Below are 144,179 nucleotides of genomic sequence, written 5' to 3' on the forward strand. Positions count from 1 at the left end.
AAAAAGCAATTTTTCAAACATGTTGTAAAAACATGTCATATGATGAAATAATGTAAAGGAGGGCATGAAAAACACTCCAGAAAGGTTTTCTTTGAAAAAAAGTCATCATGAATTTTGGCGCTCTTGTCACATTTTGGACAACATACGAAACTATGAGGTTTTAATAATATTTTGAATAACAAAGAATATTTTTTAGATCTTTTCCTTCCCAAAGCTGGAATCAAACCTGCGTCTCCAATGTAGTTTTGTTTATGAGTCACCCTCTTAACCAGTTGAGCTACATGGACAGCTTGTTTTACGCTCTTGGACGACATCCTAAACTATGACGTTTTTTTCCACATTTTGGACAACATACTAAACTACGCCTTTTTTTTCACATTTTGGACGACATACTAAACTATGACATTTTTTTCCACATTTTGGACGACATAGTAAACTATGACAGTTTTTTCCACACTTTGAAAGGTTGAATCCTTTAACCTTGATGGCCAGGCCGTGTTCTCCGGCCGCCAGTTTTTGTTGTTTTTTTAGCAACATGTCATAAGAATTCGAACAGTTATAAAAGTTACTATACTTTTACTTGTGCAATGAAATATTATTCTATGGCATTTTTTAATGACATATTATACTCTGATGTTTTCTTGAATAACATACTATTTTGACAATATACTGCACTATGACATTTTTTGAACCACATATCATACATGACAATTGTAGGCAACATCCTATCATTTTGCGCTTCTTGAACCACATAATAATCTATGGGGCTTTTTTGCCAACATGCTATACGATGAACTACAGGCAATACTATGTTATTCTTGAGTAAAACATACTATACTTTGACATTTTCTGAACTACATCCTATACTATGGCGTTATACACAGAGTGCTTTGGTTACATGTTGATTTATAATCTAGATTTTTTTCTGTTTTTTGACGGGATTACCACAGACCTGACTGTGAACACCGTCGACACCCACCTCAGGGAGACGCTGCCTAAGATCTCAAGGCTGCTTGGTCGTGGTCTTTCTGGTCCTGCTCCAGAACGCCTTCATCAACTACGTCTTCTTTTGAAGAGGCCCTCAGATGCTGCAATCTCTGACCTTCAGGAGGAACTGCTACTTTCACTCTGTAATGAGACGGCGGTTATTTTAAAGACCCAGCTCCTGGCAGCTTTGAGTGAAAGTTTAACATCCATCAAAACGGAGCTACAGACAGTTAAATCTGAGCTGTGGGTCAGTATTTCAAACATCAAGTCCGACCCGGCTGTCCTAAAGCACGCTGTGGATGAAACGAAAACTTCACTCTCCACGTCACCAACAACATCGTCACACTCCACAGCAGAGCACCTGTCTGCTGAACTTTTAAAAGTGGACTATAAATGTGAAGAATGTGAGCAGCAGCAGCCTGTGAGCAGCGGAACAGATGTGATCAGAAAGAAGTCATTTTCTTTTTGCTTTTCTTTCTGGTTGACTTGATGCTGTCAGATGCAGATGTTGGAGCTGATTCTGATCTTTCAGGATAAAAAGCTGCTTTTCCTTCACAGACTTTTCAGGAAATTATTCTCTCAGGTTTTCTCTGCTATTTATATTTTTATTATCTGTGATTATTTCATTATTGTAAAATAAAGTTTGAGGCATAAAGACTCATTTAGTTATTTGATTCCTGAAATCTTTGACGTAGCAGAACTAAACTTCCATTTTCTTTCTTGTACTTCTGATACTAGAACTAAACGTGTCTTCAACACGGATCATCTGCTTTTAATGAATCAGCAGCAACATCACAACGACAAATGAGACAATTTTCAACAAATTCATGAAACTGATGTCATTTAAAACTATCAGTCTGTTTTAGTGTCAAATTAAAGCTGATTACTGACAACTAGAACATTAACGTTACTGTTTTAATCACATTTAAGTTTCCTGAACGTTACATTAACGTCAACCAGCCACAGTTTTAAGAACTTAATGAACCACATTACAGGAACACAACACACTTCAGCTGCTGACAGGAAACAACACAAACATCGTTAGCTTGATGCTACATTTAGCTGCTAATCAGGACTGGTCAGCTAGCTCGGTTAGCATCGCTAATTCACATTAAAGCTAATATTCACTGGATGCTAACTCTCTTCTCTGGTCAACACACACGAATAAACTCCACCAACTCCTGGAGTTCACTGCTCACATTATATCTGACTCTGAAGTTGAACATGAAGTTCATTAAAACCGGCACCGATCAGTAAATCATCATTTATTACCGACCAGCTGTTGGAGTCCTTCAGTGTCTCTTGGTCCAATCAGCTGAAGAACTGAATTACTGAACTGAAAACTGATTAAAACAAGACAACGGACAGTAAAACTGTCTGTGGAAAATGTGCTGCTGCTCCACTGATAAATAGCAACAAACTAAAACAAACTTGGTGGAAGTGTTGCTTTTAGAGATTTTTTAATAAATAGCAAATATGAGGCTTTTATTTTTCTGGAAGTAAAAGGAAACATTGCTTATCCATAGTTTCGCTAGTTTAACTTTAGCTGCACTTTCACCATGTTCTAACTGATAGATCTTTTTTTTATATTAAAATAGCTGCACTTCCTTTGTATATTTGGTCGTTTCTTATGTTGCTGCTGTTTCATTGCAATTATATTTTAATAATATCCCTTTACATACAGATAATTGAAAAGAAAAAAAATGGCTCTGAAATACTCAATGAACTGATACGTCATCTAGTGTTAAACTGAATAAGAATTCTTAATAATATAAAATGTAACTGACTGAGCTGTATTAATTAAATCCAGATATTTCAAATTGAAAGAAACACAACATTGACTGAAAGATTTAAGTTAATTAAACTTTAAATTCATTTACCTAAGAAAACCATCCTTTAATGTCTTACCTTAAAATGACCTACATTTTTAAAAAATATAGCTGCAAAGCAAAAGTTTCACACTAAAGATGAATCACTGATGAACATTTAATTGCATTAAGAGGAAATATAATATTTCTATCAAATATGTTTATGTCTACAAAAATATACGAGACATCAATAAAAATGTCTGCATAGTCAAATATATGAAGTCCATCTGCATTTATACATCATAATGATGTTTAAATAACGGGAACTGCAGCCCACGTTCAGTCAAGTTAGCGGAATTACGGATAAATAACGTTTCCAGGTATCTCTTTCAAAATAAAAGCTGTGATTTGTTTTACGGGAAAATTACGCGATTTCAAAAATGTGATTTTGAAAATGTAAATCAAACTGTAATAAGCGTTAGCTAGCTGCTCCACTTGCTCTGAATATTTTTGTTCTCGTCTTTGTCAAGCCCAAAAGAAAAATGAATCCATATTCTGGGTACATTACCGACAACAGCATCCCTGGAGTGACCGGAAAGGTTAGCCGACCTAGCGGAAGTGCTAATGAGGTCTGCTCTGGCACGGTTTATTACCGTCACACATGTAGCTTTGAAAATAAATCTTCTACAAGACACAGAGCTGTAGCTCCGTTTCAGTGTGAGCTCTAATGTTTCTCTGTGTCTGACTTCCTCTAATAAAATCCTCCTGTTCACTGGGAGCTGCAGCTACCAGAAATATGAAGATCTATGTATGGGTCAGACTGAGAGCCAGAGAGCAGCGATTGGTCAGACTGAGAGCCGGAGAGCAGCGATTGGTCAGACTGAGAGCCGGAGAGCAGTGGATTGGTCAGACTGACTAAAGAGTCGAGGACTCTCTGTCCCGCCCACATTTACGGATTCTGCTGTTTACCTGCTGCTGCTAACAACGTTAGCCTCCAAAAGTGAAGATAAACTCTACAGGTAAGTCATTTTTGTAACTAGTTGTACTCTTCTCCACATCTGGACAACATCACATATAAAGCAGTGAAGTTACTGTAAGTTAACATCAGACTATAACCTCTGATATAAACATGTTCTAACATCGTGTTTTAAAATTGTTCTGTAAATCTGAGGTTTCCTCATTTAGTGCTAATGCTGATGCTAAATCAGGTTCGTCAGTGTCATAAACGAGTTAACTTTTAGCTGTAGCTAAGTTTCCTGCAGATCACAGCTGATCAATCATAACGGATCGATAATTGCTGTTTTAATTATCAGCAGATATAAATAAATCTACGTTAATGTTCCTCCACAGAACTGTTACTGATGAATGTTAATCTTTCAGTTCAGTTCTGAGTTAATATCTGTTCTTTGCTTCAGAGTTTTTTTCTCTACAGCAGTGTATGGTGAGATAACTGTGATAATTGCTAATGCTAATGATACATTAGAATAAAACAGAATAAACTTTATTGTCCATCTAAGGCAGTAAAATGGTCTTTAGCCTCAACCAGGAAAAGAAACATTTCCATATGATTAAAAACAGAACAAAAACAGAACATTCTATTGTGTTCTATTCATATCCTGATATGTCCACTCTGATATTTAATGTTCCAGCAGTTGGAATGAAAGAACCTTGTGGATCGTTTCCTCACTGTTAGTGTCTTTTCCTTCCAGCCTTGGTCTGGATCATTGGGGGCATCTAGTCTGATGGACTGAGAGCTCCAGAGAACATGAACATCCAGCTGTGGTTGTCTGAAGAGTCTTTTCTCCTTCATCACTGTGAGGAAGAGCAGCACTGATGTCCTCCTCATCCTACCAATAATAACAATACTGCTGCAGATTCAGCTCCTCTCTTCATTATACAACTTGTCCTGTGACTGTTCAGTTTTTACAATTCACTGTCAGCAACACATTATTTATTTCATCTCTTTATTGCATGTGTTTACACATCTTTACAGTTCACAATAGTTAAACAATGTAGTTTTAAAATGTGCAATAAAGGAAATAATGAAGCTCTTGACCTGAATGCGTTGATGTTTTAATGCTGCATATCTGCTATAACATGGACTTTTTAGATTGTATTTCTGCTACAACAGCAGAGATGAACTTAAAGGTGATAAATGGAACCTGTGAATACTAAGAACAGAGAAAAATAAACTGCTGAAATAGTTGCTCTGTCCTTCTGTAAGTGAAAGTTAAACAGGAAGTGGTTCACTGAGGATGTCATCCATTCAGTCTCCTTCTTCACATCTAGATGAGGTTTTCCTTCTGTTGGCTTCGCTCAGAAGATCCTCACAGTGAACATGAGACACCTGAGATGAAGACAGACATCACAGTATCAGCATCAACAGCAGAGGTTCATTTTAAAGCATTCCTGGATATATTTCCTATTTCATATAGTTTTCCAAGCACTGAAAGACAGAAAGGCCTGCAGTCACTTTAGCTTTAGGAGAGGATTTTATTATCTAGCTTATCTGTGCTGTAATTTAAATGCAATAACTGTAGTGTTCATCATTACTTTGATCATATTCTGGGAGGTTATTTTTCTAATCTGCACTAAGATGTACTACAACATGTGAATCAGTCATTAAACAACGTTAACGACTAGAGAGTAGATTTACTGTTTTCTCCAGTTTAACTTCAGAAAACCAGCAGATATTCAGGACTACTGACAACACAGAACCTTAACCTCACTTTTAATCACATTTAGGTTTTCTAAACGTTACATTAATGTGAACCAGCGTCTCCATGAACAGTTTTATCAACTAAATGTACCACATTACATTAACACAACACACTTCAGCTGTTTACATGAAACTCAACACAAACATCGTTAGCTTAATGCTACGTTAGCTTAATGCTACGTTAGCTTTAATCAGGCTACAACTGAGCAGCTACCTCGGTTAGCATCACTAATTCACATTAAAACTAATATTTACCAGATGCTAACTCTCTTCTCTGGTCAACACACACAGAAATAAACTCCACCAACATCTGGAGTGCATGGCACACATTATATCTGACACTAAAGCTGCATATAAAGTGCAGTAAAAGCGGCACCGATACGAAAATAAACATTAACTTACTGAACTATTAGTGTCCTTTCAGTGTCTGCTGCTAGAATCACCTGAAGGCAGAAAACTGGTTAAAACAAGCCAACGGGCAGGAAAACTGTCTGTGGAAAAGGTTCTGCTGCTCCACCGATAAATAAACCAACAGTTATTATATCAGAATTAATCCAAACAAGGAGAGTAGAGTCTGCTGCTTCCATCCATAGGACCTGTCAATCATTCCAGACCAGACTGTCAATCAAGTAGTCCCGCCCCCTGGCTTCGCAAAACTTTAACACTCTATAAAAAAAATCAATATTGATTTATTTTAAGATCATCCACCTGAACTCTCATTTTGACCATGAAAACTAACCAAAAACAAAATTATATCCAGTCTATGCACTGTACTCTGTTTGGCTCCACACTTGCTGATGACCACTTCCGGTTTCAGAAAATGAAAAAACTGACCTTTTTCGTTTCTGTCTCTTACTGATTTTACTTCTTTTGTTATTTTAAATATAAAATGAAAATCAAAGCATTTTTAAAATTTCGTATATCCCTTTTTGATCATGAAAAGGAAAAATGCCTTGTATTTCAATTTTAATTTTTGTATTTCAAAACGAAAATCAAATAACCAGTCGTTTCTTGTTTTTCAATACCCGTTTCAGAACAGAAAATCCAATTACCAACATATACAAGGACCCATTTCCTCCACTGCTGTGCCCTTGAGCAAAGTTTTAAACCTCCTAAGCTTCTTGAGTTTGCTGCTGAGTGGACGACAGATCCGGCTGGATTCTGCAGCTTTATTCTGTGAGTAAAGTAATGAAACTTCCTTGATTGGATCCAGTTTGCGCACAAGATTTTTCCTAATTATAGCAGAAAAAATAGGTCATATTTCCTGCATATATGTCTCAGTTCACCCTCCAGGCCAGAGTCTAGTGCTCTAAACAGGAATAAAAACACAAATAAATCTGCACAAACTCCATCATTTGTTTATGAAAATCATCTACGGAGCTGTGAGCCGTGTTAAAAACAAAGGCAGAATGCAGCCGTGTGATTGGCCGGCGAGCTGAGAGGAGGTGCAGGTAATTCAGACTGACAGAATCAGAGTCGCTGGACAGAATCCATTCAGGAGCTCCACTGAAGAATCACCTGTTTATCCGACGTCTCTGTAGGTGAGCTACCGAAAAATCAGATAAAAAACATTTCATCATGGAAATACAGCTAAACAGTCACTAGAAAGCAGGTTTTGGTTTGTTTTTATGTTTTTATTCAGTTGCATTTGCTGCTCAGATGCTTTAATTACTGACTGAATTAATTTAGTTTGACATATTTGTATGAAAACTAAAGAGATAAATATGAATTAGCTGAGATGTTATGAAAGCTGCTCATAAAATTAGAGTTAAAATAAATATTCAAATGAAATAGATTATTTGCATGCAATCAGCTTAGAATATCACACGTTTTAACTGTGCTAATTGGATCCTTTCATACTGTTTTCATTTATATTGCATGAGTGGATTATTGTTATGGATGCATTTACATTTCAAGCAGCATTTTCATGTCACAAACATAAAAATGCTGCTCAAAATGTCGCATAAACGTAAAAATGCTACTTAAAATGTCACATAAATGTAAAAATGCTGCTTAAAATATTGCATAACCATAAAAATGCTGATTAAAATGTTACCTAAAGATAAGAATGCTGCTTAAAATATTGTAGAAATATAAAAATGCTGCCTAAAATGTTGCATAAACATAAAAATGCTGCTTAAAATACTGCATAAACATAAAAATGCTGCTTAAAATGTTGTAAATATTGAAGTTAAGGTGCTAATAATTGCACTAAATGAGGTTCTTCTTCAGTAAACTCCTATATAGCTGCTGTGTTGTTCACTAATTATGTCAGTAGATTGATTCAGCAGCGTCCCTGAAACCTTCTGAGTAGGTAAATAGGTCACCTGTCATGGCCCACATCCAATTAATCCTGCTGACTGACCCGTTGTGACTTCATTAACCTCCGTTCTTAACCTGCTGTCCTATTAGGATGTGTTTCAAAAGTTTAATTAAAGGAAACAGGACAGAAAAGTTTCACCACTGATTCATTATTGTTAGAATAATAAGAGAGCAGAGGGCTGACTTAAAGTTCTGCAGGTTTGTTTCCTCTGTAGCGGTAAAGAGGAGATCAGAGGATTAGTCTTACTGTACCTCAGAGCAGATAATAGGATCCATGGAGATCTGGAGCAACTTTCCGAGGAAGAAATGGATTGAAAAAACTCAGCTCAACATTTAGAAACTCTTCTGGAAAAACTAGAATGAAATGCATCTTTTTCTACAAGTGTCTTGGGATTTAGGGTTTGTAGGGATAGGGTTAGTAGGCTGGGGTTAGTAGGGTTTGTAGGGGTAGGGTTAGTAGGTTGGGGTTAGTATGTTGCCAGATCAGAGAACAAAGAAAGAACATTCTCATACCAAACATTCACAAAATGTTTTCATGATGTTTTTAAGGCCTCTGATGACAGAATGTATATATATATATATATATATATATATATATATATATATATATATATATATATATATATATATATATATATATATATATACTATTATAAAAGGTTCCTGTAATGTGACATGATAACAGGTGGAACATTTTTTTTTCTGCAACATTCTGAGGATGCTGCTGCTGACAAAGTTCTTCAAGAAAATGTTCTCAGTAATAAAGAAAGATGTTCTCAGTGCACGCTCATAGAGGAGTCTTCCATAAAACTATTTAAAAAAAAAAATAAAGACAACAAAACCGCTCAATGCAACAAAATTCAGAAAAATTGCATCTTTCAAGAACTTCTTGGCCTGGTCACTTCTCTACAGTAGGGTTAAGAGTGTCTGACCAAAGCTAGATTATTAATTTATGATAAAAGCAACCTGTGCTTGATCATACAGAAAGTTGTTAAAAAGAATACCTGATGTCTACGGGTGGAAATAAGACTACCTGAAGGCTAATGACAGACACCAAAGATCACTTCAGCACACATGTGGAAACAAAGAGCCCAGAGGTAACAACAAACAACCAGGGCTGGATGTCTCGCATGCTGGAAGAAAATAAAAGTGCTGTGCTTCGTCAGGCTAGACCGACCCTGAATCCAACGTTTCTCAGTGACCACACCTCTCTTTTCCTGCCTGTATGAATATTCTGGGAACTTTCTGCTAAAAAAAGGACCAGAACTTTGCAGAACTTTCTCAGAACTCCACTCCGTCCCTGTGTCTAGAACCATGTCAGGACCGAGGCCCGTGGTGCTGAGTGGACCCTCCGGTGCCGGGAAGAGCACCCTGATGAAGAGGCTGATGAAGGATCACGAAGGCGTCTTTGGCTTCAGCGTGTCCCGTAGGTTTCTGTTCCTGCTGCTGATTGGCTCCTGACCAGGACGTAGGACGCCTTCTGACCTGGCAGCGGGTGGTTTTAGTAAATCTAGTAAAGCTGAGACCAAGATGTTCCTGCAGCATCTTCTGAGTAATTCTGTTATTCCTACATGGTTTCTAATGACGTTTTTAACCTTTTTCTTCGCAGATACGACCAGAAACCCTCGACCAGGAGAGGAAGATGGCAAAGGTAGAAACTCCAACCTGGCTGCTTGATGTTTCGATCAGCCAACAGCAGCCTTGGATTTGGATTTTCAGCCACAGAACTGTCATAAAAGTGCATTTTACACACTTCTTTGCTGTCTACACAGCCCTGGTCTGCAGAATCCCCTCCCTGCTCAGACACTTCTTACTCCCAAGTGAACTGCAGCTGGTTTTGTGGCCCTGTCTAGCTCCCTTCATATCTAAAATGGGATAAACCTCTTATTTGTCCCTTTTTTTTTATTATTATTATTTCTTTCTTTCTCCATAGGGCTGAACAAGCTCCCCATGCTTCTGGGGGCTACGTTACTGCCCGTAGCAGATGTGCTTTCCTCTGAAGACTTAGAAATGTCGAGCTCATTTTCGTGTCCAAACGAATCCGAGCCCACAGACGAAGGTGACCTCAGTGTGGTTCCTGACAGTCTTTCAGAGGGATGGGGGTTACTTTCATCATCCTCAGCGCTGACTTCTGTATAGGAGCTAAATCATGTGAACAAAAAAAAGAAAAGCCAAAAGCACAAAGAATTCAGGAATCAGGATCTGACAGTTTACACTTTGGAGTAAAAAGCTTTTGAAAATAGCCCCCTGTGAAGCCTCGCTAGCGATCCCTGTTCTAGTCCTGACTCTTTCCCTTTTTTCATTTCTTCTCACGGCTGTTTTGCATCCAACCATTAGCAACACAGGAGGAAGATTTAACAAGGATCCTTTAAAAACGCCGCCGCCACGTCCCTTTAATTAAACACTGAAGAGAAGTCCTACTGATCCAAAATACATCCATCGTTTGGGTAAAACGAGGAGAAATTGCGCTCACTTTGGGCCGTAATGAGCTTCTGAGTTTGCGCAGAAACATTTCATCTGCTGCAGTTTTAAAAGCCATTAGTCCGGCTTATTATCTATATTTGTTTACAGCCCGGTCACTACTTTCTGTAAATTGTTACTCCGGCGCTGGTCGACTCCTTCATGCTGTCATGCTAATGATTGTGTGCTACCATTAGAGCTAGCAGCGTGTTTGCTTCTGCTGCTTTTAGATCCCTGCCAGGTTTTTGATGTTTGGCAGATTTAGGCGTGTGGACAATATAATGTGCTCTGCTACTGTTCTGCTAATGACATCCATGAAAAAGCAACATACCGCAGTGAAAAACACATCTAATCTGTGCATGTGCTTCCAAAACACAAAGCTGCATTTTTCTTTGTCTGGGTTTTTCAACACAGAGTTCAGGGAACATCATTTAAAATGGGACCTAATAGGCAGAAATAGTGTGATGTCCACTGTTTACCATCATCTGTCACTAAACTGGAAGGAGCTATCATTTGTATTGCTTTTATAATTTTCAGTCGAGGCTGGATTGATTAGAAATGCTGTTTCCTGCAGATTACCACTTTACGACGAGGGAGGTCATGCAGGAAGGCATCGACAACGGAGAGTTCATTGAGACCGCAGAGTTTTCTGGCAACTTCTACGGAACCAGGTGAGCAAAATACCTTTTTTTGAATGAGTTGCATACTTCTCGTTTGACATTTTTATTGCACATTCTGCTCTTAAAGCAACCTTAACCGTCCCAAGGGAACATTTTCACATCTTAATTTACACTTTCAATGCTACTCTAGAAGCTTTCTAGCCATGATCAGAAGAGCATATGTGTTTCTCGTAGTGGTTGAACTTAATTCAATAGAAACTGCTGCCTTGTGCCCTTGAGCTGCACAGCAAGGATCAGGAGGATAAATATAATAGTCTGGTGACAGATGGAGCTTTAACCTCCATTAGGTCAAAAAGAGCAGCTCAGCGTCTCGTGTGTCACGTTTAATCTCTGCCTCCGATTCTGAAGATACCAGCGATCCTCCTACCTCAGTCAGGACATGAGAGAGATTAAACATCACACGTTTCTTTACTGTTCCTTCAGTAAAGCCGCCATAGAAGACGTTCGGGCCAAGAACCTGATCTGCATCCTGGATGTGGACATTCAAGGGGTGAGAAGGATTAAAGAGACCGACCTGAACCCCATCTACATCTCCATCCAGCCCCCATCCATGGAGATCCTGGTATATTTTCACTAGAATGAAATACTAGACAACAGCCAAATTCCTCGCAGAAATGTCTTTTTTTTTTCCAAAATGAAAAAAAAACTAGAACAAGCAACACCAGCGGGCTGCTGTAGATATGGACAGTTTGCACTCAACTCACAAAAATGTTTATAACCAACTTTGACAGTGTAAAAGAAATCAGCAAAAAATTTAAATCTGGCAACAATGAAGCCAGAAAAAATAGATTGAAAAACTGTAAAAAAAAAAAAAAAAAAAAAGGGTAAAATAACAGAAAATATTAGTAAATAATGACATTTTTACTTGATTTAAATGCAGCAAAACAGTGATTTTTTTTTCGTCACATGTAAAAAAACAATTATTTATAAAATCTGGAATCTAAAAAAAAAATTATGCACAATTTTACCTGGTTTTTATTTTTGACATTTTTTTAAAGTCATCTTTGAAAACCTTTAATATACAGTAATTTTGTCTAAAAATAATAGTTTAATTTAAACAGTGTAACTGTATGACCAAAGATTGTAAAAGAAGAAGTTTCCATTTATAAAAATACAGGTTTTTTTATATCCACATTACTGACACTTCTGGTCTGTTGTTTTAGGGTTAATTTTTCTGGTGGTTTTATTAAATATTAACCCTAATTTATCAAAACATGAAAAAATCTGTACACTAAATCGTTGAAAACATCAGTTACCAGTCTGTAAAAATCTAAATGTTCTTATCCTGTTCATGATTGTTTTAGTAATGTATACAGTTTTAGATGCACACGTTGGTACTTATAATAATTCAGTCGTGTTTACACATCTTCAGAGAGGAAAATGTTGTAATTTTGCTAAAATAATTTACAATTATAACACTGTAAAAATACAATAAAATTATGAAACCACAATATTTGTGTGTAATCTCAGAAGAAAATGTGTAGCAACATTTCTGCTGCTGCACTTTTCAGATTTATTCTTTTTGTATGTGCGGTTTCAGGTCTGTAAGAGTGAGTAATGTGTTAAATTCTGTGCTTTGAAGGTGATATTAAATAGCAGAAGTAATAATTTGATCCTGCAGCAGCTACCATCTTGTTCTTTCATTCTCAGGAAAAGCGTCTGAGGGACCGGCAGACGGAAACAGAGGAGAGTTTACAGAAGCGTCTGGAGGTGGCTCGGATCGACATGGAGCTCAGTAAGTTTCTCTGCAGATCTGCTGAAATAAAGACAACATTATCTGCAGCTGATTGAGTCCTGACCTGCAGGTAAGGAGCCCGGAGTGTTCGACGTCGTCATCATCAACGATGACTTAGAGAGGGCGTACGAGGAGCTGAAAGAAATCCTCAATGAAGTGAGTCAAACCACAAAACTTCCTGCTTCTTATTTACTTCATACCACAAACAAGACAGTTGTTGTAAATATCTGTGACTTCTTTTCTTCTCTCTAAAGGAAATTCAGAAAGTTCAGGCCAAATCATAGAAAGAAAAGCCAGACTTTGTGCTGCTGGACAGAAGAACTGAAGTTTGTGATTCTGAGAAACACCAGAAATAAACCGACCTTCTGGAGAAAAGTTTGTTTTTCCTTCAACCTTCAGAGGTTTGCTCAGCACAGTTCTGGTGACAGATAGGAATGAAGGGTTGAAGTGTTTTTGTTCCTGAACAAGGGTTTGTGTTAGATTTAGTGAAATCAGTGGTGATCTTTAAATCTGCCAAATCCAGCTGCTTCTGGTCTTTAGAGGCTCAGATTTGGAGCTGGACGCAGGATGAGCACAAAATAATCAGTAACTGTTGTGTTTGGTGTTTAGTTCAACTCTATTTAAGCAGAAATAAATGTACTCATAGTTAGGTGTGTTAGCAGAAACTACACTGATTATATTTAGGATTAAATCTGTTTAAAAATGGGCTGCATATGATTCAGAGATGAAGGATTTCTGTGTAAAATCACATCATATATTCAGTTTAAAACATTTATGTCACATTTATGCACGTTTGTATACAAATGAGACAGAATAAGAGAAGAAATTAACACTTCTTTGACATTTAATAAATATTTCTTTCACTCTTCACAAGGCTGCTGGACTGTTATTAATATGAGGCATTGAATGAAACCTACTAATTTAACCCCATTTATACATTTCAATAAAATGCTGCAAATAAAATCCTGTTTAAAGCCGTCAGTAGGAGGCAGAACAACACAGAAAACATTCTTACTTTAAGGCCAAACATGTCAATCTGAAGCTGAAGCAGAGGAGAAAAGTCAGAACTTTAGAACTTGTCGCTTCTCAGACAAAGTTTAATCCCTGATATTTCCGTAAAACACACAATCTAACGTCTAAGTACGCTTTAAACTCATTAAGACACATCACAGTTTTAAAAATCAGGGTTCACCAAAGTTCACTTATGAATCCCACCCGACAGAAAACACACACACAGCTGAACGAAACATGCTGAATCATTCTGTAGAAAATCAACCAAATCTGAAAAAAGCTCCTCAGAATCAGCTGATTTAAATCCAGTAACTTTAGTATATGTGTGCAAAGTTTTACCTTCATACTGTGAATATTTTCAGAATTACAAACCCTCAGCATACATCAGAAGTAGGTAGAAATTTAGCATTTTTCAAATCCCTTTGGTCGTTTTTTTCCATAATTTCTGAGCCTCATAAATTCTTCAGTCCAGCAGATAAACGCGACATCTGAGTTCTGTTAAAACTGCAATTAAATCAGTTTTATGTCCATCCAGGTGTCACAATATAAACACTAAATTTAGTTTATGTTCATTTTCCTATAGCCAACTGTGAGCATCAGTATTATGGGATGTATCATAGGTTGAACAGTAAAACTGCATCAGTTTAATGTCATAGAGTCCCAGAAACAATCACTGGCTCCCTGGATGTGTTTCTGTTTTCTGATAATTCAGCAGATTTAAACTTTAAAAGGTCATTCTGGGTAAACTTTACGGCTCATATCAGCATGTGTGACAGGTGGTTGGTCAGAACTAGTTCTAGACAATGAAAGGAGCATTTTTACTACATTTGATACCAGAATCATCTAATAAACATGATTTATTCTGTGGAAAAACAACAACATGAATTTAAAAGCATGACATTTGGACTCACCTCCTATGTACCTGAAAACATTCATAGTATGAAGGTAAAACTGCATTTCTTTGTTAAATCTAATAAAGTTACATAAATAATATCTGATTCTGAGGGATCAGGTTGGAGGCACTGATTTTTTTTTTATGGATTCACAAAGCTGTAAAGCTGCATGTTATCTAGAAAAGATGTATTTTTACTGGAAGAAGGGACCCTGAAGTTTGATGCGCACCTGATCTCGTTTCTCCTCTTTCTGTTTGAGGAAAGCTTTGAGCTTGTCGGTGGAGAAACACACTTTGGAGCGTGGAGCTTTGTGTGGAGCTCGATGTGTTCGTAGCCAGAGGTTCTGGAGACACTCGGCTGCAGTCGGCCTCCCCCTGCACACATTTAACATGAGAATAATATCTGATCATTTCAATCAGACAGCCCCACAACAATAACCTGTAGTGCAACTAAAGCAGGAAACTCACCAGGATTTGTTATTCAGGCTGCTCTTCATGAAGGTTAAAGCTCCTTCTGACAGACCCGGATAGCAGCGTCCAAACTGGATCTTCCCTTTCTTGATATTTTTGTCCTGCTCCCAGCCGTCTTCTGCATGAAACGGGCTGTCGGCGCTCAGCCTAGTAGAAAAATAAAGAAAAAACACATGCATTCTGACTAAAAATATGTCACTCTGTGCAATGTGTAGCAAAAAACTGGTCCTACAGTCAGCAATCCACCACAGTGGTATGCAATTCCACCATGATGGTAAAATTAAATAAAATTAAATAAAATGAAAAGAAATTAAATGAAATTAAAAATACATTAAAATAGTAAAATCATCATCAATCTTAGATTAAATGGTAAATCTATTTACCATTTTATTTTATTTATTTTATCACCATAAAAATGGTGATAAAATAAAAATGATATACATTATAGAACTATACAATATTTTATTTTATTTATTCTTTATAGAATATATGTAGAATGAAATAGATTAACATACATAAAATAAAATAAATTAAAATCATCATCTATCAAAGACAAAAAAGTGATAAAATAATAATATATATTATAAAACTATACAATATTTTATTCTACATTAAATCAATTAAATTAAAAACAGACTGAAATAATAAAAACATCATCCACCACAGTAAAAATGATAATAGATGTTATAGAACTATACAATCTTTTATTCTATACAGAATATAAAGAATGAAACATTAAAATTAATTCAATAAAATTTAAAACAAGCAAATACATTTATTAAATCAAAAATAGATTGAAATAATAAAATTATCATCTATCATAGACCAAAAAATTTTAACAAAATAAAAATAGTAACATATAGAACTTCATATATAGAATAAAATAGATGAAAATACATAAACACATAGTGCTGTTTAAAAAAAACAATGGTAGCAGGGAAATAGATTCATCCTTCAGCATCTAAGATATATGACAAGAAATATGATGATTACATTGAAATAACATATATTTCAGAAAAAAATATTTTTATAGAATATATAGGGCTAGAATATATAGAATAAAATAGATGAAAATACATAAAATAAAATCACAGTGCTGTTTAAAAGGACAATGGTAACATTCGAAATCAAAGAAGAACAGAATTAAAAAAATCATCTTAAAATAGCATAATTAAAAATGTACTTGTTAAAATCATCAGTATTGATTTTTTTGTATTGCTCTGGAGCAGCAACAATATAAAATACTTTCTAAAATCAGAACAAACTTCGGTACTTACATGATGAAGGACAGAACTCCGATCGCCCAGATGTCGGTCTCCGGTCCGACTCCTTGACCTTCCAGGATTTCCGGAGCTTTAGGAAGCACAATATAAACTGACAAACAGACACAGGACAGCGATGGTAAAGACTTGTGCTTTTAGAGGCCGTTTTTGCTCACATGCTGAAGTTCTTTTGTTAAAGGAAAATGGCTCGAATCTCATATAAAAAGATAATAAAATGGACTTGGGTGTGTTAGGTTATGGCAGCTAGGATCAGCTGAGGTGGATGAAGTTAGGCTGAGTTATTTCCATCCATCAATCCGTCCTCCTCTACAGAATGCGTACCTTTGCCAGGGCAGCCTGTTGGAAGGCCGACAGAGGTCAGAGGTTTAGTACATTAGACAGATCTACAATGACACAAGCCTTAGTATCTTAGTTTTACTTTCTAATTTAATGATAAATGTGTCACCTCTACTGTCTGACATTCCCTGGATGTGCTCGATGTTCAGAGGCTGTCCGGGTGTGAAGGACTGAGCCGAGCCCAAGTCTACGATCTTGATGTGGTTGTTGTCGTCCACCAGCATGTTGTCGGACTTCAGGTCCAGGTGGATGACTCGGCGGCTGTGCAGGTAGTCGACTGCTCCCAGAATCTGAACCAGCAGTTCGGCGACGTGAGTCTCAGCATACAGATCTCTGAGGAGACGCAAAGACGGGCATGTTTGTGAAGCAAAAACAGCATTAAATGACAGAAAAAAATCTACTTGATTAGCGAAATGTCCACAGTGAGGAAAATCTCTCCACAAGAATCCTTTGGTTACATCAAAATACACAAGAAAAGACAAGAAATTACCCTCTTAAAACACTAATGCAGCAAAAGACTGGTTTAGAAATGGCATAATTTGAAGAATTACTCCTACCTCTATTACTGCTGCACTTTCTACCTCACATATGCAGACCACTTATGTGCAATAACTGTTTCAACCTCATGTAAATAGTCTTCTTAACAAAAAAAAAAATCTTCTGTGTATATTACGTTCTCTGTGTTTTTGCACTGTGTTTCTATTTATTCTGTACTGCCTTTATTCTATTTTTTCTCCTTGCAGCTGCTGTAACGGTGAACTTTCCCCACTGTGGGATCAATAAAGTTTATCTTATCTTATTTGAAGCAAGACTATTTAAATTTGTTCCTTGAATTCTTGGACTGAGGGACCCCACGAGAAAGGCTGTAGTTGAAAAATAGTCTACTGTCTTCACTTTTTGGGTTTTTTTTGGCAGATAGATTTGTATATCGTCTGCAAAACAATGAAAAGGAATCTTGTCTTTCTTAAATATGGACCTCAATAGAAGCACATATCTGGAGAAGAACACTGGACCCAAAATGGAGCCTTGAGGAATGCCATAAGTGAGGCTGTAGTCGAACAACATTCACCTAGATGAACTGAAAAGTTTTTGCTGAACACTTTTTTTTGTTTCTTCTGCCCAAACACTTGTGCACAACTGTTGACTTGTTAACCACAATCATTAAGAAATCCCTCTCCTGATATCAAAACTGGTGACAAGTAACAAGATAATACTTGATTTTTATTATTATTATTATTATTGGCAGATTGGCAGATAGATTTGTATATCATCTGCAAAACAATGAAAAGTACCCTATTTTTCTTAAATATGGACACTAATGGCAATATATATAATGAGAAGAGTACTGGGCCCAAAATGGAGCCCTGAGGAACACCACAAGAGATGCTGTAGTCAAACAATGTTCACTTGGATGAACTGAGAAGTTCTATATTTTGTCACTTCTGTCTGAACTCCTGTGCACAATTGGAAATTTTGACTTTCTGTTGACCTGCGAACCACAATCATTTAAAAAAATCCCTCTCTTGATACCCAAACTCACAGGTTACAAGATAATACCACTTATTATTAATATTATTATTTCAAAATATCAGTTTTATGAAGCCATAACAGAAGCATTAAGATTGAGAAAGTCAAAATCCATCTATGTTTTAATGTCTTCCAAGCAGTCTGGTCAGGCTGCAATGAGTCTCTATTTTCTATTTTTAGTGGCAGATAGACTGGTATATCATCTGCAAAACAATGAAAAATAATCCTATTTTTCTTAAATATAGCCTTTAATGGCAGCATATATATTGAGAAGAGGACTGGACCCAAAGTGGGGCCCTGAAGAACCCCCACAAGACATGCTATAATAGAAAAAATATTTACCTAGATGAAACAAAAAAAATTCCCTTCAAAGTGAAATATTTTATTCTGGAGTAATACAGTTCTGTCACTTCTGACTGAAAACTTGAGCACGATTGGAAATTTTGACCTTCTGTTGACCTGCAAACCTCAATCATTAAAAAATCCCTCTTCTGACACCAAAACTGGTCACAGGCAACAAGATAATACCATTTTCTTAATTTAAAATTTTACAAAAGGTTATTTATATGAAGCCAAAGGGCCAAAGGTTCAGCTAGAAGATCTGGTCTACAGAACATAACAAGCTTAGAAAGTGTAGGAGCAGATTTAAAATTGCTCTGTAATTATATTGGTCTCAGTGGGTTTCACTCGTAATTAATTGATTGTCGATTTTACCTATATCAGGTAGGAACCTTTGTGGCTAGGTAGGGTTTCCAGCCGGAAGGGACAAATCAGTCTTTGACCGCTAAACGCCTAACGCTAAACGCTGTACACTGAATGCTGAACGGCAACTTGTGAATGGGAATTTGTGCACTTTGGAGTTTGCTGGGAAACCAATAAAGACACTGTGTGCAAGGCAAGTTAAAACAATTTGGACTTTCATTCATTAGTACGGTCATTAAGCACGTCAATTACGTTTTTATGGTTCCCGGCTGGATGCTCTCAGTGGCCTAAAGCATTGGCTTAGCCCCTTTAACAGAAAGCTTAAATCCATCCAAGTTTAAACATCTTTTAAGCAGTCCAGCAAGGGCTGCAATGAGTCTTTACTTTTTTTTTTCAGTGGCACAAAGACCTGTATATCTTCTGCAAAACAATGAAAAGGAATCTTATTTTTCTTAAATATATACTCTAATGGCAGCATATATAATGAGAAGAGTACTGGACCCAAAATGGAGCCCTGAGGGATGCCATGAAAGATGTTATAGTAAAACAACATTCACCTACGTAACCTGAGGAGTTCCTGTAAAAAAGGAGATTTTTATTTGGGAAATATTTAGTTCAGTCCATTCTCTAGAGATTCCCCATGACAAAATAAGGAGTTCAAATAAAGCCAAACTGCCACACAGGTAAACCAAAACATCCCGTGTACCAAACATAGTAGTAATAGTAGTAGTAGTACTTGTTCCTTTACCTTGCAGCCAGACTGTAGAGCAGCTCCTTGCCTGGACAGAGCTCCTCCACTAAGACCAGATAACAGGGGCTGATGATGGCAGTGTGCAGCTGGACCAGGTGAGGATGATGAAGCCTCTTCAGCAGCTGATATTCTCTCAGCACCAGCTGCCTCTGCTCTACCTGGTAAGGAGTGATCTTAGCAGCAAACACCTGGCTGGTCTCAACATCCCGACACACAGTTACTATGCTGAAACGACCCCTGAAAGATAGAAAAAACAGGAGATGAGTGGGAGAGCATTTGCAGCACAAGACCAGACAGTTCTAAAGAATACCAAGACTGGTTGTGGTCCATCCTGACCCTCAAGAATAAGGTAAGGTAAATAAATGGATGATAAACTTCATGCTGCAGAGATGGTTTTGTGTTTTAAAGGACTTTATCACACTGAAGTAGCAGCTAGAAAACCAAACTTATTTATAAAGCACATTTAAAAGCAACAGAGGTTGAACTAAAGTGCTACAGAATTAAAACAATAAAACACAATGACTTAGAGACAAACGTGAATACAAGACAGTAAAATAATGAGAATTTAAGATACGACACAACAGATGAAGTCAAGGTGTTGAACTCACTGTTGAACTTAAATTTACTTAATTTTTACTGTAGTTTTATTTTAGTGACAGATTGATTTGTATATCACTTGCAAAACAATGAAAAGGAATCTAATGTTTCTTAAATATTGACCCCAATGACAGCATATAATGAGAACAGGACTGGGCCCAAAATGGAGCCTTGAGGAACGCCACAAATTAAGAGGGGCTTCAGTCCAACAACATTCACGTGGATGGACCAAGAAGAGAAGCCGTTTGTCATATAGGAAACATGTAAATTATTTTAAATAAAGAATTTTAAAAATCAATAAAAAAAATCTGTATCAATGCAAATTATTAGGTTTAATTGAAAGCATGTGGAAAACTAACAAAAAGCTGAAACATAAAAAAAGGAAAATATGACCATGCATGATGTTAATACTAATTAAAGGATAAATATTAGATTGTTCTGAAGAACAAACTTTCAGCTGCAGCTTCTCATAGAAAATCCCACCTGTTGATTTCAGACAGGAAGCTGAAGTTCTTGTGAGTTGCTGATCCAGTTCCCTTTGACCCCAGAGACTGAGTCTGAATGAGAGGAATGTGAATCTCTGTGCAAAAAAACAATAAATACAGGCAGAAATGCGGTTATTCACCACGTAGCAGCTGTTTGTATATCATCTAACTTAACTCTTCTGTTGTCCTCATTTACGGGCACTAAAAAATATTGTTTCATTGTCTGAAAAAAATCCAAAAATTATGAAAAAAAATTCCCCAAATTTCTGAAAATTTGCAAAACCTTCAGGAAAAAAAATCCAATAATTCCTTCAAAGTTTCCCTTAAAAGTCATATTTTAAAAAATCCCCCAAATTTGGCAAGAAAATTCTTGTAAATATTTTCAAAAAATGAGTAAAAATCTTCCAAAAAAAAAATCCTAAAAGTATCTAAAGTGATTCCAGATATATCAGTAAAACTTCTAATATTTTCTTTAAGAACATTCACATAAAAATCAACCAAAATCCAGCGAAATTCACTGGATTTTGGTTGATTTTTAAGAAACATTTTTAACATTTCCTTTTTTTCCACCAAAAAATTTTCAAAGATTTCCCACAAATGTTGAAAATGTGGACATCAGAAGCTTCACTGTGAAAACATATTTCTTTTCCACATTTTCAAACTTTAAACTGGGTCAATTTGACCCACAGGACGACACGAGGGTTAATCTATATGTGAAAAACATCAAACCAAAGTGGTAAATCCTGCTACACCTACAAAGTCTGGACTGTTAGAAGGTGAAACATAAATCATCTAGCTAGTTCTGTGTTCTACTAACCTTCGGGATGCATCGCCATGACAACCGGAGCTGAGGCGTCGCTGAAAGGTCCAGCTCCTCTCTTGGTGATGCAGCCGACTCTGAACATATAAGAAGCTCCTGTGGGTAAATCCTTCACCACATAGCAGCTCTCTGTCACCTCCTCTGACAGGACCATCCACTCCCCACCTGAGGAGACAGAAAACACACTTTTATTGTTGATTTTTATGCTTTTTCAGAACAATCAAGCAACACATGAAACAATTCAAATGTTCTGCACATACAGCATCGTCCCTCCCTATAACTTCTCCAAACACTTACCTCAAGGTCTCCTACGCATTACTGAACCACAAGAAAGGTGTGATATACAGCACTCCTCTGTTCATGACCTGAAGCTTTTCTTGTTCGTTTTCTTGCACAGATGCATAAAACCTCCAAAGTGCAGGATTTTATCTAAGTCAGGTCAGCAGCAGACGATAGCAGCAACAGATTGGTATGAAAAAATTCTCGTTGTGAGATTGTGAGAATAAAATGATTGTTGAGGTAAGTAAAAAAAAGCAGCATAGAAACTTAAACATTTATTAAGTAATAATTGGAACTGAGAAAACTAAATTTACTTCAATTTTAGTTTCAGCTCTCAGATATTCTGCGTCAAGATAAGAATAATAACATTCACTGAGTGTTTCTGACTCAATTTTTTATTTTTAAATCAGCTTGACTGACTAGTTTTCAAAGCCTGATAATCACATTATTGAATGTTAACTCCTGTTCCAGTTCCTTGAATTAATCAGATCAAAAACAGTTAAAACATATCAAGTTCATCACTCCAAAAACTTTGCTGTGCACAGATCTGATGAGACGTAAACTACCAGTCAAACGTTTGGACACGTTTTCTCATTCAAATGACAGAGAAAGCGTGTCCAGACTTTTTCCAAACTAGTGCATTCTGTTATTGCTAAGAGTGAAAATAAACAAATCCAATATTAGCTACCATTGGTACACAAATGCTTGTTAAACTACTTTTTAATTTAAGGAATTTCATTATCATTACAAAAGACTGTATGTAAATAGATTACAGATTAGATTTCTGTAAAAGGAATGAAATAAAGTTTCTACATTTTCATTGATCAGATGCTTTTATCCAAAGCGACGTACATCTGAGAGTAGATCAAACACAAGTGAGGATGTAAAGTTGCATTTACTACCCACCGTCTGTACAGTACTGCACACAGTAAGTAACCGGGTCGCTGAACTGAACCGGCCTCCACACCAGCAGAACTCCACCTCCGTCCAACTGCAGAACCTCAGCCTTGCAGGGACGAACCGGCAGCTCTGAATGCCAAGAAAAGATCACCGTTAAAATGTGATGTGAAACTAGAAATACGTAAGTTAAAGAATGAAGAATTTTTTTGTACCTTTAGACTTTTTGAACGAAGGTATTCTGAAAGATGGCAGAAGTTTGGAGGTTCTCTTTTTGGGGCTCTCAGGACAACTGCTGAGGTCTTCTTCAGATGAGACCAGAGCTGATCCTTTCACTATTGGTCCTGGGATGAAAAAAGGGAACAAAAAATGGAAAAAACGTGAGAATGGATGAATAACAATAGCTAATTTGTAACAATATAATATAGAGCATGAAAAATATCTAACAGAAGTGAGTTCAGCTCGGTGAAATATTCCTTAAATGTGAAATCATTCAGAGGTGTAATACTTCTTAGTTAACCCTCGTGTCGTCCTGCGGGTCAAACTGACCCGTTTTAAAGTTTGAAAATGTGAAAAAATATATATATATTTTCTCAGTGAAACTTCTGATGTCCACATTTTCAACTTTTTGGGGAAATCTTTGAACATTTTTTGGTGGAAAAATTTTTTAAAAAATGTTCTTAAAGAAAATATTTAAGTTTTACTGATATATCTGGAATCACTTTAGATATTTTTAGGATTTTTTTTGGAAGATTTTTACTCCATCATCCATCCATTATCTATACACCGCTTAATCCTCACTAGGGTCGCGGGGGGGGGGGCTGGAGTCTATCCCAGCTGACTCAGGTGAAGGCAGGGGACACCCTAGACAGGTCACCAGTCTGTCGCAGAGCTACATACAGAGACAAACAATCACTCTCACATTCACACCTACGGGCAATTTAGAATGATCAATTAACCTCAGCATATTTTTGGACTGTGGGAGGAAGCCGGAGTACCCGGAGAAAACCCATGCATGCACAGGGAGAACATGCAAACTCCATGCAGAAAGATCCCGGGAAAGCCGGGACGCGAACCAGGGATCTTCTAGCTGCAAGGCGAAAGTGCTAACCACTACGCCACTGTGCACCCCAGATTTTTACTCATTTTTTGAAAATATTTGCAAGGATTTTCTTGCCAAATTTGGGGGATTTAAAAAAAAAAAAAAAAAAAAAACTTTTAAGGGAAACTTTTCAGGAATTGTTGGAATTTTCTTCCTGAAGGTTTTGCAAATTTTCAGAAATTTGGGGAATTTTTTTTCAGAATTTTTGGATTTTTTTCAGACACAGAAATAGTATTTTTGTGCCCGTAAATGAGGACAACAGGAGGGTTAAACAGAAATTAAAAACACCCTAAATTAATGCTAGAAATTCAGTGAAAACATTCAGCGGTCAGATAGGGTCTGCTGCAGCTTTTATTTGTTTTTAAATCCCTAAATGGTCTTGCCCCTCCATACCTTCCTGAGTTTCCATCAGGCCAGCTGACCAGATGCTCCTCAGGGTTCCAGAACGAGGCTGAAGCTCAGAAGGTTCCAGCGTTTTCTGTTGCAGCTCCAAAACTGTGGAATGACCTGCCGCTGCTCATCAGACAGGCCTCCTCACTGTCTGATGTCAAAATCTTTCTTAAAATCCACCTCTTTTCTTTGGCTTTTCACGTCATGTCGGTTTGTTGTTTCCGTGTGCACGTATGTTATATCTGGATGGGCAGTCCAGTCTGTTTAGTCTATTTATTGCTTATGTTTTATTGTGTATTTTGTTTTTATTTCTATTATTTTCATCTTCCGATCATGTTTTTACTCTTCTGTACAGCACCTTGGTTGTTTTAAAGTGTTTTATAAATAAATCTGACGACTTAATATGGATGCTGCTTAATGTTGCCTCTTGTTTACAGTAATTTAAAAATAAAGTAGTTCACAATGACTCACCTCCTTTACTTACATCCTCCTTACTGGAGGACCTGGAAAACAGCTTGGTCAGGCTGGAGGCTGAAGCTCTCATCTTCTTCCTCAGGGACATGGTGGGTGTGTCTGGCTTCATGATTTCTCCTAGTGTGGGTCCTAACTCTGAGTTCTCCAGCTGGGAGTAGGAATGACCGGTCCACGACTGTCTGCGGAACATCTTCAGCAGTCCTAGTTTGGGCGACTTCCCTGTAGGCGGCCGTAATTCCAGAGCTGGAGCCGATGCATGTCTCTGGAGGCCACAGCCCTCGTTCTTCTCCTTGGCTCTGGGAGGCCTCCCTGGAGCCTGCATACAAGAGAGGCTGGGACTCGGACTCGGCATTAGCGGCATCCCCAGCTGAGCTCTGCTGTTTGAGGATAAGTTGGGATTGGAGCGAGTTCGATTGCGAGGTGGCGCCTGAGGAAACGAGCTCCTGGGTTTGACTTCTTGGAATGAGCAGGGGGAAGGTGAAATGAGAGGTTCGCTCTGATCATCACATCCGTCACTCTCTCCTGATTGGTATTTTCCTCTGAGATGACTCAGCTCCTCATACGAGCCAAGTCTGCTTGAAGACTCGGAGCCGCCATGTTCCAAAATAAACGACTCAGCCAGAGATCCTTGGGAGCTGGTAAATGTTCCTCCCTCCTGCTCCTGATCCAGCCTGGAATTCATTCGGTTTCCAGCAGTGAAGCTTGAAGGAACAGAAGATCCACTGAATGTGTGAGTTCCTTGTACAGGAGCAACGGATCCTCTTCTTCTTGTGGGTCGCTGAGGGCTCGGGATGGCCAGCAACTTTCTTCCTGTCACTTCATCATCTGTAAAGTCTTCTTTCAGACTCTGAGAACCTTCCTCTTCTCCTGGTTTTGCTCGGCTGGGTGAGCTGGGAGATCGCCGTGATTCATCCAGAGATCTACTCCTCCTGTGAGGCGGTGCATTGGCGTGGACGAGGCCGACTCCGCTGTCAAACGAGCAGGACTTCTGCATGGTGGGCTGGATGGATGCCCGTCTCTGGCCGCGGTTGGTTTCCATTTCATCCTCCACGTATTCAATCAGAGGCTCATTGAGGCATCCTGAGAAGCTCCTCCTGAGCGGCTTGCGGCCTCTTTCCTGCTTTTTGGCCTGGAACTTGTCCCGTAGCGTCATGTGTCTGGCAGACATCGGTGAAAGCTGATGTGACGCGTTATAGAAAGTGCTTCGGATGAGGCTCCCTCGAGGGATTCGACCTCCATCGCTCCCTGAACCTTCATCTCCATCAGACAGGCAGAGAGATGGACTGCTGTCTTTGCTGAAACGACGTTCCGTCTGAGGCGTCTGTTGGAAGGAAACTTCTGATGAAGCGACGGACTGCCTGCTCACACTTCGCTCTAACACACTCCTCCTCCCCACCATCTCCACGTCCTCTTCCTCCCCTAACATAGTTTCATCATCCTCCTCTGCATCCAGGTGGAGTTTATCAAAAGGCTTGGGGATCTGGGCTCTCTCCATTAAGGGATCAAAGTCGTCCTCTGTTTCCTCCTCCTCCTCAGTCTGGCTGCAGCGTTGGAAAAAGTCCCAGGAATCGGCCTCATCGTACTCGGAGGAGGATCCACTGCTCGGGGAGCTGCTGCTGTGTTCTTGGGGTTCTCGAGGCACCGTCGCTGCAGTGTCTCTGAGAGGAGCATCGAGAAACTCAGGAATGGGCCTCAAGGTGAGCACCGAACCGATGCAAGTCAAAGAACGCTGCAGAGGTAGATGGAAAAAGTACCAGTGAGGTCAGATCTTTGCAATATATTCTCCTAAGGCAATGACATGATCTCCAGTGAATTTAATTCTTGTAATCACATCAAACTCTAACATTTTCAACATTAAAAGAAACTAGGGATGCCCGGATTTAGGCACAAATCAAACCCAATCCTTTGTTGACATCCGCTGCCACACAGGTGTCATAAATTTGAATAATTTTCTTGGTAACTGCAGCGATACCAATCAATAATCAACTAAGACAAGTTAAGAAAGAACTTCATCAATTAAGGAAATTCTTGCTCATAGAACAAAATTGCAAAACATGAGCATGAATGCAGATATTAGCATGATTAAAATTAAGTTATTAAGCTAAAATAAGACTAGAATAGAAAAGTAAGTATTCCTGGCAATGGTTCTGACGCAGTAAAGTAATATTACACATGATAATGAAATATTCCACAGAAAACTGAAATATTGCACCTGAAAATGGAATATGTGGCACAATACATTGATATATTTTACTTGAAAATGCTATTCTAGTTGATCCTGACTTGATTTAAAATGTGTGCGCTAGCTGGAGGTCATTAAGGGTCACAGAATACTTTGTCATGGTGCCCCTTTAACTACCTAAACCTCCACAATGCGTCTCCTTGCCAACACAAATCCGCCTTTGGTTGCTACAGTATTAAACAATAAGAGACTGCAGCTAATCTAAAATACTTGAAGTGTATATTGTCTAGGAAAATGGTATCTGACAGGGACTATAAATACTAAATGACTCGAATTTGTTTAGAGCCAAAAAAAAACTTGATTGAGACATCCAGGAGGAAACTCACCTGCCATTTCCTTTTGGAGATGAAGACTCTCAGACTCTTTGTGTTGATTTCATCTGTATGTTCTCCTGCATGTTCATCCTGAACACAGTGATTTGGTAGTTTAGCTGTGGGTCAGAAGTTCATGGTTGTGTAATACAGCAAAATTTAATAAAACATGTTTTCATCTCACCTGGAACCATTCATGGCTCAAACACTCAAAGGCAGACGGTCGCTTCCTAGAAACAGGAGAATTGGGAAATCTCAGATTTGAGAAATGTCTCACCTGAAACCCGTTGTGTACTTGTACAGCTTTGTATCACTGCAGCTCTGTAAGAACAGCCAGTGGAACATGAAAATAAGAAAATAATGCTAAAAGACGTGCTTGATCGATTGTCATGTGAAAAAGGGACCACAGGTCGTTTGCACAAAATTTCACAAATATCTTAGAAGACAGGGCTGCACAGTGGTTCAGTGGTTAGTTCTGTCGCCTTGTAACTAGAAGATCCCTGGTTTGTGTCCCGGCCTTCCTGGGATCTTCCTGCATGGAGTCTCCATGTTCTCCTGTACATGTGTGGGTTTTCTCCAGGTTCTCCAGCTTCCTCCCACAGTCCACAAACATGCTGAGGTTCATTAGTGATTCTAAACTGTCTGTAGGTGTGAATGTGAGTGTGATTGTTTGTCTGTATGTGTAGTCCTGTGATAGACTGTTACCTGTCCAGGTGAACCTGTGATAGACTGTTACCTGTCCAGGTAAACCTGTGATAGACTGCTACCTGTCCAGGTGAACCTGTGATAGACTGTTACCTGTCCAGGTAAACCTGTGATAGACTGCTACCTGTTCAGGTGAAACTGTGATACACTGTTACCTGTTCAGGTGAACCTGTGATAGACTGCTACCTGTCCAGGTGAACCTGTGATAGACTGTTACCTGTTCAGGTGAACCTGTGATAGACTGCTACCTGTCCAGGTGAACCTGTGATAGACTGTTACCTGTTCAGGTGAACCTGTGATAGACTGCTACCTGTCCAGGTGAACCTGTGATAGACTGTTACCTGTTCAGGTGAACCTGTGATAGACTGCTACCTGTCCAGGTAAACCTGTGATAGACTGTTACCTGTTCAGGTGAACCTGTGATACACTGTTACTTGTTCAGGTGAACCTGTGATAGACTGCTACCTGTCCAGGTGAACCTGTGATAGACTGTTACCTGTTCAGGTGAACCTGTGATAGACTGCTACCTGTTCAGGTGAACCTGTGATAGACTGTTACCTGGACAGGTGGATCTTAGAGGACTTTGAGTATCTGTGTTAGGGTATAAACGTGCTTCCATACTCTGGATCTGGCTGAAGCAGTGTCTGGAGGAAGTTCTTGGCTTCAGGACTCCTGTTCATGATATCAGATGCATCCCAGTTCAGAGTCCCTTCGCCGACCCTGGCCAGCGTGGCTCGATCGGTCTCACCCACGAAAGGGCATCGGGACACCAGACTGTTGGAGATAAAGATAAAAGATGAACACATACAGCTTTTTAGTAACTAATATATTTAAGGTTTTATTAAGGAAAGAGCAGTGATACATACCACAGGTAGGCTATGACGCCCACGGCCCTGACAGAGAGGAGAAGATATATTAGTTTTATTTTTCTCTACACAAAACATTTTATTTAAATCTAAGTGTCAGGTCAACATTATCTGGATATTCTGGAAGTACTGTCAGCTCAAACTCACCAAACATCCGTAGCCACAGTGACTGGTTCCTGGTGAACAATCTCAGGTGCAACAAACTCAGGTGTCCCAAACATACTGTACTGGTGTCTGGACGTGTCTATTTCCTGGCAGAAGCCGAAGTCGCAGATCTTGATCTCGTCTCTTGGCGGATAAACCATCAGGATATTATCAGGCTGAAGGAAGCACAAATAACAGCAGAGTTAGGAACTACATAAACATTAATATTCAGTAATGTGATGCTCACTGAAGTGGAAAACTCACTTTAATGTCCAGATGCAAGATGTTCATGCTGTGAATGTGACCAACTCCTTCAAGGATTTGCTGGATGTATGACTGGACCTGAAATTAAAATGCAGGATATTTGTAAGGGGTCATGCACATCGTATTTGCAAGACTCAAGGATAAATCTGAGTTTCTTTTTACCTCTTTTTCTGAGACTGATCCTCTCAGTAATAAATGGTCCAGGAGTCCATGAGAACAGCAGCTAGAAACGGAGTTAAAGAACTCACAGATCAACAGTGTCTAGTCAAACCCACTGCGATGATAAACTGGTTAGTATTATATCGTATAAAACAGAAGGATACATCTCTGTGATCAGCACCAACGTTCGTCTGGTGCAGAAGAAGTCCAGCAGACAGGCCACTCTGGGATGAGCCAGACGAGACAACAAGTCCCTCTCCTGGAAGGCTCTGGTCCGAGTGCTGCTCCGAAGAGGAAGAAACTTGGCAGCAAAGACTTCACCTGTTCTTCTGTGGATGGCACGCTTCACGACCCCGAATGTTCCCCTAAAACACAGAAAGATGACTTTATGAAATCTCAGAAGACATAACCAGCAGCGTGGATAACATCAGGATGAAGTTCAGGTTCACCTTCCGATTTCCTCGTGGACGTCATAGACTGAGAATAACTTCCTTCTCTTCCCCAGCTCCACCTCTCTCTCCTGAATCTCCAGTAGACCTACAGAGAAACCACAAGCTTGAACTGAAGCAGGTAAAGCAGAAAACAATGAAAATAATGATGCAGAGAAGCACTGATGTCCGCTCACCTTCCTCCACCGTCAGCTGAGCCTGACAGGAGGTGTGGCCGGAGTCATTGTGGGCAAAGCAGGTGTAGACGCCGCCGTCTTCACCCTCTGGACACACGATGGTCACCGAACAGCGAGCGCCTTGCTGCACTATCTTCACATTCTCATTGGCTGCAAGCTCCTCTCCGTCCTCCAATCATAAAGAAACTTTATGTGAACTTTTCATAGAGAAGGTTAGCAGCCCCAGTCAATCTGAAGACTGGTTTTTGAATTGTGATTTCTTAAAACTAAATGTTGACCTAATGCAAGCACCTTTTACTCAAAAAATCCTTCTTAAGGTTGAATTCTCAGACTCACAAAGACCGAAAACTATATTTATTTTAAAAAGGGATAAACTACAGAGAAATGACCAATCCTTACAATCAATACTCCTGTGATGCAACAATAAGGATCATGTTGTTGGACTGTTCAAGTACCTTTATTACAATCCAACCAGAGCTGCTTGGTTAAAAAAATAAAATAGTCTCCACGTCGTAGATTATCTCACCTGCAGACGACAGTATGTTTGTACAGAACTAATACTGTACTGGATGTTTGTCAGCAGTACATATTGCAAATACTTGATCACCTCATTCTGAGTTTTCACTTCTTTTATGAATAGTTTTTGTGCTAAAAATATTTTATATTTTTTGACTGTAAATACCAGGGATATTGTGTCTCTTTTTTTTTAAAATATCAACAATTTGCACTTTTACTGTAAATATCAGCAATTTTGGTAACTGATTTCTTGGAGCAGTACAATTTTCATGTTTATTGAATGTTCTTTTGTATATTAGTTTCCTTATCTTTCTGAAATGCAACATGTGTGAGCTACTGGATACCTGGAAATTCACCTATCCAGCTATCTATTCATCTATAGTCCATCCATCCATCCATCCATCCATCCATCCATCCATCCATCCATCCAAATATCTTGTGGGAATCATTTTTTTAATTTCATTAATACCATGATCTGCAGGGTACCTTGAACCACTGTATCTTAGGAGCAGGTCTTCCAGTGATGATGGCTGTAAATGTAGATGTTTGTCCAGGTTCTACACACAGGTCCTCAGCAGGTACCTGGATGAAGGGAGGAGCTGAACCACAAATGAGATCATTTAGTTCTTCATAGAGCATTTGGTAATATTCTTAATGTTGTGTTTAGGCAGCATGAATACCGTCAGTGATTTCCTGCATTGGCTCTGAGATGAAGATCTCCTCTTCTTCCTCCAGGTAACGCGGCAGCTGCACAGGTTGCTGTGTTGGTGTGCAGGCATGAACATCTGCTTCGGTAGTAGTCTCAGCACTGGAGACCAGACAAGATACAGTAAAAGATCATTATTCAGTAACACGAAAGATTCAGGAAAACAAGGTTTTCAAGATTCAGGACCTTTATTTATCACAAACACAATTATACATAGTACAATGTGCAGTGAAATGTATTGTGCACCTGTTCCAGACCAAAACAATAAGAATAAGATATACAAGAGATGGATGGATGGATGGATGGATATAAGCAAAATAAATATAAAAGTGTCAGATAGTCCAACATGGATGCTGAGATTATTCCTTTAAAAAGAAACTACACTAATTCAAACAGCAAAGACTACCAGGCTGTGGTCAAAGCAAGCACCAGTGAGCCACAACATTAAAACTAGCAACAGATGAACTGCAAAATACTGATCAACCTATTACAATGCAATGTTGTGATGGAAAACTTTGGGTCCTGGAATGTAAATGTTAGTTAGACAATAACCACCTATTAGTCCATGGACCAGACCAGATATTGGTGCCATCTCAGGTGACCAAACCTAAGTGGTACTAAAATTACTATATTTAAAGCTTGTTGTGGACCAAAAGCAGCACTCCATGATGGTAGCAGTACAATACAACCCTCCATACAACGAAAATTGTTTATAGGAACACAACAAAGAGCCCAACAGCTTCCAAAGTCCTCAGATCCAACCCAATCAAGCAACAATGAGCACCAGAACAAGACCGATCCACATCCAAAGTCCTGATCTGGACACCAGCAGAGGTCCCTGTTTGTGGTTCTAAAGTTGTGGCTGATCGCTGTATAGGGACACATTCTCAATGGTGCCGTTTTTACTATACTTGACTTACAGTGCAGAACTGTGGGGTAACACATGTAATACTGCACCATCTCCAGTAAAAATATTACAGAAAAAGTTATTAGGATAGTACATAATGTGGGATATGATGAGCACACCAATATATCACTTTCCTAAACAAGTACTTTTGAATGTATTAATTTAGTTCATTTTAGGACTGTGCAAATAATGTTCAAAGCAAGCAATAAGTGTCTCCCCGATAACATACAACAATGGTTCAGAAGTGAAATTGGAAGCCATGAGTTAGGAGGAAATTTAACTTTTAAAAACCCTTTTTGCTCATATCACTAGGCAGAATCGATGTTTATCAGGTTGTGGGATAAACTAATGGAACAGTCTGTATCTCAAAATGAGCACAACTATTAAACAATTAAAGAAAATCTACCAAAAAAAAGGTAGAAAAATATAACGCGGAACAGTAAAGATGTTCTTGGGGCTTCTGAAGAGGCATAGAAGGTTTGAAGCAAACCGGAAACAGTAAGATATAAGATGTAAGGACATGTAGCAGGTAGGAGTTACTGACTTAAGCCAACTCACTGTCAGACATTATTTTAGGTTCTGGGTTTTGTTTGTTTGTTGTGTTTTTTCATTTCATGTATTTTATTTCCTCTTGTTTCTGTATTTATGATGCTGTGGCTTGTCCGAAATAAGTCAGATGAATAGAAATAGAAGTTCTACATAACTTACTGTTCAGGGTATCCAGGTGGAAAAAGCATCTTGGCGATAGAAGTGGGGCTGAAATCAGTCTGAAGCCATTTTTTCATGAAGGCAGTGGACCACCCTTCTGAGTCATCATCTGTAAAAACCAAAACACCAATCAGAACACCAACACTTTAAGGTAAGAAACTAAAAACATGCATTTTAAAATATATTGAAAGGAACTTGATAGGTGGAAAAGTTTAGAGGGTACATTACCTCACAGTCGGGGTATACTAATAACTTACTGCATTTCTTACCTCAGCTTCAGGGTTTTACCCCACTAACCCACCTCATCAGTGCCCACTCCTACAGGGGACACTATCCCAGCACATGACCATCTTGTGATCGTAGTGAAGAGTTAGCTGGGCATGCATTGGAGGAGGAGAAAGGGGAAGTTGAGTGGTTATTGGTTATCATGCCAATGATGACTTACATGGAACGGTCCATGTGAGGAACCTCCTGCTTTTGGACGAGTAGAGGGGAGATGGAAAGATATGCAGGTTATGGACAATGGAAGGGCAAACATAGTGGCAAAAATCCAGATCAAATATATATCTGTGACTGAAACAACTTTAGAATCTGTATAGAGTAAATCATATATCAAACTTCTAGCAGTTTTCATTCATTTTCAACATCTACTCGATTCCACTGCTTTAACTGCTAACTTGTAGCTGGAAAATACTACATGACTACAATTTTAGTGACTTCCTATCACTCTATTTAATCATTTGTCATTATTACTGCTGTTAAATTACAGAACTTCACTGCTTGTGCTGATTTTTGCATGAAAACATGAGTCAAATGGAGGAAAATGATCTGTTTCAATCCATGCCTTCTGTGGAAAGTGGAAACATGAAACATGATGAAAAACACACAAAAAACAATCAATACAACAAATGTAATCAAAGTGTTTTTATGAGAGAGGATGCTGGGAAGTGTAGTATGGTATCTATGTTGAATGGCAGCCGCTAGATCCCACTCTTTATGGCCAAGGACACTTCAGGTAAATATGTTAAATACACTACAAAAGGTCAACAGCTGGATGAACGTGATTGAATCATGGGAGAGTATTTCTACGTGAGCAAATAGTTTTCTTTCTGCATTAAGCAATGAAATGATGATTTATGTTCACTCAGAGGGTTAATTTTGATTGTATTTATGAACCGTTAGGCTTCAGGTGTTCGTCACATGACTGTCATGTGACCTAAATAACTGAATTACATGCAGAGTTTAAAGTGCATCTACAAGTTCCTCAAACAAATGGAATGAGCATGAAAAACTCAGAATCCAAAAGTCCACATGAGTTATGTGTAGATGAAAGATGATTATGTGTAAATATGACTTAGTGTGGTTCAGATTGTCTGAGAAAACCTGCATTCAGATGAGATACTTTATGAATATATGAGGTCCAATTTTATGGTCACATGCTGATTTTTACATGAAATAATGGTGATAATTCAACTCAGATGACAATATTAACGACGAGATCATGGAAAAATAACGTGTGCTTTTAAGTTACGAAGTTCACCATAAAATACGTTAATTGATGGTGACAACATGCATTTTCTGCACTGTGCAAATGGAAAATGCCATAATCCCTGGGATTCTAGTGATAAGGTAGGTGGAGTTACTCATGACATGAGTGCGTGTGAAATGAAGAAAAGGAAAACGTAAGCAGAGTAAAACCTCAAAATGGTAGAAACCTGGTAGAATGGATGAATGGTAGTGGTTGGAAGGTGAAACTGATCCAAATTGTATGTAGTTGTTGAGATGTCACATGATATGATGCAGAAAAAAATGGGATCTGAGGTAACAATGGCATGTGCTTTAACCCTCCTCAAACACAGCAGAGACACAGAAAGTGCAAATGAAAACCCAGTCGTGGGTTTCCATCCTGTGTGGAGGATATTTACCTCAGAGGCTCTGATCGTCCTACCTTTGGGAGGTAAATCTTGTGGCTGGTCAGTCTCGATGTCAGTCGGCGGTACGTAGGCGGGACAAAGGCCTGCCTTGCACTTGATGCGGCCAAATTCATTCCAGAGCTGAAAGACAAACATTCAACATATTTTATATCAAATTAAGATCTCTGATATGATACAGTTTATATTAATACTCGTGGATATGGAGTTCATACCTCACACTCATACTGTCCGATATCTGCCTCTGTTGCCCCGATAACCGTCAGTGACAAGATTCCACTACGAGAATCATTCAGGATGGAGTATTTCTGCTGGTCAGTCAACTCTCTGCCATCCTTCAACCACCTGCCAATCCCAAAGATTCATTAATTAACACTGACCAGACAATCATATAACAACCACTGTGTCTACATGCGCTCTGTGTTGTCATGTTGTCTAGTTTTCTCAATCTGAATACCTGATTCTTGGTAAAGGTGTGGTGAGTGTGGAGCAGAAGAACTGGATGTCTTCTCCTTCTATCAGACAAGCGCTCTCCAGTCGACTCACAAACCTGGGTGGAGCTGAAGAGAAGAGGAAACACAACAAAATGTCAGGAGTGTCCCTCTTACAGTAGAAGAAGAGGCTCAAGGAACCTTTTGGGGTTTAAAACCATTGCCAGTGTGGAAGATCCTTTTAAGTTTAAAATGGTTAATCAAGGAATGCTTAGGAAACGTTCTTCAAAAAACTGTGAGGAGAAGGAGGTGGTGCTTAGAAGTTAGTGGGTGGTTGGTTTAGGGCTTGGTTGTTGGGGTTGGTGGCTCATGCAGAGCTTGGTGTATGAGTTAGTGGTTGGTTGGCGGTTGGTGTAAGGTTTGATGGTTGGTGGTGTAGCTGGTGGTTGGGGTTGGTGGTTGGTTGGTCTAGGGGTTGGTGGTTAGTTGGTGGTTGAGGTTGGTGGTTAGTTGGTGATTGAGGTTGGTGGTTGGTTGGTGTAGGGGTTGGTGGTTGGTTGGTGTAGGGGTTGGTGGTTAGTTGGTGTAGGGGTTGGTGGTTAGTTGGTGTAGGGGTTGGTGGTTGGTTGGTGTAGGTGTAAGGGTTGGTGGTTAGTTGATGTAGGGGTTTGTGGTGTAGTTGGTGTAGGGGTTGGTGGTTGGTTGGTGGTTGGGGTTGGTGTAGGTGGTTGGTGGTGATGGTGGATGTTTGGCGGTTGGTGTTGGTAGTTGGTTTGTGGTTGGTGTTGGTGGTGATGATGGATGCTTGGTGCTTGATGTAGGGGTTTGTGGTGTAGTTGGTGTAGGGGTTGGTGGTTGGTTGATAGGGGCTGGTGGTGTAGTTGGTGTAGGGGTTGGTGGTTGGTTGGTGTAGGGGTTGGTGGTGTTTTTGAAGAATTTTTTTGCCCCCCAGAAAAGTAAAAGTGTAATTCACCCTGAACCAGCAGCTTAGCCAGGGTTCCAGCGCTGCCCATGGAGCTGCTGGCGTAGCAGGCGTACTGTCCAGAGTCGTCAGCAGTCAGACTATCCAGGATCAGACAGCAGCAGCCGGACCGGCTTGCTGAGATGATGTGACGTGGATCATCCTCCAGGGGGAGACCGTCTGACAGCAGAGCTTTAATGTGAGTTCCCAAACTACACAAAGCATGCAGGCAGCTGTGGTGTTTTTAATATTTAACACTGAGGAGAAGAAATCAGTGTCTGATTACAGGAAAACTACTGCGTTACTCTGATACCTGTGATATAAAACAAAAGGAACACATGTATATATATTTATATACAAACATTAAAGTACTTTAGCACAAATTACTTTATGGGATGGGATTTTTGAAATTAAATAAAGGAAATACAACCCCTTTAGTGGTGGATAGATAGATAGATAGATAGATAGATAGATAGATAGATAGATAGATAGATAGACAGATAGATAGATACTTTATCAATCCCGAGGGAAATTTAAGCTATTTGTACTTTTTGTCATCAACTTAAAAAAAATCAAATAAAACTGTAATAATGAAATCTGTAAAAGAAACCTGAGTATTGACTGTTCTGCAGTAATTGTTAAAACTTTGTCTTTTCTGAGCTGATAAAATAAAAAGTGACGTTAAAAAGTAAGAAAAGCCTCAATCTTTAATGTTTGTCTGCAGTTGTATTTGCATCTTTTTACTTGTAAAATCAACTAAACATGTAATTCCACTCAGCTGTTTCTGTTTTCATGAACTCTCTGAGACCTTTGAGCCAGCTGATGACTGGTTTTGGAGATCCAGAGACTTTACAGGTCAGTTTTACGGTTTGTCCGATCTTCGTCGTGCAGTCAGACAGCAGTAAGTCAAACACTGGAGGACCTGTTGATAGAATAAAACACAAGTACAGAATTTGTCAAATACAAGGGGAAATATCAGACATGTCAGCTAAATATTACAGATTTTATTCGCAATAAGTTAATGATGATAAATGCTTTAAATCCACAACACGTGAAGACGGAGAACTATGGAGGTTGATGTTGTTTTAAAGCTTTGATGCTGGTCTAAATGAAAACAGACCAGCAGAGTGATCATCTCAGTCAGGAGAACCTCAAAGAACCTCCAATAAAAAGGGATTCCTGGAGGATTTTGTTTTGTAAAGGTTTTTTTTTTCCAATTACATTTTCTTTTATTTCTTCTAATTTTAAAATGTAGTTTTATCATAGTATTGAACTAAAAAAAAACATTATTCCTTATAAAATATACCAAAACAGATTGTATTATATTGTACATGCTGAAATATTAGAAGGAAAAGAAGAAAAAGGAGAACAAGAAGAATGAGGAGTAGAAGAAAAAAGAAGAAGAAAAAGAAAAAGAAGAAGAAGAAACAGGATACAATTTTTCCTTTAGTCTTACCAGAGCCCTAACAACATTTTTTTGAAGACTTTCTCCAGTTTTGAACTCAAAGGTTCCTCCAGCCTGTCAGCAGTGAGGAACCCCAAAAGGCCCTTTCACTTCCAAGAGCATTTCATTTACATTTTAGTTTACTATCAAACATCATCTGGTACTGATTTCTCTTTGAGCTGGTGGAGAGAACCTGTCAGCAGAAGGTGAGCTGACTTACTGTTGGAGAGCAGACTGGATCTCTGCTGCAGCTCCTTCAGGTCTTTGAGCCAGGATTGTTTCACTAAGGTGGAGGTTCCCTGCAGAGTGTATCTCCTCATGGAGCCTCTGTGTTCATGCCACAGGCCAAAAGACTTCTCCTCCCCTCCCACAGTCTCCTTTATCTCCACATCGTTCAGCTGGAGGGATCCACAGGGATGAGAATGAAGAGGACAAGGGAGTAGAGGTTGAGAAATGGAAAAAGTGACAGAACAGTGAGAGAACAACTGTGGAATTTGTGCAGCTTTCACCTCCAACAGGGGAATTAATCTGACCTTCATTTTGTTCTTGAAGCCGAAGGTGTCTTGGTTTATGCTGCTGTCTTTCTTCAGTTTACACAGAACAATACACTCCTTGAAGAGAAACACTTGTCTCTGATGACCTCTAGAGGTGGTTTTCATTTCTGGAGATTCCTCCCAAACCGTGAAAACTCCCTGAAGGCAGAAGAAGAAAAGTGAGGATTGTACAGCATGAGGACCTTTGTGGATATCTAATAACAGCTTAACTCAGTTTAATTCAATCAACTCACTGTTAAACTGAGCAGATCTGAAAAAATCCACACTTTTGCATCCTGTATTTAATGACTGAAACTACACGTTTACACTCAGCTGCACCTTGTATGTCATTCTTTTTTTTTTGACATTTTTTATTTTCAATTTGAGAGCTTCCAAGTCATAGAGCAAGGGGTATGTTAATACATTGATACATTTTTTGCCACTCACATTTAGTTTTTTTTTTCCTTTATAATACAGAGTCATCTAACAATAAAAATACAGAATACCGAAGAAGAAGAAAGTGTCATTTCTGAAAACTCATGAACAGGGAAAGATTCATGTCAATCTGGGGGGGGTGAATGTTTACCAGGAAGTTTGTAGACAGAATTTTAAACATTACCGGACCGGAAAGTACACTTGGACAGAGACACGAAGTTAAACATCTGTGTTTTCTTTTTGTAAAGAGTGTAGGTATTCAGCCCATTTGGACCACAGTTTAATAAATGTTTCTTTCTGAAGGCGAAGGGAGAAAGTAATTCTTTCCATCAGATAAATGTCATTCACAATACTTGTCCACTCCTGTAATGTGGGTGGGTCAGGAAGCAACCAGTGTCTTGTAATTGTCTTTTTGCCAGCGGTTATCAAAATTCCAAATAAATGTTTATCAGTTGCTCTAATCTGTAAATCCAGTTTTCCTAAAAACATTGTGGAAAACTGCATTGGTAGGTTGGTGTTGATTATGACCTTTAAAGCTTTGTGGAGCTCTATCCAAAACAGTTGAACCACTGGGCACTCCCAGAAGATATGCCAGTAACTGGCCTCTTGGTGTCCACACTCTCCAACATGTTGCTACCCCACCACTGAAGTGTGCTTTTTGTTTTGGAGTAATGAAGAAACGGACCAAGCATTTCCACCCAAACTCACGCCATGCACAGGAGCTGGTGTATTTCCACTGAGAACAGCATATGCTCAACCAATCTTCATTCGGTATTACTGTATTACTCTCTCGCTCCCATTTTTCTTTAACATAATCTGTACTGTGGGGCTTTTTAGACATCAGGCTTTTATAGGTTCGAGAAATGACACCTTTATTTGATTTACCTTGATAAGCATCAATGAGAATAGCCAGTATCGGGTCTCCAAAATCTGTTTCCTTTTTGATGTGCTCAAAATGATTACGTACCTGAAGAAATCTATAAAAGTCAATTCTTTCAAGATTATATTCCTCCCTCAATTTTTCAAAGGTTTTAAATTGTCCTTTTTCTGTAAGACAGAGATATGTTGTTATTCCTTTCAAAATCCATGATTTAAATCCCTTATCTAATACATTGGGTTTAAACTCAGGGTCATGGGCACACCACTGGATTATTTGTAATTTGTTGCTTAATTTATATTCTTCTTTTACCGTGCTCCAAATTTTTAGCTGTGTTTTGATCCATGGGTTTTGTATTTCGTCAACAAGTTTTACTAATTGTTTGTGTGCAAGTACTGCTTGTATTGGGGGGTCAGTCATAATTGAAAGTTCAATGTCTTTCCACCGAGCTTGAAAAGATGGATTACACAAGTTAATTAGTGGACGAAACTGGGCTGCATAAAAATAATCTTTAAAGTTTGGTAGTGCCATTCCCCCCTGCTCTTTTGGGAGCTGTAGTGTTTTAAGCCTGATCCTGGGCTTCTTACCTTGCCAAATAAATCTGGAAAGAATTTTGTTCAGTTCATAAAATTCTTTTTTTGAAATTTCTACAGGTAGGGCCTGGAATAAGAAGAGATAGCGTGGAAGGATATTTGTATGTCATTCTTGCACATACATGTTCAGCAATGTGTAACATCAATTAATGTTTTTATAGTTCATAATACACATTCTCCAACTGTACTTTTAAAACATTGTCTGGTTGTGTGAATGCACTGATGGACTGCTGCTTCCTGTTTTTGTTCACTGTGCAATGATCATTTTAAAAAATATTTCATTATTAGTTTTCAGGACAAACTTCTCAATGATCTCAAAATAAGTACAACTATAAAAACAATTTAAGAAAACATGCAAAAAAGATTGTTTTAAAGAATCTAATAATGTGGAACAGTAAATGTGTTCTTAGGGTTTCTACAGAGGTACAGAAGTAAAAGGTTTAACAGTAAGATATGAGATGTGCAGACATGTAGCTGGTAGAAGTTCAGAAGTTCATCCTACTCATTTTCAGACATTATTTAAGGTTTTGGATTTGGTTTGTTATACTTTTCATTTTGTGTGTTTTATTTGCTCTTACTGTGGCATGTCTGAAATTAATCAATAAGTTAAAGTTCACGTTAAAGGCTTAATGTCATGTGACTATTTTGGAGGGATATATTATTAATACAGAAACATTCAGGTGGTCTTTGCTCACCTGTCTGACAGGTTCACCCAGAGCAGTGAGAGGAGCTGGATAGTTGTCAATGAGGGACACCTGGTGCAGGTTGTCAGACCTCCAGGGCAGACAGGACACCATGGAGAAGGCATCTTCTAACAAATAGCAGCTCTGTCCACTCTTAGCTTTGTTCTTGATGAACTCCTGCAGATAAAAGTCTTATTTACACCACCGTTCAATAGTCTGTGATCACCCAGGCAATTCCATGTTTCCATGAAAACTCCCACTTTTCTCCATGTGCTAACATAACTGCACAAGGGGTTTCTAATCATCAATTAGCCTTTCAACACCATTAGCTAACACAATGTAGCATTAGAACACAGGAGTGATGGTTGCTGGAAATGTTCCTCTGTACCTCTATGGAGATATTCCATTAAAAATCAGCCGTTTCCAGCTACAATAGTCATTTACCACATTAACAATGTCTACACTGGATTTATCATACATTTAATGTGATCTGTATTGGAAAAAAACTGCTCTTCCTTCAACAATAAGGACATTTCTAAGTGACCTCAGACTTTAGAACAGTAGTGTTCATTTCAGGTGACACATTTTCAAGAAGAAGATACAATGAAATAAATGAATTATTCAGATATTCCTGAAGAAATGGGTAAAAATCTTATTAACATCTTAAAAATGACCTCTATTGTGCAGACATTTGTGAAAAAAAAGAAATTGCACCTTCAGTAAAGCCTGGTAGGTCTGAATCCTCTCCACCGGCTGCTGGAGGAAAGTTAGGACGTCTCTGACAGCAGCATCAGTTCTACCAGGTTCTGGTAACTCCTGAAATGTCATCAGTAAAGAATAAAATTAGATCTGTGTAATACTGTTGTGTTGACGTGTAAATCCCAGAAACAGATTTTGATCTTACTTTGAAGTACTGCTGCACAGCCTGGTCGGACATGCAGGCCTCTGCTTGAGCTTGTCCCACCATGTAGTGGAGATACTTCTCAAAGTCTTCAGAGTGTCTGATCAGATGCATGGCGACGTCATCATCTGTGGCACATTCCCTTAGACCGGGAAGGACGGACCTGAGAAGACAGAAAGTGGTGTCTTTATTACCATAGTTTAATTGTTTTGTGTTATTTATGTACAAAACATTCACATAAGCATAATTTTAATGACACATAAGTCATTTCTTAAACTGGTGGTTTACCGCTCATGCAGAAGCACGATGTCCTTGATGTTCCTGAAGATGATCTCCTTCTGGTTTAGGACGTTAACGGGGACGTGGCGGCTGGACTCCAGATGATTCAGCTGCTGAGAGATGAACGTCTTCATCTCCTTCACAAACTCCTGCTCTCCATCAGTCAGGCCTTGGATCAGCTGACTGAAGATGTGATGAAGAATAAATGTTTAAACTGTTCACATCTGGTGTTTGTTATTGGAACAAGATAATTCTCAAGGAAGAAGTGCAGGAAACATCCCAACAGTCAAATGCAATAAGTAATATGTAACGTACATAAGCCGTAAAATCATCATCCAAACACATGATTTCAGTAATAATGAATGTTTTTATCTCCATTTATTGAAGCTTTTAGTGTATCTCTACATAAAGACAGACCTCAGAGCTCTCCTGTATTCTTCTCCTGTAGATCCGATTCCATCAAGATCCTCTTCAGGTGCTCTCAACTGTGGGAAGGTATCCTATTAAAAATGAAAGTCTTACATTTATTTTTCATTCTTTGATGTCTCTGTTGACTCCAGAACACAATTAATGTTCACTAGCAAAAGATTTCAAGTTATTTTTTGCTACTTTATTGAATGTTATGGTTTTATGTTATTCTCTATCTTTGATCTGCCAATGGGACTTGAGATGGAAATTAGCCGTATGGCTACAATCTCTCATATTTACTTGGAAATGTACATTAATACGAACTGTCCCATTTTAAAAATAAATACATAAATTATTGAATGAAACAAAATGTTAATATGTGAGTTTTCCTGATTTCTAGGTAATATAACTTAAAACGTCGAATAAAAAGTTCTTATAACTTGATTCATTTTGACTTAAAATGATGAGTTGAATGAAAAAACAACTAAGAGTTCACTCAATTCATTAAATTAAGTTTATAATAAACAAAACTTCCCAAGATGCATTGTTAGAGAGTGAAACCTCCAAAAAACGCTTGTTATTTTGGAGTTTGAGAAAACAGACATGATGGAACTTTGTCCTTGTTGAATTAAGTTCTGGTTGTTTCTTTTAATAAGGATTAAAAGAATTCTAACCATGACAAAGGTGAAATTTGGTGTCTACAACTGAAAACTCTTCGCACTGATCCTGATAAAAACACAGATATCTTCAACAGCTGAGATTTTAACTTGGCAAAGTGAAACTTTGACAGTGTAAATAGAAAGCAAGTCTGTTGTTAATGTGACGAGTGAATTCAGATTAATGTCTTGAGTTAAATGAACTTGTTTTCTCAAGCTTAGTTCATTTAACTCAGCTGGTTTTACATTTTTGCAACTCATGAACTGACGTTAATCATTCAAGTGCAGTTAATTCACATTTTTAAGGCATCAGGAGAACTTTAAATGATTCACACAGTTCATTAACTTATAATATCTGGATAGCGTTTCAGTGTATAACAGAAGTATTGAAGCTGGATTTCTTCTACCTTTCTCTTCTTCTCCAGGTAGGCAGGACAGAGCCATCCCTGCCGAGCCGGGTTGGTTTTGGTGGGTTTGGTCCTCACCAGCCATCTGTCAGGATGAACCGAGTCCAGAACTTCTACAAACTGTCCCTCCTTCACAACAAAACTCTCATTATTTCCACTGTTTGGACTGCAGTCGGCTCGAGCCACGAACATTTCAAACGTCTGAAGGAGGAAAAGGGCAAAAATGGCACAGAATATATAGTTTAGACAATAGAAAGTGTAACATTAACCTTCAGTTAGTGATTTAATCTGTTTAAAAGTGTTCCACTGATGTTTGTAGAGCACAGAATGAGACTAGAACACAGCAGGTCATTTAATGACATCAGTGGGTCCCACCTGTCCTTCTCACAATTAGATGCTTTTGTCTTCATACTGTGAATATTTTCAAAATTACAGGTCCTTGAACTACATAGAGCTGGTCCAAATTCTACACTTTTTAGTTTAGTTTTCCCATAATTTCTGAGCCTCATAACTTCATAATTAAAGCAGATGGAAAAATGAAATTTTAAAGACTGAAAAACACATTTGAGTTCTAATAAAACCTCTAACCAAATCAGTTTTACATCCACTCCAAGTGTCACAATCTTTGTTCATGTCTCTGCAACCAACTTTGAGCATCAGTATTATGGGATGTATCATAGGTTGACCAGTAAAACCACAGCAGTTTAATGTCATAGAGTCCCAGAAACAGTCATTGGTTCCCTGGATGTGTTTCTGTTTTCTGATAATTCACCAGATTTAAACTTTAAAAGGTCATTCTGGGTAAACTTTACGGCTCATATCAGCATGTGTGACAGGTGGTTGGTCAGAACTAGTTCTAGACAATGAAAGGAGCATTTATACTACATTTGATACCAGAATCATCTAATAAACATGATTTATTCTATAGCAAAACTGTTTCTGCTATGAGCTCCAAAATGCTGAAAAGAGTAATTCAAATTAAAAAACGAGCTAATGCAACCCATCTTTAACCCTACGAAACCCCAAATATATAAAAAAAAATGAGCAGTCTGAAGAAAAGTTTGCAGGTTGTGCGAGTTCATGACCTATAAACACATTTGCATCCAATAGCATTGCAGGGTTAAACAGTATTAAACAACAGGACCCACTGACTAGGTAAATGTGGTCGTTTAGCTAAAACTGATAGTGTTTTGTTTTAACAGTGGGTCTTAGGTTATGGACTTCAAGAGGCTGTAACTCTTAAAATACTCATAGGATTTGGTCAAAATTCTGCATGACTTCATTAAATATAGTCCAGTTCTTTTATGTAAAAAATCAGGTGATTCTGAGGAGAGAAGAGAGAGAATGTAGATGAAAGTTACCTCTCGTCTATCCTCCTCCCCTTCAGACTCTGATCCAGAAATGGTGCTGGTTAGAGGTGTGTGGGCGCGATGGTGCTTTGGAGATAGAGTCCTCATTTTAATATCATGAGCTCCTATATGTAAGAATGAAAAACACCTTTAGTACAGAGTAAATAACCTAATTAAATACTCAAAAATAAAAATGAGGTAACACAGAAGTGAACATAGCTGACCTTTAACTTTCAACAGTTTCTTCGGAGGCTGTGGAGCAGCAGCTTCTTCTTGATCTTCCTTTGGAGCTGCTTGTTCTGCTGGTTTTGGTGCTTCCCTGTGAAGATATTCAAGAACATTTTTGGTATCTTTACAATCATAAAAGACCAAAGCAAACATTTTCTGTCCTCTACTACCTTGGTAGGACTTGGCTGGTCTCTACAGGTTCCATTATATCTGGAGCCGTGTCATAATCAGAGGGACTCGACACTGTTGGAAGTAGAGTTTAAAATGGAAACGTATTAGTTTTGCAGTTGAATTAGTTTTGTCTTACAGCTCTGAATGTGTTCCTCACTGGAGCTGGCAATGAGCGATGAGCATCTTTTCTCCTGCAGGTTCATCTGAGAGTCCGGCTCCGTCAGGTTGAAGGCCTCCCACAGAGAGACGCTCACACTTTCTACATAGTTCGCATCCATCGAGGTTTCTTGGCTCTGATTATGACTTCTGGCTTCAGGTTTGGTCGGAGCGAGCTGTAGAGGAGTTATAGCTGCGAGTGGCAGATGTACAGGCCTCTGTGGAGTCGGCTGCACTACCGTCACGTTTCCATTGTAGGACGCCACGCCAAACTTATTCACCGCCTCGCAGGCGTAAACTCCGCTGTCAGAGCTGATCAGGTTTTTGATCACCAGCGAGCACTCTCCATCCTCCGTCATCTGAGTCTGACAGCGCTGGTCATTAGCTATCAGCTGTCCATTCTTCAGCCAGAGCACAGTGCTGGGTTTTCCCTCTACAGAGCACCTCAGAGTGAGAGTACCGTGAAGATTTGCGCTCTGGTTCTTGAACACCTCCTTAAAGACGGGTCGCATGTCTTTACGGGTTTTGTAGCCCTTGAAGGCAGCCTGGATCTTGACCACGGCCTCTTGCAGTTGTGGTTCGTCCTCGATGTTGATGTCGATCTCTGCTGGGAAGTCTTTGGATGGCTTCTCCAGTCGAAGTTTTACTGCAGGAACAGAAGAATCTACAGGTTGGACGTTGATGTGGTTGGTTGGTATCTCGGTCAAAGCTTCTGAGAAAGTTTCATCTTCAGATATGTAGAGTAGAGGAATGTCTTCGGCCATGTTCATCGTTTGTTCTTCCTCCCGTCTAATCGGCTCGACTGCCAGTTTCACCTCCTTGTCCACATCAGGTTCTTTCCTCATGGGTTTAACTGGTTGTTTTATTGGCAGTTTGGCTTCTTTCTCTGTAAATCTGGCAGGCGGCTCTATCTTCTCAACAGTTGCTGTATCTGTTGCTATTGATTGCTTCCTCTCTGATCTCAGTTTCTCTTCGGCCTCTTTTCTCATTGGCTTTACCACCTGTTTTACTGGCTGTTCTTCAGTTGTTTTTACTGGACGTCTTGTCAGCTGAGGCTCATCTTGATCTGTTTCTGTGTCTCTTGATGACTGTTTTTCAAATCCTTCTTTTGCTTTGCCTTTTGTCCTCGTAGGTGGCTTTGGAGGGACAAATTCAGCTTCTTTTTCCATTGTTTTTGCTGGCTGTTCATCCAGCTGATTCACAGAAGGTGTTAGTCTCAGACGCTTTTTCTCTCTTTCTGTTTCTGAAGACTCTTTTTTAGTCACTCGATTTTCTTCAAAATCATTCGGAGCAGTTTTTACCACCTCTGGAATGATCTCCTCGCTTTCTTTTAAAGTAGATTTGACGGGTTGCTTTACTTCTGGTCCCTTTGCTTTAGATCTTGTTGGTGGCTTCAAAGGTTCCTCTTCTGCCTTCCGTGCTTCACTTTCATTTTCAGTAGATTTCACATCTTGTTCCTTTGTCGTTTCTGTTCTAATGATCTTTTCTGGAGCTTTCATGGGGCGTTTTTCATCCTGGCTGTTCATTCTTTGCAGTGTTCCTGGATGTTTCACCTTCTTGTCAACTTCATCTGATTTCTCTGATGCCTTTACGTCTTTCACAATTTCATGCTCATTTTGCTTTTGTTTCAGTTCAACCACAGCGTCAGCCTGACTTACTTTATAGCCAACTTTAACTAATTCCTCTTCATTTCTTCCTGGCTGTCTTGTCTCCAGGAAAACTCCATTTTCTGTTTCCAAACTCCTTGATGGTTCTTCGATCTTCCTGTCAACTCTATGATCCTTCTCTGTCAGTCTCACTGGTTTATCAGCTTTCCTGTTTATCTCAATGTCTTTCTCTTTATTTTTCTCAACTTGTGTCACATTCTGAGCAACACCAGAGTCTTTCTCCACAGATCTTGCAGGCTGGATGATCTTCTGGACTTCATTATTCTCCTTCTGCAAAGACGACTTCAAGTCAAACCCTGACTCTCCATCTTTCTCTAAACTTACAATAGATGCTTTCCTGTGAAGCCTCTTTCTGGGCTCAGGAGGAACAGGTTTGGTCTCTGGGAGTCCAGGAGTCTCCTTGTCTGCAGAAGGTTTGGAGACAGCAGCTTTCACCCTCGGCTGGATGGCTAGAGGTTCTTCCTTTGGTGGAGTTGGTTCTGGTTCTGCACAGAAGAATGAAAGGAATCAACATAAGTAAAGTCACCTTCTTTCTGTAATCCTGCTGATCAGGAATCAAAATGTACACACCCTTTACTTCCACAGTTGCGGTGGTTTCTGCGGTTCCTGCAAGACACGAGTAACTGCTGCCGTCCTCAGGTTTGAGATCCTTGATGCGGAGCTGAAGATGGCAGCCATCCTGTTTCATCTCGTACTTCCTGCCGGCTCTTATTGGTAGTTTGTTCTTCTTCCACTGGACTGAAACTCCAGGTTTAGACAGTTCACAGGACATTGAGGCTGTACCTCCGACCTCAGCCTCCACACTCTGTAACTGTTGGCTGAAGAACGGACTGAGCTCTGTGGGTCAGACCAAAATGTAGTTAGATACAGCATCAGATAAGGCACCAAGAAGGATTTATAAATACTAGAGATGTCCTGATGCAATCTCTAATCGTCCAATCATTTTTGATTAGTATTGGCACAAGCCCAATCCTTTGTTTCCATCCGCAGTCCTAAAGGTAGAACACAATCCTTCTTCTCGTTGGTTAGTCTGACTCCCTAGACGCTGAATGCCTCATTTTAGTCGACTTTCCAACTTGCCTCCAGTATCTGCATTTTCAAATTCCAGTTCTCTGTGGGAATCAGAAACAGCATCCCAGCAGGAACATGCACACTTCAAATTTTAAGTTTTTCAGAGGATCTGGATCTTGCATTGAGACCACCCTGCTAGTTTTTATTTTTTTCTGGTGGATTATCCATTTTATTGACAGCGATCACCTCCCTGCATGCAAATGTTCACCACAGAAATTCCACTGTCACTATTTTCAGACAACTGTTTTCTCTTCTAGCAGAATGATGCTGAGGTACAGTCAGACCATCCTGTACTACACAATGAGGTGGAGAAGTGAGTCTATCAAACCAGCTTTACGTTACATTACTGCCACCTACTGGACTAAAGTGTACAAGGAGAAAACTATTTGAGGCAGTGAAGAATTCAGAGTTCCAGACCGTTTACACAATCACACTGAAGTATTTAAAAAAAATGACAAGTGTACCTCTGCTTCTGTGTCTTACTTACTGCCTACTTCCTATAAACTTTAAACACTTGCTTTTAAAAATCTTTCTATCTTCTTTCAAAAAATGTCTACTTGCCAGTGTTACGTACCAAAACACGACGTCGCCTTCCTCACATGTCAAACCTACCTGGCAATAAAACTGATTCTGTCATGGAGATATAATATTGCAAACATTTTGAATGTTCGCATGCACAAACCTTTCACTGTTACAGTCGCAGTCGTCTCCAAAAGTCCTGCCTGACATGTGTAGCTGCCGCTGTCTTCAAGTTGGAGATGTTTGATGTTGAGCCGGAGGAAACATCCGTCCTGCTTCACCTCAAACTTTGAACTCACTCTAACTGGTAGCCGGTTCTTCTTCCAATGTACCGACGCTACAGGTTTGGACAGTTCACAGCACAGAGAGGCTGAAGCTCCTTCTTCGACCTCCACAGTCTGTAGTTCTTCCTTGAAGAACGGTGGCAGTTCTAAAAAAAAAAAAAAAAAAGGGTAATAAGTGAAAAAAAACATATAAATGCTAATATATATATATATAATCCATAAGCATACATCTTCAGAGTAACGTGAAAACATTGACGACCTAATCAAAAGTATTAAAAACTTTCAGCCAGCTTACACTGTAGAAGGTTAGGTAAAAAAAAAAAGTCTTAGAAAATCTGGCAGTAAAGGTGGCAGAAAAATACATTCAAAAAAGTACAAGTAACAGCAAATATCCAGAATATAATGAATTTCTGGCTCACTTAAATATAATGAAACAGTGTCCTTTTACACTTACACATTCTTAAAGAACAAATCAGTATTTGCAAAAACAACGATTTTAAATAAAAAATTTACTGTCAAAACGTAAATTAATATTTTTTTCAGTGAAAACTTGTAAAGCAAGCTAAAAATGTAAAAAAATTTACAATTTTAAATTTCATGATATTAATATTTTTTCTTTTGAATAACAATAAATAAAGTAAAATAATTATATTTTTGGGTGATTTAAATACAATAAAAATACTGTCATTTTATGGCTAGATTTTAAAGAATGAATTACCATATGTAAAAATACAGCTCTTAATTCACAATTTTGGTCAGTTTTTTAGGGTTATTGTGTAAATTTATACGCTTCTTTCAGTGATTCCACTAGTCATTATCTGCAAATTTAACAAAAAGGAAAAATCTCTAAACTAACAGTAAATTTTTCAAAAAAATACAGTAATAAAACTTTTTTTTTGCTATGCAGAAATGCCAAATCAGTACAAACCTTTCACGTTCACAGTTCCACTGGTTTCTGCAGCTCCAGCCTGACATGTGTAGCTTCCACTGTCTTCAGGTTTGAGATCCTTTATGTGAAGCTGAAGGAAACATCCGTCCTGCTTCATCTCGTACTTCCTGTTGGCTCTCAGAGGAAGTCTGTTCTTCTTCCACTGAACTGAAACTCCAGGTTTGGACAGTTCACAGCACAGAGAGGCTGAACCTCCCTCCTCAGCCTCCACATTTACCAAGTCCTTCTTGAAGAATGGAGTGAGCTCTGGGAAAATGGGCAAGAAACAGCAGAACATCCATATTATATAGAGAAAGTTTACGTTGAAAATTCATCAGAACATAGGCAGAGGATTTACAATTTCGAGCAGGATAAGATAATGGTCACCAGATAGATTGGTAAAATACAGAAAAGTATTGTCTGCATAGAATCTCAGTCATCTAAGTTGTGATACGATTTACCTTCCAGAACCAACACAGAAGTCCAGCTGCTTTTTACTGAAGCTTTATGGGAACGAAAAGTATTGGAAAATTAACTGCATGCAGTTCAAATACAACAATTCAAACACCTTTTACTGTCACAGATGTACTGGTTTCTGCAGCTCCAGCCTGACAGGTGTAGTTTCCACTGTCCTCAGGTGTGACATTTTTAATGTTGAGCTCCAGGAAACATCCATCCTGCTTCATCTCGTACTTCCTGCTGGCTCTCAGAGAAAGTCTGTTCTTCTTCCACTGAACTGAAACTCCGGGTTTAGAAACTTCACAGCACAGAGAGGCTGAACCTCCCTCCTCCACGTCCACACCTTTCAAGTCTTCTTTGAAGAACGGCGGCAACTCTGGAGAAATGAGTCAGGATTGGAAAAACATAAATCATACATCTTTACAACAGGAAGAAAAGCCTTAAAATATAACCAGAAGGAGACAAAACTGTCATGGACCTGTGTTTTGGTTTCTGGTTTTGTGATAAAGTTGCCTTTTCCTGTGTGTTTTACTTTTCTGGGTCTCTGTTTGTGTCTCTATGTTTAGCATCCATTTTCAGTTACTTCCTGTTTTATTTTGAAATGGTCTTTTCTTGTGTTTGTATTTCTGTTCTGTGTTCCTCTCACTTGATTTCCCTGATTAGTTTTTTATCTCCCCAATCAGCTCCTCTAAATCCACATCACAGGTCTTTAATACTGATCATTTTGTTAGAATTTTCTCCCAGATTTTGAATAATTATTTACAGCGTCTTCTAAAGAATACATGAAAAAAGAGTCTTCTGCAACCTGAAAAAGAAAACACAATATAGGAAAGCAGTGCAGCTCCAGATCAGATTATTACACCACTATGAGCAGTTTTCTGCCTCTTTCTTTAGCCTTTTGTGGTGAAATACTGTGTTTTCCTCTTCCATTGTAATGGACTGTTTTGCTATTCCTCTTCGTTAAAGATGGCTGTCTTCTTGTCATCTTGACATTTTCTTCTTGTAGGTGTTGATAATTGATAATTTATCTCTGATTATCTGCTGACTTTAAATATACAGCTTATGCACAAAATAATGGTGACTTCAAACTGTTTTTGGCCATCTAGTGTGCATTTTGACATTTTCATTGTCAGTGCATCACACCTTTAGACATCATTTATTGCATGTATTGAATTATTAAGAAACTTTTCATGTCTTTTAGAGAAAATGCTGTAATTATTTAACCACTATGATGAAATTCTAATAAAATTATTATGCTGAAGGCCTGTTGTGAAGATTTGGTGACAGATATTCTCATATTATCATTTCCAAAGCTGACCAGTAAGGAACACAATACATCACAGGACATTCAGATAATCCAAGAAACGAGCTTCACTGTGTGTGTGTGTGTGTGTGTGTGTGTGTGTGTGTGTGTGTGTGTGTGTGTGTGTGTGTGTGTGTGTGTTGTTCAGTGAATAGATGCTGCCAATAGAACAAACCTGTCACTGTTATAGTTACAGTAGTTTCTGCAGCTCCAGCCTGACATGTGTAGCTTCCTTTGTCCTCCAGTTGGAGATCTTTAACGTTGAGCTCCAGGAAACATCCGTCCTGCTTCATCTCGTACTTCCTGTTGGCTCTCAGAGGAAGTCTGTTCTTCTTCCACTGAACTGAAACTCCAGGTTTGGACAGTTGACAGCACAGAGAGGCTGAACCTCCCTCCTCAGCTTCCACATTTTGTAATTCTTCGATGAAATATGGCAGCAGCTCTGGTAAACGAGAAATGTTAGAGAGGAATGTCTCAGTGGAACATCTGAGAGATCTTATCAAGATAAGAGTATGGAACATTAGGAAACACTGACTTCCAGCATGCTTAAATAGGCATAAGGAACAATTTGAAATCAGTTTCCATGATTTAGAGTTTGCAGATTGTGAAACTGGCCATGCAGATTTCCAAATTGACAAACCTTTCACTGATACAGCTGCAGTAGTTTCTGCAGCTCCTGCCTGACAGCTGTAGCTTCCACTGTCTTCTGGCTGGAGGTCCTTGATGTTGAGGATCAGGGCGCAGTCGTCCTGCTTCATCTCGTACCTCCAGTTGGCTCTAAGCAGTAGTTTGTTCTTCTTCCACTGAACTGAAACTCCAGGTTTAGAAACCTCACAGCACAGAGAGGCTGAACCTCCCTCCTCAGCTTCCACATCTACCAGGTTCTTCCTGAAGAAAGGAGGTAGCTCTGAGGAAGATAGAAGGGTGAGAATAAATGCTTCTGTATAAATGAAGTAATGTTTCACACACAGTCAGTAATGAGAAGATCTGTGCAGATTATTTGGTAGAATTTATGATGTTGATGCTGAAAATGCACCAAATGAACGTTTCCACTCCAGTCATTGGTGGCTACAGAGGTTGATTTCATATTGTCACAGAAGGTAAAAAAAGTGTTTTTAACACTAAACAGATGTTTGGTGACAGACCACATCTGTACACGACACAAAAAAACCAAAAACTCTTGGTGGCAAGTTAGCTTCTCTCCTGTTCTCTGTGCTCATGTGCACAGTATTTCACTACAGCCGAACACCAAAAAAGCTGTTCTCGGTTACAGATTTATCTGTTGTCAGGAAGGAAGGAAGGAAGGAGGGAAGGAAGGAAGGAAGAATTTGAAAGCTTCTATCAAAGTCAACGAATAATCACACAATACACAAAAATATGTTGCTTTAGCTGCTCTGTGCTGTAAAATATCCACCGTGTCCATATTGTACTTTGTTTAATGCACAGTGTGAACTTTTTCAGTTTGTTTAGGGGTTTGATAGAAATGTGGATTTTGTCTGGAATTGAACTTGAATAGTAAATCCTGTTTATTAACTATTTTTATCATGTTATCCATTCTGTACTGTGCTGTAATAATGACATACAATCTGTCAAGGGAAGCGACCTGAAACGAGATTTTGCTTTTGTTGGAGGAAAATTGTTTAGATTAATTGAGTAAATAGATTCATCAATAGGAAAATGATTGTTAGTGGCAGAAATGGTGTTTTTGCAGCTTTCTGATGGGACATGTAGTAAATGGTAAGGAAACACTGATAAAATAAATAAAAACTATGCTTTTCTCTCACTCGGATCTTACTTATCCTTTGAAATGTGTCATGTAAACCTCCAAATGTCCAAACCTTTCACTTTAACGGTTGCAGTAGTTTCTGCTCTTTCTGCCTGACAGGTGTAGCAGCCGCTGTCTTCAGGGTTCAGATCTCTGACGAGCAGCTGGTGGATGCAGCCGTCCTGCTTCATCTCGTACTTCCTGTTGGCTCTCAGAGGAAGTCTGTTCTTCTTCCAATGAACTGAAACTCCAGGTTTGGACAGTTCACAGCACAGAGAAGCTAAACCTCCCTCCTCCACGTCCACACCTCGCAGTTCTTTCCTGAAGAATGGAGGCAGCTCTGGGAAAAGAGGGAATGACAAAATCATACATCTGTCTACATGATGTCCCCACAAAGACACGCCGTAATAAATTACTGTAGAAATAGAGACAAATTCTAACAGTTTTTCCAAAATACAGTCAAATATTATAAGATCTAAAGCTTTTTTGGAGCCAACAACATGATAACAAGCAAAACTGACTGAACTGAACGAAATGTTTTTCTACAATAATTCACAAAACGCTGTTTAGACTAGTGGCTTGATTTCAGCAGCTAAGAACTTCACTGAAATAGGACATTTGTTTACATAAAAATAAACTATTTTCTTTGGTTTCTAAAACATATTTAATAGACTAATATTTGTCAAACATTGCTACCTATAAATAAATATTCCTAATTCATAAAAACGTTATGCTATGTAGCTATATCTCATCTTTTATCCTTTTTTTTTTTTTTTAGGTGTTTTAGTGTTATATGCATTTTTTAAATGTTAAACAGAGTTGGTTAATGTAAATTCTGGATCACAAAGATTAAAGACACATTATTATTTATGAGATATGTCTGCAATTTAGAGCTTATACAATTTAGAAGAAGAAAATGTTGTAATTTACAGGTAGGATTAAAGCTGACCACAGCAGCAACTCTATTAAAACACAGAATATTATGGGAAAGTCTAGTTGCAGTATTAAACAGTAAATCTTATATTCTACGGTAGAGAGCTGGAATCAACACACTAATTATCTGTTTAATAAATTCCAATTGGAACACTAAAAATACATTAAAATACTGCATCATTTGCACATAAAAGCAGATTGAGACAATCATAGGAAATTTCCTCTGCTTGATGCTGGGATGTGGATTCAGTTGCAAGCATTTTGGAGCGAACCGCAATGTTGGAAAAAGTATGTTTCAGAACATTCAGTCAGCCTCATTACAGTAAAATGTGTCATCCACTCACCTGTCACCGTCACGGTCGCCGTGGTTTCTGTGTTTCCTGCCTGACAGGAGTATCTGTCACTGTCCTCCAGCCTGAGGTCTCTGATGCGGAGCTGCAGGAAGCATCCGTCCTGCCTCATCTCGTACTTCCGGCTGTTCCTCAGCGGCTGCCGGTTCTTCTTCCACTGGATGGGAACTCCCAGTTTGGACAGTTCGCAGTAGAGCGACGCCGAAGCTCCTTCCTCAGCTTCTACACTCTGCAGCTCCTCCTGGAAAAACGGAGGCAGCTCTGGAGAAAAACGCAAGGGGTCATTGCAGTAAGAAAACCTGAAATATGTGATCGATCTTCAATGAAATCAGGAATTAAGAGAAAATACAGCTGTGGAAAGAATTATATAAAATGTGAGCACTGCTTTCTGGCTCATTCTTTGTGGTTTAGTTTGGAGGTTGTAATAAACGCTGTTTTGCTGATGAAAAATTGATTTGCAATTAATTTCACTGTTTCTCTGTATTAAAGATGGTTTTATTCTTGTAATCTTATATTTCCCTTCTTTTAGGTGTTGCTGAGTGACAATTAAGTTTGGATTATCTGCTGACTTTACATATGTACAAAATAAAACGTTTTCCTGCCATCTGGTATGAATTTTGAAATTTATAATATTATTGTTTCATATTTATTGCATCATTTATTGCATGTATTGAATTATTAGGTGCAATAATGCAGTTTCATGTGTAATATTTCATCATCATTTGCAGCATTTTGATTACATGTAGCTCATTGTCAATGTAATGTGCAACACATTCATGTCATTTTCAGGTGCAATATCTCTTTCTAATGTGTAACGTTACTTTTTGACCTCAGTATAATTGCCAGCATGTCTTTTTACTCTTCTTTTCCATCTTTATTTTAGCTCACATATTTTATTTCAGTATTCTATCGTACTTATATCTATGTTTCATATGTTCTATGTTCTTGTTTTTTATGAGCAATATCTGGCACAAGAATTTGAAACTTTTGTGGGAAAATCAATTGTTTTAATTAATCAACTAATAGTCGATACAAGCCATACAAATAGGTAGCAGAAAATATGTTTTTGCAGATTCCTTATAAGTGATATAAGTGATACAAGAAAACTCTCACAAAACTCTCACAGTACTTTTCCATGATTCAGATCTTGCCGATGCTGTTAAATTTCTCATGTAAATCTCCAAATGTTCACCCCTTTAATGCCTGTTGTGGTGCCTCAGGTTTGAAAAGTTGACTGATGCTGTTTTGTTCTTCTAAAACCAAACACAATGAGCAACCACAGCGATGCAGTAGCTACTTAACAATAATAATAATAATGGATTAGATTTATATAGCGCTTTTTATTAGGCATACTCAAAGCGCATACAATGGATCCATTATTCATTCACTCACACATTCTCACTCAGCGATGGTAAACTACATTTGTAGCCACAGCTGCCCTGGGGCAGACTGACGGAAGCGTGGCTGACAATCTGCGCCTACGGCCCCTCCGACCACCACCAACATTCACACGCATTCATACTCCAGTGTGAGTAGCAGCACTGGAGGCCAGGTGGGTAAAGTGTCTTGCCCAAGGACACAACAGCACATGACTAGGACAGAGTGGGAATCGAAACGCCGACCTTTCGATCATTGGACGACCCGCTCTACCACCTGAGCCACAGCCGCCCACAATCTAATTTATCACCTATTTCACTCTAAATGACACCATAAACTGGTTGTCTAAGAACAGATTTCTGTATCTGACTGTGAAACTGAATCGTTCTTCTGAAAACAGCATGATGGTCTTCTTTATTTACCTGTTACAGTGAGCTTGGTGCTGCTCTGCTCGTCTCCGGTATCACAGCAGTACGTTCCGGTGTCCAGACAGTCCACGTTATGGATGAGCAGCAGGTTGACTTTTCCTTCTTTACGCAGCTCGTATTTATCTCCGTCCTGGAGGGGGATGTGGTTGCGTCTCCAGGTAACGGTGGTGATGAGGTCAGAGGTGGTGCAGCTCAGAGCGGCTGTTTCTCCCTCCATCACCACGCCGTCTTTGGGCTTCTCCTCAAACACAACTAGAGTTTGGGAGGAAATCTCACTTTAGAATGTCTACATGAAACTTTAACTGATTCTATTCCTGATCTTTCTGCTCACCTCTGGGTTTAGGAACGACCTGCAGCTGGGCAGATGTTCTCTCCTCCCCGATCACGAACGCCACGGTGCCGGTCTCCTCGGGCGTCGTCATGGTGAGGACTAGGCGGTGCTGCCGGCCGCGAACCATCATCTGGTTCATCTCGTTCTTCTGCAGAGGGCTGCAGCCGAGCCACCAGACGCCGTCGCTCACGTCGGCATGGCTCAGCTCGCAGACGAACACGGCGTCCTCTCCGGCCATCACTGTCACGTCCTGCAGCTCGGCTACGATCCGGACGCGCTCTGCGGAGGAAGAAGGAGCTAGATACAGCTGGATGTTAAGAGGAGGGAACTGGTGATGAGAGCAGCATGTTAATGAGCATGGCCAGGCTGGCGTTTCTTCTAATGGGGATGAATGAGGCCAGAATCTGCGTGAATAATGAATGAAACGGGGCTGCAGGTCCACTCACCCCTCACTATCAGCTTGGCCATGGTCTTCTTGCCTCTGGTGATGCAGCTGAACTCTCCGGCGTCCTGCAGCTGAAGCTTCTTGATCTCCAGAGTGTGCGTTGGGCCTTTCTTCTTCACCATGTAGCGTCCTCCTTCCTCCACCACCATGTTGTCCTTCTTCCAGGTGACGGGGACGTTAGCGCTGGAGACCTCGCAGGACAGCAGCGCAGACTTCCCCTCCATCAGCGCCTGGGTCTGGAGCTCCTTCTCAAAGAAGACTGAAGCAGCGGCTGGTTCAAGACAGAAGATGTGAGGATATTAACCTTTATGCAGACGACACACTATTCTATCCAGCTACCTCTTCTATTAGATGAACTTTCAACAGTTGCAGGCCTCATTGCTGGATCTAGTTAGATTTGAATGCTGAGGAAACCAAATTTCTCATCTTCTCCAGAACTTGCTCCCAGATCTCAGATATTTTTCAGATTTCTACTTTAGGTGGGGATTAATTGAACTTGTGTATCTGGGTGGATGATACTTTATTTAGTTGTTAGAATAAAGTAAATCAGGGTAAGAGCAACGTCTGTGATCTCAAAAAAAGGTTTAAAAAAATGTTTGTGAAAAAATGTAGAGGATAAAAAAAATTAAAACAGACTGCACTGTTATTAGAAAATTAAATGTAAAATCTGTAAAATGCAGCACAAGTCACAATTCATTTCGATTAATACAAACTTGTTATTTAAGTACAAGTCTAATTTTATTTTCCAAATTTCACATAGCTCTGTCTTTAACTGTAATATAAATGTATATAAATATACATAAAACATAGACAAAGGTTATTTTTTTTAAATTGTTACTAAAACAATTTGCTTATTGCCAATTTATTTTCAATTAATGGACCCTTGATGTTGCATAAAGGCAGTTTATAGAGCAAACTTATGAGGAAAAGTGCGATTAGGTTATGGATATGTGTCTACAAATGTTATTTAAATTCAGCACAAGGTTTCTACAGAATCAGAACCAACAGATTAACAGGCTGAAGAGGTTTTAATTCAACCTTTAGAAGTATTACAGAACATAAAGATGTACAGGCAGCAAGTTCTAAAACTACACAAATATGTATAATTTGAAATAGATTCTGCAGCCAATAAAAGATGCAATTATTGACAGTAAATGATAAATTAAAGTGCTAACTGTTGCTTGATGTATAAAAACTAGATTCTAGTGTTTCTGATACCTCTGACGTTGACCTCAGCGGTGGTCTTCTGCTCTCCAAACATGCAGCTGTACTCGCCCACGTCCTCCGGCTGGATGTTTCTGATGCTCATCTCGGCGATCTTCCCCTTCAGACTCATCTGGAACCTTCCTCCGCCGTACATCTTGTCCTCACCCTTCCACCACTGGACCGGAACGCCGGCCCTCGACAGCTCACAGCGCAGCGACACGCTGCCTCCTTCAGGGGCCTCCTGGTTCTTCAGGCCCATCTTGAAGGTGAGGGGAATCGCTGCAGATGTGGGGTAAAAAAATACATAAATTCATGCAGGAAGGAACATGAAATTAAATAAATAACATGCTGAAAACTAATAGAAGACACAAGTAATAAAACAAAGTAGAAAGAAAACATGGAATAAGTAAGATCAACAATATTTCAACATTTTTCTGGTGTCACTGAACGATAATATTCTGCTGCTGCTGCATCTTTTAAAATTTAAATCGTAAATCCATCCATCCATCATCTATACACTGCTTGATCCTCATCAGGGTCATGGGGGGCTGGAGTCTATCCCAGCTGACTGACGGTGAAGGCACGGGACACCTGGACAGGTAACAGTCTGTCACAGGGCCGCATATAGAGACAAACAATCACACTCACATTCACCTACAGGCAATTTAGAATCACCAATCAACCTCAGCGTGTTTTTGGACTGTGGGAGGAAGCTGGAGAACCTGGAGAAAACCCACACATGGACAGGAGAACATGGAGACTCCATGCAGGAAGATCCCAGGAAGGCCGGGACATGAACCGAGGATCTTCTAGCTGCAAGGCAAAGTGCTAACCACTGAGCCACTGTGCAGCACTAACTAAATCATAAATGATAGTAAACATACAGTAATAGTTTTGAAACTTTTAAACTTGCATGCCCACAGATGTAATGTCTAAACATGAAACTGCACATGGGCGTCATACGTGTGACGGTGATGGTGGCCGTGGTCCTGGAGTTTCCGTACAGACAGCTGTAGACGCCGCTGTCCTCCAGCTGACTGTTCCTAATAATCAGCTCCATGACGCCGCCCCTGGCTTTAATCTGGTATTTAAAGTCGTTCTTCAGCAGCTCATCTCCTTTCCTCCAGTCCACGGAGATGCCAGCTTTAGAGAGTTCACAGCTCAATGTCACACTGTTCTCCTCCTCCACCTGCTGGTTCCTCAGCTTCGTCTTGAAGGTGACCGGAGGAGCTGCAATGAAAATTTAATTTTACTCATTAAATTCACCTGATTTCAGTCCTATTCCAACAACTGGAGTTCTTAGAATAAGGTCAATGTCAAAAAGGAGGAAGTTTAACCCTCGTGTCGTCCTGTCAGTCAAAATTAACCCGTTTTAAAGTTTGAAAATGTGGAGTAAAAAATATTCTCACAGTGAAACTTCTGATGTCCACATTTTCAACATTTTTGGGAAATCTTTGAACCTTTGTTTGGTGGAAAAAAGAAATACTTCTTTCGCTGGATTTTGGTAGATTTTTATGTGAATGTTCTTAAGAGAATATTAGAAGTTTTACTGATATATATGTAATCACTTTAGATATTTTTAGGATTTTTTTACTCATTTTTTACTCATGTTTCCTTTCAGACAAGGAAACAATATTTTTTGGTGCCAGTAAATGAGGACAACAGGAGGTTTAAAATGTAAAATAAATAAATGACTTTTTAAAGTGTAAAAGTTTTTAATTTGAATTTCTAAAAACTATTTACGGTTATTTTACATATTTTCCTTAGCAAAGTTGAAAACTGTATTAATTCACACCTTGACTGTAAAGAAACAGGCAAAAAGTTTAAATAATGTCCACATAAAAATAAATATTTTTCTTTTCAGTTTACTGCAAAGTAATACTATTTTTTATCTTTTTAAATCTGCAGAAAAACATAATTATTTTACAGATATTTGCACTGAACAATGGCAAATGCTTTATTCATTTTTTATGACACATTCTATTTGTTTTATTAAATTGCAAACAATATCTAGTAAACACAGAATAAAAGCATTAGTTTAACTGTTGGCTAAAAAAAAACTAAAAAAAACCTAAAATAATAAATTAGCCAAAACTGTAAATAACGTCCACATCAGGAATTATAATTTTTTCTATAAATTGGGATTTGTTCTTTTATAGCATTTAACCAGAAAATTAGTATTTTTTAAATTGTAAATTGCCAAAAAAAAATTTTTAAAAAATCATTTGTTTTGCAGATATTTGCTGCTATTTGAAAGGAAAATGATTTATATCAAGAAGTGACAAAAGACAAATCATTTCTTAAACTTATTTTGCTGATTTTTCCTGTTTTGTTAAATTATAGACCAATTATTTAGTAAAATCACAGAAAAGAAGGTTACCTGACTTCGTTCTTTTATAACTTTTGACAGGAAAGTTACACAATGGTTTTTACTGCATTTAAATCTGCAACAATATCATTATTTTATAAATATGTTCTGTAGCATTATGCAGTTTTTAACTGTTTTTTTTACAGATTCTCTTTGTTTTGTTAAATCATAAATAATATTGAATGAATTCAACATAAAAAAAAACACTATACACATTAGACATTATGCAATATAAGCATTTATTTGTTGGAAATAAATAGATAAATAAATAAATGTCAAAACTGTGAATAATGTCAACATCAAAAAATCAGTGTTTCCATGAATTCTTTTTCACCACTTAACTGGAAAATTCCACTAGTTTTACTGTGTTGAAACTGCAAAAATATACTTGTTTTACAGATATTTTAAACTGTTATTTTGTTGTTTTTTCCTGTTTTGTTAAATGATAGTAAACCACAGAAAAAAAGGTTAATCTATATGTCAACTGTAAAAAAAGACAAACAAAAACAGCCCAAAACTGTAAATATTATAAAAATGTAAATCTCTATTTTTAAGTAATTCGTTCTTTTATAACATTTTACAGTAAAGTTACACTACTTTTTGTTTAACTTTAGCTAAATCTGCAGAAAACATTCCTAATTTCAGAAATTTTCTGTTATTTGAAAGAAAATGTCTGATTTTATTTGTTTTGTTGGTAATTTGTTAAATTACCGTTTGACTTTTTCAAATCAGAGAGAAAAAATGCGTTTGTTGTTTTCTTTTCTTTTATTCTTTTTTTTAAAGATACAGTATTCCTGTTTTCTGACATCCTTACTGCCAGATTTGAGCGAATATTTAAACATGTTTTTTTCCTGATCTCTTGTTTTCATTATGGGATGTACATTTTACCTCGGACTGTGAGCTCAGCGGTGGATTGGCTGTCTTTGGTCTTGCAGGTGTATTTTCCAGCGTCGCTCTCCTCCACATTGTTGATGATCAGTTTGGTGAGACGTCCGTCCTGCTTCATCTCGTATTTGTATCCAGGTTTCAGGATGACTCTTCCCTTCCTCCAGTCCACTGGAGCTCCAGGTTTGGAGATTTCACAGCAGAAAACTCCGCTGTCGCCTTCCTTCACCTCCAGATTCTCCACCTCTTGCTCGAATGTTACAGGAAGAGCTGAGGACAGAAAGAACGACAACAAATCTGAAGGTGGAAATACCTTCACAGTGTTCAGTTTTATCCATGTTTACCTGGTAGGAATACCGTCTGTCGCACTGTGCTGTGAAACTTAAATCAGCTGTTTAGGTTTAGATTCAACTCCAGGTTCTTCTAGTTGGGTCATTTCGGACAGAAATTTAGGAAATATATTTCTTGCACTGTCACATGTTTGCCTTAAAGTTTACTTACTTGTTGCTTGGGACCCAAAACTAAGTTGTTATTTTTTTAATCCATTTTAAAGGTTCAGTATCTCCAGAAATAAAAATTCCAGCCATGAAATGAGGTGAGAACACAGATGGAATAGTTTCCAGTAGATCCATGTGATTAAATGGATCCATCTGAGGATAAATTCTTAATTTTTGGCCCTTAAAAATGGCTAGAAGGTGCAAAATCTTTAAATTAAGGTGGCATTGTGGCCCCAGAAAGTTCTTATAAAGTTCCTGTAAGTGTATAGACATGTATATTTTCATATTTCCTACTAAAAATACAGACTTTGGTCGACATTTCACCAACTTCTGAGACTCTAACATCAGTAGAATCTGATGTGTGGAAAGTATAGTAAGACAAGGTCACAGTTTTTTGCTAATTTTACAGAATGGTGATGTGCATGGATCTCCTGTTTCACTAGTACTGTTGTTATAACATTTATCATGATATGTTTCAATAAAAATCCTATTCTCTACTCAATGTTCATTTCAAATATGTATAAGAACATGAGACAAAAAAGACACATTTGCTTTTAAATTTCATAATATAGACAACCTGGAACCAACTTTGCATGTAAAATACCAACATCTATCCACTTATGAACACCAGTTTCTGTTTCCTTCCAATGACTCCTCATCAACATTCTACCAGAAAAGCTCACAACTGGAACCTTGTCTGGTCAAACCTTCCACCCATCAGATTCTACTGATGTTAGAGCCTCAACAGTTGGAGAAATGCGGACTAAAGACTGGATTTTAGTAGAAATATGGATCCATCCATTTATATACACTTACAGGAACTTTATGGAGACACAACACCACATTTGTTTGAAGACTTTGCATTTTTTGCTATTTTTAAGGACTAGTAATTATAAATTTGGCCTCTGCTGGATCCTTTTAATCATTTTAATCTGTTGGAAACTATTCTGTCTGTTTCCTAACCAAAGTTCACGTCTGTAGGAGTCACATTTCTGGAGACACTGAGCCCTTAAAATGGCTTCCTAGGTAAGGTGGGGGTTTTTTAGGTGAAAATACAATAAAATCCAGGTGTAAAAACACATAGCCAAATTATTTCAGAGATCTTCCTTCTGGATCCTAAATGAGTAAACTGAATAAAACGTGATGGTTGCAGTAATTCGTACCTCTGACTCTGATGTCGGCTGAAGTCACAGTAGATCCAACAGAACAGCTGTATTCTCCAGCATCTGCCAAAGTTAAGTTTCTAACCAGAAGCTCGGCCACTCTGCCTTCCTGCTTCAGCTGGTATTTATCTCCTTCCTTCAGCAGCTGAGCGTCTCTCCTCCACTCCACCGGGACTCCAGACTTGGAGAATTCACAGCGTAGCGTCACATAACCTTCCTCCATGGCCTCCTGGTTCTTCAGCTTCTGCTTGAAGGTCACTGGGATCGCTGAGGAGGGAAGGAAAACTCTGAATAAGACATCTAAACTGTAAAATCATTCTTTTTTTTCCAACATGCAACACGTCTGACCGGTGATGATGATGGTTGCAGTAGTTTTTACGTCTTCACAGATGCAGCTGTATGTGCCGCTGTCTTCAGGGAGGCTTTTCCTGATCAGGAGTTCCACCCTGGAGTCGTTCTGCTTCATCTGGTATTTCTCTCCGCTGCTCAACATGTTGTCGCCTTTCCTCCAGAGCACCGGGAAGCCTGGTCTGGAGAGCTGACAGCACAGCGACACTCCATTACCCTCCTGGACCTGGATGTTCTTCAGCTCCTGCAGGAATTTAACGGGGCGCTCTGGAGAGGAGCACAAAAAAAAAATGTTTAAGACAAGATAAATATTCAATGAGATGAGATAAATACTAAAATAACAAGAGACAAGACAAATATTAAATGAGATGAGACAAGGTAAATATTAAAATGAAACGAGATAAATATTAAAATAACATGAGACAAGATAAATATTAAATGAGATGAGATGAGACAAGGTAAACATTAAAATGAGACAAGATAGGATGAGATAAGATATGGTAGAGGAGATGAGATATGATAGGATGCAGGGCTCCAGACTAACTTTTTTTCCTAGGAGTAGAGTGGCCCTTAACTTAAAATTTTAGGAGCGCAAGAAGAAAATTTAGGGACGCACACCAAAATCGACTTGCAAAGTAAATATTCACATTTCCTCTCATTTTTATTGTATTACTGATGAATACAGAAACTATAATGTTTTCAATTCACATTTTATTGTGCAGCAGTTGACACAACATAACAAGAAAACCACTCAGAGAGCGCAGTACTCCTCCAAGGCTGCTCAGTTGACATATCATTTCTGACGGATGAAATCTTTAATAAAAAATGACCTTGTGCTGAGCGCAGGCATGTATTATGCATGTGCATGTTATGTATGCATACAGAATTGCATGTAAATTGCTCTTATAAAAGTCTGTTGATGAATTCATCACTTTTGGCAAGCCTTTGTTTTGCTAATGTTAAAATAACCGTTCCCTCCAGGCTTTTATTTTGAAGGCGTATTTTCAATGGTACGGGCTTTTATTTTGTCACCATTCCAGCAGCACAGGAAGTGTTTATCTAAGCAGCGGCTTCTTGACATGAGGAAGACGCTGCCGAAAAGTCCTAAAATTCACGGAAAGATGAAATAAAACGGTTCCAGCTGTTGCTGTCTAGCAAAGGATGTTTCTAAACTTAGAAGCAGCTGGAATGGAGACAAGCTCTTACTGTGAAGGAATGAGTGAAGGACAGGAAGGTGGATTTGTGTTCAAAATAAGGCTGATGGCTGAATGTAAATAAAGGCTTTGTGAAAAATCAGGAGCTTCACCGTCATTCTCCCCTCGCTCTCACACACATCGGTCCACCTTCTTATTCTTTGGAGTTCATGTCGGTTGGCAAACCAGCTCATTTCATTATTGTCAACTACTGACAGGCTGAAGTGTGGAGCAGAAGTTTGTCAGCAACAAAAAATATTCAATTATAATTTTTAAAGAAAAATTGGCAAATTTACTGGTCGCACATGAGCGAGTAGATGGAAAATTTACTTGCACTCTCTCAAATTTTAGTCGCAGTCTGGACCCTGTATACTGAAAACATTTTTTGGTGACAATATCTGTTTTAAAGTGAAATTAACAGACTAAGATCCTTTCTTTTCCATAATAATTTCCCAGCATGTTGAATAATCAGCTATGAGCCATGCATATATAGTGATATGTTGTTCTAGACATTGTTCTATGCAGTCCAATCTGCTGCACAGAAACTCACCTAAACTAATATTAAATGCATTTTTTATTCTGCATAGATTTCCACATTACTTACAAAGTCAACATTTTTTGCATCTCTGTTTTGTATTTTTTTATTTATTTATTTATTGTGTATTAAAGACATTTCTAAGCACTAAAATAAGAATTCTAATAAAAACAGTCTCACCGTTCACCGTTATCCTGGCTGTTGTCTTCTCTTCTCCACAGATGCAGGAATAATCTCCGCTGTCATCCACGCTGAGGTCTGTGATCTTCATCTCCACCTGCAGCTCCTTCTTCCTCATCTGGTATTTGTCTCCGTTCTTCAGCAGCTCTCCTCCTCCTCGTCTCCACTCCACCAAGGCGGCAGGTTTGTTGAGTTCACAGCGAAGAACCACACTGTTGCCTTCAGTCGCCTCCTGCTGGACCAGCGGCAGCTTGAAGCTCGGAGGTAATTCTGAGAGTCACAAGGGAGGAAACAACAATAAAACTGGAATCAGCTACAAATCATGAACATGTACGGTTAAGAATTAAAGGTCAGACTAAAATAACAAAACACAGGAAAGTTGGTTAGTGGAACATGATAACGGACAGAACGGATGAAGAAGTCAAACATCTAAACAACAAAAATATTCAACAGAGGAAAACAGTAATAATGATCAGAGGAATGAGAATGAAAAACATCAGTGAATGTCAGAAATATTCAGCTGCAGCAGGGATTTAAGCCAAGTGGCATGCTCATAATCATTTTTATCTATTAACCCTCTGAACTCCAAGCAGTTTTTTGTGTTCTTGTGACATTTTTCCTCACTGTGGAATCATTTTTCGCTGCAATATAAAAACAGCACCACCCTGGCTAGAAAGAGAGAAAACTGAGAAAAGTGCTCTTGAAAGTCAAGCAAACAAAAAAAGTTAATGTAAAATGACATTTGCCATATTTTTGTGTATTTTTTTACAGCATTATAATTGCAACTTACCTTAAAAATGGTAATTTCAATTTGACAAAATGTCATAAATCATAGAGAAAGAAACCATTAAAGTTACATTTGTTCAGTTCTTACAGATCAGAAAAACAGAAAACCAATACTGGAAAACAGAATGGTGACTGCATACTACAGATATTGTACTATTTATATTTTTATTTTGTTTACAGAATTGTGTGAACACAGCCTGCAGTTCATCTGAAAATTCTCTGAATTTTTATCAAATCTGTCACAGCTGAGTACCACGACTTCTCAGTTTTGCCAAAAACAGAATTTTTTAGTTTTTTACAGAATCTGGTTGAAGCAATTATTTATTTTTTGCATTTTTAAAAAATTTAGACATTTAGAATACAGTTTAAAAAATATTTTAGTTTCTGATTCTTTTGTTCAGACATTAGGTGAATGGATGGATGTTATTTACCTGCTTGACAGTTTCGGCAAACACTCTCGCCTTCCTCAGAAGCGTCTCACTGACAGCCTGTGATGTGTCAGCGGCAGGTTTTGACAGCCGGCATTTGCAGCCCAGTAGAGTCGCCAGATGCGCCGGACAAACCACGCCCACACCGTAATGGCATGTCGTGGTGAGCCCAACGGACACGACCATCCCATCAAGCATGCCGCATCCCCTGCCGTCCTATTTCCTCTGGAGTATGGTGTTCCAGGTGTAGGAGAGCATGAAGCCTCCCTCGTCCCTGTTCATGGCTCTCTTCGCCCACCTCCTGATCTCCATCGCCTCCTTCATTCAGCGTTTCAAATGCCGGCTGTCAAAATCTGCCAGCTGACTCATCACGCTGTCAGTGAGACGCTTCTGAGAAAGGCTAGAGTGTTCGCCGAAACTGTCAAGCAGGTAAATAACATCTGTCCATTCACCTAATGTCTGAACAAAAGAATCAGAAACTAAAGTATCAACAAGAAGACATGATGAACGTTTTTGAGCTAGTTTAATAAATAATAATAAAATTTTAATTTTCCTAACAGAACTGTACTTTGCAAGTAATATCTTCTTAAACTGACAGAAAGCTAAAAATCTGGTGATTTTTTTCTGTTTTTACAGTTTCCAGCTCTGATAAATGGAGTAATTTTGGTGATCTTTAAAAAATATAACATGGTTTTAAAAGCCACTGGTTCAGAGGGTTAAACTCATGAATGGACCTTATATTCTAATGGCTCATAATGAATTATATGATAATTATTTTACAATGGATTATAGGATAATCCATTATTATATGACCTGCATGAAATAAACTAAATGCTGCAGTCTGATGGAGGGAAAATGTCTCTAAACACCAAGATCGTATGTTTTCAGCCAACAATGAAGAAGTAATGTACAGTACATACAACACTGTGACATTAAAAATTAGTGGGAAAATGGGTGAAATAAAAAATAAAACCATATTCACTCCATTAAAGTTTCGAGAAATGACATAATGGAGCTGAGAGTTTAGCTAACACTAACTGGGTCTGTCTGTTTTTGAGGCTGACCTCTTTGGCGTCTGCGTTCACATGATTCTGTTGACATAATGCACAAACATTTAAAAAAGGGATTAAATGTGCTTTCTGAAGTCATAAATCAAACAGACAGGGTTAGGGTTAGGGGAGTGTTTCTGTCTCACCGTGGACTGTGAGCTCAGCGGTGGATTGGATGTCTTTGGTCTTGCAGGTGTATTTTCCAGCGTCGCTCTCCTCCACATTGTTGATGATCAGTTTGGTGAGACGTCCGTCCTGCTTCATCTCGTATTTCTGTCCAGGTTTCAGGACGACTCTTCCCTTCCTCCAGTCCACTGGAGCTCCAGGTTTGGAGATTTCACAGCAGAAAACTCCACTGTCGCCTTCTTTGACCAGCAGATGCTGCAGCTCCCGTTTAAATGTAACAGGAAGTTCTGTTGTAGGATGAAGAAACACTGAATTTGATGTTTGCATTGTTCTGCTGTTTACACTTAGGCAAATGGGACTGGTGAAGTTGCAATAATGAAAAAAGAAAGCACTTAATTTTCATCTAAATTCCTCTGTTTCTCTTTTGAAGGCTGTAACCAACTAACATTTTGGTATTATAGTTAGAGGACATCTGACATGGAAGTTATTTGGTCTGAACATCTGGATGCTACATCTAATGGAACATCTGGAGACAACATGCATTCAAAAGTTACACCCTGGAAAATAAAGAAAATGAAGTCAAATCTACTCATTTTTTTTAGTTTCCTCAATGCAAATATGTGTGATTTGCTCATTTCTAGTCAATTAAACTTAATATTTTTTGTACTTTCAGACCACTTTAGAACTTAACAGTGAGTTCTCATCAGTTGAGGCATTTTTATTTAAAATGATGAACAGTTGAGAGTTCAATCCACTCATTAAATTAAACTGCTAAGAAACTAAACCAGGCAGATGGAAGCTTGCTGTGTGTCTCTGTTTAATTTAAGTTCTGGTTAAATGTGTTCAGAATAATCCAAACATTTCTAATCGTGACAAAGTTCAGTAAATGTATCATTTCACTGGAACCGTCTTTGTTCCGACTCTGGTCTAAAATGGCTTCAACTGTAAGTTAGACACAAAAAAACTGCATAAATTAGAAAATGCAAAAAGAAAGCATGTTTGTCAGCAACTGTTGTCTGTGCGACTTGTTGGTTCAACATAATATCTTTAGCTTATTGAACTTGTTTTCTCAAGTTCAGTTAATGTAACTCCAGTTTTACACTTCAACAAGATGACATTCAGTGAAGGAATCAACCAAAGTGCAGTTAACTCATATATTATATATGTATATATATATATATATATATATATATATATATATATATATATATATATATATATATATATATATATATATATATATATATATATATATATATTTAACTCATATATTCAGGAGGAACTCATGGTTCTAAGCTGAATGAGGTAAAAATCATTTATAGTGCAGGTACAGGAATTATGTTTTGGAGATATAAAGATGAGTCTCTGGTGCTCAAAAAACACAGTTTCAAACCAGAATATAGAAACCTTTTAAAGTCAGAACTGATAAAATTCCTGTTAAGGTCAGAAGGTTCATCAAACTTACGTCTGACTTTGACTTCAGCGGTGGTTTTCTCATCTCCCGTCATGCAGCTGTACTTTCCTGCATCTTCTGGCTGGACGTTTAAAATGGTCATCCAAGCCGTCTTTCCTTCCAGCTTTATCTGGTACTTTCCTCTAGAAACCTCCTCAGAAAGAAGCTGACCGTCTCTCTGCCACTGAACTGGGACTCCTGTCTTGGACAGATCACACTGTAGCGTCACGCTGCTTCCCTCCTCGGCCTCCCGACTCTTCAGACTGGTTTTAAAGGTGGCTGGAAGCGCTGCAGTTCAAAACACAGGCAGGAATATCAAAGAAGTGATTTACAGCTAGACAAATACACACTTCTAAAAACAGCCAGGGAATGATAGGTGCAGAAATGCAGCACAGATACCAGGAGAAGAGGACAATGATTGCAGCTCTGCTGGAGTTTACCAGAATCTATGCCAAAAGTTTAAATGAAAACAAGTAACTAACTTTCTGGACTGATTTTAAAGGAGGACCTGGATCCCTGCATTACTCAATCATCAATCCATATGGCATGCGTGCACCTTTCAACCCTCATGGTTCATTAAAAATACCCCTTATTGACAAATCTAGAGATTGAGGTGCATATGATTCTTATCTATGAACATTCAGCAGCACAAAGAAGAAATCAACCCCACATTCAGAAACTTTGTCACTAGAAGACAGAGGAAGCTCTCCAAAACAAATATAAGATCAAGAAAAAAATCATTAAGAGCAACAACTCCTTATGGGAAATAATGAGTGAACCTCCAGGGATCAGCTTCAGAAGAGCTTGAATCTGATCAACCACTTCCTTTCTGCTCCTAAACCTGGCGTTTGATAGCAATTACTGAGAAAATATGGTGAAAACTGACATTTGTAGAGATATCTTTAGTAATAAAACTTTGTCTATCAGCAGTTTATTAAGTGTATTTGTGGCTATTTTTGGAGGCCTCAATAAAAGGAGACTCGGGGACAATGCAGCTGAATATTCTGTTTATAATGGAAACTGAAACAATTCCTCAAGTTATTCCAGTACTTCCATTACTAAAATTCTCTGAATCAAGGCTTTGTTTAACCTGTTACATACTAGACTCCAGGTCACTGGACCCAGACTTCATCCTATATGGACCAATAATCAATAAATTATGAGGGGTTTTAGTTCTGACAGGACGCTTCTATTTTGACCGGAGCAGCTTTCCTAGTGTTTACAGCATTTATCAGGTCAGACTGAACTATGAAGGCAGTTCAACAGTCAGACTAAAACTAGAACCTCAGTCAGAGTTAGCAGGTATGAAGATGGTTTTTAACTTTCTTCATTAACTCAGACTTTCTGTCTCAAACTCGTCACACAAACAGGAGGTTTAACGGTCATTTGACTCGTTTAAAATGAACCGATGCTGTTTTAATCTAGAACAATGAGGAACATAAAAATGTATGACAGTGATTATTTCTGTCAGACAATAAAACTATCAAACTTCATATATTCAAACATTGCACAGTGCGCTCACTTTGTAACCCACATGCCAAGTGCAGAATCCGATTAACTGATTAATCTCCAGGAAAATCAACAGAACACTTGATTACTAAAACAATGGATAGTTGCAGCTCTAATGGAAACTTTAACCAACACTGGGCCAAACTCTGAATGGAAGCACAACAAATAATATGATGTAATGTAGTATGATAGATGAGCCTACAGTAATCTCAGTGGCAAAAATGCTCATTTTTAGAACAGCTAAGGTGATGGTACAAACATTTAGGAAATCTCAGGAGAAAATTGTCCCAATTCCTCTGAATGGTAATTACAGTATTGCAAATCAATAGCATCACGCAGGTACTTTCCTGAGCAAAAATACAAAGAGAGAAGTATGAATATTGCACTGATTTTATCTATATAGCCCAGGGAAGTGACTCAACCCTGAGAATGTTAAGTGCTGAAGCTGTGATGCCAAGTCTGGGCTTATAAAACAAAGAGAACATGTGGAATCCAAGCCTCTAAAGCGATGAGTTCCGCTGATCTCTGAGGATTCTGACCTGTAACCTCTCCTAAAACCATTAACTGAGTTGCAGATTAGTTTTTTGTTTGTTTTTTAATCTTCTTGAATTTCCTAACAGATTCTTCCATTTAAAGGCTGTTTAGATTGTGTTCCACCTGGTTTTTATTGGAGATGTTGAGGACTTGTGAGAGGACTTTAGTTCAGTATTTCCTGTGTAATTCCCCTAAAGGCCAGAGAGAGAAAATGATGCAGGAATGTCACTTTATTTGTGTCTTGACACCCAAAGAAGGTGTTTCAATGTGTCCAGCCCACTGAAACAACACTTGTACCTGGATTTTCATGCTACTGTTATGGTTCTAGTGGTTCCATCCTCGTTTATACAAACCGACTACTTTAACGGTGGCCTTGGTCCTCTGCTCTCGGCATACACAGGTGTAGACACCGCTGTCTTCAGGTGAAGCATCTCTGATGGTTAACTCCAGCACCGAGTCCCTCTGTTTGATCTGGAACTTCTCTCCATTCTCCAGCTGATCTCCTCCCAGCCTCCACTCCACAGGAACTCCAGGTTTAGAGATCTCACAGCTCAGCGTGATGCTGTTTCCTTCTGCAACCTGGAGGTTCTTCAGCTTTTGCTTGAAGGTGATGGGAAGAGCTAAAAGGCAAAGACAGGTGATGAGAGCAAACTGAATGATCTACAACAAATCCGTAAAGTGTTAAATAATAAGCCAAGAGATCTTCAACACTGCAGTATCTTTTAGAAAACATCTGTTGATGTCTGGTCTAAAGCGTCCCCATCTCACCCCAACCAGTCGAGGTGGATGTCGCCTTCCCTGAGCCTGCTTCTATCAGAAGTTATTTTTTTCCCCTGTTAAAGAGTTTGGGGTGTTTTTTGGTTCCTTCCTACTGTCCTCAGTCAATTTTAGATTGTTAAGTTTTCTGTTCTCTATTTAAAGTCATAAGGTCTTTGTCTGACTACGCTAAGTGCTATGAGATAACAAATACTACCAGTCAAAGGTTTAGGATCACCCACATAATTTCATGTTTTCCATCAAAACTCCCACTTTTATCCATGTGCTAACATAACTGCACAAGGGTTTTCTAATCATCAATGAGCCTTTCAACACCATTAGCTAACACAATGTAGCATTAGAACACAGGAGTGATGGTTGCTGGAAATGTTCCTCTGTACCTCTATGGAGATATTCCATTAAAAATCAGCTGTTTCCAGCTACAATAGTCATTTACTACATTAACAATGTCTACACTGGATTTATCATTCATTTAATGTCATCATCATTGAAAAAAACTGCTTTTCTTTTCGTTTCTAAGTGACTGCAAACTTTTGAACGGTGGTGTATGCTGTGAATTGGTGCAATATAAAAAAAAATAAATTAAATAGAGGTGTTTTTATTGTTTTTGGGTACCTCAGTTCACAAAGACAGCTTTTGGTCAATCTGTTTTCTCACTTACATCTGTGAGTGACTGAAATTTCATCTCAGCTAACATCAAAGATTCAGGAAGCTTTGCAAAGATTAGAACCAGCCTCAAGGTTTGGCTGAAGCTCTGAAAAACTGTTTTATTCCTCAGTTAAAGCAGTAAAGAAGTGGAATTCACTCTCCACAAACATTAGAGACTCAGGAAGCTTTGTAGAGATTAAAACCAGTTAGTTAGCACAAACTCTCACCACCAATAACTGATTTTATTTATTATGTCATACTGATGGACTGTCGGATTTATTTCATGTAGTGTACCGTAGTCATTGTTCTGTGGTTGTTTAATTTTTGTTCTTGTCCAGGAACAACACATGTAAATGACCTGCTAGCTATCCTCTGGTGTGATTACTATTCATTGTCTTAATGTCAGATATTGTGCTGACATTGCTTTAAAATGATCTAAAGAAGTAAAATGAGAGTTAATGCTGTTAGTGGGTAACTTTACCATTCACAGTGAGGGTAGCCGTGGTCTCCAGGCTTCCACAGATGCAGGTGTAGATGTTGCTGTCCTCCAGCGTCACGTCAAAGATCCTCAGTTCGATCAGCGTGTCTCTCTGTCGGATGTGATACTTCTCTCCATTCCTGATCACTTCATCTCCTCGTTTCCTCCACTCCACAGAGTGACCGGGTTTGGAAAGTTCACAGCGAAGCATGGCGGTGTTTCCCTCCTCGATGCTCACGTTCCTCAGCTTCTGCTTGAAGGTGACTGGAAGAGCTGAGGAGCCACAATGACCAGATCAGACCAATGAACACTAAAACTGCTGACTGATGTTTAAACGATCTCCTACCGGTGATTCTGACGTTAGCAGACGTCATCTGATCAGCACACACACAGCTGTAAACACCGCTGTCTTCAGGTACAGGTTTCCAGATCAGCAGCTCCAAGGAAGTTTCTCTTTTCCTGATCTGGAACTTCACGCCATTGCTCAGCAGCTCCCGGTCCGTTCTCCATTCTACTGGAATTCCAGGTTTGGAGATCTCACAGCGTAATATCACACTGCTGCCCTCCTCCGCCTGCATGTTCTTCAGCTGCTGGACGAATGTGATGGGAATAGCTGGAAAACACAGAAACGCAGGTAGAGTTGGAAGACAATATTCCTGATCAGCAGAATACAATGAACGGCATTTAACAGCCAATGGAATAAAACCTCAGTGTGATATATTTACTGTGCTTCACTTGAATACCTGCAAGAAAAATTCTAATTAGAATGTCATTATTTGAATTCATTAGACATAAATATGTCTCTTCCAGTATAGACCAATGACTTTACAGAAAATTCATGGTTTTTCCAAATAACCAAAAGCTTCTATGAATAAATCTGCAGTCATTTTTATATTTATCACAATGAATGTAAAGCATTTTTCAGACTCTCCTCAGACTGAATCTGTGGTAAAACGTCTGAGGGTAGTAAGAACAGCTTTACCGTGAACCGTGAGACTCGCTGCCGTCTGGTGGTCTCTGCACTGGCAGGAATAATCTCCTGAATCCTCGGGCTTCAGGGCTTTGATGGTCAGAGAGTTGATGGTCCTCCTCTGTTTGATCACGTACTTGTCTCCAGCTCTGATGCTCTCCAGACCTTTCCTCCAGTGGACCTGGACTCCAGGTAGAGAGTATTCACAGGTCAGAGTCACAGATTCCCCTTCTTTGGCCTCCACAGTCTCCAGAAGCTGAGTGAACTCTGCTGGGATGGCTGAAGAAGGACAGAAAACAGGGAGGATTACTGAGAACTTTCCCATACAAGCTGCCAAAAATCTGTTTTTGTAACAACAGATAATAAATTCCTGAGTCATTAATTGAAAAATCCTTCAGAGCCTCCAGCAGACCTCCTGAGAATCAGCTGTTTCATCTACAATAATTTTAATATTTCTCATGAAGACATGCAAAAGTTTCACCTTCATACTGTGAATGTGTTCACAGTTAAAGGCCCTCACAGTTGGGTGGGTTGAAAATTTGCACTTTTTATTTTACTATTTCCATTATTTTTGAACCATATAACTTTATAAGTGCAGGAACAGACGGGTGAAATTTTAAGAGCTGAAAACACATTTATTAATTATTAATTTGAGTTCTGTTAAAACTGCAACCAAATCAGTTCTCCATCCTTCCAGGTGTCAGTCTAGAGACTCAATTTATTTTTTGTTAGCCAACTTTTAAGTGTCAGTATTATGGGATGTATCATAGGTTGAAGAGTAAAACTGCATCAGTTTAATGTCATAGAGTCCCAGAAACAATCATTGGTTCCCTGGATGTGTTTCTGTTTTCTGATAATTCACCAGATTTAAACTTTAAAAGGTCATTCTGGGTAAACTTTACGGCTCATATCAGCATGTGTGACAGGTGGTTGGTCAGAACTAGTTCTAGACAATGAAAGGAGCATTTTTACTACATTTGATACCAGAATCATCTAATAGACAAACAAGGGTCAAAATAAGTTTCTAATATTGGCATTTTAACACTAATGAATGCAGCTTCTGGACATAAAATGTAAAAACAACTTTGGTGTTCACAGGTTTTGTGTAATATTTAGGACAAATCTCATTGATCAAACCAGTTTGCTGCATTCAGTGTTTGTTTGAGACTCTTTCAGATTTAGTTCTTATTCTGAGAGTTTGTTCTGTTTCCATCCTTAGATTGTGAACAACAGTGATGATGTGTAATCTTGGTATCCAACACAGGAAAAGAATAATTGCAATCTCAAATTTGACAGTTTGTAAGTGTTAAAATATGTAAAAATATTGGAAAATGATTGTGACACAGAAGGAATTCTGACTAGAAGATAACAGAGTCAACAAGACAAGGGTTAGATGCCAACATTAAACATCATCACAGAATCAGGGCGACAGAACAAAAGAAAAAGCATGAAATATCAACCCACCCTTCTGTACTTTAAGGGCCTGCAGCTCAGAAAATATTCCTAGTATGAAGGTTAAAACTATGCATGGCTCCATTAAAGATATTGAAGCTATTGTACATAAAATATCACCTGATTCTGAGGAGGTCTTTGAGGGAACTTTGCGCATCAGATTTGGTTGGCTTTATTGATATTAACCCTCCTCTTCCTACCTCTAACGGTGACTACAGCTCTGGTTTTTATTCTGGTTTTATTGGGATCCTCTTCCTACCTCTAACGGTGACTACAGCCCTGGTTTTTATTCTGGTTTTATTGGGATCCTCTTCCTACCTCTAACGGTGACTACAGCCCTGGTTTTTATTCTGGTTTTATTGGGATCCTCTTCCTACCTCTAACGGTGACTACAGCCCTGGTTGTGACGGATCCAGCGCTGCACTCGTACACTCCAGCATCACCGCTGCAGACCTCCCGGATGGTCAGCCAAGCTTCACATCCAGACCGACTGGCGAAGTATCTGGAGGAGTTCCACATCAGGCAGCCGTCTTTGTACCACAGGATGTGGCAGGGCTTGGAGGCCACGCAGGACAAAACCAGACCGCCTCCTTCAATGGCCTCACAGTCCTCCAGCGACTTAATGATGGTGGGACGCCTCTCTGGGGACACATGGAGCTAAATTAATGAAATGTGATGGGAAAACAGACATTAAAGCTCATAGAAAGGTCAAAGCTTCACCTCTAACCAACAGAGAAGCGTAGGATCTCTTGTCTCCGGCTGCAAATGAAATGGTGCCGGTGTCTTTCCGGGCGAGCTGCCTGAAGGTCAGGGTGTGGAATCCTCCGGGAATCATCTGGATCTCGTTGAGCTCGTTGGTGTAAAGCAGCGTCTCGTCCAGATACCACTTGACGCCGGTGAAGTCGCTGGGACAGATCCGACACCTGAACGTTACGGTGTCGCCTTCGAGACACTCTACGTCCTCGAGTTCATCCAGGATCAACACCCTCTGACCTGGGAGGTGGAAAAGTCAGAATATCTCATAAAATCACATCAAGTCAAAGCATTAACTGAACACACTCAATAACTTTTTGCATTATGAATCTATTTAATTATCAGACTGTAAAAGATTTGAACTCATACACTGTAAAAAAATGAACTAGTGCGTTTAAATTAAAATCATTTGTCGCCTGGAAACTTTCAAATCTTCAGTTAGTTAAGTTCAGAAGCTTCAGCTGTTTGCACATATATCAGAATTTTTTAACATTTAGAATAAATATTTCAGATGACAAAAGCGAAACAGACAAAACTGAAGAAAATTAACTTTAAACTTTCAAAATAATCAAGTTCTTTAGAAAACATTTCAACATAAAATGACCAGTAAAACCAACAAACTTCTATTCATATCTGAAGTTGTAAAAACAGGAAAATCAAATCTGAAATAAGGATCTTATTAAATTAATTTCTATAATTAAGTTTAGTTTAGCAAACATAATAATAAAAATTGGCTTAACTAAGCATCTTATAAGATCTTTTTTTAAGGAATACTTTTTTGAATTAATTGAATCATATTTTTATTTCTCGATTCTCTGATATGTTATTAACAGGAATGATCCGATCCCTGCAGGGTTCATGACAGTTTCATATTATTATTATTTAAGGTTTTTCTTAAACACTGAATGACCTGAAACTGATCAGACCACTGGAAGGTGTTTGACAGTGAACACACAGCAAAACTCTGTTTACTTTTAGTGTTAGTTCATTGATTTTTCATTTAAAGCCGACATGCCTGACTGAGTTCTCAATTAAATCTAATTAAAAACACAGAAAGCGGTCATATTATGAGCTTCATAGATTTCTCAGAAAAGCTAAAAGTGAAAAAAAAATTAAACTTATTTTTCTTCAATAATTTGCGGTTTTAAGTTCATTTAATAATTTCAGCTGTGTAATTCAGTGTTTCCTCCAGGATAGTTTTCATCATCATCATCATCATCATCATCATCATCATCATCATCATCATCATCATCATCATCATCATCAGCAGCAGCAGCAGCAGCAGCAGCAGCAGCAGCAGCAGCAGCAGCAGCAGCAGCAGCAGCAGCAGCAGCAGCAGCAGCAGCAGCAGCAGCAGCAGCAGCAGCAGCAGCAGCAGCAGCAGCAGCAGCAGCAGCAGCAGCAGCAGCAGCAGCAGCAGCAGCAGCAGCAGCAGCAGCAGCAGGCTCTGTGGGAGCCGTAGTGACGTAAACAGATGACACCTGACTGCAGGTTTTCCTTTTACAACCTATTTATTGAATGGCCAGTTGAAAATGGCTTTTTAAAGGCTGAATGTTAAAATTAACATTAAAATATCTGAACAAGCTCATCTGAAAACACAGTCAGCAGTTATTCATACATGGAGTGTAGCTATTAGCTTAATGCTACCAATAGTTTACTCACGTTAGCAACACAGAGTTGGCACTGGGTCTAATTAACTGAAGCTACTGATATGTACGCTACGTAGCGTTAGCTGGACGTCAATATTCAGAGAATGTCTGTTTAACTTGTAGAATCTATCATGAGTTATCTTCAGCTAATAACTTTTCTCCGGTAAGTCGCTGCTCTAGTTTCCAAGACGTCCCTCCTCTGACTCTCTGACCTGCTGCCTGGATGCTGGACGTGACGTCACTTTAAGGCCGCGCTCTCGCGACATTAACGTCATATTAACCCAGTGTTTCTCAAATAGTGGGGCGCGCCCCCCCTAGGGGGGCGCAGAGGCATGTCAAGTGGGGCGCGGGCGACTGGGAGGAAAAGGTCCTTCAACACGGAACTAATGAGCTGAACTATTGTTTTAACGTCGGCATGTTTTTCGCGGCGTACAACAATACTGAAATTGTGCTGACCCCATAGACTGTATATGCCATAGATATAAATAATAATAATAATGATCTTCTGTATATATCTATGGTGTATGCACTGGCCGTTCAGACTCCGAAGTACAGACTCCTGAGAACGGGAGAACACATCATTAATGTGCAGTCGGAACACCAGCGTACTTGATCACGTCACGTACTCGGCTCATCTCCTCGGATTGTTTTTACCAGCAATGTCAAACATACGGCCTGTGGGCCCACCAGACGGTCCATTTCGGCCCGCGGGCCGACTTTACAAATGATAAAAATTACAACATTAACTGTAAATTGTAAATCTGTAAAACTGTAAATTTAAAATAATTTCTAGAACTTGACAAGTTGTTCTGATCATGAAGTGAAATACTAGACTGTTCAGTTCCAGAAACCTGTGACTGAATGTTTTGTGTTTTAGTAGATAAACTGTTATCTGGCAGTTACAATGCATGTGTAAATGATGAACTGAGGCATAATAGGCTACTGTTGAAATTGAACTTGTTTTCCTTAAGAAATTTCAGGTTCATAATATTTTGTAAAAAGATACTTCATTAAATGTGAACATTTTCAGAATGTACTTTTTTTGAACTAAAACAAAGGGGAAAGTTGGAGTTGTGGTTATTCATAGGTTATTATGCTGTGATTTGCTGGTGGGGCCCACTGGAGATCAGATTGGGGTTTATGTGGTCCCTGGACTAAAATGAGTTTGACACCCCTGATCTTTACTGTGAAAAACAACAAAATGGAATCAGATAAAATAACACAGCCCTGCATATTCATGTTTTCTCACACACACACACACACACACACACACATATATATATATATATATATATATATACATATATATATATATATATATATATATATATATATATATATATATATATATATATATATATATATATATATATATATATATGCACAAAGTTATTGGGGGGGCACCAAAGTTTTTTGTCCTCCGAAGGGGGGCCCGACAGAAAAAATTTGAGAACCACTGTATTAACCCGACGTATCAGAGAGTAGATACTGAGAGAGATAGTTATCTGTAGTTTACCTTAGTATTCATGAGAACCCGACACAGTGCAGGATTCTGCTGTGGAGGTGGAGACATGCGGTGGTGGAGGATTAGAGACAATAAAAAAAAAAAAGAAAGAAATTTTAAGGAGAGGCAGCTGGGATTTAGGAATGACGGCCCACCGCTGCTGAATGAATGTAGAGGAAACACTGTAATTTATTCAAACAATTTAAGTTTTTAATATGTTCTAATATATTCTAATATATGTTTTAATAATACTCCTATAGTTGATTCATCAATATCAAAGAACATTCTAAATATTTTTACTGAGTTCAGTTATTATTGGAAATTAATCTATTAGTGATTAATGCTTAGCATCCCTAGTATTAACTGCAAAAATCCTACAGGACAATAGCTAAAATATATAATAAGTCCCTCTTTGCAATGCATTTTTGCAGGATCTACTCATGCATAATTCAGTAAACTAAGAAATCTATATTACCAGAATAGAACTGGTTAGTTGTACAGAGTAAATGTTGATATTTCAAGGTGGCATAAACCTAAAATCCTTGTTTACTGTGAAATTTATAACTAAAATCCCTTTGAAATGTCCTGTATTCCCATATATTGCATGTCAGCTTTGTTTTCTATCTTTACTTTCAGTTTGTGCCCACAGCTGCAGGTTGGATTAAAACAAAACCCCACAAATCCCAGCGACGGCCTCACCCTGCACCGTCAGCTGTGCCCGGCTCTGCATGGTGCCGACGTCGCAGGTGTAAACGTCCGTGTCGGACGTCTCCAGACAGGTGATGGTCAGTGACAGCACCACGCCCTTCTGCCTGATGACGTACTTCCTGCCGGCCCTCAGCTCCACCATGCCCTTCAGCCAGGTGACCCGCTGGGCCGGCCGCCGGGTCTCACACTCCAGGGTCACCTTTCCCTTCTCCTCGCCTCGGCTTTCTCTCAGCTCCTTTGCAAATGTGTGCTGGAGCTCTGAAAAAAAAGAGAAGTTCAGAAAACGTGGAACTACTTTTGCTGATCCACTCATCAAAATGTGAAGATGTAAATTAGAGGACGTTAGCTAAACTCAGAGATACGTCAGGGTGAAGATACATTGGAAGCTTCCCTTTCACGCCTCATTGCTCACTTACTTGCTGCATTCCTGATTTCTAACCTGTAATTTATGTCTAGTTGCATGAAGGTAATGATCCCAGCAACTACTGCTGACAGAAAAGCCTGATGTCCCAAAAGATGTCAGGATTTAAATCATCGGACCAAAACATGTTGCATTATGTGTTCTTAATTACATTACTATTGCTTTGGACAGTTCTAAGCATCGTTAATCAACTCAACATGCTATTTTATAAAGACTACAGTCTCAACAGCACCACCTGTTTGAATGAAATATTATTGAATATTGAACTAAATGTACCTCTGATCTCCAGCTTGGCGCGGGAGGCAACTCCCTCGGCCTCGCAGCAGTACTCTCCAGAGTCTCTGATGGTGGAGTTCTTGATGAGCAGTCGAGCCAGGTTCTTCTCCACGCTCATCTGGTACTTGGGGCTCTCCCTGATCAGATGCCCGTTCTTCAGCCAGCGGATGGTGACTCCTGGTTTGGTGATTTCGCAGCTCAGTTCGGCGTCCTCACCAGGAACTGCCTTCACGTTCAACAGTTCCCTGAAGATGTGCACTGGCTTCTCTAAAGGATGGGAAATCCACATGGACTTGACTTTTTCATGCGAATACATCTATCAAATAGTATATTTCAAACTGTCCATTCATCACTTTATCTGAAAAAGGCGGCTATTTACCTTTAACAAAGAGCATTGTCCTACAGGTTAAGTCTTTAATTGTGAAGACCACATCTCCAGCATCCGTCAGAACAGCATCTCTAATGGTCATCTTATACTTGCGTCCGTTGCCGATGAGCTGAATATGGCTGTTGGTTACCACTAGTTGACCATTGATGGACCAGGAGGGTTCATCATTGAGATCGTGAGAGAGATGACACTCAAAAGTGCAGCTTTCGCCCTCCAGCACTGAGGCTATCTTCATACGCTGGACAATGGTAATGTGTAAATCTGTAAAGAAATGAAACCGTTATATTACAATAAATGCATCATGACAGAGTGTTTTACATTTTACAGTGAGATAAACCAACTGTGCATCAGATCTCAAAGCTTTAGGGCCAGTGCTGAGCAAAAGACACACTAAATGCACCAAAGAATCATTTAGAGCAGAACTTATACAGGTGTTTGTGTGAGTTTTAGGGAAATTATTACCTAAAGTTCTCAATTTAGAAAGGCACAAATCAACAATACATGCTGTACTTGTTCTCAAACTAACAGCTTTCTTAGGTTCAGAGCTCATCCCAAACAGCCTTCCTGCTCCTCACCATGTACAGTAACTTTAGCCTTGGTCTGACTGGTGCCCAGGTCACAGCTGTACTGTCCGGCATCATCTTTAGTCAGGGAATGGATAATCAGCGCCATGGACTTCCCAATCTGCAGCAACTCGTGTTTATCATCAGCTGTCAGGACTATACCATCTTTCCTCCACACAGGGGTCACCGTCTCCTTGGAAATTTCACACTGCAGACAAACCTCTCCTTGTTCCTCCCCAACCACATCCTCCAGAGACCTGAGGAACACCGCTGGGCGCTCTGGAGACACAATACATCATTTCATTAATAGCATTCATGTTTCTCACAACAGAAAAGTAAAATAGCTCTACAGCTCACCTTTGACCTTTAAGGTTGTGGTTTCGGTCAGAAGTCCTGCCTTGAAGGTGAGCCTGCTCTCCTGAGGTCGGAGCTTCTTGATGACGAGGCTGTGCATGGTGCCCATGTGCTGGATCCTGTTGATGGCATTGGAATAGAGGCGGACGTTGTTGAGGAGCCATTCTACGTTGGCCACCACGTAGTTCAGCTCACATGTGAACCTGGCGATGCCGTCCTCCTCCATTTCCACCGGCTCCAGGTGTTTGACCAGCTTCAGTCGTCGCACTGCAACAAAAACACACAGTTACTAGTTCAATGAAACCTAAAGATGCAGTCAAGTTTGTGTGAATCACGTTGAACCTACCTTCTACCTGGACGTGAGCGGTGCTCTGAGAACCTCCAGCCATGCAGTGGTACTGTCCTGAATCCATCCCTACCAGGCCGTGAATGACCAGCTCTGCTCGCGTCCCTTCCCTCTTCATGCTGTATTTGTTGGAGGTCTTCAAAGCTGTGCGACCTTTAAACCAGCGAACTGCCCTCGGAGATGGAGCGAACTCACAGCTCAAAGTCACTGAGCTGTTCTCCTTCGCTTCTACGTCATCCAGGTGGTGGACGACCTGAAGAGGGCGCTCTGCAGGGCAGAAATATTCAGTTCAAGAGACTCTAAAAAACATCAACATTCAGACATTCATTAGTGTGGTACTTTACAGGTTTATCTTGGCATCTATAAGGCTCTGTGCAAGATTTTAAAAAACTGTTTTCCTCTGATTTAAGCTGAAAATTGTGTGACTATCATGTATGTATCACAATCCTCTAGTGTCTAAAAACATAAACTCTGCAGTTGGTATAAAGACCAGGTAGAGTTCCACGAGAGCCAAAGAATCTGCTGAATTCAGCCTAAAACTCGTTCTAAATCTGGCCAGACATACAGAAAAGTCAGTGTTGGGTTACTACACGTGTTTCTTAAATTTTTCTATTAAACATTTTTGTTTCCTTTACAACCAAAGCCTTGAACATGTAAACTCATAATTAATAACCAATGAAGGAAACATTGCAAAAGAGTTTTTAATGGACTCAGTTAATGGGCAGTGAGGTTGGAGTAACAAAACATTCCAAGTTTAGTCGCTGTTAGCAGGCTGTGGGTAAAAACCTGTTTTTGGTTGCACATATTTTATGTGGGTTTCTCCTCCCCTTCTATGACCTGTATGTCATGAAACTCATTTTACTGCAGTAAACAGTAACAACAAACTCTTACAACCGACCACACTGAAAGTTTTAAGTTATACAGAGGATTTGTTTGTGCAGCAGCCCTGGTAGTTTTTTCAGTAAATGATCCATTTTATTGCAGTACTGCATGCAAACATTCAAACCCTTCACTATTCAGGGAACACCATCGCTACATCCAGCTTAGCTATCAAACTGATTGTTAAGTGGCTTAAAAAAATACAAACAAGTCATTGTTTTTTTTTCCCCAATAGCAAAATTATAATGAGATGCAGCCAGTATTTTTATGTATTGTATCTGTGCTTTGGCTGTGTTCCACTATGTTATAAGCAATGTTCTCTGAACAAAATAAATATACTGTTGTTGATGTATTTATTTAGTTTATGAGAACTCAGATTCCACAACATTTTAAATTTAATAATTTAAGCATTCTTTACTCAAAAACATGAGTACATCAAAGATAAATCTTAAGTTGGACAAACTTCAGACATCACTGTGGTTAAACTCCTGATGTGACTTGACTGAACACGTGTGCTTCGTATTAACTCAGAAAGTCTTTGCAGCAGGTTGCCCTGTTTGTCCATCTTCTGAAGGGTTCTTTTTATTTTCCAGTGTGCTGGCGATGGTTGCAGTGGACTAGCTGTCACACTGCTGTGTAAAACTGTACCGCCTCTTGTGTGTTTCTTTCTGACTTCCTGTTTTCTGCACTGGCGTTTCCTATTTTTAGCTCACGATTAAAGTCACAGCTTCAGTTTGGTTTCGTAAACTCTGGTAAACTCACCTTTCACAGTCAGCTGAGCAGTGGATCGACTCTTGCCGGCTACAAAGACAACAGGACCAGACATGGAGGCTTCTGTGGAGGTCAGACGGAGGCTGTGGACGGTTCCTTCCCTGTCGATGTTCACTGCAGCACACGGCTCCAGAACTTCACCGTTCAGGGTCCACCTTGGAGGCCTCCCCGACTTCAGGCTGGTCTCCACCTGGAACAGCGCCGGCTCCGGCTCCATCACCTCCACGGATTTCATCCCCTGCACTATGCTGATAGCCTGCTCTGCACAGCCACAACAAACATCACCACTATGCACTGGACTCATCACAGGGACTAGTTCTGAACATTTGGACTGGTACTGTGACAGGGAGCATCTCACCCTCCACCAGAAGCTGACAAGACGTTTTATCATCTCCTGCATCACACGTGTAGGTGTCTTCATCTGAGGAGCAGACGTCATCGATGGTTAGCTGCCTGTAGACATCTTGGTTGATTAGTTGGTACTTTTTACCAGGCAGGAGCTCCTTCCTGTTCTTGTACCACCTGACCTGAGCATTAGGCCTGGAAACCTGGCACTCGAGCAGACCTCGGTGCCGATACATGGCTATCTTAACCCTCAGAGGACGTATGATCTGGACTGGAAGCTCTAAAGATGGGAAGAACACACTTAGAACAAGAACTTCAACATGTTCATGATTTTTATAAAGGAGTGTGACCTCCATTAATCCATGTAATATTACTTCAGTCTGGTTCACCTTTGACTGTGAGAGTTGCATAGGATGAGACACGTTCTGCAGTAAATCTAATCTCTCCTGCATGTTCTGGTCTGACTGACTTGAAGAACAGGGTGTGAGTTTTACCTGAAATCAAAATAAAGTAACTGTTGGTGTTATTTTTTTTTTAATTTAATCAGGTTCAATCTTTTCTTCAGTGACTGGTTCTGCATGACTAAGGTAACATCAGTTCAAGCAATGAAAAACTGACTTAAAACAGCTGATCTCTTACCCTGGTGTCTGATCTTGACGTTGTCTCCATGTCGGATGCGGCAGTCATCTCTGTACCACCGACCATCTAAATCCACCTGGTTGACCTCACACAGGAAGTTCACAGGCTGACGCTCCATCGTGTCAACGTCCTCCAGCTCCTTCATGATGTGGATGTCTCTAGCTGACAGGAAATATCTAAACTATGACTCTAAATTTAGTGAAAGCAACCAAACCCAGCTCTGTGATTCATTTAGTCATTGTTCTCCTACAGTGCAGACCATAGTTGTCCAGATGTCCAATAATTATTGAAATGAAGCAAAAATTTCTCACCAAATTTTTAGTGTTAATGAATCTTTTAAAGGGAAACAAGATCCTGAGAAACTTAAACTCCTTTGCATGAGGCTGAAACTCCCCCCAACCCAAAGGGAACAGTCTACCAATTTAGTGCTGTCAAACCACCCCAGTGTGCACTGGAGGTTACTGCCTGATAAAACCAACAGAACCATACCATCTGCAGAAAGTTGAGATGTGACTGAGATGTTTCCTAACCGGACAACCTCCTCACCACAGATCTTGTCCATGAAACAGGATTGGAGACAAGGGCAACCCTTTGAGAATCCAACAATCACAGGAGACATGTTTGATTTTGTGCCTAGAAACCAAACAGCTCTTGCTTTGGTTGTATGAGGACCGGATGGTTTGTAGACAAACCTGGCTCCAAACACCCACAGTACCCCTCACTATAGGCCTTTATCATATCCATAAAACACATTTTGACTGGAAGGTCAAAATCCCATGTTCTCTTCAGCAACTCTGCGAGGGAAAAGAACTGATCCAGTGTTCCAGGACAGAATCCACATTGCTGATCCTGAATCTGAGGTTCAACAGTCACTTCAACATTTAACAGTTTATCTGTTTTGATGTTTTTTACTGTCTTCTACATTGACGTCTCCATCTCACACATCTTGTATGTTTAGACTTTGGTCCAAGGCTGGTGTTGACCTGAATTTTACCCACATGAATACTCTGATCATGACTATTGTATTAACTTACCTTTGACATGTAGTCGCCCTGAGGTCAGAACACCGTTGGCCTGGAAAGCGAACAAGCCGGCGTCTCCCAGAGCCACCCTCTTCAGTATGAGCGAGTGTTTCTTCCCATGAGTGCTGATGCGACAGTTGGGCTTCGACCTGAGCTGCGTCCCGTCTCTGGTCCACACTCCCTCGATGTAGGCCAGGTTTAGAGTCACCTCCAAGGAGCAGCTCTCGCACTCCGGGACCTCCACATCCTCCAAACCCTTCAGCACCTGCAGACGGTTTTCTGGCAAACAAACACCGGCAGCGTTAGGGATTTTAGAGCTTTTCACTCTTTGCAAGATCCACTTTGTTGATGAGAATTAAACTCACTGGCAGCTGCTACTATCCCTCCAGGAATGTCTCCCATGTCGTCTTTCTGGATGAGGGAGGAATCTTTGCTTTGTACCACAGTAAGTAACAGGCTGCAACTACAATAAAATATAAATCAGGTGATGTCTAGGATTCATACCATGATTAGAAGGAATATTCAGTCAATTGCCTTACAATGCATCTTTGTCCAATGCATAAATGCATATTTTCCTATATCCTTTATTGTTTTGGGTGTTTTAGTGTTAAACAAATTTGGTAGATGCCAATTCTGAGTCATACAGAGTTAAGATACAGGTTTCCTAAAGGTTGATGTTCACTAAGATTGTTATTAATGGTATATATATCTTGTACAGTTTCTCCAAAATACTGTACAATGTTGTGTTTTTGTAGACAAAAACAAAAACAACAATAAAACAGTAGACGACTATAAAAATTAAAGGTGCTAATGATACAGTTTGGTCTCTACAATATATTTACTACACCACAATTTGCCTGACACTGCAACTGTTCCCAGTCCATAAATAAATAACTGCATTTATCCTGGATCCTCTATTGGTGGGGGTGTTTTTAAAAGTTGGTAGAGGTCAATTCTGAATCGTGAAGAGTTAGGACACGGGTTCCCTAAAGCTTATTGTTTTTCTAAGATTGTTATTTATGGTAAATACATCTACAATTCACAGTAATATGAGAAGAATATTTTATAATCTCCATGCAGCTGCAGTTAATGTTGATTGCAGTGGCAATAGCAGGCTACTGTAAAAAATATGTGGTCTTGTCTAGTATAGTCTTGCATATTTTGCTGAGATATTTTGTCAGAAACTTAAGTTCATTTGCACAACAAATTCCTCTCAGGCTACAAATCATATGAACTACATGTTAGATACATCTGGATAAAGCTAATACTTCATTCCACAAGAAAAACATGGTAAAACAATGAAACATGGTGGTGGCTGCTTTGCTTCCAAAGGACGACTTGTCGTCATGGATGGAGCCATGAATTCTGCTCTGTCAGAAAATCCTCCTGGAAAACATCCACCTTTGGTTCATGATCTAAAGCTCAACACAAATGGTTTATGCAGCATGACAATGACCCAAGCACACAATGAAGTCCACCTTGAGTGGCTCAAAAAGAACAAAATTAAGGTTTTGAAGTGGCCGAGTCAAAGTCTGGACTTGAATCCACTTCAGATGCTGTGGCAAGAGCTTAAAAGGACAGTTCATACTAAAAAACATCTAATGTGGTTGAATAAAACTACTCTGCAGAGAAGAGAAGACCTAATTCTTAAACAGAAACCATCGAAAACATTTAACCGCAGATGTTGCATCCACGGGTACAATCCTGCACATTTTGTTTTCTTCTGCACAACAAATTCCTCTCAGGCTGATGACGGTTCAAACTGTTCTAAAATGGCAACAGTGGACGATCAAAATGGACACGCCTGCTATCGGCCTTGATCCCTGTGACGGCATGCCAGACCTCCTCAGTAATGAAGAGCTCGGTAATCTCTGTCACCTCACTGGGCTGAGCTCAGCACCACCGATATAGACTCAGCTGCCTCCAGAAGGCTGCCGGCATCCAACTCAGAACAAGAGGAAGCTTCAAAACACAAACGAGAGCTGCCAGGAAACACTTAGTGGTTGAAATGTTTGGTCAACCAAGAGTGGCATCAGTTCTTCTAAAATCTCATTTCATGATGTGTCACACATTGACTTTGTCTTTGCAACCTATAATCTAGATTATACATGGAGGGCTAATATGTTATGATGATTACAATCTACAGCAACAGAACCTGTAAAATGAACAGCATGGAAAGAATTCTGTAGACATTCTTAAACCTGATGCAATTAAAAAGTTTCCATTGACACCATGTTCAATAGAAATAACTGCTAGAACATCAGATCACACACACTTACCTTCAACTAAGATGTCTTCTAGAAAGAATCCATCCCTGCAAACCAACTTGTTGCACCAATCACCAAAAACAAAAACCCAGCTAAAACATCCACCATGGCAACAGATCAATCCCAGTCTTGTCTCGTTTCTCACAAATGCTTTAAGATCAGTAGCAAACGTTTAGCCAGAGAAGAGCATGTCCAGGTTCGCTTGCTGCATCCCACTCCCCAAACCTGGCAGCTCAAAGTGCTTTCTCTCTTTTTTTTCCCTTTCTGTGGTGGAGCATAGTGCTGAACAGCTGACATATCTCTCCCCACATACTGGCCTCCAAAATAGCCCTCTGTCAGTGTGGGAGGAGAGATATCTTTCGCCTTCATGGTGTGAGGCAACTCGTGCTCGGCATCAATGGAACCAACACCAAATGTATACAACAGGATTAAAGCGTTTGATGGTTTTCCAGAATGAGTGATGGACAAAATACTGTGGGAAATATCCTGGGAAACATCTGACAGTGCATTTGAAGAATGTAAATCTTTAGCATTTGAATTAGCAGAATCATACTGGCACCAAATAAGTCCATTCAGGACAGCAGCAGAGATTCAACGCTCTACAGATGTAGTTTAATCTGCTCTTTACAATCACTATTGACCCACATCTATCAAAGTATCCCCACCAGGAGTTTCCACCACTGTCACAGTTCCAAGGTCATGAAAGATGAAACGATACAAAGCTCCTGTTTCTGCAGGTCGTCGCTGCAGACATGAAGTCCTAACAAAGACACACAAACAGCCTCGTTATTAAAATCTGTGTTTATTCAATCATGGACATATTTATTGGCACGAGAGTGAAGAAAAAGATTAAAAAAAAACATTAAAGGCACCAGAGAAGCTACAAATATGCCTCCAACACAGAGACGGTCAGTACCACCCTCCTCATTCGCCTTTACGCTGTAATAAACTACTGTAAAAATACTGGCAAATTCTAACAGGAGTATAAAGTTTTTAAAAATACAGTTAAATACTACCAGCAAAAACAAGAATGACAATTTAACAGCTGGCTACTATAAAAATTAAAGGTGCTAATTGTACATTTTGGTCTTTAAAATATATCTAGCAGAATATAATTGGCCTCACGTTGCTGCATTATCCAATCAATAAATCAATAACTTGCCTTATCTTACAACCTTTATTGTTTTGGGTGTTTTACAAAGTTGGTAGATGTCAATTCTACACTATGTATATAATATTATAGTTAATATGATTTATAATATAATTTATAAATATAATAGATTCCCTAAAAGTTACTACTTGCTAAAATTGGTATTTATGGTTTATATGTTTTGCACTGTTTTTCCAAAATACACTTAAACACTGTAAAATATTCTGCTTTTTTGATGCAAAAACAAAAATTAAACAGCAGGCTACTGTAAAAAATAAAACTGCTAATTATGTATTTTGATCTCCAAGATATATTTAGTAGACTAAACGGTGCCTAACATCGCTGCTTTTTCCAATCCACAAGTAAATAGCTAGTATAAACCTGTATCCTCTATTGTTTTGGGTGTTTCTGTATTAACCCTCCTGTTGTCCTCATTTACAGGCACCAAAAAATGCTGTTTCCTTGTCTGTAAAAAATCCAAAAATTCAGCAAACCCCCCCGCCAAATTTCAGGAAATTTGCAAAAACTTCAGGAAGAAAATTCCAATAATTCCTTAAAAGTTTCCCTTAAAAGTTTTATTTTTTTAAAAAATCCCCCAAATTTGGCAAGAAAATTCTTGTAAATATTTTCAAAAAATGAGTAAAAATCTTCCAAAAAAATCCTAAAAATATCTAAAGTGATTCCATATATATCAGTAAAACTTCTGATATTTTCTTTAAGAACACTCACAAAAAAAATCTACCAAAATCCAGTGAAATTTGTTGGATTTTGGTAGATTTTTTTGTGAATGTTCTTAAGAAACATTTTTAACATTTCTTTTTTCCACCAAAAAATGTTCAAAGATTTCCCAAAAATGTTGAAAATGTGGACACCAGAAGTTTTACTGTGAATTATTTTTTTTTTCACATTTTCAAACTTTTAAATGGGTCAATTTGACCTGCAGGATGACACGAGGGTTAAACAAACTTGGTAGATGTCAATTCTGAATCACAAAGACGTTCCCTAAGCGCTACGGTTTGCTAAGATTGGTATTTATGGTGTATTTGTCTGCATGTGAAGAAAGTTTTGTACTTTACAGGCAATTACAGTTAATGTTGATTACAGTGGCAGCACTACAAATACTGCATGTTATTGGAAAGTCTAGTCAGTGTTGAACAGTCAGCCTCATATTCTACTGCAGAATAATTTAATCAGCAACTGTTCAAGTAAACTATAACACTGTAAAAGTACAGTAAATACTGGTAACCACTGTATTTTACTGTAATATTACAGGAAAACGTGTTCCAGTGTGCGTTATTGTCTATTATTTATTAAGTTCCTCATCCAGACGGAACAAAGCAGCAGCATTTTGTTCTCCTCCGTCTGACAGACAGCTCCATGTGCTGTTGCTGATAAGTCCGGTGAAACTCTACCAACAGGATCATCTCTGAGCTGTCCTCCTGCTGCTGAACACAAAACAACCTGTCGTCACCGAGAGCAGAACTGTGGCTCCCAGAATCCAACCAGACTCCCTTTACAGACCTTCAGCTCCTCTTTTTACAGCACTAGAAGCAGTTCTCTGGGACGAGTTCATGTAGACGCTGTAAGAAATAACTGTAAAATACCGAAATACAGTTAAATTCTATCAAATCTGATGCTTTTTTGGAGCCAAACAGAAGAATGACTGTAAAATTCCAACATGTGAATACAGCATTTTCATTTTTAGAGAAATGGAGCGATTATTGTTCATCCTCCCTTCTAGAATCCAGCAAAAAAAGTTAAAAACAGACTGAGAAATATGATTTAAGTTTGTTTACTGCACAAAAAAAGACAATTTTAAATAGTTTTCAGCTGAAATTTATCAGTAAATTGTTTTTATTTTGCAGATTTCCACTGATTTGTGCAATGAGAGATATTTTCGAATAAAATCATGGGAAAAAGTATTGATTTAAATTTCATCTGTAAAATTAAAAAAAAAAACCACACACACACACACAAGTGTAAATCACATCTACATCAAAAACAAAAGTAATTCCTTCTTTTACAAAATTTGACTATGATAATAGCATTTTGACTGTATTTAGATCAATTAAATATGCTGTTATTTTACAGATAAATCATTACAAAGATGTTCCTTGTTTTGTTACATTATAGATAATATCTAATAAGATAAGATACGTATTAATTTGCATGTTTACAATTAAAAAGGCACATAGAGCAGGCAGGGAAATAGGGATAAATATACAGGGTGTCCCAAAAAATTTGACATCATTTCGCGGGCCAATAATTTTGGCAATTCTTGTTGATATAACCTCAAATTTTCACAGAATGTATAGAAAGAGATCAAGATTTTATATTCGATGTTTTATATTTGTTCTGTTTTCAGGTTGATCCATGCCGTTCACTCCCAAAGAGAAGTTGTATTGTGTCTTGAAATATGCTCGTACACAGTCACCCCAGACTGTGCAGTGTGCCTTCAACGCAAAATTTGGAAAAAACTTCACCAAACTGGCAAACAAATTTGGACCAGGTATGAAAAATTTAAAGAGGAAGGCTGCTTTTGCAGGGCTAAAGGATCTGGTAGACCATCATTAACATCAGAAGAGAAGGTCGAGGAAGTTCGTGAAAAACTCTTGTGAAGCCCCAAGAAATCTGTAAGGAGAACAAGCATGGAAACCCAGATTCCTTGAATGATGGTCCTATAATAAGCTTATGATGCTCAACACCTAAATTGTGCAATTTCATTGAGCTAGACTTAGTAGTTTTCAAGATAATTGCTTTTAAAAAGGTGTCAAATTTTTGGGATACCCTGTATATACAAATCTAGGGCAAGTAATATAAGAATAAAAATTAAAAAAAGACAAGAAAAAAAACACAAGAAACACAACTCGGTAACATTCCAGTGCAAATATGAATGAAAAGTAGGTGCAATATGGCGAAGAGGTAGATTATTGTTATTAGAATATTTTTATATATATTTATGTCACAGTAGATATAAATTGCAGAATCACAGAATCAGTCCACATCAAAAATATGGATTTTTACAAACAGTAATTTGTTATATTATTGCATACGTATTATTATTTTACAGAAATGTTGTTTTCTTCACCAGTTTTACAGATTTTGGACTTTACAATATTCCACATATTTCTTGATGTGTTTACTTTTGGTATCCTTGCTGACAGATTTTCAAGTTTTTTTTGTTATTTAGTTTTTTTTCAGATTTTCTGATTTACAGTGCAGGGTTGAAGTTTAAATATGCCAACGTGGCACAATAACTTTTCTAGACATTTTAAAATAAAAAAATGTAATTTACAGGTAACTACAGGTATTATTAATGTTGATTACAGAAGTAGCACTGAATAAATACGGTACAGGCTGTTACTGAAGTGTAAGTATAAAACCACAAATATCATATTCTACTGAGTGCATCAATTATACCATAATTAAATGTAAACAAATCACAACAAAAGACTGTGAAAATACAGTAAATTACAAGGAACCACAAGTATTGTGTTTAAACTTCACCTTCTACACATGAATACAGTAGTAAAATTTGCAATAAATTACAGTCTAAAATCACAACAAGGAAATTGGTCACAGTGAATCTAAATATTTTTGAAGCTAATTTCTAAACTGCTGAAGATAAAAAGGCCCTAAATTGTGCTCTGTGATGCTGAAGATGTTTAATGATCAACCCGACATCTAGAAATGTGGACCTTTATCCTTGTGGATCTGATGAACGGAGAAGAAACCCTAAAAATAGAGTGAAGCTGAAGGAACCGAAGCAATGAGAGGATCTGCTGAGTGAATTTAGAACTCGACAAACAGCTGAAGCCTCCAACTAATCCTCTGGATCCCTGTTTGGAAACGCTCCACCATCTGGTCCAGACTCTCCACCTGACAGCGGTCAGAATAAACCAGTGGTTCTCAATTTATTTCTGTCGGGCCCCCCTTCGGAGGACAAAAAACTTTCATGCCCCCCAATAACTTTGTGCATATATATATATATATATATATATATATATATATATATATATATATATATATATATATATATATATATATATATATATATATATAGCGAGAGAGAGAGAGAGAGAGAGAGATAAATATAGATATATAACTGTGAAAACATCAATATTCAGGGCTGTGTTATTTTATCTGATTCCATTTTGTTGTTTTTCACAGTAAAGATCAGGGGTGTCAAACTCATTTTAGTCCAGGGACCACATAAACCCCAATCTGATCTCCAGTGGGCCCCACCAGTAAAATCACAGCATAATAACCTATAAATAACCACAACTCCAACTTTTCCCCTTTTAGTTCAAAAAAAGTACATTCTGAAAATGTTCACATTTAATGAACTATCTTTTTACAAAATATTATGAACCTGAAATTTCTTAAGGAAAACAAGTTCAATTTCAACAGTAGCCTATTATGCCTCAGTTCATCATTTACACATGCATTGTAACTGCCAGATAACAGTTTATCTACAAAAACACAAAACATTCAGTCACAGGTTTCTGGAACTGAACAATCCAGTATTTTACTTCATGATCAAAACCACTTGTCAAGTTCTAGAAATTATTTGAAATTTACAGTTTTACAAATTTACAGTTAATGTTGTTGTAATTTTTATCATTTGTAAAGTCGGCCCGCGGGCCGAAATGGACCGTCTGGTGGGCCGGTTTTGGCCCGCAGGCCGTATGTTTGACATTGCTGGTAAAAATAATCGGAGGAGATGAGCCGAGTACGTGACGTGATCAAGTACGCTGGTGTTCCGACTGCACATTAACGATGCGTTCTCCCGTTCTCAGGAGTCTGTACTTCGGAGTCTGAACGGCCAGTGCATATACCATAGATATATACAGAAGATCATTATTATTATTATTTATATCTATGGCATATACAGTCTATGGGCCAGCACAATTTCAGTATTGTTGTACGCCGCGAAAAACATGCCGACGTTAAAACAATAGTTCAGCTCATTAGTTCCGTGTTGAAGGACCTTTTCCTCCCAGTCGCCCGCGCCCCACTTGACATGCCTCTGCGCCCCCCTAGGGGGGCGCGCCCCACTATTTGAGAAACACTGACGTAGAATAATCGACATCGGACACAGACCATGGCAACTCCTGCCTTCTGACTTGTCATCCAATAGATCCCTGTTCAACCACTTATCAGATGACAAGTGTACACCCGGTTTTATTCGTCTTTGTCCTTTTTTGACTGATGAAGACTGTAGTTGTAGCTTTCCTTCAGTATCCCAGTAGTCTGATAGTTATCTGCAGAACAGTTCAGTTTAACTGAACAGAAACTGATTCAGACCATTTCGTTTTACTGCATTTTGGATGAAATTATCTGACTGAGACTCAGTAGTGTTGAAATGTTGGTCTGTTTACACAATAAATGGCTGTGAAATGCACCAGAAACATCTTTCAGTACAAAGCAATTTAGTTCTAAAGCACCTTAGTTCTTAAAGAACCCTACAGCATCTCTCTAAAAACAACTTTAAGAAGACAGAATTTCCAGCAGGACCTCTGTATTAAACTAAGTTTATATCCTAACCACAAATTTAAAAAAACAAAACAGATCAATGTCCTGGCAATCCCAAACCAGTAGAGGGCAGCACTCCACCACTGAATCATTTCTAAAGCTCTCTCCAGTGTTAAAAAGCACTGTGTCTCCGCTAATAACATCAGATTAAAACTGTACAATTAGGATTAAAAAAATCAAATGATTTCTGCAAGATGGCACAGCGGTCCAAACAAAGAATGTGCTGAGTATTAGCCAGTAATCCTGCAGTTCCCTGGTTCAGTAAACCCTGTTCAGACCTGCTCCAGTCACATTCACTCATCTTCCAATAATCCTTCCATTTCTTAACCATGGATTGAACTGGACTGACTTGGAATTTTTCTTGTATCATCTCCTGATTCATGCTTTTCAGCTACCTTTTCACAAAGCCGCCTGGAGTGTTTTTGGGGTTTTTTTTTGTTTTTTTTGTCTTCCTGGTGTAGTTGAAGGGTTTGGAACCAGAGTGGTCCGACCCACGTTCTGTAGTTTTGGAGAAAAATGAGTTCCAAGTTTTGTGTTTTGAAGAATGTTCTAACATTGGAAGCGTCACTGTAACGCTTAGACCACTTTATCATTTAGATCTAGATAATTTAGATCTAGGCCACGAAAGATTACTGAAATGATATAAAACTCGGTTCAGATTTTTGGTGGGTGAGCGCACTCTGCTTCTAACCCCCTCAGTTCTATCCAGCAGTGCTGATCTAACTCCCTCAGTTCTACCCAGGAGTACTGATCTAACTCCCTCAGTTCTATCCAGCAGTACTGATCTAACTCCATCAGTACTGATCTAACTCCCTCAGTTCTACCCAGGAGTACTGATCTAACTCCCTCAGTTCTACCCGGGAGTACTGATCTAACTCCCTCAGTTCTATCCAGCAGTACTGATCTAACTCCATCAGTTCTATCCAGCAGTACTGATCTAACTCCCTCAGTTCTATCCAGCAGTACTGATCTAACTCCATCAGTACTGATCTAACTCCCTCAGTTCTATCCAGCAGTACTGATCTAACTCCATCAGTACTGATCTAACTCCCTCAGTTCTACCCAGGAGTACTGATCTAACTCCCTCAGTTCTACCCGGGAGTACTGATCTAACTCCCTCAGTTCTATCCAGCAGTACTGATCTAACTCCATCAGTACTGATCTAACTCCCTCAGTTCTACCCAGGAGTACTGATCTAACTCCCTCAGTTCTACCCGGGAGTACTGATCTAACTCCCTCAGTTCTATCCAGCAGTACTGATCTAACTCCATCAGTACTGATCTAACTCCCTCAGTTCTATCCAGCAGTACTGATCTAACTCCCTCAGTTCTATCCAGGAGTATTGATCAGTCCTGGTTCTTCCACATTCTGGTGTCTTCAGACTACAACCACTGAGACCAGGCACTGTGTAATGATCAAGAAAACAACTTGCTCAATAACTTTATATTCTTTAGAGAGGTGACTACCAAACTGTGAAGCTCCACATATCTTGACTTTTTAAAATTCAAACATACTTAGAAATGTTTGGTGTCAGAACAGACAGAAAAGCAAACGGCATCATGTCCAGTCCTGTTGTGGTTCAGAGTGACGTCGGTTCATTCGGTGAAACGCCTGACAAGAATCGGTTTGATTACACTTTTAACTCACTCAGTTTGTTCCATAGTTATAAATTGTAAATGTTTTTAAATGATTTCCACACTGAATCGAAAACTGATCATTTAAAACAGCTGTGTTCTCTTACTTTCTTATCTTTCCCCTTGATCTTCTTCCCTTTTTTCTTCTTTTCCTCTTTCCCTTTTGGTTTATTGTCTTTTGCAGCAATTTCTGCAAAAAATACACCAGACATTATTCTCAGTATCCCATCCTAAATGTGTGCAGCAAATACTACTTCACACTGAGGAGCACAAAAGATGCCAAATACACCAACTTCAGTTCTGGTAAATGCATTTAAAAGGGTCATAAAAGCAAAGTCTGTCCACTTTACCAGCATTCAGTGAACCAGTCAGATTTGCTCTTTCATGGTTTTGCTCATGTTCTGGCGTTCCATATCTCTGACATCTTCTGTAGACTTTTGGTAAACTTCCTCGTACTCCAGTGCTTCATTGACCTAGCCTGGGCAGTGATTTCTGGTATTCTGGATCCATAATCTAGCATAAAAGAGACCCAAACATGGTGTAAATTTTAAAAAAAAATGTTTTTGTTTGTTGCAGGTTCTCAAAAAGACAAGACAACCAAGGACAGGAACGTGAAGGGTTTAGGAAAGAAACAGATCAAACTGCTTCTCATGATACAAACACAGTTAAAAGTAAGCAGTTAAAACTATCAGCATCAGTTAAATAATATTCACCTGCCTGGAAAGAGGTTCTCCTTTATTTCCTCGTGATCATTGTTGCCAAAGCTGGATAGAAATGGTTTCAGGATAACAAGGTGAAAGTTCTGCAGCAGTAGAGTCACTCCAGCCCTCAATCCAAAGAGTTTTAGTAGTTTTGCAAAGAACAATGAGGTATAAATGTGCAGCGTCCAGATGTTCAGGCTGACGGACACCAACACAGGATCAATGCAGCCAAACTTTCAACTATTAAACACCAACTTAAAGGAATATTTATGAAACCAATCATTTGCATTTTATATTTTTAATTAACAAGCATCACTTTGTGGAAATAGTTTTGAGCAGTCTTTTTTTGGAAATTATTGTCAAAGTGGAAAATTATATTGACCTAAATTCAGTGTTGAGGAGCAGTAAATGGTTTTTATAGGCAAGATGAGGATGATGTACCACATTTAAAAAGCTTTCAGGTTGGCTCCATTAAAGGTGCTGCTGGCTTCGCAGAAACATAACTGATGTAATTTGACAGATTCTGAAAATTGATGGCTCATTTCACTCACGGTTGCTAGAAATATCATCTCCTTCGCCCTCTTCCTCACTTCGTAACCCTCCACATCTGCAAAGCATATTCAGCCAAATCTCTGAGCACAAAGGATGACTCCAGAAAAGAAAGTTGCACATGAAACCCTCTGAAAGCACATCTAGCCAACTCTTTGTCAACTGAGTCAAACCTGTATTTTCTGAATTTGTTAAATGCAACAAATTGATCAATATAACATGTTTCCATGTAAATCCTATTTGAGTTTAACTTTTAGCTTCTATACATGAGGAAATAAAACACACCAATAAATTCAGAATAATTCAAGTTTCACACGAGTTTTAACTAAGACGTGCCTCAACGCTTTCAGTCACCTTTTAAGGATATCTGCCACCGTCGTCTTTTCTTCTTGGACTTCTTTGCTGGGTTCAGTGAAGAAATAGACAAGACCTAACGTGAAAACAAAGAAATCAGCGTCATTGTGTCAAAGCAGCCCTGATAAAGTCAACGTCTGTCGTGGGTATGCCAGAAGAACTGGGTTTAGATCTAAAGAATCCAATCTTGCTCTCACAAATAAACAGGGATTCAGTTTGTGGATGACATATATTCCTTCACAACTATTTCACTCATCCGCTCCACCGCCCTCCCACTGACACCATCAAGAACCCCTCAGATACATCGTCTCTCCTGAGGATGAACCATCCGGTCGTAGCACCGTAGAACGTGGCCAGATGTTGGAAGAACATTGCTGCCAAGTAGGAAGCTCCTCAGCCAGCTCTAACTGAACATCTGTCCACATCTGGTCATATGTCCTGAAACAGTGCAAATTAAGTTTAATTAATGGTTTTAGTTGAGAAGTAGTACATTATAATTCATGCAGTTTAATAATCAGGCCTTTCATGGTATTTGCACATTTATTTAATAGATTATCATAACACTGAGAAACATGAAACAGGAATTTAATGAAAACAACACATCTTTTCATTTTAACTAACAGAGTTCATTTAATTTTCAGAACAGTTTAGGGCTTACAAACATTAATTGTCTGATCTGAGGAAATCTGGAAACGATGAGTTGAATTAAACTGCAGCTGAGAATTTAATCAACTGATCAAATGGAATTTTTAAACCAACATCTTCTCATCAGGGATTGTTTGAGTTACGGCTCTCCTGAGACTCCTGTTGTGTAGCTTCAAGAAGTGGATTAAAATGAAAACCCACTGTGGGTATTAAATCCTGGTTGTATGACAATGCTGCAGAACAACGCGAACCACAATGAATGCTGAATTAAATCCCTCAACGCTGTACAACTGGTTAAAAACAAAAAACCTGGAAGCTGCCTCACATGCTGGCTTTGGTATAAAAGATTTCAACAGCTGATTGTTTTTATGTCAAGTAAAGAAATGACTTCTCAAATTAGAAAAATGTAAAAGCTGTCTGGAATGATTTTCTGATAGATGACGCTATTGATTAATTTATTATATTAAGGTGACTCACTTTGTGCACAGCTAATTTTGCATGACTGAATTTACATAAAATATTACACAACACAGTGAACACACATGGACAAAATTATTGGTAACCCTCAGCCTGTTTCATGAGTTCATTTTTTAAAAATAATTCTGTTGAACCACGGTTCAAAAGCAATGTCTGATTTTCATTGGTTAATTTTCATAGAATTTTTATTTATTATTATTTTTGTCAGAATCAAATTATTTCTGTGACCATTGTGGGTTTTTCTTTCATTAACCGAGGGATACCAACAATTTTGTCCGTGTGTATGTGAATTCCAACATGTGAATACATGATGTTAGGACACATGGAGGTTCTTATTACTCAGACATGCAACATCCCTTCTTTCATTTTATATTATTGACTATTTAATCAAACTGAAGCAGTCCACAGTTAAAGCAGATGCAGTTCAGTGCTGCACGAGATGAGCTGGAAAATCAAACTTTCCACTTTATTACTTTATTTTAGCGTTATTGATTCATTAGCTTTCAGAATCCCAGTATGTCTTTGATAGTGTTGCAGCACAGTGGTGGTTAACTACAGTATATAAATATAAATACATATATATATATATATATATATATATATATATATAAAGCACACAAGTGTGAGCTCCCCACATATTTTTATATGAAAAAATTGAAACATTTTCAGTCTGATTCTAAGGAGACACAGAAAGTAGCTGCGGGTTTTGCAGTGAAATTTGATGCTTATTTTTGATTCAGTTGCCTAGCAATAGCAGCTCCACCCAGGCTGACTACCACAAAAAGAACCCTAAAATGGACCATGTTCATCTGATCTGCTTCAAACTCAACAATGTGCTTCCTCAGGTCACCAGTGACACACCTGGCAACATTCAAGCAAATCGGATGAATGGTTTTTGAGATATGCAAAGAAAATTCTGAGGAAAAAAGCACCTTCTGGTTCAGAAGAGATGAAAGAGAATGCTAGAACTCAAACTCACGAAATAATCAAAGCAACCCATAGAATGTCAAAGTCATGAAAGATAATAAATACAACAGCAAGACAAGTCACTCATGAACAATCAGAGAAACTGGCATCACTGTCTACACATCCACAGCTGACAATTGATAAACCACGACTGTAAACATCTAAAAGATAGTCATTCTGAGATTTCTAGTTTCAACTTAGTTGTTAATATTTTGTCATCATTTCATAAATGTTTCGTTCATAAGGATAGTTGAAACTTGTTAAAAGCACAATGAATAAGATGTTTAGAAAGGTAACTTTGACAATGTACACCTTTAAAACCGATGCTTGGTCTAAATGTAATGTTTTACACTGATGGAGAACAAAACAAATCACGTGACCACAGTGCAGTTACGGGTCATACCTGTGGGATTATGGGTAATGCAGTACGGCTACAGAGGGAAAACTCCAACATTGCTGGAGAGGAAACGATATGGCCTAAAAAAAAATAACTATTCTGCACAGTCTGAGAGGCCCACATGGTAAATGTGACTTTAAAGTTTTATTTGTTTAATATTTGGTGGCATTATTTGTTAAAGTGCTTTGAATGGACAGTATAATATATTGATGTCGCAAGCTAGAATATTGGATCCGTCTAATGACAGAAAACTAGCTGAAGAGACTTACTTTCAGAATCTGTCTAATTAGAGACACTCTGTGTTTGTATCTGAAATGTTTGTATGTTTTTATTTTCATAGTTTTTGTGAAGGAAAAATTACTCACTTTCTCATGACTGAGGTGGTTCTAGTTTATGACAGCCTAAATGCTGAGTCATCCCAAATGGTCACCCTTGACTCATGGTTCTCCTAGATAGAGGATGCAAACTTGTGTATGCTCTCTCTGTCCCCTAATATGACCCTGAGACAGACAGACGCTTGGTAAACATAACATGGGGATAAAAGACCAACTATCTGGCTGACGATGTCAGAACAACAAGGTTATATTGTGTTCCTGTTCAGATGGATCCTGAACTAACAGTCCTGCCTCCACATTTAGAGTATAACATCAACATGGCACGCCTTCCAAACGGTATAAGTACCCAAGACCAGAGAGACTCCTCAGAACTGATGCTGCCAGTGCTCACGTCACTGTGTTACTCGCTGTATCATTTCTCCTGAATTCAGTAAACCTTATTCTCAACATAAGCCATCTGAGTCTCCAGAGTGTCCCTGAGTTTGCCTCCTGATTCCTCTTTTCAGACATTGCAGAATTCCCTAACAGATTGGCGTCATGAACAGGATCTCCTCACAACAAAGACTGGTAAGTGCAAATTTTAACAAATTTTGCAAACTGCCATGTCTGAGTTTGGTGAGATTATGTACCTGTTAAAACTTGGTTAAAAAAACCTAAAACTTTGAAAATTAAGTTCTATGATACTGAATCTGCGATGGTCTGATATTGAATTTGGACATTAAATGCCAGTTGGCTGCCTCAAGAGGCGAGTACGGCGCACTACGCATGTGGGTTTCAGTAAGTCGGCGCTCGTCCACTGCTGGACAGAGGCAGTGTAGAGTACACGGATTGGGTAATGTACCTGGGTCGCCTCTTAAAGGAGGGTGACTCGACCTTAGGGGACAGCCTGTGGGTCCTTCCACCTTTGAGAACGAGGTTCTGGGCAAATTTAAGTGCTTGTCTGTGGAAGGCGAGATGAGCGTCCGCCCTTTGGTTCGGCGGGGTTTAAGACTCTGTGGAATTTTGTCCCGGAGCTAGGTTATGCGCAAACCTATTGATTCAATACGTTGAATCTGGTACCCAGATCCACCAGACTGAAATCCCACGTTAAATTAGAGGAAACTCCTATTGAATTCTGGCACGAAATTTCCTATAAATTGTGTAAAAAGAATTTTGAACTTCATCTAACAGATCAGACTGAAATTTTCCCTGATCATAATTGAAAATTGACACACATAAGAGTTGAGATGCAGTTGAGAGTGATGGCTATGCGCCTGCTGTTTGTCTTCATTGCGGTTTTGTTTCTGTGTGTGCATGAATGCCTGTTGTTGAGTGAAAGAAATTAACCATGGGTTGTCATCAGTCCAAATCAGGCGAGACTCATTGTTCAAATGTGAAATCAATTAATAATTCTCATAAAGCACAATCTGAATCTAACTCTGATGCATCCACAGCTAAAATTAAATCTGATGCATCTACGCTGGTCAGTGTAGCAGGAATCCAGTCATTAGCCAGAGCTAAGAACACAGATGAGAAACTTAAGATCATTGCTCTTCTTCAGGAAGAATTGACTAAGATAAAGACTAAAAAAAAAAAAAAAGTTGAATCTGGACTAACACAGAACCCGAGTCAGGATCAGGCTCAGTTTCAGGAAATGGTGATGTAGAAAAAGGACAGAGTAATGATGATTTGACGAAAAAGGATAAACAGTCTGCACGTTCTTTACCTGTTTTTCTTCAAAGTGATAAGACGGAGGAGTCAGAGCTTTCTGAAACTAATCCAGCTTTCCCTAAATGCATGATCGTTAACACAGCTGTGTGTCAGGCTTGTAGCTCAGCAGAGACCAGAGATATAGTGTTTAGTGCACCAGATCCTTTCACTAGCTTGATGAAATATCTTGATTGGTTGTGGGTTACAGCTACATTGTATAATGTTCTAGTTCCAGACATGAAGGTATTGTTGCATTGCACCTATGGCATAGAGTGGTCCGAGGTTGAGGAATCTTTTGATCTACCCCCCACTGAGAATGTCCAGTGACCTGACAACATAGACATGCTGACATGGTTAACAGAGAAAGCTAAAAAGGCAGTGTTTAAACATGCACGCTGTACTGCTAAACCTTACAAGCTTAATGTTTGATAAGATAAGATAAGATAAGATAAAGTTCTTTATTTCTCCCCACTCCAGGGGAAATTTACATTGTTACAGCAGTTTTATTTACAATATATACAAGGGTGGCAAAATTTTTAACAGAAAAAATAAAAATAAAAATAAAGTTTAAAAGTGCAAAGATGTGCAGTGCAAGAATGTCAGTGCAAATTTTATGGTTTGGGGTGGTAATGATATAGTCCAGTTTATGTTAACATCAGCCAGTGATGCTGATGTTGTAAAGTCTTATAGCAGATGGGATGAAGGACCTGCGATAGCGCTCCTTCTTGCAGGGTGGATGTCTCAGTCTGCTGCTGAAGGAGCTGCTTAAAGACCCCACAGTGTCATGCAGTGTGCAGGATGATGATGAGCCCCTGCCGACATTTATTGAATGGTTTGATGGAAATGTACAAGGATGGTTGTTTTCTCCACTGAATGATCTGCTAAGGTTAAATAAATGGTTCAGGTCACAGATCAGCCCCAGTGTCCTTCTTCTCAGAAGGCCACTCCCCGAACAGAGCAGAAACGCAGACAATGCTGGAAATATAGGGAATGAGACACTGGGCCAGAGACTGCAGAGCACCTAGGAGCTAATCAGTAGAATGGAACGTTTTCAACTCTGTAAACACTAGAGTTTAACATTCCCCTATTGAAAATCTAATATGAACAGTAGTAAAAAGGAAAGGGATCAAATCAAAATTATTTTTTAAAATAAAATGGATCTTTTCTCTGATATGACTTCAGCATCTAATGGTTTGGTATTGCTGTGCTCAATACTGAGAAACTAAAATTCCATCTGTTCTGGATTTAAATTAATTATAATCTTAAAAGTTAACTATATTAAATAAATTAATGCCTCGGTAGTAAATAAAATAATGTTGAACTTTTAACCTCTGTAGTTTAAGGAAATTATATAAATAACTAATTTCTTTCTGGTTCATCATGAGAAAATCAAACTTTTACAGAGTAAATTGAGAGCAGGATAAATAGAACAAGAAGATCAATCGGTAAAATTAGTAAAATATAATACAAGCTGTGCCTATCAATATGTTTTAAAATATCTTGTAACTTTCTGCTGTATGTTTCACTGATAATGTTTGCATTCCTAGTTCTAAACTAATCACTGTAGGCATTTCAGGCACCCCATAATTAAATTATTTTTTGAACAAGCTTATGTTTCAGAAGCAGGATCAGATGTGGAACATACTTTCTGATTCTTGCAGGAACACTTTTGAGTCTGATGGGAAGAGACCTTCTTTGTAAATTAAACACTGGTATTAATTGTACCTCAGATTACTTGTTTCTAGAAAATAATAAAATCAGTTCAGTGTTTGCAATCAGCTAATGATTTTCAATATTAGACTGTGGAAAGTTTTAATATGAAAGACATCTTTACTGCTAATCACATACAAGTATTACAAAATCTTGTCCAGTTTGTGCGTTTGCTGTCTGCTATGAGGTCTGTGTTGCAGTGTTCAGGTGTTGCTGCTGATAATCCATCCACTGAGTATCAAATTATAACTGTGACACTTACACTTTTACTTATGACAAAAATGATAAAATAATCTGAAAGGATTTTACTGGTTTATGGTCCAGATTGGGTGCATTTTAGCTATAGAACTAACAGATGCACAATAAGCTCTGTGCAAAGATCAGGTTGCTCTGCCTCACATCAAGGTCGTTGTGTCGACTGGGGCAGAAGTAAAACAACTGAATGTTTTCATAATAAGGTGCATCAGTCAGCGAGAGACTGTCTCCAGTCCACTGATTGCTGCCGCAAAAAAACTTGGGGATGATATGTCTTTCTTAAAACCTAATAAGATTATCTTCCTAAAAAGAATGTTTGTTTTACAGGAAGCACCCTTTCATATTTTAAATGGACCCCCTCAAATTTATCTGAGGTCCCTAACAAACTATGGGCTAAACAAAAGAATCATGTGGGATGTGTGACAACTGTTTTACCTCATGTTGCTGAAGTTAAATCTAAAAAGTTACACTTAATGCTGTAGTTCCTAAGACTAATCAGTATAAGTTATTTTAAAGGGCAATCGTAGGCATAGAGGGCTTAATTCAGTCTCTCTTGGATCAAGGATTGTTAGTGGAGAGAAACAGTCCATGTTACACTCACATTTTGCCAGTTCCTAAACATAATCATTCTGATGAATGGGGATTTGTTCAAGATTTGCAAGTAATTTATAACATTGTCATGCCTTTGGCTTCAAGTTTACCAGACACTAATTCTAGTTTTGCCTCTTTGCCCCTAGATTCTAAATATTACCTCAATTGTTGACCTGAGCTGTGCATTTTTCTCTGCATCCAGATAGTTATTATCTGTTTGTATTTCCATACAAAGGGTGTTAGTTGACGTGGACCAGGCTCTACATGGCTTTGTTAGGAGTCCTGCAGTATGTGCTGCTTTGGTGGGGTGTGATTAGGTGAATTTGCACCTGGCTAGTGATAGCACTCCCCTTCTTCTCTTTCCTCCAAAAGAAGTCTGTCACATGGACTCTGTGCTTCTGTTAAAGAAACTGGCTGAAAGAGGTCACATCACCTCACTGTCGAAGCTACAGTACTGCAGTCTGAAGACCACCTATCTGGGTCATGTGTTGTCTGAAGGAAAGCAGATGTTTTCTCCTAAAAGACTGACACTGCTCAATAGCATCAAGTTATTGTCATCACTGGATCTGTGTTTATGCTGCTATGGACTCTGTGATGAGCTGCCACACTGCAGGAGGCTCCCCTGTAGTGGAATGGACAGAAAGCATGCATAAGGCCTTTGTGGATGTAAAGACTGCTCTGGTTTCAGCTCCAGCCCTGGGATTGCTGGACTATATGCAACCGTTCAAGCTGTACGTCAGAGAGAGAGAGAGGGGTTTGCTGGAAGTGTGCTGGTGTGGAAACACTTGTCATACCATCGCTGGGTGGCATATTACTTATCAGGGCTCTGTACAGTAGTGCGTAGCATGCCTGGCTATTTAAGATCTATGGCTGTGGTTGCAGCGCTAGAAGAGAAATCTGCACCTCTGGTTTTATCTCATGACGGCATTGTATATGTTACATGCTTAGTGGTGTACATAATTAATATAGCTGCCATACTGAACATAATTAACCACATATAGATCAAGTAATGACTCAATCATTTTGTCCAGTCCACACATCATTCTGAAAAGAGCACCTGTTTTAAATTGCAGATTTCCCTGAATTATAATCTGTTCTAAATTCTGCTATTCTTTCTCCTATTGCAGAATCAACTGCTAATCGAGGCTGTGAGATGGTTATAAGCTGTGGGACACCACCTAGACCTGACCTGTAGCAGAGAAGGATTCTAAATTGAAGTTTAATTTAATACACAGATGGTTCAACCAGCAGACCCTCTGACGTCACACGTCATGCAGGTGATGCTGTAGTCAATGACTAGTAAATAGTGGAAGTGGGTACTCTCCCCCCTGAGTAGCTCAGTACAGCCAGTTGAACTGTTTGCTGTTATTATCTCCAAGGACAAGGTCTCTAGCCTTTACACAGACTCCTGCTAACTTTAGGAGCAGCTTGTGATTTGGCTCAAAATATGGAAATAGAGAGGAATTTAAACATCAAGTGGAAAGCCACTAGAAAAAAAAAAAGCATAATCAAGGCTCAACAATTTGATTAAAGCAATTTTATTGCTTAAACAATTGGTTACTGTAACATGTAAGAGACAATTTTGGTTCTAACCCAGTTGTAGAACAACAAAGTGAATTATAGCTGGATTATAATGGGTTTTATTTCAATAATAACATTGTTTGTTCCAAATTAGAGCCTGAAACATGAACCGTGAAAGACTTAGAGAGAGTTCTAATCAACCACTTTGGATAGTTTAATTGATTTATAGAAAATTAAACTCATTTTACTTTATCAGATGTAATGATTTGCTATATTTCTTCGGTCAGTTTTGTGGGTTTAAACTAATAACAGAACGGAGAATAACTTTGAGGTTCACCTCCGGTTCTAAAAATTTGTTATTGGTGTTTTAGAATATATCATTTAATACTCAATAAAAGAAATTAGATGAATTAACACTGGATCTCTAACTACACCACGCAGTATGCAAAGTTTAAAATTGTGTGAGAAACAGATGACTGAAGAAGGGAATTCAGTTTTCTGTTGTGTTTGGGTGTTTCTTTGTTTAATAAGAAAGCTTTGTGATTAAAGAAATTTTCTTTCCAGCTGAAAACTAGGAGTGTTTTTAAGTTAAATATGGTTGATAAATAGTTACGCGCTCATGGATGATGTGGTAAAGACACTTAGGAGTTTTTTGGGTTACATTGTTCATCTACATTCTCTCGTGCTGTATGCGGTTCAACTTGTGTTGCAAAAAGAGGGATAGATGAGATCAGTCAATCATAGATGAGATCAATAAACAAAATCACAATGGTTCTGCCAGGATTTACAGCTTAGCAGAAATATTAAGGTCTCCACAGAACTCAGGATAGGTAGAAAGAATTAATCATACTATAGGTAGAAATATTTAAATTTTACTATCAAAGAAAAATGAAAAAAAAAACATGTTGAAAACAGGGTTAAAATGGCATGATGCTCTCCCAGTTATCCCAATTGTGCTGTATTCAATCCGCAAAACTGCAAATTTGACCACAGGACTGAGCCCTCATGAGGTTCTCATGGGTCGGCCTATGTCCACAGGAGCTAGAGCACCTTTGAACACACAAGGTTACTCTGTTATGGACTGATGAATGAATGGCTGAGTGTGTGAAAATTGCTAACTGAAAATTTCATTTACAGGTCCCTGACAGGCTCCCAGAACCATCGAGGAGCACATTCATTGTTTTAAGTGTAGTGATTGTGTACTAATCGAGTGTTCGGAAAGAATCTCTTTCTCTTAGGTGGATCCATATCAGGTGATGTTGGTGATCAGAACGGCTGTGGAGGTCGAGGGCTGAGCAGAGTAGGTCCACGAGACACGATGCCGACTAGCAACGGTGGACAAGGAGGGGCCTGGACAGGAGTGATGTGGATGCTGATCTTACTACTGACGGTTCACAGCCACTCCCTGAACGACGGAGAAACGAGAGAAGCACCTGGAGCATCTCCTACAGGAGAAGGCCTCTCACCCCCTGGGTTTGCTATGCTTCTTTCACCTGATCCTCTGAAACCCAATACATTCACCGGTGCAGCCCCAGCACCGTACATATACACTGATACATGAAGTATGGAGCAGAAGAAAAGACAATGAACTGTTCGAATTGCTCCTCACTCACTGACACAGATGATCACCAGAGAGAAGAGAAAAGAGAAATTAACTCTGTGAACTCTAAATCTGTTCACAATTCTACAGGGAACACACCTACGACTGAGGACATCTTCTAATGTTCAAGTGCCAGGTGTAAGGGAGATGACTGTTACACTGGGTGTGGCTATTATAATAGGGTAAATGAGTGACAGGAAGTTAGCATGAGCAAAATCACTCCTCACATGAGGGCTCTGTTTGCTGTGATTTTCAAAGGTGAAGTAATACTTTTGACATACTATAGTGCTTAATGAGTTGCTGAACACAACTGTGTGATTTGAAATGTAAAAAATTGAAAGGGTCAAATAATTTTTCTCAACTGTTTGGTAGAGGTCAATATTTAAAAAAAAAAAAAAACCCTCTGCAACTAATCATAAAAAAACAACAAACAAAACATTGACTGTTGTTATTAGTGCCCCAAAGACATAAGAAATAGGAAGTAATAATTTTTATTGCCTTTTTCTTGGTGAGAATGTTAAAGGGTTAAGCTACATAAAGTTTCTAGGCAAAAGGTTGAGGTTACCAATCATTAACCACTTTCAGGAATTCCAGACTTATCACATCACACATCACATCACTTGTAAATTATCCTGTGTGTGGTGATTATGCAATTAATTTTAAACTGTTTCTTTTAGGTTTAAATGCCTACTGAAGAAGAAAACCACCTGTTCAGCTTAGCATAAATAAAATAATGCATTCTGTGGCAGAGTCTAGAGAGACACACATCAGGAGTAATGAGAACTCCACTGTGAGATTGATGCTGGGTTATGCACAAGAACGTAATCTAAGCAAGTGTTGGGTGTATCAGAATATGCCTAATTCCATGTATTCTGCCGTGTTTACAGCAATAATTTCTTCTCTAGCAGACTATAAAGCAGTAAACTGGAATGGTTTAGATTAAAGGATGGAGAGAGGTGCAGCAGACTGCTTCTCCCCTGACTTTCCCATAAACATTACTGAATTTACTAAATAGTAGCAAATGACAAAATAGGTTGCATAAGATGTTAACAAACATTTCCTAGTCTAGATTAATTCATGCAAATTACTGACAATCCAATCAGTCAAACTCTACAATGAATTGACTATGAAGCCTGGAGTGTTATTACCATTAGTTGAAACCAACTGTAGAAAGTCTTATATAAAGCATCCTTTGAATGCAATAACGGGGGTGCAGCCTTGGTTGGGGACGCACACCATAGAAAAACAGTGTAAATATTAATAATTGTTAAGTTTGAGTTCCAAATAATGAACCCTCATTAGGAAATTGCAATCAGTATCTGGCACCTATTTAGGCTCAAATCAAATGTGTTCCTAGGCTTTAAAGTAGTAATAATAAAAATATTGATTTTATTTATGTGGCACATTTAAAAATAGCGTTCACTAAGTGCTTTAACAGTTAATAGATGTAAACATAGAAGACTGAGCAAATTATAGGAGAGAAGTAAGAACCGTAAACAAGAATAAATAGTATAATGACAATAAATTAAATGACTTAATTACCTAGATTGGCACGTGGAATGTAACAAGGGAGATAGGTCATTTGAGAAGTAAATTAGTGTTGAGGGTAAAAAATTAAAAGTGATAAAAGTTAGAGAATTAAAGAGCTAAAGAATTATTACAACAAAGAACCAGATAATTAAAAGTAAAATAGAATAAAACTAAGCAAAATAAGAGAAGATATTAATAAAATGAGACAGAACATCTCAAATAATCCAGACAACCTACAGTTTGAAACATTAAAATAAAAGTAAAAATAAATTTTTCATAAAAGAAAGTTTATAAAATTGGATGGAACTTGTCCTTCTCCTGGATGATCAGGGAGGAACTTACAAAGTAATAGTTAAAGGTTGAAATAATTTCACAGATTTGATTTTAGAAAGTTTTCAGGATTGTTTGAATTTTTTAGCGCAGGCCTGATTTGAATCAGATCTCTAACAATAATATTAGTGTTAATGGTTTGCTTACTAGCTGTAGTCTCATTTAATATTAATATGATAAAATGTGTGCTAAAGCATGCAACAAGTAGTAATGTTTTTGAAGTGATTAAATTAGTAATAGATAAATAGTGGATAATATAGAATTGGATAAGTGGATTAAAATGTAAAATTTAGATTTAAATATCAGTACAAAAGATAGTGATTGCTGGATGAAGAATACTGAATAATTTAATAGTAACTGGAAATTATACTGTGATGGAAGCATTTACCTTAGAATTAATCAATGATTTTAACAACATTTTAGTGTTATTTATGAATTTTACTAGATGTGTTGCTGTATACTGATTCACACATTGCATCATTGTGCTCATTTGAGTTGTGCTGAACTGAGAAATAGGAGGGTCTCGAACATCATTCCCACGGTGTGAATGGAACGAATAAAAGATGATTTAGACCAGATCAGTTAGAGGGATGCAACTGCTTACACACACACACAACATATCCATATACATACAAACACCACACACATCTCATACATGATTTTGTCACATCTACACCACATTTATTAGTTTTGTTTGAATCTTATTCATCAATTGTGCCTTATAATAAGTTTTATATTATGTTGTATGTTTTTGAGAATCATGAATAACATGACAGTAACTGTGCTGCCTGGATACCAACTGAAGCTCTTAGGGAAACAGGCTAATGAGCTGTTATGCAGATCTCTAGGATCGCTGCCCCATGAATTTGGTGTAGTCAAACTATTTCCAAGCTTATAGGGGGGTGGTAGGAAATTTTTGTCCCACTGGGTTTTCGTTCCTACCTGCATAAACCTTTGAGGCTCACAGTCTGTTAGTTGACTTATAACATCTAATGTGTAATTGAATTTATTATTAATTGAATTTAAATGATGTATTGGAGAATGTGATCAATTACGTAGTGAGTATTTTTGATAAGAAATGAATGTTTTTAAATGTTACAGGATCAGTTTTCTGGAGCTCTCTGACCTAGGTTTTTCAAATGGAAATTTTCCCTTTTACTTAATGTTTAGGTTTGATTTTACGATCAAAAAGGAGGGATTTGTGAAGGAAAAATTACTCACTTTCTCATGACTGAGGTGGTTCTAGTTTATGACAGCCTAAATGCTGAGTCATCCCAAATGGTCACCCTTGACTCATGCTTCTCCTAGATAGAGGATACAAACTTGTGTATGCTCTCTCTGTCCCCTAATATGACCCTGAGACAGACAGACGCTTGGTAAACATAACATAGGTATAAAAGACCAACTATCTGGCTGACGATGTCAGAACAACAAGGTTATATTGCTGTGTTCCTGTTCAGATGGATCCTGAACTAACAGTCCTGCCTCCACATTTAGAGTATAACATCAACCAGTGCTCACGTCACTGTTACTCGCTGTATCATTTCTCCTGAATTCAGTAAACCTTATTCTCAACATAAACCATCTGAGTCTCCAGAGTGTCTCTGAGTTTGCCTCCTGATTCCTCTTTTGACATCACAGAATTCCCTAACAGTTTTCCGACTGAAGAAACAATAAATGTTAAAAAAACATCTGTATGAAGCTTCATTACATCAGACCTGCAGTCAGAGCACAATTATGTCTCAATGGAGCAACTCCAGCAAACGCCATGGAGGATTTATTAGCCCTTTTCAACGTGAACACGGACCTTCCGATATCTTACCAGGATGAAACAATTCCTGGACGCCTCCATCAAAGAGCTCCTCAGAGAAAAGAGGTGCTTCCTTCCTCTGAGACTGACCACTACTACATCAGTCAACTGGAGCAAGAAAAAGCCAAAAGGACGACTCCTCCTCAACCAGCCAGTCCATGATGTGGGGAGACACCATGGACCATGAAGACAAGCTGAAGGAGAAAGGAGATGAAGACATCCTGAGACTCTCTGAGCTGCTTAAAGAACAAGACCGCAAACAAGAGCTTGAAGGAGAATAAAAAGGATTGACAGAGCAGAGCAAAAAGCTACAGCTGGAAGATAGAATACTAAAGCAAGAGAAGCTCAGTCTGGAGAGGGCAGAGAAAGTTCTCAAGATGAGTATGAGGACAATGCAGACTAACAAGATGCCGACAGAGACAAGACTCTGGGAGGAAAACAAATTCGAGGAGCAGAATATGAGACTCCAGACAAAAAAAAAAAAAAAGCTGCTGGAGAGCAACAACAACAAAAAAAATGGCTCTGAGCAAGACTGATGGAGAAGTACCAGAACCAAAAAAAAAATCCAGAAGCTGAACCATCTCACTGACTCTGTCTGTGACCATCTCCAGCATGAAGGACTAGATGTTGGCTGAAGAACCCAAACACTGGCAGAGAGAAGAATACTGGAAGACTCAGCACATCCATCTCGAGAAGCTAAAAGAGGAGGTGGAGTTTGAAATAAGAGACATGGAGGAGAAAATCAAACAGCTTCAAGAGCAAGAAGAAGAAATAGACCAAGAAAAAGAGATAGAAAAAGAAGAAGAAAAATACCTTCTGGCACCATTTTTCCCAAAGCAATAACATCACAGTGAGTTGAAGGTGGAGATGTTCACTGTAGCTCCATCCGTATGCCAGAAATCCAGATGCTGAACCATCTTAATATCTCTCTGTCTCTGACGGTCTCCAGCTTCAAAGAACAGATGTTGGCTAAAGAGATTGAACACCAGCAAGGAGAAGAAGACAGGAAGACAGCTCAGTGGTCTGGAGAAACTAAAAGAGGAGGTGGACAAACAAAGAGACATGAAGGAGAAACTCAGCTTCTAGAGAAAGAAGTAGAAAAAGAGCTTCTGGTGCACAGGAAAAACACCACAGTGCTCTGGAATATATTTTTTCAGTTCTTTCAAAACTGTAAAAAAACAAAAGAAGTTGGTGGAGATGTTCAGTGTAGCTCCATCTGCCTCTGGAGATGCTAAAAGAGGAGGTGGAGTTTGAAAAAAAAAAAAAAAAAAAAAAAAAAAAAAAAAAAAAAGACATGGAGATGGTTCAGCACCTTTGTGACCAAAGAAAACCAAGAAGAAGAAAAAGCCCAATTTTGAAAGCAGTTGAAGTATTTCTTCTGCCACTAACATCAACATTTCAATTAGACAAATGGTGAAAATAAGTGGGAGTATGAGTTCGTCTGCAGCCCCTAAAATCTCTAAATCCTGCTGCTCTGTGCTCAGAAAGTTAACTAAAGTTCTAGACTGCTGTTAAGGTGATAATCTGAACTGTAGTCAAACAAATGGCTGGAGAACATTTACTTTTAATCACCAAACTATGTTCGTATAGTTTACGTGTTCGGGCTGCTAGCTTAAATAGCATACATGGTTAGCATGTAGCTCAGCAGTCAAACTGAACTTTTGTGGAATGTTTCGACAGATTGTGCTTCTGCCTTTACCTACAAACAACTTTTACTCTTGCGTCATCAAACAATTTGTGCATCAAGTGTAATCATCAGGGCTGCCAACTTGTGACCAGACCTTAGACTTGAAAATTATTGATCCTATTTCCTACATTCCGTTACTGGGTTCAAGGTGGCTCAAGTGCAGGAAATGAACAGACGGTCTTTGAATGCAACAGTTTTATTTACAAGGTTTTAGGACTACAAGCAAAAACTAGGACTACAACGGGAAACGGAAATAGAGAGCAATAGGCTCCGAATCTACCGCGGCTACTAGTGGCCAGGAGGTGCAGTAACTAGACTCTAAATAATTATGTTAACTCGCGGTACGTAACACCTAGTCAAGAAAACCAATCTCTGAAGTACTAAACTAGACACTAAACAACTTCTGCGAGGTTCAAGGAAAATAACTACGAATGAGGTTTTCTCTAATAACGATGCCCTTAACCAGAGCTATTGCTACAACAGAACTACTAACTCACGAATACTACAAGAGATGCTCAGAACTGGTTCACAGCGGTGGCAGACCAGGTTTGGAGCAGCGGCTTTGGGCCTGATGCTGGATGGCGTGAAGCATCGACAGGTGAGTAGGGAAGGACGCCAGGAGGAGGGAATCGGCGCAGGTGAGTGTTTCCCCGTCACAGGAGCGAATCCAGGATCCGGTGTTGACGGCAGAGTGGCGGGTGTAAGTCAGGAGCAGGTGGGTCCGGAACTGGAATAGAGGAGGACGACGGAGGTTAACAGGTTTGTAGAGCAACAAGCAGAAAGGCTGGTAATTCAGGCTGTGAACCATCACATGCTGTGTCACGATCCGGCACTGAGAGATGGGTGGCGTCTGGTTATATTGCAGAATGGGTGAAGCCTGATTGGTTGCGTTCCACCTGTTCCTGAGCTGACTGATTGTGGCGGATGGGGAACACCTGTCGCTCCTTCTACTGCTGGACTGAGGGGGAGAGCACTACCTAGGCCTGGCAGCAGCCAGCCTGACACATTCTGGTGTATTTAAGAGCATCTTTCCTGTTAAAATCTTATTATAGAGATAACATTAAGGGATAATAAAAACACATTGAGCTTAAAAAAGCAGAAAAAAAATACAGAGCAAGGGCAGGTAGTATTGAAAATGGTTCTTCATGTAAAATATAGATGAAAGTTCTGTGGCTGGATGTGCACAACGCATTTCAGTATTTTCCATAAATATCTGCATAATTGAAATAGCTCCAGCAACCACTTTGTAACATTTGCCTTGGAGGATTTTAATGCACACACTCAACAGCTTCAAGTTGACCACATCAGACAACTAAACAATAAAACGTGCTTCAGCAAAAACAAAACATATCTTCATAACTTAAATTATCCATTCACTGAACAGAATTACAGTCAGACACTAAACTCTGTCCCACAGGAGCAGGGTGACATGGACTAAACCCAGGACTAAACCAGGTCTGACTGGACCTCACAGAAGCAGGGTGAATAACTTATTAACTAGGCCCAAAAATAAATAATAAAGACTGTAAACTCAGAATAAATGGCACAACTGTAAACAGGAACAGGAAAAGAACAGGGAAAAATGAATTCTTGTGAGTCATGTTGTCCTCCCTGGTGGCCTTTTTTGAAGCCTTGATGATCTCTGGGGTGGGTTCCCATTCATGGCATGGCTCCAAACCAGCCATTTTAATAGTCATAATAGAGGTGAGTGTTCCCTCTAGAGCCAGACTGTTCCTGGTCTTAGTCTTGTTCAGTCCAACCAGTGAAAACACTCGTTCGGCGTTGGCATTTGAGTGGAGTAGCACCAGGACGAGCTTTCAAACTGGCATTGTCCTGTCACCTGTAAACAATAAACCAGAAACACAGAAGGAAAAAGCACTTGCATATTTTTATGTTTAACGTTTCAAATCAATCAAATTCAAATATTGTAAAATCAATAAAAATAAATTAACTTAAGCAGATCAGAGCTTATTTCCATTGTGGTTTTGGTTTATAAATATGTTACCTTGTGTTTCCTGCTTGCCAATTCTGTCCAGAAGTGCTCCATGTCAAAGTCTTCTTGGCTTTGGAGAGACACCTACATGACTTGATAGTCGATAAACTCCTCCCCCAGCTTGTCTTGTTCCTGGGGTCCATGATATGGCAGCAAGTGGGGAAACCTTATTAAAGAAGGTCAAATACATCTACATAATATTAAACAGATTTCACAATAAATAAGTCATAAAAATGCAGAATTTTTTTGTTATTCTAAGAAAAAACTTTTCGTAATCTTGAATTCTTTTCAACTTGGAGGTTGTGATCCCCAGAAATTCATCCATGATGGGGAGGGCAATCTTACATCATATGCATACCCTCTATAGTTTATTTTGATGGTGATGGGCAGCAAAGATTTGTATATTACAATGGTAGCTGTGGTAACAGTCAAAATCCTGATATTTTGACCTGGTTTATGTTTTTCTTGTTTTCTTTCAACTATTGCCAGGTCTATAATGGGGGACGAGCGGAAGTACAGGACGGTCATCTCTGACTTTGTTGACTGGTGTGAGCGAAACCATCTGCAGCTCAACGCCAGTAAGACGAAGGAGATGATCGTGGACTTCAGCAGCAGGAGGACACCCCAGACTGCACCGGTGAACATCCAGGGTTTGGACATTGACATGGTGGACACATACAAATACCTGGGTGTTCACCTCAACAATAAAATGGACTGGACACATAACACAGAGATCCTCTACAAGAAGGACCAAAGTGGTCTCCACCTGCTGAGGAGACTGAGGTCCTTTGGAGTGTGCAGGACTCTGCTTAGGACATTCTACGACTCTGTGGTAGCGTCTGCTATTTTCTATGCAGTGGTCTGCTGGGGAGCAGGGAGCACTGAAAGGGACAGAAAGAGACTAAACAGAAGGTCAGGAGGGCTGGTTCTGTCCTGGACTGTTCCCTGGACTCCATAGAGGAGGTGGGTGAGAGGAGGATGTTGGCAAAGCTCACATCCATCATGGACAATCCCTCTCACCCACTGCATGACACTGTGGGGTCTTTAAGCAGCTCCTTCAGCAGCAGACTGAGACATCCACCCTGCAAGAAGGAACGCTATCGCAGGTCCTTCATTCCATCTGCTATAAGACTGTACAACATCAGCATCACTGGCTGATGTTAACATAACCTGGACTTTATCATATCATCTTAAATCACGGTAAAATCTCCACAACTCCTTGCACTGCTGGCATTTTCTGCACTTTTACAATTACATGTATTCCACAAACCACTTTATGCTGATGTCACTTATAGTGTAGTAATACTGTATTTATTCATTTTTCATTCTTGTATAATTGTTATTCTAATTATTATCTTTACTGTACACATGGTTAGTGCTGCTCTGAAAGATTTTTGCTGCTGTAACACTGGAAATTTCCCCTGACCTGGGGAGTAATAAAGGACTGTCTTATCTTATCTTATCACATGATCCAGATAACTGCTGTATTCTCTATCAGCATAAATTAACTAAGGTTATGGTATTATCCCATGATTTGTATAATAATGTGACCTCATTTATATTTGTGTGATGTTTGTTAAAAGGACTTTCAGAAAAAGATATGAAATGCTGGTTTGTGGATTCAGCCAGAGGTAATGATCTGATTAATATTGGGGGAAACACCTGCCCTCCAACTTAGTTATAGCAGTGGTTTGCAAACTTTTACTGCTGAGATCCACACTAGAACATAGTGGAAATATACATTTATTTTTTGTTGAATGAATTGTTGTATTAGTAATGATTGAAAAAAAAGTACAGATAGAACAAATACTGGGTAAGATCAAACAAGGCATTCACAACCAAGAAAAATAAACCAGGTCAAAAAACGGGAGAATATCTTTTCAATATGATCTCATTAGCAGCTAAAAAGAATTGCCTAATTTAAGACACGTCACTCCTTTACACATTTGAGGACCACTGTGCAACAAAATTTCCGAGTTTTTTTGCTTGGAACAACATTCTAAGCAGCCGTGTGACACCAAAACGTTTAAGTATGTGACATGCTAGCAACCTTATGGTTCAAATCAGTTTGAGACTACAAGCCCACTGACACAGCAACTGAGCGATATACTTGTTCTAAAGCCTTAATACGTACCTGAAAAGAGGTTAATGTCGGTATGATGATCTGGAATCACTCCTCCACGATCATTTAAAGCTCCCCGGCAGCTACACACAGGCTTTCAGACACAGGTGGTCCCTCAGAGACAGCCAGAATGACCAGAGACATGTATGTCTCTGGGTCTGACAGCCTCCCTACAGCTGCACAATGACTGGGGAGCGTGGAGGACAGAAAATGCAGACCGGATTTTCACAAACCTGGCGTTCTCTGGAGTAAAAATGCAAACTGGATTTCCCCAAAGGTTACATATTCCCATAACAGCAAAGTGGAACTTTTTTTTAACCTGTGTGATATTGGGAGTGTGGCGTGAGCGTGTGAAGGGACTGAGCTGTGTGTCTCACAGCCAAAGCATGAGAGTTGGCAGCCCTGAATCATAGCTTTGAACATTTCCTTCTCTCCTCCAGACAAATGACTGTTAGCACAACCATTAGCTTCAAAGCCTATCGCACGTTTCAAAATGTTCCCAGTTATATAAATTAAAACTGATTTTCAATGTCTCATTTAATCCTTGATAAGCTTTTTCTGTCAAGTTAACATCTACAATTGTTCTGAACTGTTTATTTTGTTGTTGAGACCCGTTAAATTTGATTAAACCTGAGAGCAGCTCTGAACAGTTTTTCACGTCTCCATGGTAACAGGCAGGAAGTTAAACTAAGGTTTAAATCAAATAGTAAAACTCAGGTGGAGGTATAAAAACAAACAAAAAAACAACAACAAAAAATATAAATAAAAAGTAGGATAGAATGGAAATGTTTTATTGATCCCAGGAGGAAATTCTGTTGTTAAAGCAGCAGAAAGAGCAGTGACCATAACAATAAAAAAAATATACATGATAATATAAATAAAAATATATATAAACTTTGATACAAAATGTATTCTGTGTAAAATATACTGAGAATATACTACGAATTTAAAAACCGCACCATACAGAGTCAAGTGCTACAATTATTGATAATATATTGATAAGGTAATATATTATCAATTACATTATATAGAGATAGAACCAGTTTTTATTGCCCATAATTCAGTGTGAACAATAAACACAGCATCTTCTACACTTTTCTGAAATTACACTACTACTACTACTGATAATACTACTACTACTGATAATACTACTACTACTGATACTACTACTACTACTGATAATACTACTACTACTGATAATACTACTACTACTGATAATACTACTACTACTGATACTACTACTATTACTGATAATACTACTACTACTGATAATACTACTACTACTGATAATACTACTACTACTGATACTACTACTATTACTGATAATACTACTACTACTGATAATACTACTACTACTGATACTACTACTACTACTGATACTACTACTATTACTGATAATACTACTACTACTGATAATACTACTACTACTGATAATACTACTACTACTGATACTACTACTACTACTGATAATACTACTACTACTGATAATACTACTACTACTGATACTACTACTACTACTGATACTACTACTATTACTGATAATACTACTACTACTGATAATACTACTACTACTGATAATACTACTACTACTGATAATACTACTACTGATACTACTACTATTACTGATAATACTACTACTACTGATAATACTACTACTACTGATAATACTACTACTACTGATAATACTACTACTACTGATACTACTACTATTACTGATAATACTGCTACTACTGATAATACTACTATTACTGATAATACTACTACTACTGATAATACTACTATTACTGAAAATACTACTACTACTGATAATACTACTACTACTGATAATACTACTATTACTGATAATACTACTACTACTGATAATACTACTACTACTGATAATACTACTATTACTGATAATACTACTACTACTGATAATACTACTACTACTACTGATAATAATACTACTACTGATAATACTACTATTACTGATAATACTACTACTACTGATAATACTACTACTACTACTGATAATACTACTATTACTGATAATACTACTATTACTGATAATACTACTGATGATAATAATACTACTATTAATAATACTAATACTACTGATAATACTACTGATAATAATACTACTACTGATAATACTACTGATACTACTAATAATAGTAATAATAGTAATAATTCTACCATGTTCTTTCCAGTACGTTTATTGTAAAATTATAACAATAAAAATATTTTAAATATATAGAGACTTTTTTTTATTTTTACTTTTTCTTCATTTTTTCCTTGGTAATGTCTGGTGAAATGTGACTTTGGCTCACTGAGGCCTCTCTAGCAGCTGTTCCACCACTGGAGGACGTCTTCTGGACACCTGAGGGAGTTTGTTGATGAAGATCTTTCTCTTTAAATATAACCTGCTGTATTTATGATATAATAGTATGCACGCAAAAGGGCAAATAGGTTGCATCTGTGCAGAAATAGACGGAGCTGCAGCCTGAAAACTGAAAACATGAAGCAACCTGATGTTAACTGGTCTAAATATGAGTCATTACACAGCAGCTGGTGTTCTAGAAAGGTGAGGGGGTGGAGAACGCAAAGTGCTGAGCCAGCAGTCACTAACTCTCTGAAATGCTTCCCAAATGTAACGTCCCTCCAATTACACATTTCTTTAAGGCTCACTTGTAGATCTGCGCCCAGTTTGCGGGGAAACAGTCGGATGGCTGCTCCTGGAGGCGCATTCTCTGCAGCGCTTAGGCGGTCACAAGACTCGGCCGTCGGTGAGCAAAAACATCGAGACGCTGACAGGTCAGCTAGAAGCTTACAGGCCCGCAGATTCTCCTCTTTTCCGCATCCAGCATCCAACAAGTTGCTCCTTTTGGGAAACTTCGGTGCGCGCCGCGGTGCCATCTCGTCTCTGTCGCGTTTTTTCAATGGGAATTTCACCGGGGCTCTTTTTTTAGACCTTAACCAGCTTCTCTGTGCGTAAAAGGCTCGTTTTATTTGGAACTAAATGGTGTTTAAAAAAATAAAACCGGCCATGTTTCGGTGCGTAAAGCGGTGGCGCACGACAGAGTGACCGAATGCCATTGGAGGAAATTCCACCAAGAATGTCAATATTGCTCTACCACCCACTCGAAATCGATTGTATTACCTTCAGGAAGGTGGCTCCTCGTATAAATAGGAACGCATTATTTCAAGAAAGACGCTGGTGAAGCAATCTGCGGGCTGCTCTCTCTCTCTCTCTCATCGGACCGCAGACACAAGAATTTACTGAAGACAACTGTGTCCACTGTGCAGGACATAAGCATCCTTAACTCCTAAACTAGTAAGTGTAAAGTTAGATTAACTACACATTCTTTATGTTTGGGGTAAGGCAGAACAAACGGTGCGTAAAAGGGGCTGTGTCTGCTCATTTACTCCACTTTTACGGGTGGCTTTGTTGCCTTTAACCTGGATTTTTTGTGTAATTTTGCAAGTGGAGGATCTCAGGTTGTGATGGATCTGTTTTACAGGAAGTAAAGTGTGTTTTTGACTTAATAAGAGCATTTAAGCCCTCTGTAACTTAAACTTCTTTGTGCTTCCAGACGGTGAAGTCATGCAGGTGGAGAGGAAATGGCACATACTGTTGGCTATCTTCTTTCTGCTCGTCACCTCGGGTCAGTGTATGGACAGCAAGGAGGTCAAGCAGAAAGAGAGACGGACGTTGTTGGATCTAATCTTGCAGGTGATCAGAGACAGCCAGCAGCGGGACAAACCCGTCTCCAGGCGCTGCAGCAGTGGACTATGCAGCTCAGCCCAAGAGATGAAGTTCTCCTCCCGCGAAAAGCCTTTCTATGGCCCTGGGCTGGATAACAGTAGACTCATAGGTAAGCTGATAAGATTTATTTTTAGGTCCTGATGATGAAAGCATAATCCTCATTTTACTGTTGGAGACAGCTGTCATCGGTCTGCTCGCTGCTGAATGTCTCATTTAGGAGCTTTTGTTTAGGTTGGCTGAGGGGAAGTTGGTGTTTTTAATCAAGAAATGCGCAAAAAAAAGCTTGTTTTATGCATTTTGACATTCTGGCATCCAGATCTGTTGTTTTAAAGTGTTTATATAAAGCATGACATATGCAGAACAAAGAGGTTCAATCAGATTTATTAAACTTGAACATGCAGCTGTAAGTGACGGACAGATCTGTATGAGGGATTCACGTAGGAGGAGCCAAACCTATGAATGATTCATTCAGTGTGATTCATTCTGAAATCCGCAACATGAATGATGACCACCGACGTCCCGTGAAGCATCTGGACTCAGACAGAACAGACCGTCTCACCTTCCAGTCATTTACGGCATCGAGAGAAGAGTTTCTAAGAGGAGGCTGTAAAAATTAGACTTTAATTTTCTGTAAAAAAAAAAAAAAAAAAAAAAAAAAAAGAACAAAACCTCCAGACATGGTACTAATTCATCTTGAAGATTTTATTGATTTAATAAAGCTCTACGTCCAGACTGGAGTTCAGCTGTTTCACAAAAGCTTTTACTCTCAACTGAGATACAAAACCAAAAACTTCACCCAAATCCAGATGACAGAAAATCCATGCAAAAACCCTTTCATGCACAATAACGGGTTTTTTTTGTTTTGTTTTTTTTTAATTGTGGCAACAATGAAAAACAACCAGTCCAGTTAGCTGGAAGAGAAGCGAAGCCTCGTCGGTTTGCTCCGAGAGTCTAAGTCACAATATGTTGTTTAGCTGCAAATTTCAGATTCTCTGCTGTCACAGTTCATTACATCGCATTTGCAGAGACGTTGGACAGACATCGTACAGCTCAAAGTCTCCGGTCCAGCTTATGCAATTGGAAAAGTACTTTTCTCAGACCACTGACTGGATGGAATTTATCTTTTGAGGATATTAAAAGCTGCATGTTAGCAACTGGTGCGTGTGATGCTACCAAAGATCTACGGTCACGCAAGGATAGATGTTTGAGGGGGAAAGGAAGCATCTGGATGTTTCAGGCTCTAGTGTAAATGTAAATATAATCTGTTTCACTTTTTTTCTGGCCTCCATCAGTGACTGCACATCTGGGTTTTGTCTTTTGAAAAATGTGTAAACTGCATAAATGGGTTCATTCTTTTAAATAATTTCATTCATCTTCATCATGCTGTTGCAGTGTTCCTGGGTCTGGGGGTCTAATGTTCAGGAACTACTTACTCAGACTTATTCTGATGAGCATTAAACTCCCATACAATAATCTCTTTAGCCTGTTAGCATCAGAACCCTGCATGTCTGTCCAACGTGAACACGGAACATGAAACGCCCCCAAAATGTGAACCAGGTCACTGCAGGTTAATCACAGGAAATAGGAACTGATACTGGAAATAAAGATCCTCGTGTTGAACTTTCTTTGTCTTTTATGATGCTAGATTCATATTAAGGTGTAGCTGAAATGCTAACAGTGATTTTTTATTTTTTTTCCAGAAATTGTCCCTAGAGACGCAAACATGAAAGAGAAATTCATTCAGCATTTCGGAGGTAAGAAAACTGCCATCTTCTCTGTGGTCCTTTCCTGACTTTAGCGACTGTAAATTCTTTCTCTTTTCATTCCCGTAAGCCAGCGTACAGTATGCTCAGCGACTCTGTGTGAACGCTGCTGTGGGTCAGCCAAGGGTTTCTGGCTTAGAAACAGTCCCACAAACAGGCACATGGTCTGAAGCCGACAGAATTAAGTTGAAGGCAGGTTAAGCTGATTATTTGTCTCAGGGCTATGAGTGGACGTCATTATTGGTGTTAAAATCTGGAAGCTTTAGTGTCAGTGCAGAAACTCTTAGAGGTGATTATAATTGAAGTCCAGGTGAACCCTGACTCCTGAACCATGTCTGCTCACTTTCACTCATTATTTGCTCGTTTTGTCTGGTTAAATACCAGAATTAACTGTAGGAGCAGAGAAAGTTGGCTATAGGTGACATTTTGAAGTTCATTTTGCCTGATGAGAGTTTTCTTTTTAAGCAGGACAAGTCAAGTTCTCGTCGGAGTGCAAAACACACTTTCACAGACTTTATCACAACACAAGGGACTGCTCCAGACCGGCATGTAAGTATGACTTTATACTGCTGATTTTATAATGTGCTCAGTGTTTTAGAATCCGAATTATTGACCCAGAATACGAGGAATTTAACTCTTATTAGAATGTGTCTAATTAGCTTTTAATCCTTAGAGGTCTTGACCTGTTTTGGACAATTTGAAGACTTAACTTTGCCTTTCTATACCACAGGAAACATATTTACTTTGCCCATGTTTGGCATCTCTATGATGTGACTGCTATTATTTCCACTTTGACTGACTATATCAACATATTGGACCCCAAAAACACCCAAAAAATATATTACTTATTACAATAAATAACACAAAAGTGCTTAATGAAGCATTTTGAACATTGAAAATGTAAACATACACTACCGTTCAAAAGTTTGGGGTCACTTAGAAATGTCCTTATTTTGAAATAAAAGCAGTATTTTCCAATGCAGATAGCATTAAATGAATGATAAATCCAGTGTAGACATTGTTAATGTGGCAAATGACTATTGTAGCTGGAAACAGCTGATTTTTAATGGAATATCTCCATAGAGGTACAGAGGAACATTTCCAGCAACCATCACTCCTGTGTTCTAATGCTACATTGTGTTAGCTAATGGTGTTGAAAGGCTCATTGATGATTAGAAAACCCTTGTGCAGTTATGTTAGCACATGGATAAAAGTGGGAGTTTTACTGGAAAACAGGAAACTCTCTGGGTGACCCCAACTTTTTATTGGTAATGTAGGTTGCAGATATAAACACAAAAAGGTAAAACTGATATAAAATCAAACTATAGCCAAATATTTCCCTTAAAATACAAACACAAAATGAAACACATGAGTTTAAAACTACTCTGTGCAATTCTAAATGTGTATAAAAGAAAATATTTAGAATCAACCAGAGTTTTAGTGCCAATACAGTTACTAATAATAAATCATTTTTAACCCTTTTTATACTTTATCGTCAAAAATCCTGTTCTGGTTTCAGCTGGTTTCTTACTGTGGGGGTTGTGGCTCGATGTAAACAAAATATTTGCCAAAATATTAACAGTTTTCATCATTTCAGTTGAGAATTTTCAAGATTTAAGGCTTTTATTTGTCACATTCCTATACAGTACAGGCAGAAAAATGCAAAGTCACTGATAAAAACAATAAAATAGAAGAAACTAGAAAAGCACTCAGAGATGCAGTCCTCCTCCAAGGCTGCTCAGTACAGGCGTGTTCTGCATGTGTACGTTATGTACGGATACCGGATCATGTGACCTAAATATGTAGCGGGCAGCGGGAATTGATGGGACTCAGAAACACCCCCACAATTTAATCAGTTGTTCCTTGTATCATTTCTGATGGATAAGTCCTGATAAGTCCTCAGTGGTGGATTTGTAGTAGGATCACAATCATGTGATCATCAGCATTCAGCTGATGTAGTGTTCACTTGTTGTCATGGTTACAGTGATGCCGTCCCGCTATCTGGCAATGATACAGAAATCTGTAACAAATCCATGGATCCAGACTATAAGCTGCATCACCACCAACATCTAATCACTTGGTCCTTGTGTTATTTCTGACCTTCCCTGAAAATTTCATCCAAATGTGTTAGTCTGTGTTTGAGTAATGTTGCTGACAGACAGACAGACAGACAGACAGACAGACAGACAGACAGACAGACAGACAGACAGACAGACAGACAGACAGACAGACAGACAGACAGACAGACAGACAGACAGACAGACAGACAGACAGACAAACCAATGCTGATCATCACATAACTCCACTAAATAAACAGCAAGGAAAGAGATTGTGAAACTAAAATAAATGTGAAATTTAGTCTCCTCACATACAGAATTCAGTTTAAAAATATCGGAATCATCTTTTTTTTGTGGCAGCTGGTGGATTCTTTCCCACATTCTCGTAATAAATAGCTGCTGAAAATCTATTGTCCACAACAAACTTTAGCTTTTATTGTTGTGCATTCAGTCATAGATACTTCAAGTTTTCTCATATTATTAAATTCTTCGCAGATGAGTAACATTCTAGACTGAAACACCATGGGTTTCCAGTGGAAGTAAACAAGGCGTGTTCTAATTCTACGCAGGATTTGACAAACTGTTGCCCCTTTTTGAACATAATTGCTTTCTCTGAGTGAACATGAATGTTTGACAGTGATGATGTGCAGCAGCGGTTTGCAGCTGTTCAGCAGAAAACCCACAAGAGCTCTTGAAATTTTTTAAAAACTGTGTACATGTGTCTGCAATTTACAAGAGTTCTGCTCCTTTTCCAGTTCAACATCCTTTTAAGCCATTAATGAAGACGTAAATCTGTTGGTTTCTGGTTGAACAGGATCCCATGATTTGGATGAGATAAAATAAGTAAATAAGAGCATTTTAGGAAAACTCTTTTTGCTGCCAGATTATTGCCTTGATTCTGACAGTAATCTGAATTTTACGGTGTTTTTTTGATGGCAAGTCAGAGCTGGAGAGAAAAAAATAAAGAAAAGCTGCATTTAAACCCACAATGACATGGATGTGAAGAAAATGCTGCAATATCTCTGAACTGCATATAAACACAGATAATTAGATATGAACCTCGTCAGATCATATATGAGGTGTCAGAGATACTGTTATTAGAAAAGTGAGCTGACAGTCTGCTCTGCTGAAGGACACCACACCTCTATGAATATTCATCATTGTTTCCATGGAAACGGCAAATAAACAAGGTTGGAATTAAGATTTTGTGACATTTTTTCATGCATTTTGGTTGTTGCTGGTAAAAGAAGCTGGAAATCCCAGAAAAAAATAAAACAATATTACTCATTCAATATATTAAGGGAAAATAATATGATTTGAGGTATCAGCAGTTCTTTTTTTGAACAGTAAATGATGTGCATAACTGCAGTGTTCAAAACATATAATAAATATGTTAAAATCTGGCTTTTAAACCCTAAACAATCTAGAGAAAAGTCTGAAAAAGTGAAGAATTTTCAAGTAGAAACTGTTTAGGAGCCCTGACATTAAAAAATGAACATGATTCATGAGGCAGAAATGTTTATTTTCTTTAATTCCATTGTGTTAATAGACTGTCACACTGAAGGATCGATTCTTCATTATGGGATATTTACAGTTTGGGAATTAAGATTTTTTAAACTTTTCTTTGCTGTTATTTATAAAAGAGGCTAAAAAAATACAGAACGATCAAATAATACTATTTATTTAATAAAGTAAGGGAGAATAATAGGATTTTAGGTAACAGTGGTTCTTTTTTGAATAGAAAATGACGTGCATAACTAACTTGAAGGAGCTGCAGCTTCCAGATCTGGTTTCTAGCAACAAAACATATTCAGATTATAGTAAACATGCTAAGTATGGATTTTAAACCCTTTTATTGATGTAATTAGGCTGAAAAATCGAGAGAATAGTCTGGAAAAAGTCAAGAATTTTGACATAGAAACTGTTTAGGAGCCCTGAAATTAAAAAATGAACATGATTTATGAGGCAGAATATGTTTATTTTCTTTTTTTTTTCAGATTTATCCCTTTAACCTCATGCATTTCAGTCCTCTCGTTAGAAACCACTGAAACTGAAGTACACACTGAAGGATCGATAATTTATTATGGGATATTTAGAGTTTGGGAATTAAGAGGCTGATGTCAAGCAGCGTTACAGAAGAGCTGCAGACAATCATGTTCCATGTTCACTGTCATCGGAGGCTTTTTGCATTTGGGAGAAACTTAAATGAGCATCAAGTTGCATCAAGCGATAAAAAAAAACCGTCCTTCTTTAATTTAAAGTCTGGTTTGGTCGAAGCATCGCTGATAACTGGGTCACATTTATCTGTCAGGCTGAGATGACGCAGAGCCTCTCAGCATCGTAGCTATGCTTCATCTGTCACGCTAATTTTACTGACAGAGATTTTTTTAAAGGATCATTGCAACTTTAAATGCTCGGGGAATCAGCATAACGCTTGACATCAGTCCTCATCCGAGGGCTTCATTCTGCATTTTCGCTCACACTTAGATGGACGCTGGTATCTTCTGAGGACTGAATGTTACCTTCAGGACCAGCAGCACAGGGGAATCTGAAAATCAAACTATTTAGAAGCAGCATCTTTATACAGTTGTGCTCATTAGTTTACATACTCTGGCAGAATGTGTAAAATATGTGCTATTCTTTAATGAAAACATGAATGATCAGAGGGCTGCACAGTGGATCAGCGGTTAGCAGCTAGAAGATCCCTGGTTCGTGTCCCGGCCTTCCTGGGATCTTCCTGCATGGAGTCTCCATGTTCTCCTGTACATGTGTGGGTTTCCTCCAGGTTCTCCAGCTTCCTCCCACAGTCCAGAAACATGCTGAGGTTAATGATTCTAAATTTCACACATTCTGCCAGGTTTGGTGTAAATTTAGAACTGGACTGTTGAAAACAGATTTTTTTTTTCCGTTGGCATGAAAAAGTCCAAAAGTTTAGAAAAGTTTAGATTGAGGGTAGAAACCAAAAAAACAGGTGCATTTTCATGTATTTTTGCTGAATCAGCTGCTTCCTGTCATGTTTCTCACACTAAATGCTGATACCAGCAACCGGATTCCATCTGTAGTTTGGATATTTTACCAGAACAATATTTCTTTCAAGTACTTTAAAAAAAAAACAAAGTATTATACAGCGGTGATGATCACTTAGATTTAATAAAACATGACACGGTCTGACCACCTCTCCATGATCAAACATATTTTCTAAAATAAAAACGACAATATTTCACTAATTTTTGGCAGCGCATGTAAACTGATGAGCACAACTTGTTTTCTGTCATTTTTCAAGAATCCTGCTGTTCAGAGAGAAAAACTGTACTTTATAATGACCTTTTATTCCTCTTTGTTTTTCCTTTCAGATTACAAAAGATGTGCGAGGTTGCTAACCCGCCTAGCCATGAGTCCGCTCTGCATGCAGGCCTAGACGCTGCCTGTGAGTTAAAGTGTTTTTATTCTGCTGGCTCACAAACACTTCTTCCACAAATACACATTCTGCATTTTGTGCCTCAGTTGGATAAATTCTTTTGTTGCTCTTTGTCAGATTCGATCTATTGCTCATCCGAGGAAAACTCACCTAATTAGAACCACATCTTGCTCCATCTGTCCAACATTTGTTAGAATGTCATTTATCTGGGTCAGACTGAAACGTCTCCACAGGAGGCTCTTAATATTTATTAATAATCATCATCATCATCTTCACTCAGAGTTGTGTTTTCATCACCACAGACAAAGCAATGGATTCAAAACAGTTGTTTCTTGGAAATCGTGTCTAAATTAAATGGAATCAATCTTGTTGGGAATTAGCAGCGATGTTTGACCCAGAATTACGGTGGCCGAGGGGTGCAAACTCAGCACAAAAACGGAACGCCCTGCAAGAGACAAAAACACCCACAAAAAATAAATGCTGCAAGATAGAAAACACCTACAAAAGAGAAATGCTGCAGGAGACATAACACCCACCAAAATGAAACCCACTTCACAACAGAAACGGACTGCAAACAGGAACGTATACGAAACAGAAACACACAAAAGATAAATGCTTCGAGAGACAAAACACCTGCAGAAAAAAAATTACAAATATTTATTTGTTGTTTTTTGGGTTGTGAATTACAAAAAACATTATGGGGCCTCTCTATTTCTCTTGACATTTTTTGCTAACAGCTAAAAACAAAAGTAGTAGAACAACAAAGAAATGTTCCTATACTTAAGCACATTTAGCAAGTTTAGAAAAATCATTCAATATTTGTTTTAATGTTTTCAGTTTTCTGGGACCATGGTATAGGCGGATTAAACAGCTGGAGCCACTAGGGAGCTGTAGGGCCCTCTGTGGAGTAACACCACTCCATGGAGTGACACCTCTCTGCTGCACCTTGTAGTGTTCCCAGTCCACAGCTTGTCCTGGTGTTCCTGATCCACAGCTTGTCCTGGTGTTCCTGATCCACAGCTTGTCCTGGTGTTCCTGATCCACAGCTTGTCCTGGTGTTCCCAGTCCACAGCTTGTCCTGGTGTTCCTGATCCACAGCTTGTCCTGGTGTTCCTGATCCACAGCTTGTCCTGGTGTTCCCAGTCCACAGCTTGTCCTGGTGTTCCCAGTCCACAGCTTGTTCTGGTGTTCCTGATCCACAGCTTGTCCTGGTGTTCCCGGTCCACAGCTTGTCCTGGTGTTCCTGATCCGCAGCTGGTCCTGGTGTTCCTGATCCGCAGCTTGTCCTGGTGTTCCTGATCCGCAGCTGGTCCTGGTGTTCCTGATCCGCAGCTTGTCCTGGTGTTCCTGATCCGCAGCTTGTCCTGGTGTTCCTGATCCGCAGCTTGTCCTGGTGTTCCTGATCCGCAGCTGGTCCTGGTGTTCCTGATCCGCAGCTGGTCCTGGTGTTCCTGATCCGCAGCTTGTCCTGGTGTTCCTGATCCGCAGCTTGTCCTGGTGTTCCTGATCCGCAGCTTGTCCTGGTGTTCCTGATCAGCAGCTTGTCCTGGTGTTCCTGATCCACAGCTTGTCCTGGTGTTCCTGATCCGCAGCTTGTCCTGGTGTTCCTGATCCACAGCTTGTCCTGGTGTTCCTGATCCACAGCTTGTCCTGGTGTTCCCAGTCCACAGCTTGTCCTGGTGTTCCTGATCCACAGCTTGTCCTGGTGTTCCCAGTCCACAGCTTGTCCTGGTGTTCCTGATCCGTAGCTTGTCCTGGTGTTCCTGATCCACAGCTTGTCCTGGTGTTCCTGATCCGCAGCTTGTCCTGGTGTTCCCGATCCACAGCTTGTCCTGGTGTTCCCAGTCCACAGCTTGCCCTGGTGTTCCTGATCCGCAGCTTGTCCTGGTGTTCCTGATCCGCAGCTTGTCCGGGTGTTCCTGATCCGCAGCTTGTCCTGGTGTTCCTGATCCGCAGCTTGTCCGGGTGTTCCTGATCCACAGCTTGTCCTGGTGTTCCCAGTCCACAGCTTGTCCTGGTGTTCCCGATCCGCAGCTTGTCCTGGTGTTCCCGATCCGCAGCTTGTCCTGGTGTTCCCGATCCGCAGCTTGTCCTGGTGTTCCCGATCCGCAGCTTGTCCTGGTGTTCCCGATCCGCAGCTTGTCCTGGTGTTCCCGATCCGCAGCTTGTCCTGGTGTTCCCGATCCGCAGCTTGTCCTGGTGTTCCCGATCCACAGCTTGTCCTGGTGTTCCCGATCCACAGCTTGCCGTGGTTTTCCTGATCCACAGCTTGCCGTGGTTTTCCCACTCCAACTTGTGGCTTAGAGTGGTCTAATACACGGCTAGAAGTTGTTTAAATCTTACTGAAATTGGAGAGACAACTTGAAAAGGTATACTTTTCTCTTTCCTAAGTTTTTACATGTGGCCCTCAGATGCTGCTGTGAAAATACTTGTGTAGGTTTTGCTGATTTACACAGCTGATTTTAGTGGGCTTGGGGTTGTGAGAAGTGAATTTGTAGTGTTAACGTTACTGTAACAAACATTAATTTCTGGGACACACCAGGTATTTAACAAGGTACCTGGACGACTCACACATGGGACATGACAGCCTAGAAGAGAAGCATTGATAATTGTGGACTGCTTCAAATACACATAAAGTGATTAAATTAAATGAATGTAAACTAAAATGAATGCAACACACACACCTGGTGTGTCCCATAGTGTTAGTTACAGTACTCACAATCTCAACCCCACTAAAATCAGCTATGTAAATCAACTATACCTACACAAGTATTTTCACAGCAACATCTGAGAGACACGTAAAAACGTAGGAAAGAGAAAAGTACACCTTTTCTAGTAGTCTCTCCCTCCAACTTCAACTTTCTTATTCACTCGTTGTCTGTTTCTGGTGTTGAAACTCAGCTCTGCCATCTAGTGACCTGGAGCACTTCCGTTGTGGAATCCCCTCCATTGTGTTATCCTATTTGTGGCGCGTTTCTGTTTTGCAGTGCATTTCTGTTGTGAAGTGGGTTTCATTTTGGTGGGTGTTATGTCTCCTGCAGCATTTCTCTTTTGTAGGTGTTTTCTATCTTGCAGCATTTATTTTTTGTGGGTGTTTTTGTCTCTTGCAGGGCGTTCCGTTTTTGTGCTGCGTTTGCACCCCTCGGCCACCGTACAGAATCCTGCTGCTGGAACAGAACATCCATGTGAAAGTAGAAAACATCTCGTGTGCCGTCTGGAAACCATGGAGAGGTTTTAAAACATAATTAATGATCAGCTGTCTAGTGCTGTTTAATACCAACATCGACAGATATGAGGGTTTTTTTTTTTTAAGGGCCGATACCGATTATTGGTCATCAATAAAAGCTGACAACTGATATTTGGAGCCAATATACATTCAATGTAAAGTTTTTAACAGCATATGATAGAAGAGAAGCTGTCATTCATTAATCAGGGCGACTATAACTGAATATGTAAAATAGAAAAAGAAGGGATTAAATTTGTCTGTTTATGTGGATCGACTGACAATCATCAGTTTTTCTTCTGCTGTTCTTCATTTTCTTAATATTTCACCGTTTCATCATTTTTATTTCCCACTAAGGTCCAGATCTTAAAGCTTTATTATTTAATTGTTTTCCAGATTCTGTTTCAGGTTAATCTGCCTTCTAACTTAGCCGCTAGCCGTTAGCATAGCCTTAGCCGCTAGCCGTTAGCATAGCCTTAGCCACTGTGAGACAAGTGTGGCAAGGCTACAAGGGTTAGATGTATGTTTGTTATTTACCACGTGTCTGACAACGCCACCTGGGGGAGTTTCACCCCCAGGAGATCTATTTAAGGAGGACCACCACTCCAATACAGATAAAAGAAAGGTCACACAGGTACAAGAGACACCGGAGACTGATGCAATTCCAAGTATAGAAAAATGAAATTTATTAACAATATTTAAAAATTGACACGCTTTCATCACTAAAAAAACCTTGGTGGCGATGCCAAGAAATAACTCAGTAGTAAGTGGCACAGTATTAATCTAATCCTCCAGGGGCCCCCCTGACTTGGTTAAGTTTGCCACTGAAACACCGTCGCCAGGCACAGGGCTGAGGGCTTACCAGGCAGAGATGACTAACTGAAGGGGAGAAGGGTCCTGATGCACCACACCACACGTGAACAAAACAAAACCACTGACGGACACCCAAGTGCACTACTGTACAGGGAGTAAAGGGACCACCACCGCCGGGGGAATCAGTCAGCCACCAGCCACCTGGCCCAACAGCTCCTGTCCAAGAAAAAGAGGCAAACTGTTAGTCACGGGAAAATGAGGCACACCTACATAGATCTCAAATAAACTGCCCCAACACCACACTAGGCTGGGCCCAGGAGGTCACCCCCAAGGCCAATTATGCCAACATGCACCCCTTACTCCCTTGCCCAGTCAACCCAATAAACCAAAAACAGGAAAAAAAAAAATTTATAAACCCAAAAAAAGGATAACTGGATAACTTAAATACGCAAACCCAACAAATAAGTGAATAAACAATAAATAAATAACAAAACTAACTAATAAAGAATCCCAAGATCTATGCTAATAATTCCAACACTAATAATTCTAACACTAATAATTCTAACACTAATAATAATAATAATAATACTCTCAATAACAGGCGTGCTGGGCAATAGGCACGCGCACACCAAGATCGTCGTTGTTTTGTTTTTAAAACATCACACAACACCAAAAAAAAAACAATAAAACAACTGCCGATGAGCAGAGAGCTTGCCGCGATGAACCACAGACAGAACAGCAGTAGCCCGCTTCTGCGATAGAACCGGCCGTCCGTGAAGACGCAGCTCCTCAGGCAACAGGGGAGACAGCCGTGGAAGAAAGCAGCATGATCACTGCCAACAGCAACCAGAAACCAAAGTCATCTCATGTGCAGCCCAGCAAAAACACACACAAAAAAACGAGAGACAGAAACGAGCCAGCCTACCTCAGGAATTCAATACAGCGTGTGAATTATTACTCCCGGCTCCCAGCCTTCAGCCCGAATACGGCCCGACTCTGCTAGAAAGCAGAAAGCACATCAAACACCACTAATATAACCCAGCGATGTAGCGACCGCGTCGGCACATACCTGACAAGAGAAAGCTCGACAGCCAGCGTCTCGAGACCGCCACGTGGATCCACACATCCACGCCACGTTGCTGATGTGGCACGTAGGCTCCAGAAAGAGGTAAGAGGATGCACGTACAAAACGCGCAGCCCTCTCCCAGATATAACCTGGCGTGGCACCGCCCAGCAAGCAAGGTGCATTAGGATGATTACTCCCAGCTGCACGAACCTGACTCAATGCACACAACCTGAGTGGCCGTCCTACCACACCAGCTAACTTCCTGGTTTGTGTTTCTTGTTGAGTCTTTGCTTCTTTAGAGACGTTTCTGAGACCACAGAGTAACGGCAGACAGGCATTTAATCAATCAATAGTCGATCAATAGAAATACAGATACCGATAACTGGGAAAATGCCAAACATTGGACATGATAATCCCAATCAGAAACCATGGAATCTTTCATCAGCTGAGTGCAGAAATGTGGTCTGGTGCAGAATGAACAGACAAAATGCGCATTAAAGACCCACAAATCTGAACATAAGACATCAATATATACATAAAACATGGATGATGCTGCTGTCCAACATTACAGTGTATTATATTTAGCTGTTAGCATAGCCTTAGCCGCTGTTAGAGAAGCAAATTTCCTGGTTTCTTGTTGAGTTTTCACTACTTGAGAGACGTTTCTAAGACCACAGAGTGACGGCAGACAGAGAGAGGAGGCTGATCACAGCTGAAGTAGAGCATTTAGTTCATCAATAATTAATAAATAAAATTACAGATACCAATAATTGGAAAATTCCAAATATCAGAGACGATGATTGGAGACTCACGGAGACATGTTTTGGTCATTTAACCTGAAAAGGTGATATTTTTCACCCATAAATGATGCACAGACCGAGTTATTTTAGGAACATTTCTACTGTCTGGTGCTTTTTATGCCAATCTTAAAGACAATAAACGGCAGAAGGACTCGGACTGTCGTCACAGGAGTAGTTCTAGTCTTTGTTCAGGTGAACTGTGATGACAGCGGGTCTGAATGTGTTCACAGCAATTAGTCGTAACCGGCGAGTGAAAGGACGGTTTGTCTACGTAGAAGGTGGTTTCTGTCCGTTTGACTCGGGGGTTGGAGTGATTATAAAACCGAGGAGGATGACACATTCTCCGTTTGTCCAGTGAAGGATGAGATAATAATAAGATCCTGGAGAAACCTGACAAACGTAAATCACATTAAGTGATTCATTGGTTCATCATTACTGGACGGAGCTGGATTTTAATGAAGCTGTTTTTAATTCCAAGAAAAAGATTTAAAGTCTGCTTTTTTAAAAAATGTTTTGCAATTTTTCATTTCAGGCCCCTAAAATACCGGAAGAGGGATCAAAGCGTTGCCAAGGAAGTGCCTTCAGAGCCACAGCAGTCTGAACATTGTTGTTCGGTTTCATTTCTGAAAAACACGGACATTCATTGGTTGTTTTTGAACAGATTTTTTGCTTTTTATTCCACTGTACCTGCATGTACCATATATTTGTAAGGAAATATTAATTTAATATTAAATGCACCTATTTATTGAAAGGGTCTGTATATAATGATTTCACAAGCATTTCAAAAATCTCATTATTTTGGTTATAAAAGTTCTATACGACGGAGAGGAAGCTCTGTTTATTTTCTGCTCCTCCACTATTATGCTGATAATACCCGCCGTCATTGTCTTCATTGCATTTTATTTGGCACTTGAGTGACTGCTGACAATGAGAACATGTGGAATAACAACCGTGGTGATGATGCACTGCAGTATTGAACAATAAAGAATATTGAAGCACAGCATATTTTCTATTATTTAAGACGAAGGCAGCGAGTGTGGATATTCTTCTGATGGCAGTTCTCTTTGTTTTTTAAATAAGAAAATGCAGCCAGTTAGATACAGCAGCAAGAAAAAGTGATTTTATCTGAACTGTATTTGGTGCTTGAGTTCTAGATTCCAGTTCAGATGATTTAATGAGACAGACCAAACAGAAAAATCTGCCAAAAGTGTTAAAATGAAATCCACAGTAAAACGTGTCCTGAGAAACAAAGACAGCAGAGACAATATAAAAAACAAAAAACAGGGCTGAAATCTGAAGATGTAGGAGCCAGAAACAGATGAAGAATGATTTCAAAATCAGTGATGGGATGTAATGTTGTATTTTGTGTTTTTTATTTTTATTTATTTTTTTATTATCCCTTATTAATCTTTTCTGAGTTTCGCATCTCTCCCCAATTGGGGGAGTCAGAGCGACGGTTCAGCCGTGGTACAGCGCCCCCTGGAGCAGGAAGGGTTAAGGGCCTTGCTCAAGGGCCCAACAGTGGCCACATCGGGGTTTGAACCTCTGACCTTCTGATCTGTACTCCAGAGACTTAACCGTTGCGCCACCACTGCCCAATGCATCGAAATACAGCAGGTCCTCACTTTACGACGTCGTTGACCTACTGCGTTTTGTGGTTACATACATTTATTATGAAAGTCTTGTTCCAACATTGCGACGTACACCGTTTGTGACATTAAACTAATTTTGTGGCGAACTAGTTGGTGAGCAGAGCGGACGAATGCATCGTCACACAGCGCTGGTTTTACGTTCGCCGGTTGTACGCCATTGTGGATTGTGCTGCATTCGCTTTCTTTTGTGTTGTTTTTTTGGAAAGCTTTTGTGTTCATCATGATTCCCAAGCACAAGTCAGACTCTTCTGATGCTTCGAAGAAAAGGAAAGCCGTCTCCATCGAAGTGAAATTCGATATAATAAAACGCTGGGAAAAGGGCGAAACACAAACATCGGCCGGTTGCTTGGTGTATGTCGCACGACTGTCTCGACAATCATCGGCGATAAAAAGCATGTAGTTGAATATGTGAAAGGATCTGCTCCTATTTATTTTTACTGTACAGTGTTTTTATGTCCTAGATTATGATTTTACCACTCTTTTAGCGTAGGTGAGTGACTTATGTCCATATGTGAGTTCCGACTTGCAGCGAAAATCGCGTTTTGTCGTGCTGTAGGAACGGAATTCCGATGCAAGCCAAGACCCCCCTGTACAGTGGCAAGGAAAGCTATGTGAACCTTCTGGAATTTCACGTTTTTCTGCATTAATTTGTCATAAACAGTGATCTGATCTTCATCTAAGTCAAGGGCATTGACAAATATAATGTGTCTAAAATAATAACATGAAAAAAAGTCTGATCTTTCTTGTCTTTATTGAGAACAACCATAAAAACCTCATAGGGCCAGAGGAAAAAGTACATGAACCCTTGAGTTAATGACGTCAAAAAGCAGGTGTTGGCATACCTGGAGTCTTGTTGAGAAAATGAGTTTTTCTGATGTTTCATGTCTTTATTGAACTCACTCATTCAACATAAATACAAAACAGCGTTGGTAAAAGTAAGCGATAACCTCCACCAGCTGTGGATCAGACCTGTTCATCGTTCAGAAGGACTTTTAGCCATTCTTCCCGCAGAACTGCTTTAGCTCTGTCACATCCTTTGGACGTCTCATGTTTCTTCAAGTCGTTCCATAGCGTCTCTAGTGGGTTGAGGTCTGGATTTGGTTTTTCTGTTGTGGACTTGCTGCAGTGTTTTGGGTCACTGTCCTGTTGTAACTTCTGCAGAGTTTCAGCTGACGTACAGACTTTCTCACATTATCCTGAAGAGGTTTTTTTGGTAAACTTGAGGATTCATGTTCCTCTCAATGATTGGATGCTAGTCAGGCCCACATCCTGATGTTTCCTCCACCATACTTCACGGTCGGGATGATGTTGTCATGATGATAAGCAGTGCCCTTTTTACGCCAGATGTAGTTTTGTGTGTTCTTTCCAAATAGTTCAGTCTTTGTTTCATCAGAAACATTTTGCCAATATGTGCTCTTTGTTGTTTTTAGTCAGGACTGGCTTCCTTCACGTTGTCCTGCCGTAGACACCCTGCTGGTTCAATGTGTTACGTCCTGTAGACTCATGAACACAGATGTTAGCCAGTTCCAGTGACGTCTTCACATCTTTGGCTGATGCTCAGGGTTGTTACTTTATCTCCTTGAGTGTTTGTTGACTGGTCGCCCACTTCTTGGTAGAATAGCCACAGTCCCAAACTTTCTCCGTCTGTAGATCTTTTGCCTAATTGTAGACTGGTGAATTTCTAAAGTCTTTGAAATCACTTTGTAACCCTCTCCAGCTTTTTGTAAATAAACAGTTCTTGATCTTAGATCCTCAAAGTTTTTTTTGGCGAACCATGGCTCACATAAGCATATTATTCTTGTGTGTAGCAAACTCAAAACATTTGAGTAGTTTTTATCCATCAGAGTAGCTCTAGTCTACACCTCCAGATATTTTCTTAACAAGACTCCAGGTATACTAAGACCTGACTCCAACTTTTTCCACTAGCACTATGCGGTTTTTATGGTTGTTCTCAATAAAGACATGAAAGATCTGATTTTTTTGGGGGGGTTATTATTTTCGGCACACTATATTTGTCAATACCCTTGACTTAGATGAAAATCAGATTGAATTTTATGACAAATTAATGGAGAAAACCATGAAATTCCAAAAGGTTCACATAGTTTTTTCTTGGCACTGTATTTAGATGCATAAAAACCAAACACAAAATAAGATGTTACATCCCAGTGCTGATGTTTGGATCATTTTTCATGTTTCTAGCTCCAACATCTTCAGATTTCAACACTTCTTCTTGATATCGTCTCCGCTGTCTTCATTTCTCAGGGCAGGTTTACTGTGGATTTCATTGCAACACTTCTGGCAGATTTTTCTGTTTGATCTGGCTCATTTAATCATCAACTGGAATCTAAAACTTGAGCTCCAAATAAAGTTTGGATAAGATCAGGAAACTCCAATAAAGTTATCACATGTGCGATGCATTTCGAAGGTTTACGGTTGTAAAATAGATCTTATTTTACGACAAGTGCCTGAGAGCATCTTTGTAGTTTATGGGAAGTTTGGCAACTTTGTGCACTGACAACATGAGTCTGAAACCAGATACGCAGCAAACACAATCTCCAAGACAAATTATTATTCCTCCCCAGGAGATTTTGCGTGTTTCCCTTCATAAATGCAAAACAGCAAACAGTGTGTGAGAATTTAAAGAGATTAAGACGAGTGAAGCCGGTTGTGTATTTGTGGAAGGACTTTAAGCCTTTACAGTAACCGAGAGCAATAAAGTCCCGCCCAAACAAAAAGGTCTCGTTGTGGATCATCCGGAACTGAGATTTGTGCCTGGGGGATCGTCACAGCGATCGTCTGCGGTTTTTATTGGTGCAGTGAAATAAATATCGATGCTGATAAAAGTCAGGTCTGAAGAAAAAACATTCGCTTAAGCCAAAGATTACAACAGCTCGGTTTCTCACGACAGCGAGTCTCTGCAGACCAAGCGTGCATTATTCAGGAAGTTTGGCTGAAATCACCGACGGAAGACACCAATTCAGAGGGCCGGGAAGGGAAACCTGATGATGTTTCTGCTGCAGGGTCGTAGAATAAGTTTCTCATCTACAAATCACAGCTTGGAGAGGAAATTCTGTCTCATGTGCTGTCTGGTAACAATGGAGGGTTTTTTATGCAATTTTCATGCAAAAGAACTATGGGAATGTGTTTATTTTAGGATTACTGGGCATCAGGAAAGGTTGATAACTGATATTTGCAGGCGACATACATTAAATGTAGTGTTTTCACAGTAATTTTACAACAGAGAACCTGTCATTCATAACTAGGTTTTGTCATTAATAAGGGCAACTATAACTGACTATGTAAAATAGAGGGATTAAATTTGTCTGTTTGTGGGGTTTCGATTGACATTTGTCTCCTGCTGTTTTTCTCTATTTTCTGAATATGTTTCTGTTTTATTGTCCAGTAAGGTCCAGATCTTAAAGCTTTATTAATTATTGTTTTCCAGTCTGTGTTTCAGGTTGATCTGCCATCTAACTTAGCCGCTAGCTGTTAGCATAGCATTAGGTGCTATGAGGGAAGCTAATTTCCTGGTTTATAGCAACAGCTTGTGTTTGTGTCTGCTGCAGGGTCATAAAAGAAGTTTCTCATCTATAAATCAGTTTAGAGAGAAAATTCCGCAGTTACGCCTACTGTTCTTCGGTATTTTCTTAATCTTTCACTGTTGTATCGCTTTTATTCCCACTAAGATCTGAAAGCCTGATTAATTATTGTTTTCCACCAGACTCTGTTTCAGATTAGTCTGCCTGCTAATGTAGCCACTAGCCATTAGCATAGCCTTAGCCACTGTTAGAGAAGCTAATTTCCTGGTTTGTGTTTCTTGGTGAGTTTTTGCTGATTGAGTAACATTTCTGAGACCAGAAAGACCTGAAATAATGCATTTAATTGATCAAAAACCAGTCAATAAAAATAGAGATACCAATAATCAGGAAAAAAGCCAAATATCGGCCACGATAATCCCTATCAGAAACTAATCAGGTATTCATCAGCTGTATGCAGAAATGTGGACTGGTGCAGAGGAAACAGACAAATGAGCTGCAGGGTCATAAAATAAAAGATGGTTTCTAATCAGCAATCACAGTTTAAAGAGCAAATTTCTGTTAAACCTGCAAAAAACTGTTTAAAGAGCTGCAGACGAGGCGCTACCTGAACGATTAAAGTGGAAAAACGGGGCGATGGTTTCTGGCCGGGCTATAAAAGGATTAGGAGGCTAAAAATACAGCGGCTCCTCCTGGGGATGCTCCAGGGATCCCTTTCCCTCCGGCTGGCCAGAGCAGGGACACCGGATCCTAATCTGAGGAGGATATCACTTATCTGGAGACAAACAGCACAGATTAGCAGAGGAGACAGAAGATGCACCGGGGACGGCATGTGGGAGGCCTCTAACACAGTTACACTCAAACACCAAATCCCTGCTGTGGGCCTCTGAGGAACTCTGCTGTAATAAATAGAGAATAAGGCAGGAGAAACACCTCAACGCCGTCACCTGAGTTTTCTGATCCTTTCTTCTCTCTTGCAGTGGACTCACCATTCCTGACTCCCATCTTTAATTGGCTTCTGAATCACATTTTTAATTTCGTTTGCTCTTTGATTTAAAACATGATTCCTGATGACGTATATCAACCCCCCCTCCCCGCTTCCACAGCAGAATTTTGTGGCAAAAGTAAACACTTTAATCCAATTTCTGAAACCCCGGGGCTTCATCTCAGCAAACCTCCTTATTTATAGTGATAACAGTGGTCTTGATGGCTGTAAAATTGTTGTAGAGGCTTCATTGATTCGCTCATGATTAATTCATCTCTCTGCCTTTGCCTTTTATGGAACGCACAAATCCTCCGTGAGTCACCAATAATGTACATTCAGATGATACATCCTCCATTAGGGATCTGACAGCTGAGGATGAATGAATCGTCACCGCCACCGTGAACTCCTCTCCGTCCTGCCAAAATGGAAATTTCATGACTGTGAGTGATTTTGACTGATGAAATAAAGACAACAGCTCCTATTTTTCCCATTCATGGTGAGCGTTGATCCCTGGACGTCTGCGGCGCTGCCAGCTTCAGCGTCTTTGATCCGGTGAGCCAGAGGTGTTGGCACCAAGTCGCTGCTGCCCCCTCTAAAGCCCCACACTGATCGCTTCCTTCTGGCCTGACACACTGCAGGGTTAATTCACAATCAGCTCCAATTAGCTCTATTTAGGAGAAAATGTGTAAGAATTACATAAACGCTCATCCATCACGAGTTAAAAATAAAACGCTTCAGAAGCACGTCACGGTGTTTTTTATGACATTCATTTACAGTGATGTTTCTGGAGCCTATTAATCTGTTAAATATGTTATTGAAATACTCACTTTATGTTTTAGTTCAGCTTTTTAATCTGCATGTTGCTGCTTGGAAACATCATCAGTTATGCTGACGACACTCAGTTGTATATCGCCAATTGTTGCTCCTTTTTGACTGTATTTTAGACAATTTTAGGACAAATCTGAGGTCCTGCTTATTGGAACTGAAGCTCAGAGAGAGAAATTTAATCATAACTGCGAGCTCTGGCATTAAAACCGTGCAAAAAAGTTAAAAGTCTTGCAGTGATCATGGACACAACCTTCAAAAATATAAAAAATAAAACAATTTATAATTTAAAAGACATGTAGAAATGCTCCTTTCATTGTCTAGAACTTGTTCTGACCAACCGCCTATCACACATGCTGCTATGACTCTTGAAAGTTTACTCAGAATGCACTTTTTAAAGTTTTCTCCAGCTACATATCATCTGTGCATGTTGCTGCTTGGAAACATTATTGCTTATGCTGACGACACTCAGCTGTACATCGCCACTTGATGCCCCCTTAAACCTGTATTTTAGACAATTTTAGACAAAAATGAGGTCCTGCTTATTGGAACTGAAGCTCAGATAAAGAACTTTAATCACAACTGCAAGCTCTGGCATTAAAACCATGGAAACAAGTTAAAAATCTTGGACTCAGACTTCAAAAATACGAGAAATAAAAACCAAGATGGCTTTTTATCCTTTACAAAAACCTTGTTAGAGATTTAAACATTTTGGGAAGAGGTCAGAGCTACATGTGAGGAGATTAGACCCTAAATTATTTCTACTTGGTCTGTGTGCAAAAGAACTGAACTGTAATAAATATGAACTAATATTGATGAAGCTCAGTTTTCTAAATGCTAAAAAGGTGATAGCTCTGTTTAAAACAACTCACAGACCAACTATTATCTGTCAAGATGTCCGCCGACGAGTGAACGCTGGCGCATCTGGCTGCCACTGCTCGCCATAACTGTTTAACTTTTAGACATATTTTATGGTTTTATGACCAAACCGGACCCTGAAATTGTGGAATTACTCCCGTTCTGCTGGCTCTACCTTCTGACTGGATGTACTTTGGTGTGGAAAAGCCTGCACTCCGAGAACTGGATCTAGCTGGTGGAGGAGTGGGCTCAGATCCTGCAGCAGAACCGGGAGCTGGCCTTCTCCAACCACCAGACATTCATCCGCACCACAGACTGCACCGAGCACATCTACCTGACTTCGGCTGGATGGATAACAGCGTGTCCCGGCTTCTCGACAACCTGCCCGGCTTCAGAGAGAAGTGCAGACCAAGCTTCTGGTTCTGAGCTAGCGTTACCAGAAGAGCAACCTGGTGTATGCAGTTAAATGCAGCGAGGACTGCTCAGATCTCTACATAGGGGAAACCAAACAGCCACTTAACAAGCATATGGCTCAACACAGAAGAGCCAGTTCCTTCACCTCAATGAAGAGGGACACTCATTTCAGGACACCAATGTTCAGATTTTGGACAGGGAGGACAGATGGTTTGAGAGAGGCGTGAAAGAAGCCATCCATGTCAAAGTGGAGAAGCCATCTCTGAACAGGGGGGGGGGGTGGTCTGCGACATCATCTTTCGCCATTTTACAATCAGGTCCTTTCAAAACTCCCCAAAAGAACTACTCAGCAGAATGACTCAGGTGAGGTGGTTCATGCTAACGACCACCATTAGCATACGACTCCACTCCAGTTTGGGTTTAGAAAACAATACTCCACAGAGACTGCCTGCTGCTATCTAACGGAGGAGATCAAGTCCAGACTTGATGGGGGAGGAGTGGTAGGAGCTGTCTTTCTTGACTTGCATAAGGCATTCGACACCATTAACCATAAAGTATTAATAAACAAATTATCACAATTTTGCTTACATGAAAATACAATAAACTGGATTCTGTCATATCTCTGCGACAGACAACAGTGTGTCACAGTTAACAATGAAACATCTCCACTGCAAGTCTGCAGCATAGGTGTACTGCAGGGCTCTATTCTTGGGCCACTGCTGTTCACACTATATATTAATGACCTTCCAAACATCTGCAATGCCAAAATAATAATGTATGCCGATGATA

General features: G+C 39.1%; 3 protein-coding genes and 1 long non-coding RNA gene across 15 annotated transcripts; 2 read left to right on the forward strand and 2 right to left on the reverse strand.

Moving 5' to 3' along the window:
• Positions 1–6,666: 6,666 nt before the first annotated feature.
• On the forward strand, positions 6,667–13,584 carry guk1b (guanylate kinase 1b). Of its 4 annotated transcripts, none has more exons than XM_055004787.1 (9): positions 6,667–6,690; positions 9,147–9,262; positions 9,446–9,487; positions 9,770–9,895; positions 10,871–10,967; positions 11,400–11,538; positions 12,627–12,711; positions 12,782–12,867; positions 12,966–13,584. In XM_055004787.1, the coding sequence occupies exons 2-9, from the start codon at positions 9,151–9,153 to the stop codon at positions 12,993–12,995; spliced, it is 717 nt and encodes a 238-aa protein (XP_054860762.1). In that variant the 5' UTR covers positions 6,667–6,690; positions 9,147–9,150; the 3' UTR covers positions 12,996–13,584. The 4 variants fall into 4 exon arrangements, with proteins under 4 accessions (XP_054860762.1, XP_035804057.1, XP_023125932.1 ...); XM_035948164.2 differs by lacking the exon at positions 6,667–6,690 and adding an exon at positions 6,901–7,055 and having other exon boundaries at positions 11,400–11,466; XM_023270164.3 differs by lacking the exon at positions 6,667–6,690 and adding an exon at positions 6,902–7,055.
• obscna (obscurin, cytoskeletal calmodulin and titin-interacting RhoGEF a) lies at positions 13,538–88,912 on the reverse strand. 6 transcript variants are annotated; one of them, XM_035948160.2, is made up of 79 exons: positions 88,667–88,912; positions 86,753–86,850; positions 86,400–86,666; positions 85,366–85,527; positions 85,116–85,220; positions 84,740–85,006; positions 84,373–84,642; positions 82,732–82,998; positions 82,389–82,652; positions 82,044–82,310; positions 81,460–81,729; positions 81,081–81,347; positions 80,375–80,641; positions 76,490–76,762; positions 76,147–76,410; positions 74,330–74,596; positions 73,694–73,960; positions 73,351–73,620; positions 71,798–72,064; positions 69,414–69,689; positions 67,969–68,235; positions 65,560–65,829; positions 63,652–63,918; positions 63,304–63,570; positions 61,647–61,913; positions 59,354–59,620; positions 58,403–58,669; positions 57,186–57,455; positions 56,740–57,018; positions 56,403–56,660; positions 54,598–54,864; positions 53,394–53,660; positions 52,196–52,462; positions 51,731–51,997; positions 50,362–50,628; positions 49,794–50,060; positions 48,745–49,011; positions 47,562–47,828; positions 45,326–47,476; positions 45,168–45,240; positions 44,994–45,088; positions 44,782–44,894; positions 43,421–43,621; positions 42,367–42,449; positions 41,959–42,132; positions 41,674–41,833; positions 41,484–41,585; positions 40,782–40,946; positions 38,182–38,340; positions 37,869–38,046; positions 37,013–37,126; positions 36,217–36,384; positions 35,270–35,372; positions 35,028–35,157; positions 34,830–34,935; positions 32,882–32,990; positions 31,241–31,368; positions 31,047–31,159; positions 30,045–30,213; positions 29,869–29,956; positions 29,584–29,784; positions 29,423–29,483; positions 29,261–29,338; positions 29,000–29,172; positions 28,853–28,879; positions 28,608–28,760; positions 27,466–27,511; positions 27,297–27,374; positions 24,726–26,457; positions 22,978–23,106; positions 22,772–22,894; positions 21,584–21,751; positions 20,765–20,861; positions 19,682–19,921; positions 16,814–17,037; positions 16,690–16,704; positions 16,363–16,459; positions 15,083–15,232; positions 13,538–14,989 (listed from the first exon to the last, which is right to left on the reverse strand). In XM_035948160.2, exons 2-79 carry the CDS (start codon positions 86,787–86,789, stop codon positions 14,809–14,811), a joined length of 18,264 nt encoding a protein of 6,087 aa, XP_035804053.2. In that variant the 5' UTR covers positions 86,790–86,850; positions 88,667–88,912; the 3' UTR covers positions 13,538–14,808. The 6 variants fall into 6 exon arrangements, with proteins under 6 accessions (XP_035804053.2, XP_054860757.1, XP_023125940.2 ...); XM_055004782.1 differs by having other exon boundaries at positions 16,363–16,438; positions 56,740–57,036; XM_023270172.3 differs by having other exon boundaries at positions 56,740–57,036.
• Positions 88,913–120,826: 31,914 nt separating this feature from the next.
• Positions 120,827–136,220, forward strand: alkal1 (ALK and LTK ligand 1). 4 transcript variants are annotated; one of them, XM_035948157.2, is made up of 6 exons: positions 120,827–121,548; positions 121,808–122,089; positions 123,681–123,734; positions 124,209–124,292; positions 129,154–129,227; positions 132,329–133,129. In XM_035948157.2, exons 2-5 carry the CDS (start codon positions 121,819–121,821, stop codon positions 129,216–129,218), a joined length of 474 nt encoding a protein of 157 aa, XP_035804050.1. In that variant the 5' UTR covers positions 120,827–121,548; positions 121,808–121,818; the 3' UTR covers positions 129,219–129,227; positions 132,329–133,129. The 4 variants fall into 4 exon arrangements, with proteins under 4 accessions (XP_035804050.1, XP_054870859.1, XP_035804049.1 ...); XM_055014884.1 differs by lacking the exon at positions 132,329–133,129 and adding an exon at positions 130,447–131,124; XM_035948156.2 differs by lacking the exon at positions 132,329–133,129 and adding an exon at positions 135,653–136,220 and having other exon boundaries at positions 120,828–121,548.
• LOC111568496 (uncharacterized) lies at positions 133,949–135,724 on the reverse strand. Its single transcript, XR_002746128.3, has 3 exons — positions 134,324–135,724; positions 134,180–134,250; positions 133,949–134,087 (listed from the first exon to the last, which is right to left on the reverse strand). It is a non-coding gene; the product is annotated as an uncharacterized LOC111568496 (long non-coding RNA).
• Positions 136,221–144,179: the final 7,959 nt, after the last annotated feature.

The sequence above is a fragment of the Amphiprion ocellaris genome, chromosome 2 (genome assembly GCF_022539595.1).
Source record: "Amphiprion ocellaris isolate individual 3 ecotype Okinawa chromosome 2, ASM2253959v1, whole genome shotgun sequence".
In the NCBI taxonomy this organism is placed as follows: domain Eukaryota; kingdom Metazoa; phylum Chordata; class Actinopteri; family Pomacentridae; genus Amphiprion; species Amphiprion ocellaris.

Excerpts from the sequence above, each read along its gene's own strand:
- alkal1 (XM_035948157.2), top strand. The coding sequence starts at position 121,819 with ATGCAGGTGGAGAGGAAATGGCACATACTGTTGGCTATCTTCTTTCTG. Across the intron at positions 123,735-124,208 it reads ATTCATTCAGCATTTCGGAG|CAGGACAAGTCAAGTTCTCG; the intron begins GTAAGAAAACTG and ends TTTCTTTTTAAG. Across the intron at positions 124,293-129,153 it reads GGACTGCTCCAGACCGGCAT|ATTACAAAAGATGTGCGAGG; the intron begins GTAAGTATGACT and ends TTTTCCTTTCAG.
- obscna (XM_023270172.3), bottom strand. The coding sequence starts at position 86,789 with ATGGGAGACATTCCTGGAGGGATAGTAGCAGCTGCCA. Across the intron at positions 86,667-86,752 it reads AGGGATAGTAGCAGCTGCCA|AAAACCGTCTGCAGGTGCTG; the intron begins GTGAGTTTAATT and ends TTTGTTTGCCAG. Across the intron at positions 82,653-82,731 it reads CGCTCACGTCCAGGTAGAAG|TGCGACGACTGAAGCTGGTC; the intron begins GTAGGTTCAACG and ends TTTTTGTTGCAG.
- guk1b (XM_055004787.1), top strand. The coding sequence starts at position 9,151 with ATGTCAGGACCGAGGCCCGTGGTGCTGAGTGGACCCTCCGGTGCCGGG. Across the intron at positions 10,968-11,399 it reads GGCAACTTCTACGGAACCAG|TAAAGCCGCCATAGAAGACG; the intron begins GTGAGCAAAATA and ends CTGTTCCTTCAG. Across the intron at positions 12,712-12,781 it reads TCGGATCGACATGGAGCTCA|GTAAGGAGCCCGGAGTGTTC; the intron begins GTAAGTTTCTCT and ends CCTGACCTGCAG.